At 44.7% G+C, this 143,339-nt stretch overlaps 7 protein-coding genes and 2 pseudogenes across 13 annotated transcripts; 5 read left to right on the forward strand and 4 right to left on the reverse strand.

Annotated features, from left to right (window-relative positions):
• The first annotated feature begins 1,648 nt into the window (after positions 1–1,648).
• LOC311140003 (free fatty acid receptor 2-like) lies at positions 1,649–3,028 on the forward strand (annotated as a pseudogene). The gene is made up of 2 exons: positions 1,649–2,572; positions 3,023–3,028. The product of its transcript is annotated as a free fatty acid receptor 2-like (transcript).
• Positions 3,029–19,462: 16,434 nt separating this feature from the next.
• On the forward strand, positions 19,463–20,392 carry LOC311140004 (free fatty acid receptor 2-like; the record flags this gene model as incomplete). Its single annotated transcript, XM_084174978.1, has 1 exon — positions 19,463–20,392. One exon carries the CDS (start codon positions 19,463–19,465, stop codon positions 20,390–20,392), a length of 930 nt encoding a protein of 309 aa, XP_084031104.1.
• A 1,315-nt stretch (positions 20,393–21,707) lies between these two features.
• Positions 21,708–23,847, reverse strand: LOC311140299 (lens fiber membrane intrinsic protein-like; the record flags this gene model as incomplete). Its single annotated transcript, XM_084175288.1, has 4 exons — positions 23,667–23,847; positions 23,041–23,190; positions 22,469–22,603; positions 21,708–21,769 (listed from the first exon to the last, which is right to left on the reverse strand). The coding sequence occupies exons 1-4, from the start codon at positions 23,839–23,841 to the stop codon at positions 21,708–21,710; spliced, it is 522 nt and encodes a 173-aa protein (XP_084031414.1). The 5' UTR covers positions 23,842–23,847.
• A 2,874-nt stretch (positions 23,848–26,721) lies between these two features.
• On the reverse strand, positions 26,722–31,883 carry LOC311140293 (myelin-associated glycoprotein-like; annotated as a pseudogene). Its single transcript has 9 exons — positions 31,805–31,883; positions 31,053–31,436; positions 30,536–30,829; positions 30,009–30,278; positions 29,444–29,723; positions 28,952–29,215; positions 28,558–28,833; positions 28,112–28,223; positions 26,722–26,884 (listed from the first exon to the last, which is right to left on the reverse strand). The product of its transcript is annotated as a myelin-associated glycoprotein-like (transcript).
• A 1,501-nt stretch (positions 31,884–33,384) lies between these two features.
• On the reverse strand, positions 33,385–39,121 carry LOC311140292 (V-set and immunoglobulin domain-containing protein 10-like). Its single transcript, XM_084175278.1, has 12 exons — positions 38,837–39,121; positions 38,200–38,529; positions 37,648–37,920; positions 36,956–37,222; positions 36,517–36,762; positions 36,116–36,394; positions 35,597–35,689; positions 34,821–35,042; positions 34,369–34,485; positions 34,231–34,268; positions 34,021–34,116; positions 33,385–33,741 (listed from the first exon to the last, which is right to left on the reverse strand). The coding sequence occupies exons 1-12, from the start codon at positions 38,907–38,909 to the stop codon at positions 33,667–33,669; spliced, it is 2,109 nt and encodes a 702-aa protein (XP_084031404.1). The 5' UTR covers positions 38,910–39,121; the 3' UTR covers positions 33,385–33,666.
• A 1,984-nt stretch (positions 39,122–41,105) lies between these two features.
• Positions 41,106–47,264, reverse strand: LOC311140295 (electron transfer flavoprotein subunit beta-like). Its single transcript, XM_084175284.1, has 7 exons — positions 47,125–47,264; positions 45,590–45,748; positions 43,472–43,630; positions 43,298–43,360; positions 42,578–42,736; positions 42,263–42,479; positions 41,106–41,836 (listed from the first exon to the last, which is right to left on the reverse strand). Exons 1-6 carry the CDS (start codon positions 47,173–47,175, stop codon positions 42,309–42,311), a joined length of 762 nt encoding a protein of 253 aa, XP_084031410.1. The 5' UTR covers positions 47,176–47,264; the 3' UTR covers positions 41,106–41,836; positions 42,263–42,308.
• Positions 47,265–49,839: 2,575 nt separating this feature from the next.
• Positions 49,840–70,178, forward strand: LOC311140294 (upstream stimulatory factor 2-like). Of its 5 annotated transcripts, none has more exons than XM_084175280.1 (11): positions 49,840–51,304; positions 57,873–57,910; positions 58,181–58,284; positions 59,477–59,596; positions 59,869–60,016; positions 60,335–60,422; positions 62,141–62,179; positions 63,235–63,293; positions 65,403–65,509; positions 65,911–66,039; positions 66,707–70,178. In XM_084175280.1, exons 1-11 carry the CDS (start codon positions 51,264–51,266, stop codon positions 66,794–66,796), a joined length of 963 nt encoding a protein of 320 aa, XP_084031406.1. In that variant the 5' UTR covers positions 49,840–51,263; the 3' UTR covers positions 66,797–70,178. The 5 variants fall into 5 exon arrangements, with proteins under 5 accessions (XP_084031406.1, XP_084031407.1, XP_084031408.1 ...); XM_084175281.1 differs by having other exon boundaries at positions 49,841–51,304; positions 58,178–58,284; positions 65,403–65,497; XM_084175279.1 differs by having other exon boundaries at positions 49,842–51,304; positions 58,178–58,284.
• Positions 70,179–78,409: 8,231 nt separating this feature from the next.
• On the forward strand, positions 78,410–79,572 carry LOC311140297 (hepcidin-like). Its single transcript, XM_084175286.1, has 3 exons — positions 78,410–78,691; positions 78,784–78,864; positions 79,113–79,572. Exons 1-3 carry the CDS (start codon positions 78,605–78,607, stop codon positions 79,209–79,211), a joined length of 267 nt encoding a protein of 88 aa, XP_084031412.1. The 5' UTR covers positions 78,410–78,604; the 3' UTR covers positions 79,212–79,572.
• A 5,937-nt stretch (positions 79,573–85,509) lies between these two features.
• On the forward strand, positions 85,510–86,714 carry LOC311140298 (hepcidin-like). Its single transcript, XM_084175287.1, has 3 exons — positions 85,510–85,818; positions 85,904–85,984; positions 86,233–86,714. The coding sequence occupies exons 1-3, from the start codon at positions 85,732–85,734 to the stop codon at positions 86,329–86,331; spliced, it is 267 nt and encodes an 88-aa protein (XP_084031413.1). The 5' UTR covers positions 85,510–85,731; the 3' UTR covers positions 86,332–86,714.
• The last annotated feature ends 56,625 nt before the right edge of the window (positions 86,715–143,339 follow it).

The raw sequence follows: 143,339 nt of genomic DNA on the forward strand, positions 1-143,339 counted from the left end.
ATGGCTCTCCGTCACCTGATCGGGTCACAGGCTACAAGTGAAGACAGACACATCCGGGACGCAACTGTGCGCGTCCTTTTCCAATTCGAGGCGCATATTGAAGATATGTGAAGAACTTTCCACATTTGCTTTTCGTCAGCCAACAAGATGAATCGGCCTAACGAACAGTAAAAGCACTAACCTATGTCAATCTACTATCCCCCATAGTACGAAAGTTGACCTATTCTATTCTTTGCGAGAAATAAGTATTCCAAACATAGTCTGGGACAGTTGTGGGATGCGATAGATCCAAAATTAATACAACCACTAGCATCCCAAAAATTGTTTTGCACAACAGATCAGAACGTTTAGCTTAAAATGTTGATAAATTATTAGGCTATTTCTTCACATTATAAGCGCAGCAATGCTCACATGGCAGTGGGCTATAAGTGCGAATGTGCCATTAATAGGAAAACACCATTATCAAAAGTGATGGCAAGTGCGATTATGCATGTAATGCTTTTATTATAAAGGTGCATTGTTATGGTGAAAATTACCTTCCCCAAACTTGAAACTCAAGCGCTGCATATGTATGCCAGTTAGGCTCTACACCCATTGTAAAGCAGATTAATGTGCTTAATTTTAATAAGTTATTTGGCCACTTTAGTTGTGATACAAACCTTATCAAAATATATAGGCCTATGGGCTAGGCTACATGAAGTGTGGGACTATGATTTGAAAAAGTTGCAAAAAAAAGGTATGCATTGTTTCTTGCCTTCCGCTGGGCATCATTCACAAGTGATAATATATCATTCACAAGTGATAGGCTAATATTGTCACCAATCAAACTATTGTTGATTTAATATCATGTCTTTACATACACTAAATAAGAGTTTTAAAAAATACATGTTATCTATGCACTTAAATAGCGAATGGAGGACGCTTTTCCCGTGGTTCATTTTCATGCCAGCCAGGTAGGCTATACTCCTGTTGTAAAGAGAAGCAATGTGATTAATAATAGGAAAGTTGAGAAATAAATATAGCTGTCCTAGCCTATAGAAAGCTGATGGGATCCTCCTCTTTTTAATACAGGCCATCACTCTGTTTTCTCACACAATTGCATAGCCTATAGAAATGTTGCACAACATGAGCTCATGGGCTCTCATGGCGTGTTTGATTAGATTTTCGATTACATTTGCATTGATGTCAGAGTGATTAGAGGGACAATAGAGGGCTGAGCACCAGGCAGTTAGCAAGTTTGGTAGGCTACTAATAACCATCAGCAGCACCAGAGCTTGGAGAAGCCTAATTACCGTGGAATTTGACTGCCTTCATGACTTGTGACCGCCGGTGTGCGGTAAAATGGTCCCCATAACAGCCCTAGCTAGGCCTGGCACCTATTACCATACACTGTTCAAAGGCACTTCCATCTTTTGTCTTGCCCGTTCACCCTCTGAATGGTACACATACACAATTAATGTCTCAATTGTCTCAAAGCTTAAAAATCCTTATTTAACCTGTCTCCTCCCCTTCATCTACACTGATTGAAGTGGATTTAACAAGTGACATCAATAAGGGATCATAGCTTTTACCTCGATTCACCTGGTCAGTCTATGTCATGGAAAGAGCAGGTGTTCTTAAAGTTTTGTATACTCAATGTATATTGATTATGGTGGTGAGGAGTGAGGTGATTCTGTCTGTCTACATCACCTTCCTGATGGGCCTGCCTGGCAACATCCTGGCACTCTACGCCTTCAGCGTCAAGATCCACAAAAAGCCCACTCCTACAGACATCCTCCTGCTCAACCTGACTGTGTCCGACCTCATCTTCCTGCTCCTCAAGATGCATGAGGCAGCCTCCGGCAAGGTCTGGACTCTTCCCAGCTCTCTCTACAACATAACCTATTTCGTCTTCTTCTCCTCCACCATCTACACAAGCTCCTTCCTGCTGTTGGTGGTCAGTGTTGACCGCTACCTGTGTGTGGCCTTCCCTGTTCAGGACAGGCTCAGCCGCAAGCCCTTATACGGAGTGTTGAGCAGCCTAGTGGTGTGGGTCTTCAACTCGGACCACCTCTGCTTCATCTACATCATGGAGAACCAGTCAGCGATGGATGAGGGCCTCACCTCATCTGATTTCTATGCCTGATATGACAACTTCACCCAGGAGAAGCTTAAGGTGGTGCTCCCCATGCGCTTGGAGCTGTGTGTGGTTCTATACATCATGCCACTGCTGGTCTGTGTGTTCTGCTACCTGAACTTCATCCTCATCCTCAATAGGACCCCCAACCTTCGTGCAGAGAAAAGGAAGAGAGCCGTCGAAATGTCAATGGGGACTCTACTGGTTTTTGTTGTCTGCTTCCTGCCCTATAATGTCACCCATATACAGGGGTTCATCATCCAAGATGACGTGGGGTGGCGGCTCTAAGCTCTGCTCCTGACCCTGGTCAACACCGTCCTGGATCCTGTGACGTTCTACTTCTCCTCCTCCACATTCCAGGCCACCATGAAGAGGATCCTGACTGGGAAGCGAAGGAACAGCTCCCCTGGTGTCTTCATAACAGATTGAAACAACACTAGAGACATAGAGGGACAAGTTAATAATAATAATAATATAATAATAATAATAATAAGCCATTTAGCAGACGCTTTTATCCAAAGCGACTTACAAGTCATGCGTGCATACATTTTTGTGTATGGGTGGTCCCGGGGATTGAACCCACTACCCTGGCGTTACAAGCGCCGTGCTCTACCAGCTGAGCTACAGAGGACCACAATTATGATGGAAGGAATGTAAAAGGATGGTAATTCGTACACATTAACAAAAATGGCGCTGGTCCCTTATCTAGTGGGAGATCCCTATTCAAAAACACAGACAGAAGAATACAATGTTTAAAAATTAAAAATAGGCAGGCAGGACTTCACTCAGAGCTAAAAAATGCTCCCTCACATGCACACATACACACACACTTAAAGTTCTGAAGGTCCCTCTTCAGGTTCATTCAACTCCATGGAGTAATAGTCCAGTGGTTGCCTCTTTTTGTAGAAGTAGGTAAAGAGGGCTGCTCCCAGCCCCAGTAGCAGTAGAGCTCCTAGCACCAGGCCAATCTGCAGGCCCAGGGCAGACTCTGTGCTCATGCGTCAGTCGGTAGCCGGGTCGGTACAGGTGTCCCCCTGGGTGGGGGAGGTCTGGAGGATGAGGGCCCTCTGGTGGTCCGACAGGGCCTGGATGTTCCCCAGCACATGGAGCCACCCGGCCACACAGGAGAAGTTGGCCACCTGCAGGTAGAGGGCAGAGATACCACAGTGACATCTTTCCTCCAGATAGCCAGCAACATCCATCTCACTGTGACCCTGCACCAGTCCACTGCAGTTTCCTGGGTGCTCCTGCCAATCACCGGAGAGGGGAGCCAGGCATAGGTCGAGGTCGCTGGAGAAAGCGGGGCTGGGGCAGATGTTGGTCAGGCGCGGGGTGGGGGAGGAGCTGGTCCAGGAGGAGGGGCTTCTTGCCTCGCAGCAGGAGCAACGGCTGAGAGACACGGGACTATCCTCCACTGACCTGAGTACAGGCATCACCTGCTGCCCTCTGGTGGCGGAGAGTTTAATTAGCAATCTCAGGTCATCACTGAACACTAGCGTGTCACGAAGAGTGCTGTTGGTTAGGGTGGTACCAGCTCTACACACAGTGACTGTGTCAGAACACAGGACTACGGCCCCATTGGCCGGAATTGTGGCCCCCTTCGGAAACACCTGGTCTGCTCCTGTGATGTTCCCGATGAGGTAGAAGCCGTTATGGTCTGTGATTCCGGTCAGAGGGAGGGCCATGGTCGTACCGGCGCGATACTCTTCAAACACGGTCAGGACCAGGCCCTGTAGAGAAGTCAGGGGCGGTCCTAGCAGCTCCACAAACCCCCTCTGCTGGCTGTGGTTGGTCCACCGGGCACCTCCCACCTCGCTGATGACCACGCCTTCAGGGGGAGGGGGTGGGCGGGGACAAGAGTTCTCCCTCAGAGGTGTGGGTGGGGCCACCACAAAAGCAGACAGGTCGGCAGGCAGCAGGCCGTTACAGCGGCTCAAGGCCTCGTCTCCGGGCTGCACCTCCGGGTCCTCCAGCAGGGTGAGCTGTCCTGGGGTCAACACATCGCTCAGCTCCTGGGCATCCTTGTCTGAGCCCCTCAGCCGGTACACCACCGCGTCCAGCAACCCCTGGGTCGGGATCCCTCTCTGGGAGGCCGAGGGCGGGCCGAAGGCGCTGCGGTACAGGGCCACTGCGTCCGGCCCATTCTTAACCCACACACAACTGAGGGAGTTTTTTCGGACAACTGAAGACTTCCTAATATGGATGCCGTATTACGGGGCAGACAGTCACCAGTTCACAGACAATAATGTAGACTAGAGAGAGACCTGCTAGCATCCCACTGCTCACTTGACTCTGAAGCTAAGCAGGGTTGGTCCTAGTCAGTCCCTGGATGGGAGACCAGATGCTACTGGAAGTGGTGTTGGAGGGCTAGTACTAGAAGGCACTCTATCCTCTGGTCAAAAAAAATATCCCAATGCCCCTGGGCAGTGATTGGGGACATTGCCCTGTGTAGGGTGCCGTCTTTCGGATGGGACGTTAAACGGGTGTCTTGACTCTCTGTGGTCACTAAAGATCCCATGGCACTTAACGTACAGTGGGGAAAAAAAGTATTTAGTCAGCCACCAATTGTGCAAGTTCTCCCACTTAAAAAGATGAGAGAGGCCTGTAATTTTCATCATAGGTACACGTCAACTATGACAGACAAATTGAGAAAAAAAATCCAGAAAGTCACATTGTAGGATTTTTAATGAATTTTTTTGCAAATTATGGTGGAAAATAAGTATTTGGTCACCTACAAACAAGCAAGATTTCTGGCTCTCACAGACCTGTAACTTCTTCTTTAAGAGGCCCCTCTGTCCTCCACTCGTTACCTGTATTAATGGCACCTGTTTGAACTTGTTATCAGTATAAAAGACACCTGTCCACAACCTCAAACAGTCACACTCCAAACTCCACTATGGCCAAGACCAAAGAGCTGTCAAAGGACACCAGAAACAATTGTAGACCTGCACCAGGCTGGGAAGACTGAATCTGCAATAGGTAAGCAGCTTGATTTGAAGAAATCAACTGTGGGAGCAATTATTAGGAAATGGAAGACATACAAGACCACTGATAATCTCCCTCGATCTGGGGCTCCACGCAAGATCTCACCCCGTGGGGTCAAAATGATCACAAGAACGGTGAGCAAAAATCCCAGAACCACACGGGGGGACCTAGTGAATGACCTGCAGAGAGCTGGGACCAAAGTAACAAAGCCTACCATCAGTAACACACTACGCCGCCAAGGACTCAAATCCTGCAGTGCAAGACGTGTCCCCCTGCTTAAGCCAGTACATGTCCAGGCCCGTCTGAAGTTTGCTAGAGTGCATTTGGATGATCCAGAAGAGGATTGGGAGAATGTCATATGGTCAGATGAAACCAAAATATAACTTTTTGGTAAAAACTCAACTCGTTGTGTTTGGAGGACAAAGAATGCTGAGTTGCATCCAAATAACACCATACCTACTGTGAAGCATGGGGGTGGAAACATCATGCTTTGGGGCTGTTTTTCTGCAAAGGGAAAAGAATGAATGGGGCCATGTATCGTGAGATTTTGAGTGAAAACCTCCTTCCATCAGCAAGGGCATTGAAGATGAAACGTGGCTGGGTCTTTCAGCATGACAATAATCCCAAACACACCGCCCGGGCAACGAAGGAGTGGCTTCGTAAGAAGCATTTCAAGGTCCTGGAGTGGCCTAGCCAGTCTCCAGATCTCAACCCCATAGAAAATCTTTGGAGGGAGTTGGAAGTCTGTGTTGCCCAGCGACAGCCCCAAAACATCACTGCTCTAGAGGAGATCTGCATGGAGGAATGGGCCAAAATACCAGCAACAGTGTGTGAAAACCTTGTGAAGACTTACAGAAAACGTTTGACCTGTGTCATTGCCAACAAAGGTGTCACGGTTTCGGCCGAGGCTGCTCCTCCTCCTGGTTCGGGCAGGCTGCGGCGTTCGTCGTCCCCAGAATACTAGCTGCCACCGTTGTATGTTTCGTGTATTGATTGCTTTAGTCTGTCTGGTACACCTGTGTCTGTTTGTGTCCTAATTACGTGTCCTATAAGTTCCCTGTTTTGTGTTAGTTAGATTGTGTGTTGTTGTTCGCCTGTCGTTGTGCTGCGTGTTTTGTTTCTTGTTTGCTGTTTTAGTGTTTTACGCATGGTGCGTAAATACTCGCCTCTGATTGTTTCGAGGTAGTTTGTTTACCGCTTCCTTGTTGGATTTTTGAGTAAACTCTGTTGGACTGAGCCTTGGTGTCCTGCGCCTGACTTCCACACCACATACACCTCACCACATGACAGAACAACACACCCACATGGAGTCAGCAGGAACAGCGGCGGCACCCGATTCCCTGGAATACCGGATTAATTCCCAGGACGCCATGATCCGGCAACTCGGGGCCGCCATGGACGAGGTGTCCAACAGACTGCGCCGTTTGATGAATCGGGAGGTGCCCACGCCTTCTCACACCATCCCAGCACCAACGGCCAGTCCTCCTCTCTCAGCACCGGAACCCAGTGGCATTCGGCTCTCGCTCCCGAGGGCATATGACGGTTCTGCAGCCGGGTGTCAGGGCTTCCTCCTACAGGTAGAACTTTACCTTGCCACTATACACCCGGCGCCCTCGGGATACGAGAGCGTCTCCGCCCTCATCTCCTGTCTCTCCGGAAAGGCGTTGGAGTGGGCCAATGCCGAATGGAGGGGAATAGACGCCACCACCATCACCTACGCAGAGTTTTCCCGCCGCTTCAGGACTGTCTTCGATCATCCACCTGAGGGGAAAGCGGCGGGAGAGCGTCTATTCCACCTCCGACAGGGGAAGAGGAGCGCACAGGAGTTCGCACTGGAGTTCCGGACATTAGTAGCGGATGCGGGATGGAATAAGAGGGCCCTCATTGACCACTATCGGTGTAGCCTACGAGAGGACGTTCGTCGTGAGATGGCCTGCAGGGATACCAACCTGTCGTTCGACCAGCTGGTGGACATCTCCATCAGTCTAGACACCCTGCTGGCTACCCGCGGACGTCCCGAGTGGGGGCCGTCCATTCCATCCTCCAGCACCTCCGAGCCTATTCCTATGGAGCTCGGGGGTGCTGGCGCTAGAGAGAGGAGGAGGGAGAACCCGAGGAGGGCCACCCCCTGCACCAACTGTGGCCGTGGAGGACACACCGCGGCCAGGTGCTGGGGAGGGTCTTCTGAGAGAGGGGACAACAGGTCACGCACTGGGGAGTCATTTCAGGTGAGTAGGCGCCCACTTACCCAGAGCTCTCTGTTGGCCACATGAGCATTCCTGTGCGTTTTCCACAGGTGGCACCTCATTCCCAGCATAAGGCGCTAGTAGATTCAGGCGCAGCTGGGAACTTTATTGATCGGGCATTTTGTGCTAGGTTAGGAATTCCCCTTCGGCCGGTAGAAGTTCCATTCCCTGTCCATGCATTAGACAGCCGGCCGTTGGGGTCGGGTCTGATCAGGGATGTCACAGCACCACTGACGATGACTACGCAGGGGGGTCATGAGGAAATCATTCAGTTCTATCTGATTGACTCTCCTGCGTACCCAGTGGTGTTGGGGCTTCCCTGGTTAAGCACCCACGATCCTACCATAGCGTGGCAACAGAGGGCTCTTATGGAGTGGTCTGCCCAGTGTGTAGGGAGATGTCTAGGTGTTTCCATAGGGGCGACCTCGGTAGAGAGTCCGAACCAAGTGCCCGCACTGCGCATTCCCCCCGAGTATGAGGATTTAGCACTAGTGTTTAGTAAATCGAGGGCAGCACGGCTACCTCCTCATAGACAGGGGGACTGTGCGATAAATATCCAGACTGAAGCAGCTCTTCCCAGGAGTCGTGTGTATCCCCTGTCTCAAGAGGAGACTGCGGCTATGGAGACTTACATAGCCGAGTCCTTGGCACAGGGATACATACGGCCCTCTACTTCTCCGGTCTCCTCGAGTTTCTTCTTTGTGAAGAAGAAGGACGGGGGATTGCGCCCGTGTATTGATTACCGTAGTCTCAATCAGATCACAGTAAAATACAGTTACCCACTTCCACTGATTGCGACGATGACGGAGTCATTACGCGGAGCGCGGTTCTTCACAAAGTTGGATCTCAGGAGCGCGTACAATTTGGTGCGCATTAGGGAGGGGGATGAATGGAAAACAGCATTTAGCACCACCTCGGGTCATTACGAGTATCTCGTCATGCCATACGGGTTAATGAATGCTCCTTCAGTCTTCCAATCCTTTGTTGATGAGATTTTCCGGGACATGCATGGGCAGGGTGTAGTGGTGTACATTGACGACATTCTAGTGTACTCTTCTACACGAGCCGAGCATGTAGCCCAGGTGCGCCGAGTATTGAGACGACTGTTGGAGCATGACTTGTATGTCAAGGCAGAGAAATGCCTGTTCTTCCAGGAGTCCGTCTCCTTTTTGGGTTATCGGTTGTCCGCGTCTGGCGTGGAGATAGAGGTAGATCGGGTATCGGCTGTGCGTAATTGGCAAACTCCAACCACCGTAAAAGAGGTGCAGCGGTTCTTGGGTTTTGCTAATTACTACCGGAGGTTTATCCGGGGCTTTGGACAGGTTGCAGCTCCCATTACGTCCCTGCTAAAGGGGGGTCCGGTGCGCTTGCAGTGGTCAGCTGAGGCGGACAGGGCATTTGTCAAGCTGAAGAACCTGTTCGCCTCGGCCCCGGTGCTGGCGCATCCGGATCCCTCTTTGCCTTTCCAAGTAGAGGTGGACGCGTCCGAGACCGGTATTGGGGCAGTCCTGTCACAACGGTCCGGCACGCCACCTAAGCTCCGCCCCTGTGCGTTCTACTCCAAGAAGCTCAGCTCGGCGGAGCGCAATTATGACGTTGGGGACAGGGAGCTGTTAGCTGTAGTCCAGGCTCTAAAGGTGTGGAGGCATTGGCTTGAGGGGGCTCAACACCCTTTCCTCATTCTGACTGATCACCGTAACCTGGAGTACATCCGGGCAGCTAGGAGATTGAACCCTCGTCAGGCTAGGTGGAACATGTTCCTGACCCGGTTTGTTTTTAAGATCACATACATCCCTGGGTCCCAGAACGGTAAGGCAGACGCCCTGTCCCGGCAGTATGACACAGAGGAGAGGTCCATTGAGCCTACTTCCATACTGCCGGAGTCTTGTCTGGTGGCTCCGGTAGTGTGGGAGGTCGATGCGGAAATCGAGCGGGCGCTGCGTACCGACCCTACTCCCCCCGAGTGTCCTGTGGGGCGGACATACGTTCCGCTCGAGGTTCGTGATCGGCTTATTTCTTGGGCTCATACATCACCCTCCTCTGGACATCCTGGTATTGGTCGGACGGTGCACTGCCTTAGCGTGAAATACTGGTGGCCAACGTTAGCCAGGGATGTGAGGGTTTATGTCTCCTCCTGCTCGGTATGTGCCCAGTGTAAGGCACCTAGACATTTGCCCAGAGGTAAGTTACATCCTCTGCCCGTTCCACAACGACCATGGTCCCACCTCTCGGTAGATTTTGTGACCGATCTACCTCCTTCCCAGGGTAATACCACCATTTTGGTCATTGTGGATCGGTTTTCTAAGGCCTGTCGTCTCCTCCCACTGCCGGGTCTCCCTACTGCCCTACAGACCGCTGAGGCCCTCTTTACCCACGTGTTCCGGCACTATGGGGTCCCCGAGGATATTGTGTCCGACCGAGGTCCCCAGTTCACCTCCAGAGTCTGGGGGGCTTTCATGGAACGCCTGGGGGTCTCGGTTAGCCTTACCTCGGGGTACCACCCAGAGAGCAATGGGCAGGTTGAACGTGTGAACCAGGATGTGGGTAGGTTTTTGAGGTCCTATTGCCGGGACCGGCCGGAGGAGTGGTCGAGGTATATCCCCTGGGCAGAGATGGCCCAGAACTCTCTCCGCCACTCCTCCACCGGATTAACACCTTTCCAGTGTATTTTAGGGTATCAGCCGGTCCTGGCACCGTGGCACGAGAGCCAGACCGAGGCCCCTGCGGTGGACGAGTGGATTCGGCGCTCGGAGGATACGTGGGACGCTGCCCATGTCCATCTGCAGCGTGCCATCCGTCAACAGAAGGCGAGCGCCGATCGCCACCGCAGTGAGGGGCTGGTGTACGCACCGGGAGATCGAGTCTGGCTCTCGACTCGAAACCTGCCCCTCCGCCTGCCCTGCCGGAAGCTGGGTCGGCGGTTTGTGGGGCCCTTCAAAGTCCTGAGAAGATTGAACGAGGTGTGTTACAGATTACAACTACCTATTGAGTACAAAAATATTAACCCCTCGTTCCATGTGTCTCTTCTCAGGCCGGTGGTAGCTGGTCCACTCCAAGAGGAGGAGATAGGAGAGACCCCTCCACCCCCTTTGGACATCGAGGGGGCACCGGCGTACAGGGTCCGGACTATATTGGACTCGAGGCGCCGGAGGAGTGGTCTCCAGTATCTCGTGGAGTGGGAGTGGTACGGTCCGGAGGAACGGTGCTGGGTGCCTAGGAGGGACATTCTCGACATATCCCTCCTGACAGAGTTCCACCGTGGGCATCCCACGCGCCCGGGTCCGCGTCCTCCTGGCCGTCCCCGAGACCGGGGTCGGCGCACGGCTGGAGCCGTGCGTCAAGGGGGGGGTACTGTCACGGTTTCGGCCGAGGCTGCTCCTCCTCCTGGTTCGGGCAGGCTGCGGCGTTCGTCGTCCCCGGAATACTAGCTGCCACCGTTGTATGTTTCGTGTATTGATTGCTTTAGTCTGTCTGGTACACCTGTGTCTGTTTGTGTCCTAATTACGTGTCCTATAAGTTCCCTGTTTTGTGTTAGTTAGATTGTGTGTTGTTGTTCGCCTGTCGTTGTGCTGCGTGTTTTGTTTCTTGTTTGCTGTTTTAGTGTTTTACGCATGGTGCGTAAATACTCGCCTCTGATTGTTTCGAGGTAGTTTGTTTACCGCTTCCTTGTTGGATTTTTGAGTAAACTCTGTTGGACTGAGCCTTGGTGTCCTGCGCCTGACTTCCACACCACATACACCTCACCACATGACAAAAGGGTATATAACAAAGTAATGAGAAACTTTTGTTATTGACCAAATACTTATTTTCCACCATAATTTGCAAATACATTCATAAAAAATCATACAATGTGATTTTCTGGATTTTTTTTCTCATTTTATCTGTCATAGTTGACGTGTACCTATGATGAAAATTACAGGCCTCTCTCATCTTTTTAAGTGGGAGAACTTGCACAATTGGTGGCTGACTAAATACTTTTTTCCCCCACTGTACATGGTAATGTAAATATTGTATTTTTTTGTGATCCAATACGTAATATAGTACATTCATCATAATTTGGTTGTAATCCAGAGAGGTTAGAAAATATATCTAGATCCTCTATGAGGCTGTGGAGGGATTCAAGTAGTGGATTTAAAAGAAAACATGAATCATCAGCGTACAATGACACCTTTATTATACTCCCTCTTACACATATGTAATATCAGATGTAAACACAGCAATGTTTTGCATTTGAGTTAATAGTTACCATGCGCTCTCACATCCTCATGTTTGCAGACAATTGTTCAATGCGTCTGCAGTATACTCAGATGACACAGACCTCAGACAGGTCTACTTGACTACTACACTGCTCAAAAAAATAAAGGGAACACTTAATCAACACAATGTAACTCCAAGTCAATCACACTTCTGTGAAATCAAACTGTCCACTTAGGAAGCAACACTGATTGACAATAAATGTCACATGCTGTTGTGCAAATGGAATAGACAACAGGTGGAAATTATAGGCAATTAGCAAGACACCCCCAATAAAGGACTGGTTTTGCAGGTGGTGACCACAGACCACTTCTCAGTTTCAATGCTTCCTGGCTGATGTTTTGGTCACTTTTGAATGCTGGCGGTGCTTTCACTCTAGTGGTAGCATGAGACGGAGTCTACAACCCACACAAGTGGCTCAGGTAGTGCAGCTCATCCAGGATGGCACATCAATGCGAGCTGTGGCAAGAAGGTTTGCTGGGTCTGTCAGCGTAGTGTCCAGAGCATGGAGGCGCTACCAGGAGACAGGCCAGTACATCAGGAGACGTGGAGGAGGCCAACTGTGACACTCTGGCTCTATGGACGTTTATAATTGAGCCAGGGTTGTTCATTTTCATGTGTTTGGGTGTATTTCATTTGGTGGTGTTGGGGATGGGTGAGTTTCATTTTGTTTGTGTCAGGTGGTGATTGGTCGATGACTCCCAATCGGAGGTAACGAGTGTCAGCTGTCGGCTCGTTATCTCTGATTGGGAGCCATATATATTCTGTGTGTTTTCTCCTTTGTGTGGTGGGTTATTGTTTCTTTGTTGCTGTTTGTCGTAATTCAGTATAGAACTTCACGTATCGTCTTTTGTTGTTTTTCGTGGTTGCTTTGATTAATAAAGTCATCATGTTCACTCGCAACGCTGCGCATTGGTCCAATCCTTCAGACGATCGTGACAGAATAACCCACCACAAGAGGACCAAGCGGCGTAACAAGCGGCAACAGGACCTACCTACACAGGATTTATGGACGCCTCCTAAGGATTTTTGTACATGGGAGGAGATTCGGGCTGGAAAGGGTCCTTGGGCACAACCGGAGGAATATCACCGCCCTCGTGAAGAGCTGGAGACAGCTGCAGCCGAGAGGAGGTGGTATGAGGAGGAATATCACCGCCCTCGTGAAGAGCTGGAGGCAGCTGCAGCCGAGAGGAGGTGGTATGAAGAGGAAGCGCGGAGTCGAGGCTGGAAGCCCGTGGTTACTCCCCAAAAAAATTTTTGGGGGGGGCACATGGCTTGGGCGCCTGGGCAGCAGGAGGCTGCCACAGGTAGAGCTGGAGAGAAGGCTATCGGATTACGGGAGCCATTGGCGAGTAGAGGGAGGGAAGTTGTTGTGGCACGGCATGAGAGACTGAAGTGTGTTCCCAGTCTGGTCCGGTCCGTTCTTGATCCCCAGTTAAGGCCAGTGGTGGGTGTTCCCGGTACGGACCGGTCTGTTCCTACTCCACGCACCAGGTCCACGATGTGCGTCGCCAGCCGGCCAGAGTCTGCCGTCTGCCCTAGGGCGTCTGAACTGCCCGTCTGCCAAGCGCTGCATAAGCCGCCCGTCTGTACTGAGCCTGCAAAGCCGTCCGTCTGCCATGAGCCTTCAGAGCCGTCCGCCAGACAGAATCATACACCTGCTATGGAATCAGCAGGAGCCGACGCAGCCCAGACTAGACTGGAAGCTCAGGTTCGGGACCAGAAAGAGCAACTCCTGCAGATGGGAGCCGCCCTGCTGGAGGTGATGACTGCAATCCGAGGCTGGGGTCCGCCTCCACCGCCAGCCTCCCAGCCAGCACCATCAGCCAGCCATGAGCAGCCAGATCCGTCAGCCAGCCATGAGCAGCCAGATCCGTCAGCCAGCCATGAGCAGCCAGATCCGTCAGCCAGCCATGAGCAGCCAGATCCGTCAGCCAGCCATGAGCAGCCAGATCCGTCAGCCAGCCATGAGCAGCCAGATCCGTCAGCCAGCCATGAGCAGCCAGATCCGTCAGCCAGCCATGAGCAGCCAGACCCGTCAGCCAGCCATGAGCAGCCAGATCCGTCAGCCAGCCATGAGCAGCCAGATCCGTCAGCCAGCCATGAGCAGCCAGACCCGTCAGCCAGCCATGAGCAGCCAGATCCGTCAGCCAGCCATGAGCAGCCAGATCCGTCAGCCAGCCATGAGCAGCCAGATCCGTCAGCCAGCCATGAGCAGCCAGACCCGTCAGCCAGCCATGAGCAGCCAGATCCGTCAGCCAGCCATGAGCAGCCAGATCCGTCAGCGAGCCATGAGCAGCCAGATCCGTCAGCCAGCCATGGGCAGCCAGATCCGTCAGCCAGCCATGAGCAGCCAGATCCGTCAGCCAGCCATGAGCAGCCAGATCCGTCAGCCAGCCATGAGCAACCAGATCCGTCAGCCAGCCAGGATCCGCCAGAGCCGTCCAGCCAGGATCCGCCAGAGCCGTCCAGCCAGGATCCGCCAGAGCCGTCCAGCCAGGATCCGCCAGAGCCGTCCAGCCAGGATCCGCCAGAGCCGTCCAGCCAGGATCCGCCAGAGCCGTCCCGCCAGGATCCGCCAGAGCCGTCCAGCCTGGATCCGCCAGAGCCGTCCAGCCTGGATCCGCCAGAGCCGTCCCGCCAGGATCCGCCAGAGCCGTCCCGCCAGGATCCGCCAGAGCCGTCCCGCCAGGATCCGCCAGAGCCAGCCAGCCAGGATCCTCCATCTAGTCAGGTGATGCCCCTTAGCCCGGTGCTGCCCCTTAGTCCGGTGCTGCCCCTTAGTTCGGTGCTGCCCTTTAGCCCGGTGCTGCCCCTTAGTCCGGTGCTGCCCCTGAGTCCGGTGCCGCCCCTTAGCCCGGTGCTGCCCCGTAGTCCGGTACTGCCCCTTAGCCCGGTGCTGCCCCTTAGTCCTGTACTGCCCTTTAGTCCGGTACTGCCCCGTAGTCCGGTGCTGCCCCTTGTCCCGGTGCTGCCCCTTATCCCGGTGCTGCCCCTTATCCCGGTGCTGCCCCTTAGGCCGATGCTGCCCCTTAGTCCGGGGTTGCCCCTTAGTCCAGGTGGGGTTAGGTGGAGGGTGGTCATTGGGAGGAGGCTACCGAAGCAGGTTGTGACTGTGGTGGGGTGGGGATCACGACCGGGGCCAGAGCCGCCACCATGGACAGACGCCCACCCAGACCCTCCCCTAGTCCTGATGTTGGTGCGCCCGGAGTTCGCACCTTTAGGGGGGGGTACTGTGACACTCTGGCTCTATGGACGTTTATAATTGAGCCAGGGTTGTTCATTTTCATGTGTTTGGGTGTATTTCATTTGGTGGTGTTGGGGATGGGTGAGTTTCATTTTGTTTGTGTCAGGTGGTGATTGGTCGATGACTCCCAATCGGAGGTAACGAGTGTCAGCTGTCGGCTCGTTATCTCTGATTGGGAGCCATATATATTCTGTGTGTTTTCTCCTTTGTGTGGTGGGTTATTGTTTCTTTGTTGCTGTTTGTCGTAATTCAGTATAGAACTTCACGTATCGTCTTTTGTTGTTTTTCGTGGTTGCTTTGATTAATAAAGTCATCATGTTCACTCGCAACGCTGCGCATTGGTCCAATCCTTCAGACGATCGTGACACCAACAACCCAGCAACAGGACTGCTACCTCCGCCTTTGTGCAAGGAGGAGCAGGAGGAGCACTGCCAGAGCCCTGCAAAATGACCTTCAGCAGGCCACAAATGTGTCTGCTCAAACGGTCAGAAACAGACTCCATGAGGGTGGTATGAGGGCCCGACATCCATTTTCATTTCATTTCCTTTCAGTCATTTTGCAGACGCTCTTATCCAGAGCGACTTACAGGAGCAATTAGGGTTAAGTGCCTTGCTCAAGGGCACATCGACAGATTTTTCACCTAGTCGGCTCGGGGATTAGAACCAGCGACCTTTCGGTTACTGGCACAACGCTCTTAACCACTAAGCTACCTGCCGCCCCACAGGTGGGGTTTGTGCTTACAGCCCAACACCGTGCAGGACGATTGGCATTTGCCAGAGAACACCAAGATTGGAAAATTCGCCACTGGCGCCCTGTGCTCTTCACAGATGAAAGCAGGTTCACACTGAGCACGTGACAGACGTGACAGAGTCTGTAGACGCCGTGGAGAACATTCTGCTGCCTGCAACATCCTCCAGCATGACCGGTTTGGCGGTGGGTCAGTCATGGTGTGGGGTGGCATTTCTTTGGGGGGCCGCACAGCCCTCCATGTGCTCGCCAGAGGTAGCCTGACTGCCATTAGGCACCGAGATGAGATCCTCAGACCCCTTGTGAGACCATATGCTGGTGCGGTTGGCCCTGGGTTCCTCCTAATGCAAGACAATGCTAGACCTCATGTGGCTGGAGTGTGTCAGCAGTTCCTGCAAGAGGAAGGCATTGATGCTATGGACTGGCCCGCCCGTTCCCCAGACCTGAATCCAATTGAGCACATCTGGGACATCATGTCTCGCTCCATCCACCAACGCCACGTTGCACCACAGACTGTCCAGGAGTTGGCGGATGCTTTAGTCCAGGTCTGGGAGGAGATCCCTCAGGAGACCATCTGCCACCTCATCAGGAGCATGCCCAGGCATTGTAGGGAGGTCATACAGGCACGTGGAGGCCACACACACTACTGAGCCTCATTTTGACTTGTTTTAAGGACATTACATCAAAGTTGGATCAGCCTGTAGTGTGGTTTTCCACTTTAATTTTGAGGGTGACTCCAAATCCAGACCTCCATGGGTGTCACGCCCTGACTCAGGGGACGCTTAAATGTTGAGTCAGGGTGTGTATATTCTTTGTTGTGTGTTTTCTATGTTTCGATCTATTATGTGTAGATCTATGTTGGCCGGTGCGGTTCCCAATCAGAGGCAGCTGTAGCTCGTTGTCTCTGATTGGGGATCATACTTAGGCAGCCTTTTGGCACTAGAGGGTTGTGGGATCTTGTTCCGTGTAAGGTATGTTGTGTGTATCTACCTTAGGACTTCACGTTTCGTTTCATTTATTGTTTTGTCGTGTGTTTATTTAGTTGAATAAACATGTACGTATATCACGCTGCTCCTTGGTCTGTCCCATCATTAAACGAACGTGACAGAAGATCCCACCAAACGAGGACCAAGCAGCGTGCCCAGGCGGAGCGAATGGCCATGTCACAGGTGGCCGATTTGTGGTCATGGGAAGAGATATTTGCGGGGAAAGGACCATGGGCTAAGTTAGATGCCCAGGCAGGAGAGGAGCAACGGCAACACGGAGGAGGCCGGTCGAGGAGGAAGCCCGAGAAGCAGCCCCAAGAAAATGTTGGGGGGGGGCACACGGGGTGGTTGGCGGAGCCTAGGGTTAGAGCAGAGCCAACTCCCCGTACTCACGCGAAGAGGCGTATGACTGGGCAAGCTCCGTGTTATGCGGAGCTACGTACTGTGTCGCCAGTGCGCCGGCACAGTCCTGTACGCACGTGCCATGCAAGATGGGCATCCAGCCAGGACAGGGTGTGCCGGCTCAATGCTCCTGGTCTCCAGTACGCCTCCTCGGTCCCGCATATCCTGCGCCAGTTCTACGAACTGTATCGCCAGTGCGCGTGCACAGCCCACCGCGTCCTGTGCCAGCGCCCCGCATGTGTAGTGCGAAAGTGGGCAGCCAGCCAGGACGGGTTGTGCCAGCTCTCCGCTCCAGACCTCCAGTCCGCCAAACAGGCCGGTCCGCCCTGTTCCTGCTCTTCTGCACCAAGCCAGTGGTGCGCGTCGCCAGCCCGGCCCGGCCTGTTCCTGATTCTCGCACCAAGACAGTGGTGCGCGTCGCCGGCCCGACCCGGCCTGTTCCTGCTCCTCGCATCAAGCCAGTGGTTCGCGTCGCCGGCCCGGCCCGGCCTGTTCCTGCTCCTCGCACCAAGCCAGTGGTGCGCGTCGCCGGCCCGGCCCGGCCTGGTCCTGCTCCTCGCACCAAGCCAGTGGTGCGCGTTGCCGGCCCGGCCTGTTCCTGCTCCTCGCACCAAGCCAGTGGTGCGAGGAGCCAGCCCGGCCGCGCCTGTTCCTGCTCCTCGCACCAAGCCAGTGGTGCGCGTCGCCAGCCCGGCCTGGCCTGTTCCTGCTCCTCGCACCAAGCCAGTGGTGCGCGTCGCCAGTCCGGCCTGGCCTGTTCCTGCTCCTCGCACCAAGCCAGTGGTGCGCGTCGCCAGTCCGGCCCGGCCCATTCCTGCCCCTCGCACCAAGCCAGTGGTGCGTGTTCCTAGTCAGGTCCGGCCCGTGCCTGCTCCTCGCACCAGACCAGTGGTGCGTTTGTCCAGTCCGGCACGGCCCGTGCCTGTTCCAGCAGCTGCTCCACTCCGGAGCCAGAGCAGTCCGCTCCACCGGTGCCTGATCCAGTTCCGGTCAGCTGTTCCACTCCGGAGCCCGAGCAGTCCGCTCCACCGGTGCCTGATCCAGCTCCGGTCAGCTGCTCCTCTCCGGAGCCAGAGCAGTCCGCTCCACTGGTGCCTGATCCAGCTCCGGTCAGCTGCTCCACTCCGGAGTCAGAGCAGTTCGCTCCACCTGGGTCCAGTCCAGCTCCGGTCAGCGGCTCCACTCCGGAGCCAGAGCAGTCCGCTCCACCGGTGCCTGATCCAGCTCCTGTCAGCGACTCCACTCCGGAGCCAGAGCAGTCCGCTCCACCGGTGCCCAGTCCAGCTCCGGTCAGCGGCTCCAGTCCAGACCATGACGTCAGCCCCTCTCCAGGTTCGGGGTCTCCCACACCAGGGTCCAGACAGGGCCTGGCGTATCGTGGGAGGAAGGAGAGGGGAAGCAGGGCGCCGAGGTCCAGACCAGACCAGGGGCGCAACAGGGAGGCGGAGAGTGAGAGGTCGTCACGCCCCGAGGCGGAATGCCCACCCGGCCCCTACCCTGTTATGTTTATGTTGTGCGGTCGGAGTCCGCACCTTTGGGGTGGTGGGGGTACTGTCACGCCCTGACTCAGTGGACGCTTAAATGTTGAGTCAGGGTGTGTATATTCTTTGTTGTGTGTTTTCTATGTTTCGATCTATTATGTGTAGATCTATGTTGGCCGGTGTGGTTCCCAATCAGAGGCAGCTGTAGCTCATTGTCTCTGATTGGGGATCATACAGGCAGCCTATTAGCACTAGTGGGTTGTGGGATCTTGTTCCGTGTAAGGTATGTTGTGTGTATCTACCTTAGGACTTCACGTTTCGTTTCGTTTCTTGTTTTGTCGTGTGTTTATTTAGTTGAATAAACATGTACGTATATCACGCTGCGCCTTGGTCTGTCCCGTCATTAAACGAATGTGACAATGGGTTGATACATTAGATTTCCATTGATAATTTTTGTGTGATTTTGTTGTCAGCACATTCAACTATGTAAAGAAAAAAGTATTGAATAAGATTATTTCATTCATTCAGATCAGATCTAGGATGTGTTATTTTAGTGTTCCCTTTATTTTTTTGAGCAGTGTATATATGCTGGCACGTAACAGATCTTAAATTGAAAACTAAAATAGCACATTCTGCTGTTTTGACCAATATAACAACCTCCTAAGGAAGCTTGACTGCACTCAGCTGAGCTCTCCAATTCCTGATTGAAAAGAAATACACATCTACAGCCAGGTAGGTTATGACCATTTGGAATTAAGAATGTGTTATGCTTCTCCCTTTAAGGTTTTCACTGTTGAGCTGCAAGTTTACTGTGGGGAGGATGTAGCTATAAGAAGATTATGATTCCTTCATTGGTAATAAGAAATTGGCTGAGATATTGTAACAAAAATACATTGATCATTGAAAACAACTTAGTTTTTATAATTTGAATATATGATAAGTGGACCCCCTGAATTTGTGTTAATTGTTTTATTTGTTTATCTTATAGCTTCAGAGCCATGTTCGGGGTGAGAAGTGAGGTGATTCTGTCCATCTACGTCATCATCTTCCTGATGGGCCTGCCTGCCAACATCCTGGCACTCTACGCCTTCAGCGTCAAGATCCACAACAAGCCCACTCCCACAGACATCCTCCTGCTCAACCTGACCGTGTCCGACCTTTTCCTCCTCTTCCTGCCTCTCAAGATGTACGAGGCGGCCTCCAACATGCTGTGGGACCTGCCCAAGTTCCTCTGCTCCATCACTTCCTTCACCTTCTTCTCCACTATCTACACCAGTTCTCTCCTGCTGATGGCTGTCAGTGTGGTCCGTTACCTGGCGGTGGCCTTCCCCGTCACCTACCGCCTGCTCCACAAACCTTTCTATTCTGTGGTGGCTAGCGCAATCATTTGGCTTATCTCCATGGCCCACTGCAGCATCGTGTTCATCATCCAGCACCTCACCCCCAGCAACTCCTCCGTCTGCTATGAGAACTTTACAGAAAAACAGCTGGCCATCATCCTCCCGGTGCGTCTGGAGTTCTTCATCATGCTTTGCTTGGTTCCTCTCATGGTTTGCATCTTCTGCTACCTCCGCTGTATCTGTATTCTGTACATGAGCCCAAGGATCAGCCCGGGCCAGAAGCAGAAGGCCATCGGGATGGCGCTGGGTACTCTGGCCATGTTCCTGATGTGTGTCTTGCCCTACAACTTCTCACATGTGCTGGGTTTCTTCACAAACTCCAGCCCCTCGTGGAGATACTACACCCTGCTGCTCAGCGCCTTCAACACCTGCCTGGACCCTATCATCTTCTACTTCTCCTCATCCACCTTCCGCATCACTACCAAGATATACATCTGCAAGATGCTGGGACTGCGACAGGGTCAGGCTGCAATCCAAAAGGAAAGCACAAGAGCAGATTCGGGCCAAGAGGAGAAGGGACAGGATTGACCGTAATAGGGTTAACAATTTCATCTTAAATTGTAACTCCCTTTGTGACAGGGGGAATGGAAGCATGTTGTGTGCAACAATGGGAGGCAATTGAATGCAAGTTCAACAAAAAAAAGGTACAGTAACTTCTTTAAAACATTTCTAGCCTATCTATCTATGGGTAACACAGGGTTGACGCATTATGCTCGACGCACTCAGTTTTCCAGCACAAAATTGCCTAAAAGAGTACAACCAGCTCACCTGCTTTTACACTATGATATGGCTATATTATTAGATGTAAAAAAATTCTTTTGAATCACTAATTTAAAAAGGAACAGTTTTACCATATTAAAACGAGAGTTCAGTTCATGTTACAGGGTTGAACATAAACCTGAGGGACAAATGTAAATGTCTCATTCAATTACATTAATTAAGTAAAAATCTTCAGACATTACTTTCCCAAAGCAACAAAATAACTAGGACTTTACAATGATGGTGAAAATCTTGTAATTAAGTAGATTCAAATCTTCGTAGAAGGTGAACAAACATGACATGGGACATGCCAAGATGGGGATTTTAATGAAAACACACTGCTATTAGAATTTGTAAAAAATATATATAAAAAAATGCTTAGTTTAGTTAGAGCATAGATGTATGTGATCCTAATGTTAAATTGAGTGTTTTATTGAAATTACAAAATACACTCTATTCATGGAACGACCCAGCTACACACAGTATATTTCAAGATAATATGTGGTTTGTGTTTTACACATTTCTGTGAACTATACCTTTTTAGCCAAAGTCATTCATCTTTAAATGTTAAAATGTTTATATTCCATTTACAACAGTGAGCACTTCATACATGATTCATTTGTTTCATCACAGTAGCTTCTGTTACCCTTTTGAATTGCACACTCTGTGAAAGCTTGGTTGTTATTCCTTTTAAATGATTCATTTGTTTGGTTAGAGTATGTTCTGTATTACCCATTTGAATTGACACATAATGCTAAATCTTTTCTACCTCCATTGGTATTGGCATGAATCTGCTAACATTTGTGTTGCAAAGACCTTCCTGTACTCAAGAGTTTCAAGGTTGAATGTAAGAAAGAGTGTAAATGTTTTACTGTTTAAGAGAGTTACAGCTTTATTAAAATGACACGTAAACTGCTCAGGCAGAATCAAACATTTTTATTAATCTTTGGTTCTCAATTTTCTAGTACATTTTCTATATTTCAGTGATATTTCTATTGGTAAGCTTGATTATTTCATCGTGTTGGAATTGCAGGGGCTGAAATGTCCCTGTTTTGCCATCTTTTCACTGGCTTTCCTCTCTCTTTTAGCGTGGGCCTGTCACTCTCCTGCATTCATGCATTCTGTAGGCACACATGTAAAATATACCTGCAAAATAAAAATATTTAAATCAACAACTGTCCAGCATCTGTGCTACTTGAGGTAGTTCCCATAGAGATATATAAAGAATAGTGTATAATCTGTTATCAGTAAATACCAGCATTGTCTGTATGTTTCATCAATAAAACTACAACAATTGATGATATTCTGCAGTGTTTGGTTTGACTCGATTCAACTAGCATTTTGGATTTCAAATAATTACTTAGGAGATGAGAAGAACAAGTGCCATCTGATTCTAGTTCTGTTTATCCATAGATAAAGAAAAGAAAAGAGGGCACACTCCTTTATTTGCCATTGATCACTTCCATGACAGCATGGGCAGCTCCTCCATTTTTCTAGTTAAATATTATCTTCTTCTATGCATTTATTGGCGGTCTGTAAACAAGCGGAAAAGGTGCATACCGCCACCTACTGTGCAAGATTGTGTTTTGTCAAAACAGGCATACAGCCAAAGTTGGTGATTTACTGCCACATGCAGTGTTGGAATGTTTTCTCAGGAGTATAATTCTTTGGCAGATCCCTCCCGCTGACCTGGATGGAATTCTATGATCCTTCCTTAACCTACAGGAAGTCCCACCCAGTTGACACCTTTAAAATGGTGTAAGCTTTCAAGGGTGCTGCCCATGCTAAAACAGACTTTCTGGCAAGTGTGCCCTCTATCCATATTTATGTCTGTATCATTCTTACCTGCAAAGAAGGTCATTAGCAGTGCCACCCAGCCCAGTATGTAGGACCAGGAGAAGCGCCAGTCACCGAAGCGCTTCCCCAGGAAGTTCACCGTCACCCCAGTGTAGATAGCCATTGCAAGCAGAACAAAGAGAGCTGGCGGAGAGTAAGAGAGGAGATATTCAAATGAGGACTCCCAATTTACAGTAGATAGAACTGTAGGTAAAATAGCGGTCGGGTCAGTAAACATCGACACAATGATTTATCCTGGATACATTTACATTTGTGTATTAAGGCTGAGAGTATTTCTGTCAGGGGTGCAACTTTCACTGGGGACATGTCTCCCCCACATTCTGAAATTGCATTTTTGTCCCTCCCAGTTTTATAATTGGAATGTGATACAAAATGAGGCAACGGTGTGCTTTAGGACCATGCAGACGTCTCCGAGTGGTCGGGTAGGCTGTTTGGAGTGTTTATCTGACTGGATAAAAAAATATATATATATCCCCCCCATCTTTTAAAACCAAAATTGCGCCCCTGATTTGTGTATTGTGTCTAACTCTGTTAGCTTCGCAATGTCCAGTGGGACTCACTGGAGACAAAGAACATGATCCCTGCAGCGAAGGAGCGGTTGAACCTCTCGAAGGCGGAGAAATGGGCGAAGGAGAGAATGCCTGCGATGATGCCCGCGAAGCACGACATGGCCGACAGGATCATGAAGGCACGGGTAGCATTCCAGTAGGCTAAGGACAGAGAGAGAGAGAGAGAGGAATAAAACAAGAAAAAGAGAGGACAGATACAATTTCAAAGATTAGAGAAAGTCACAAGCCCACACGCCTGTGAAAACCGTGTCTTGACCCATTCATTCAGTCTAATGCTCCAAATGTTCCTTTTCACCTAAACTAGTGCCAGCCAATTAGAGCCAACGGGTGCATGATTTGCCTCCAAGTTAACTGTAAAAACATATTGAGTCTAAAAAACATATTGATTCTATTGAGTCTGAGTCTAATGACACTTGTTACTATTTCAGTCATTCAGTCATCTCCTTCATTACAGACCTCCTCGGTAGTCCTGGACATGGCTAAGACAGGCGTACAGCATTCATATTAGGAAGTCCTTCAACTAAGGGAGTTTCGTCTGACAACTGAGGGACTTCCTAATATGGATGCCATACAGGCAGTCCCAGTGGTCCTATGGGTCCCCAGTGCGCCCCACTCACCGATGCTGTCCGTCTGCATATAGCACTTGCCCGACATGCAGTACCTCCACAGGCCCTGGTGGGCGAAGCTGCCCGACAGGCGGTACTGCATCCAGTAGTCAGTCGCAGTCGAGACCACCAGCAGGATGTTCCCCACTATGGCGCAGAACAGACCCCCTCCCATGAAGCTGTGCATCCTGAGTGAAACTACGGCGGCGGCGAGGCTCTACGCACTGCAGCGCACATAAAGGCAGAGGGACGGGGTCAATGGCACAGTCAATATAGGCAACCATCTAGCACAGGCAACACAGTCAACCATGGGGCACAGGCAACACAGTCAGCCATGGGGCACAGGTAACACAGTCAGCCATCGGGCACAGGCAACACAGTAAACACCATGGGGCACATGCAACACAGTTAACCATGGGGCACAGGCAATACAGTCAGCCATTGGACGATGCAAGGCTTTGCGGATGCACTCAAAAAGTTGCAGGCAGCCAGGGTTGGGGTCAATTCCATATTAATTCAGTGAATTCAGGAAGTGAATTGCATGTCCAGAATTACAAATAGCTGTTTAAAGTCCAGGAAGTGATTGTTTTCACTTCCTGGATTGACTGAATTGAAATAGAATTGACCCCAGGCCTGCAGTCCACAATGGCACACACTATGCCTACAAACTAAACACAACATACAGAGACCTAGACAGAAGCATCAATGGTGCATAGAACCAGACAATGCATGCAATGCTTCACTCAGCAACAGTGCAACTAGATGAAACAACACAGTATCACTTCCTTATTTGCAGAGACACACGTGAACATGTGTCATATTCAATAACACAGGATGGCAAAGTGTCTCTGTAGTTGCACAGAGACAGTATGGATCCTATTTTGAACTGTACATGTTCCATTTCTGTATCACGGTCAACACTGTGCAATCCACTTACGCTATCTACTACACCGCATGTATTGTAGAGATGTCAGCTCACTAACCTCAAACACAAAAATACACAAACACTCCACAACCATGGTTATACTGAAATATCTAAGTGTCACATTTGAAAGTGAGAGTGGAGGATGGGCAGTGGTGTAAGCATTTACCGGCTCCAAAAAATGCTCATGTAGAACTAACCAACAACAAATTATGGATATAAAAGCTGATAACACCTCTGGAACACCTCCATGTTTCCAGATCATAAAACTTCCATAGAGATTCCTTTATGGTTGAGGAAATGAAGAGCTAACTGTCTTACTCATTGATCTTGCCTCCAGGCGGCACTAGAAAATAAACATTCAGTTCAGTGGGTTCAATGCGAAGTAAATACTATTTGCAATACAGTCAGACCAATCACCAAGGCCCTATGTACTTCAGAAACTAAAGGATGCCTCATAACTTTTGCATCCATCTTGGCCATCCATTCCATGTATTGTACTACATTCAACATGCTTGCATAGAAGTTACTTGAGGTCAAGCATTGAAGTCAATTTCTGTAGAATGCTGAATGGTTATGACTGCATTTATTTTAATGCATACTTTGAAATAAAATTAAATGGCAATGATTAAAGAAAAGTAATTTACTTATTTAGCTTTAAGCATTATCTTATTCTGATTAGTACTGAATGATTTCAATTTAATTAGCTGTTAACCATTTCATTGCACTTCAGGACAAGTCTTTATTAGTCTTAGAAAAATATGCTTACATTCAGTAGCTCTGCTATTTTTCTCAGTGGACAGAAGTGTATCTCTTTGCCCACCTGTGCCCCACATGGCTACAATGCTTTATTCCACACAGATTTACTGTATACCCTTGCTTATTAGTCTAATCAGTCCAAACGGCCCAATCTGGCAACACAACAGAACAGCACCGGGGCTAAAGTACCAGGATGCATCTTACCTGAGTTCTTCAGGATAAATAAACCCTCTTAAGTGTCAACCTTCCGCAGGGAAAGAGTGAGAGAGAGAGAGAGAGAGAGAGAGAGTGCAAGCCTGGAGTGAGCAAAACGTCAAAGAGGACCCCCTAGGCCGAATTCCAAAAAGTTATCCCCTTCGCTTTTCTGTCTATGGAGGCAAAATCCTTTACAACAATCAGCAGCGAGAACAAATGCACTTGAGCTGGTGGGCGCAGAGGCACGTGGCTCTTTCCCATTGAGCGACCATGGGGACTGTTGGAGGGGGGGGGTTGGGTTGATAGTATGGGACAGTGGGGGATGGGGGGGGTTGGGGGAATGAGGCCGCCACCGGTGTGCCGTGGTCCCCTTTCTGTTGTTGTATCTGGTGTTCTGGAACTATGGATGTGCAGAGGCTTGCAGTATACTGGGGGTGGTCAATGCAACATGCTGAAGCTCACACTTTCTTTCAGTAGGAGGAGCACACTGTCATCTGTGGGCTGGGTATGGTGATGAGAACAGATACACGCTTAGAGAGAGCCCACACATGACCACACGCATGGCTTAAATTAACTCCATCTCTCCATCTCGCTCTCTTACGTACGCATTGACACACACTCATAAATACATGCACACACACAGACACACAAAATGTCAACATACATGTGCAGTATCATCATGACATCGCAGGCACTGATAATCACATTTAATTTATTCAAAATGATCTGTTGCCAAGTAATTACAATATTATTATTTACACAGAATTTCAATGCATGTATATTAGATAACTTGCAGTCAGACAAATTGGTTTGACCAGTCATTAAGGAGCTTAATTAAGTATTAACATTCATGCCCAGAATTCAAGGAGAAAAATGGTATGGTAAATAAATACACCAGTGATCTGTACCAACACAGAGGGTGAAACAGAACTGATTGTGTGTCTGTCTCCCAGTTATTTAGCTCCAGGCCTCATAGACCTCAAATCCAGTGAACACGGGCCTCTGGGCTGCCTGAACAAACACAGGAAATGATTATATGATGATCATTCAAAGATGTTCTCGAGTCCAGTTCTCACTGATCTCTGGTTCTAATAAACATCTTTCCATATCTATTGGCCTGTGTTGCTAGTGTGTTTTTATTTTCTCCCAATATTTACCTCCCAGCTTTATACAAAGGAGGAGACGGCCATTTTAAACTTGGACACTGTGCCCAGTGTCATACACATTATAGTGGAAGTCCTCTTCTGACACCATCAGAGTGCGTGTATTACCTGGGCAGTCAGTAGGCTCATGGTGTATCACCTGCAGTGCCCCCTTCAGATCAACCTCCTCCAATGCAGCGTGGCATTCTCTTCTGTGTAGGTAAGACCACAGTCATTAGATTACATCGCTGACATTATTGTTTAAAGGGGTAGCGCAGCCAAAAACTTTATTTTCCTGTGTTTAGTATATATTTCCACACTATGAGGTTGGCATAATAGTGTGAAATTGATGATAAGTCCCTTTTAGTGTCCTGGCAGGCTCAGTTGGTAGAGCATGGCGCTTGCAACGCCAGGGTTGTGGGTTCGATTCCCACGGGAGACCAGTACGAAAATGTATCCACTCACTACTGTAAATCCCTCTGGATAAGAGCGTCTGCGAAATGACTAAAATGTAGTATATAAGCTGATTGAAAAGACCAGCTTTGCCAGAGCCGGTCTAGTAGTAGTGCTGCTATCCTTGGACCATACATCCCCTGGAGGCCACGGTTTGATCCCTCGTTCCGCCAATCACTATCTCGCCTGTATCCCTAATAAACCCTACCATCTCATATTCTGATATGCAACTGTGATAAAACTTCAAAATACCCTAAAAAAACAATGCTTTATAATGTTATGTCTTATAAAAAGGTGTATAATAGGTTATGTATCTAAATTTAGACTAAACATGGTGTTTATCAGAATGCATTATACATACAGGTTTCAAGTGAAGTGTTACAGAAGACTATGCAATTGAGTGGCCAAAACATTAAGAACACCTGCTCTTTCCATGATATGGACTGACCAGATGAATCCAGGTGTAATCTAGGATCCCTTATTGATGTCACTTGTTAAATCCAATTCAATCAGTGTAGATGAAGAGGAGGAGACAGGTTAAATAAGGGTTTTAAAGTTTTGAGACAATTGAGACATGGATTATGTAGGTGTGCCATTCAGAGGGAGAATGGGCAAGACAAAAGATTTAAGTGCCTTTGAATGGGATATGGTAGTAGGTGCCAGGCGCATTGGTTTGTGTCAAGAACTGCAACGCTGCTGGGTTTTTCACACTCAACAATTTCCCATGTATATCAAGAATGGTCCACCAGCCAAAGGACATCCAGCCGTCTTGACACAACTGTGGGAAGCATTGGGGTCAACATGGGCCAGCATCCTTGTGGAACGCATATGACACCTTGTAGAGTCCATGCCCCAACGAATTAAAGCTGTTCTGAGGGCAAAATGGGATATTAGGAAGGTGTTCCTAATGTATGGTATACTCAGTGTAGTGTTCAATATTGGTTATGAAGCCCGAAGCGTAACTCAACAGTCATTGTCACTCTCACCTCTTGGTGGAGTAGAATCTCCTAAATAAAAAGGTGGCAAAGGAGAGTACCAGCAATAGGGCGCCCCCAACTCCTCCGTAGAACAGGGACCGCTGGGCAGACGTTTCACCTGCTATTGAAAAATCCACAAAGTGATCATCAGTCTTACTACATGGAGCTTTCCAATGTTCTACATTCACATGAAATATCAGCTGGATTTACATTAGGATACATTAGGGCAAGCCAGATGCTACAGAAGCAATACGATACGATAATAGTCATAATAATCTTTCAACTCCTGCTTCATTTTCACTCTTTCAATTTATCTTACTTTCTTCACTACATTGTAGTAAATGTGGTATAACTTCTGCTTAATAAAGATGACACATTTCACTACAAATACAGTCCTTTAGATATTGATTTGTTTAACATTTGCCAATTACCCTATGGCTTCACTCAGATGAGGCCAAACTTAACAATGAATGGGAGTTTGAGGAAGGCACTCCCATGCTCATTGGTTGAATTACAGAGGACATCACCCATGTCATCACCCTTGGGACCAATGAGAATGGACCTCAGGATCCTCCAGTTGAGCAGGTCAGTGATGTTGTGAGTCTGATTGTCCTGGATGCTCCATGGTGTCCAAATGATCTTCGCCACAGGGTGAGAGTCCACCACACACTCACACCTCACCTCCCCATCATTCACAGAACAGAAGGAGATGGGAAGTATAGCTGGTGCATCTAAAAAAGTGTAAGATAAATGGAAAGAGAGAAAATGACAAAACGACTATGGCAAACTTCCATATTTAACATGGTTTATAAAATGGTTACAAAATGTTTATGACATAATAATACACACAGTCAACGTTCACAGCCATGGTGTCTGAACTGCACTCTCCCATCTCGTTCAGAGCAGAACAGCGGAACTGCCCCACGTCTCTGGTCACAGAGAGACTCAAACTCCCAGAATCCTCTTTGAGCAGGACTGCCTGCACCCCGAACACACGGTACCACTTGTAGGAGCTGACTGGGAGGTGACCGTGACCCAGACAGGACAGAGTGACCGTTTCTCCCTCCAGAGGCCGGGCTGGGAGCTGGCTGATTGACACGTTGGTGGGTGGTGCTGGTGAAGACCAAAAATGGAGGAAAATACTGGTATGGTAAAATAACCAATAGCGCTGTGACATAATCTTCGAGTACATTGATGTTGAATAGAAAAGGCGTGGTGGAAAGCATAAACGTCACAACAGAGTGTACAATCTCTCATTTCTTTCACTGAACATAATTCATACTAATAATGATCATTACAAAAGGAAACCCTCTTATACCACCTTGGACATTTTCATAATACCTTTCACAAATACCCTCAGGAGAAGCTCATCATGGCCATGTGTGTTGTTGACCAGACAGGTGACAGACACATTTTCATAGGTGCCCTCTGCAGCCAAGATATCCAATCACGGTGTGGTTCTGGTTCTGGGGGGAGGTGATTGGGTCAGCGGCAGGGAACAGGGGTTCTCCATCCACCATCCACAGCACTGTGGCCTTTGGTCGAGCCCGGGCCTGACACCTGCAGAAGACTTGGCCAGCATTGTAGGAGCAGCTGGAGTTAGCCAATATAGATGGCTTGTCTGGAGAATGAAAATATGTTTACTGGTAGTTCCATTAGCTATCAATAACAGTTCACAATTAGGCCTACTTCACATTCAACAAAATCTCACAGTCCATATTTTGGCAGTAGTAGTCAATGCGCTCTCCTCCATGGTCTGCACTTTGCATTGTTCTAAGTGGTGGAATATCTCTGGACAAACACATACTCTTTTTAATCCATTTTTCCATTGGAATAGATTTGATTTCAAGTCACTAAATCCACATATCCATTCAGTAAACCTCAGAATGTGAGACCTAAAACTCACATTCTGCAGTGACCACAAAACTAGAGGAGGGCTTGGACCTCCCCAGAGAGTTGATAGCTGTGCAGTGGAACATATTCTCGTCTGGGTCCAAGTCTGTGACCGCAATGGTCTCTGTGCTGTGGTTCAGTGGCATGACCAGGCCATCTCTCAGCAAGTACCACAGGTAGGAGCTGGCAGGGGGGTTGGCATCACTCACACAGGACAGGGACAGGTTAGTGCCAACCTGGACCACAGTGCTGCCCCCTGAGACACTCACAGACCTGGGGGCATCTGAGAGAGAAGAGGGGCAAAGGAGAGATGCTGGAAATATCACAGTGAGCCTTTAAATGGAGTTCATCATTCCTTATTGTCGGGGAATTGCTCCTAATTTTCTAATTTGATGTTCCTATGTCCCAAGTTGTATCACAGAATGTTCCCAACCTAAAAGGAAAAGTTGATGTAATGCTACAATTTGAATGATAAGATACAGTGAATAGAAACAAATTGAACAGTAAGAGGAGAGTAGAGTGACTCTAGCTGAGACTTACAGCTCACGTCGAGCACCACCTCCCCTGTAGCTGTCTGGCCTCCTGGATGTGTCACGTTACACGCCACCGCATTCTCATGATCTTCTGCTCGGGCCACAAACGAGATAGTGGAGAGGACGCGCCATCGTCCCTGTATCTCCTCGGTGTGGTACCCCTGGACCACCCCCCTCTGGTCCCTGAAAGAGAGGGAGGGAGGGGAGGAGGGGCAGGTGTGGAGGACAGCACAGGAAACAGTGATGTTGCCCCCCTCCCTCTGCTCCTCACTGACTGGCAGCTGTGGCCTTGGTGCTGTATCTGGAAATAGCAAGAGACGCTAAGTCTAAGACACTAACAATGGGTTCACTCATTGTGTTATCGGTCATTCCTCGCAATAGTCTGCTAACATCTACATCATGTGACCAAAATAACTACATTATGACACATTTTCTTTTGGATTCGTGTTTTTTCATGTTTGGTTCATTTAAAATTCTCAATCCATTTTCAAGAGCCCTTTGTCAGGTTTTGCATAATTCATTACCTGTAACCTCCAGTGTCACCCTCCACTGAAAGAAGGCGAAGACATACTTGCTGACCTCATCAACCCAGGGGTAAATGTCATCTCCGTTATGTTCTAACATCGTTCCATGGATCAGCAGGCTGCAGTCTCCATCAGAGGCCCTGCCCACCAGTTATGTTCTATCACTGTAGTGCTCTATGATATCCACTGGTTTGGTGCGGCTGAAGACGACTGGATATTTAGCAGGCATCTTGGAATACTGGTACCAGGTGACAATACTGGGGCTGTAAGAGCTGGGGTGTGTGAAGGAACAGGGTATGAGGATACAAGACCCAGTCAGGCCGGATATCTGATTAGGAATGGTGACGGTCCACTCCTCAGCCACTACCAACACGCACCACACCACTGAATACGACAGCATTCAGAAAGCGAGAAGGTGAAAATAAATAAGAGTGCCAGACATTTCATGAGTATTGTTTGATAGCTGAATGCTGTCGTATATGGTAGAATAATAAAACAACTTCCAGAAAACATTTAATTTGTGGGCTCAAATGTATCAGCAATTGCGTGATAATATTGAGAATATAAAGATTCAATGTACATTTCTCTTGGAAACAGAAGACAATACAATGTCTTATCTACCAGAGTGTACACCCATTCAAGGCTAAGGACATCATCATTTTTGTAAACATTTAGCTCTCAACTCGAGGCATGATAAATGCTCATTATGAGCAGGCACAGACAGTCATCAATGAGGTATAAAGTAGACTTACCTTGTAGAGTATAGCAGAGGGACACATGTTTTCTGAGAGTTATCATGACTGATGCACCTGCATAAATGGATGACATCATTAGAAATAGACTGTGGAATTCCTATTGAATCTGGAGGACAAAATGTCACTCAAGTGCAGATAAACTGTGATCAAAATGTAACTTGAGACTACGCATTCAGTTACTGTCGATTTCTACAATATGAAGAATCTGTGGCAGAACAAGAAAACAAAATACAGCATGCCTTTGTCTGGATGCAATCATTCATTAGTAACACTCCAATACACTAGTGTAGCCCCGTGTAGCTCAGTTGGTAGAGCATGGCGCTTGCAACGCCATGGTTGTGGGTTCAATTCCCATGGGGGGCCAGTATGAGATTTTTTTTTCGATTATGCACTCACTAACTGTAAGTTGCTCTGGATAAGAGCGTCTGCTAAATGACTAAAATGTAAATACACTCATTGACATTTCTGAGAAATGTAAATGCAGTGTGACTGCTCACTAAATGTTTCTAACAAAATATATTAGGCTGCATTTGGTGACATACCTCAGTAGCCCTGTCGGTCTTCCACTGATGACTGATCCGTTGCTCTTGGAAATGACACTAAAGTGACCTTGATGCCTAACCTTATGCTTCTCATGCCCTAGAGTGGTCACAATGTTGCCACCTTCCACACCTCAACAATGTGAAACCACATAGACATACAACACTTCTATAACAGCAGTACTCCCTGAAGTACTATACTCCAAATATGTTGCCATGTTCGTTTATGAATTTAGGAAGCTATTTTCAAAGAGCAGAGGATAGAATTGTATTTTAAAGTGATTGTCAGATGCCCATGTTTGTGTGTACCAGAGGCACAACCATAGGTAACCCTTAAAGACACTAAAATAGGCCCATATTTAAAAGCAGAACAGAGTGGTTATATGAACTGTAATAATCCCCAATTTATGAAACTTAAAATATCAATTGTAATGGGTTGTTTAAAAAGTGTTAAAGAAAACAGATGTGTAACTGACTGACCGGCATTGCAATTACATTAGACTGAATATACAAAATATTAATAACACCTAATATTGAGTTGCACCCCATTTTGCCCTCAGAACAGCCTCAATTCGTCGGGGCATGGACTCTACAAGGTGTCGAATGAGTTCCACAGGGATGCTGGCCCATGTTGACCCCAATGCTTCCCACAGTTGTGTCAAGTTGGCTGGATGTCCTTTAGGTGGTGGACCATTCTTGAAACACATGGGAAACTGTTGAGCATGTAAAACCCAGCAGCGTTGCAGTTCTTTACACAAACCGGTGCGCCTACCATACTCCGTTCAAAGGCACTTGAATATTTTGTCTTGCCCAGTCACCTTCTGAATGGCACACATACACAATCCTTGTCTCAAGGCTTAAAAATCCTTCTTTAACCTGTCTCCTCACCTTCATCTACACTGATTGAAGTGGATTTAACAAGTGACATCAATAAGGGATCATAGCTTTCACCTGGTCAGTCTGTCATGGAAGGAGGCATGTGTTCCTAATGTTTTGTACACTCATATACACACACATACATACACACACAATAGACAGTCATTTTTATAAGATTTATTGAAAATAAATACCAGTGCAAAGTTTGCTGATCAACAAGATTGGAGTTTAGATATACATGTATATTCAATTTGGTTGACGCAGAAACACAATCTTGATTAAAAAACACCTCATTCAGTTTTGCAGTTACAGAGAGCATCATATCCCCATATACACAAGAGCTTTTCAAGTTAGTGATAAAACAATATTAAGAATATAAAATATAAAAACATTTAGGACATAAAATAATTGCATATCACAGTGAAAATGACAGTTTCATTCAGTTTACACAATTGTGGCAGTTCTCACAGGGGGAGGAGCGACAAACGTGGGGAGAGGGATTGACCGCTCAGACGGAGCCTGGAAAAGATATCAGATACAAAGTATGGCTGGTAAATCATTTCTGAATAGACATCTTGTATGTCACTCTCCTACATTTCTATATAACAGTTCTAACCCAATAGCAATTCCACACGGCCCATATTCACAAAGCGTCTCAGAGTAGGAGTGTTATTCATTATGGTTTAAAAAGGCAAAACTGATCCTAGATCACCAGTCCTACTCTTCTATGCTTTGTGAATATGGTCCCTGATGTGTAGATGTTTTGTAAGTGTGTCATGACAAGGCGGGGTGAATTACCACTTGTAATGTTATTCTGTTGTAATCAGGCAGTGGTTTGAATCCTCCAGTCAGCAGATGGTTGGGAGTGTTTATGTCTGGTTGGGTTGACACCGCCTGCATGGGGTGAGAGAGCGCGAGCGAGTGCGCGCGCAAGAGAATATGAGCTCTACAGTACAGGTAGGAACATGACAGTTGTGCAATAACACATTTCCCAATTACTGGCATTACCTTCACTGCTTTGGGCACGGGATATATGTTCTGTTGACCTATAAAACAGAAACAGCATTTTATAGTGAAAACCACTTGATTCCGGATGTGATAACAAAACGGGAAGGAAGATCAGGGGATTGAGGGTAGTGCTCCTACGTTTCTTCCTGCAGCAGTTGACACAGAGGTATATGAGGCCGATGAGGAGGAGGAGGAAGAGGAGGCTACAGGGGATCCCGACAGCGAGGCCTATAATCTGTGGTCTGCTCAGACCACCTGTCACACCAGCGCACACACACAGTACAATCTGTTAGAGCAGCATTCACAGAGCCGACTCTCCACTGATGTGTCAAAGGTGACATGGAAGCATAACGTTGACTATAAGTTTAACTTTACCAGCATCATGTGGAGGTTTACCTGTGTCACTTCATTATGTTAACATGCAGCTCATTCCTCAGTCTCTTTCAAAAATACAACCGACTATCTTATAAATAAATTAATTAATTTCTTCACATGGAACAATGCCAAGCCAACTAGTAAGTGGGAAACAGATTAGCACCTCCCAAACGATCTGACCTGAATAGGAAAATGATCCAAGTCAGTTCAAATACCGGGTCCAATTCTCTGCACCCCTGATGGTTCCCCCTGAGTTCTGCCAGCAATGGGGATGACCCGGAAGTAGTATGTGGATTTGGGATCCAGAACAGAGATATCAGTGCTCCGGGAGGATCCGGGCCTCTGCTGAATGCTCCGGAATCCCTCTGTGGCTCTTTTACTTCGGCCGCCATTTTTATTGCCACTTAGGTCTGGTCCGCTCATCTGTATGTCAAAGCCTTCAAAGCAACGGAGGGACAGAAACCAGTGTTGAGCAGTACTTAAAGGGATATTCCATATAATTTGACATTAACTACAGCCAAGATACATGTAAAACCAGGTAAAATGTCAAATTGTATCCCAAAGCTGACACTACTGAGTAGTATTATACAAGATTCTCAGCCAACTGCTTGAGGACAGCTTTATAGACCGAAAAAGACATAAAAGGAAAATAGCAGGCTCGTTTAAAAAAAATAGGTTTAGACCTCTTAGGCTACAATTTCAGTTTCTCACACCAAAGCATTGTGCGCTCTAGAGCAAAGCCGGATAGTCCAGATGGTCTCAGTCATTAAGCAATATTTACAGTACACCCCTATCTCCTGTGTTTGGAGTTGCATCTTTTCCCAGCACCAATATTGCTGAGGTCTACTAGTTCAGCAGTGAGATCAAAAGCCATTCAACAATTGAGAGGTTCCCATGTTATAAAATTACATGCCTAAATTGTGGGAAATATATTCTGTCAATATCATTTTTACAGGAACATTTGTCAGCATAGGTACGTCATCAGCTTTACCTGTAATCACAGAGGTGGGAGGGACCTCCCAGGTCATTGTGACGATGGTTCCATCTTGATTAGGGAAAAGACTGGAATCTGAGATGGTGGGGCCTGGAGAGAGGGGTGAGAGGGAGACTATGGCGCTTTGTGTAAAAAAAGCATGTTTTTCTTTACACAGTCTAAGACCCCATTGTTCTGCTTTATTCTAGTAATCTAGTGCTCTAGAACTCTCAGGTAACATTTGATTCTCCAGTCATTTAAATACAGTACAACTCCTTCCCAGTGCTCAGCACAGAGACCACATTATGCATGTTTAACCACATGCTGTAACTACTGTGTTAGCGGTGTTACTTGAGGGATATAAAACACTACTATAACAGTGGATCACAATTTCTTTGTTTTTGCGTAGTGTCCTACATAAAGCCTTTCAAATTTCATGGTGACCCACCAAGTAAACAAAACCATGTATTTCACGCCAACTCTATCCATGACCCAAGAAAAACAGGCTGTTAACCACCGTCTGAGAAACTGACATACCCAGTAACTGAGTCTTTTTTCCATTGTTGCCCAGTGGGTTGCTACAGTTACAGGTGTAAGTGTAGAGGTGAGCGGTGCTGGTGTTAAAATTGTGGATGCTGAGCTGCGCAGTGTCCATGTTGATCTGGTACTGCAACCCATTGGCTAAGAGCTCGCTACCTTTGGACCATGTGACCATAGCCTTGGGCGTGGCATGGCTGTTGCAGTGGATGGTGACCACTATTTTACCATCTTGGTCCACTGTGGTCAAGACCATCGGTAGGAACTCTGCAGGACCAGCTGAGGAGGAATGAGACCACTAGTTACACTGTGTGATTCTCAAACATTATGTTTGTTGTGCAAACCTGCAAAATGCCTGGACCTTACAAAGTCTAGTATGGAATAGGGAATAAGTAACTCACTGGCAGTAATATTGCACTGTGTCTGATGGAGGGGGTGATAGGCCATACAGAGGACCATTTTCCCATTGAAGTTCTGAGAGGCAGGCGTAGTCAGGCTGAAGTCTCCGGCACCGCTGGTGGCGTTGTTCAAGGCAGGGAAGGCCAGTAGGGCTTCTGGCGTGCCTCCTGGCCACTGGCAGTGGAACTGCAGGTCGACATTTCCGTTCACTGCATTGACTGAGCACAGTGGGCTGGCTGTCGGGCTCTCTGTGATGGTAGGAAGACAAGGGGGAGGGGGCATAATTAGAACACTTGCACCCTAAACTAATGCAGATAATCCAGATGTTTCAAGACCCCTTATGCTAAGACCAATGATATCAAACAACACAAGGCAAAGCATGTGTACCGTGTCACACTCCAGCAACAATACTTTGCCCCTCAATAGATGCTAATACTCTACCATAAATGTTGACCGTCAAGTTCCTCTTGCGCTGCGTTCTTGTGTTCTCATTGACCAGCACACAGGTGTATATACCCCCCTGGCTAGTTTGGACATTGGTCAGATTGAGACTTCCTCCTTGGGAAACAGGCAGGGTCTGACCACCAAACATCCAGGAGGTGGAGGGCTGGGGAACCCCCTCGGCCTGACAGGAGAGAGAGAGGGAATCTCCGGAAACAAAGAAGGCCTGGGACGGACTGGCTCCAAGCATGGGCTCGTCTGGTCCATCTACAGGAGACAGGTAGTGGAAGAGAAAGGGGGAAGTCAGATGACCATTTAAGGGCATATTGGTGTCATCAAATGGCTGGTTAAAGTGGATGTCATTTCTGGTCGCATTTTTAGTTCAGTGTAAGGTAGAAGAGTAAGAAAGTGAGGAGGACTATTGTCATTTCCACATGCGAGTTCCATATAGAGGAGTTGAAGGAAATAAAGACGTGGTAAAGTGGATTTGTGAGACAGGGAAACATGTTGCTTTCAGTAAAGGATTGTTAAAGTATTCAACTACAAAACTAGAGACATGCGAGTAATTACAGGTGCACAAGACGGAAAATTGTGCTGTTAACTAATAAAGTAGAGTAAAAAATTAGAATAAAAGTCATGTTCAGACTAATGCTTTGGACAAATAAGGCAAGATTCAACCACTTCCTTCTTACAGAGAACAGTGATTTTCCTATGAGACGTGACAGTGCTGAAAGGATTGGTCAGGACCAAGGTGTAAAGTCCTGTGTCGGTCCGGTTGGGCTGAAGGATGACCAGGCTCTTCTGGCCCACCGTGTAGTGGAAGTTGGTCTGTATCTCCACACTGTTAAAGTACCACCTCCACTGGTCGGCCTCTCCCTGCAGTGTGCTGTACTGAAGAGTGAACTTGCCGGCTCCCTCTATGGCCTCGGCAGGCTCGGTGTTCACAGACACATTCTGGATGTAGTCTGAAAGCAGAAAGGAGAGCAACAGTTGGGGTAAAGGACACAGATGGATGGACAAACCGTATTGCTTCTCCATGGTGAGGAGGACAATGTAGCTGCAGAATTCCTTAAACGGGTATCCTAACATGATTAACCTCTACATTAAGTCTAATCTTCAACTAATATGTGTAATATTCAACTAAAAGGTGTGCTCAAAGGAGAATCTCTATTGAAACTGCTTTTTAGTAAAGGAATAGGCTTAATCTGGGTCTGGGAAACCGGCACCAAATGCCCAATACTCACCATAGACCTTTAGCACAAATGTGGCTGAGACGGTCTTCAATCCAGACTTGACTATGTCCACTGTGTAGGTGTTACTGTAGACAAACAACACATTTTGGAAGGTGAGGGACCCATCGGCCTCAATCTTCAGCACATCACGGTGAATGGCGGATATGTCTGGTGGAACACTGGAGCCAAGGGTCCAGGTAACCACAGGTAAACTCCCCATATTCCATTTGACCACAGGGTCAGGTGCACCACTGATGGCCACTACCAGAGTCACGTTGCTGCCAACAGTGGCGTTGACCAGCGAGTTTCCCGGGGGAGAGATGGTCAAGTCACAGTTTACACCTGTAGTTGATCATAATGAAGCAAAAAGGAATTGAAATTGTTAACATTAATACAAAGTTGATTAATGGTCACGTATTGTAACTAAATCCCCCCCCCCCCAAAAAAAAAAAAAAACATCTCAATCATCTCATGATACATTCTATATGGTCATAATTTATTGGGTAGTTAATTAGGCGAATCAATAATTTGTTAATTGTATAATTTATAGGTTCACAATATTACGGTGCAGGCGTATTGGAAAGCAGGCTAGTTTTGTTTATTTGCACCTTTCATACTAAATTAAACAGCATGATGAATTGAAACTTACCTCTAATCACAAATATCAATAGAGTTACCTTCAAAATGTGCCATTTGTTGACACCAAACTGGTGCGAGAACATTTTGGTTTTACTTTTTTTTTTTTTTTCACGAATTCCGAAACCATAAATTGCTCACAGCTTTCACATAAAAATATTCCAAATGTTAGCTTTTTAAGATACCACTAAAACATCTGGGGTAAGTTCGATAAACCACTAATACAATCGCTCCTGCGTTGTGTGTCCTCTATTGCACTCAACCTTGCTTCACTCTCGAGCTGTCCGGGCTATTAGTCATTGAGATTCGAGAGCAATTCACCTGTGTCGATGTCAAAGCCTTGATTGTGGACACGTGAGTACCACCACGCCTCATGTTAAAACCAGCCTTTTAAAAATACATTTTCCGTCTGCAACAATTAGTAGCATTATTAAGCCTACAAAAAAATATTGGTAAACGTGGGCTTTACTTTTACAGCAAAACTTTCAATAAACAATGCAAAAGTGACTGTGCTTGTTGAGGTGGGACGTTCTTTACTATATCAATATCTACAGGTAAACTAGTCTAGAATGGCATATTCAACCAAACAGTAATGCGAGAAAGCAGAGAATAAAAAGGTGTAGGCTAGTGTATGGTGATTTACCATACATACATTTATGTGTTTCAGGACCACTGTAACAAAATGCCCTGACTAATGAAAGGTAACAGGTTGGACTGCATTCTTTGCAGCACCTATGGCTCTTGTCTTCTGGGAGACACCAAAGATTATGGATATACTGACAAGATACAGTACATGTCTCTCCGCCCTAACAACGGGAGTCGTTGTCCACAAAGCGGCACGGTTGGGCTGCCTAGCTCCCGCCTATCCTGTCTTTGGATTGGTGGATACATCTCATTATTGTATTCATTTCTGAATATTCGAGGAGAGTTGTTGACGTCAACAGCCTGTATTCAATGGCGACGCTATGCTACTAGCCTCATGCCATGAATAGCCAGCCATTGAGACAACTCCGATATAAAGTGTTTTTTTCTCAAAGTTGCCGGGCTGTTACGTGTCCTACTTATCAGTACTCTCGTAATAACTTAAGCATTACGTAACTTATACTTGATCAAATAAACCTCACGTAGCAAATAAGCCATAAAATGTTTTGTTTACCAAATTCGACACTCATTAATATCAATACAAAAACGCCTTGCTTGGTGGGCGAAACAACGCCACCTGCTGAAGGGAGAAAGATTTCCCGCAGAGTTGGGCCTCTCTCTTCCTCTCTGGAGACACAACCTTGGTGTCTGGTTCCAAGGAGCGAGGGGTGGGCCAACCACACACACAGCTACCCCAGTTATTGGTTACCACTGAAATAGTATAGTGTCATTGAGGGAGTTCTATTAACCTGAGCTGCAGTGCACCCCTCGATGGCCGTGACGTGAAGGGGAAAAAGCAGTGAGGGAGGAGCGCCCTTCTCAAATCGAACACTGATCTGCGCGGCTTGGTCAGGTTGTCAACAAGGCAGCACGGTGCATCATCTAGAAACATACATCTCTTTTCCATAAAATATATGTTATGTTTGAATTTTCAAACTAGTTTTCATTGGGAAGGCAGATAAAGCATTTTTATGAAAAGCAATCACTTTTGCATGTGAAAACAGAATCCTACTCATTACTCCATGTGCCACTAGCCTAGGCTACACCACTTTTGTTTTGAGCAGACTTCGTCGTGGCTTTGAATGGGCCACCTGGCTTGTGCCCAGGAGGCAGTCCGGTTCCAAAACAAATACAATCACTTTTCACATGGTGCAAACTCCTCACACTGGCTAACCTGGGCCATATAAGCAAATCCTCTCATTATAAAATGGCTTTAGCTACACAGTTAGGGAAACATGGTTGACACCAAATCTGAAAAGGGGGCAATTTGTCTTTGGGTCTTGCATTGCCAAGTTAACTCACATAAAATGTATTTACGCAGACAAGTTTAATATTCTTTCAGATTGCTTGGTTTTTGGATTGTGTGACATTCGGCTTCTAATCCACTTCTAATAATGATCTCAGTTACATTAGTTTTGGGTTTGACACTGTCCCCATAATCCACTTTCCTCAGTCTAGCTTCTCCTTAATTTAAGATGGAGTACCATCTTCCTCTGGGATTTAGGAGGTTTGGAATGTGCACTGTAATGACTGGATGGTTGTTGCGAAGTACTAGCTATTCAAGAGACTATCTTAAAACCAAAACACTGATGTGGAAAGACAGAATACAGCAACATAGAATGACAGTGGAAAACAGCAGATGCAGATATGAAAAAGGTATATTTATTGTTATGGTAGGATCCTGTACAATCTAAACAGAAGAGGCGCTTATGGTAAAGTAAACTTTGCGTGTGTTTTTGACCATCTACTGAGAGACACTGTCCAACCGGAGCTGCCACCCAACCCAGAAATAATTATATTTATATAAACTTTATACAAATCAAGTCAGTAGACATATCACAAACCCTGAATGCACATTCAACTCTGCAACTTTAGGTTCTTATTTACACATAGCATCCAACTTAAACTGCATAGCCCAGATGTGTCAATGTAGATTTTCGTGATAGGGTTTTCATAGGCCCATGTTACAGATGAAAATGTTATTGTGACACTCTGTTGAATGTACAGTGCAACACATACAGAAACATGGGTGAATGAAAGTTACTGACTTACATTACTGGCTTGGAAGTAGTGCATTTTTTTTGTCTAGGTTCTCCATATCTAGTTACCTATACTCACAGAGAAGATACATGAATTACAATACAGATGTACCATGTGAATTTAAATGCACAATAAAAACGGACCCTCTTCACCCTCTGGGCTGTGTGGGTTCCTATCGGACAGTGTTTCTCAGTATCCCTTCATTCCAGGTCAGTAGGCTACTATCAGAGTCAGAGTTAAACACAGAGGGCCGGGTGGCGATGGGTTCTGCCTTAAGCAACCAGTCCTCCATGTTTGCTAAATTACTTTGTTCCATCGCTCAGACAGAGACCTGCAAAAGAAGGGGGGAAATTACATATTACAGCCAAATAGAGACAGAAACACTGAGCTTGGTCAAGTACACTTTGGCAAAGGTCTGTGTTTTCAGTTGAGGCAATTTGTCATACAACCCTGGCGTTGCAAACGCCATGCTCTACCAACTGAGCTACATCCCTGCCGGCCATTCCCTCCCCTACCCTGGACGACGCTGAGCCAATTGTGCACCGCCCCATGGGTCTCCCGGTCGCGGCCGGCTACGACAGAGCCTGGATTCGAACCAGGATCTCTAGTGGCACAGCTAGCACTGCGATGCAGTGCCTTAGACCACTGCGCCACTCGGGATCAGTGCTCTGTCATGCTGAGAATCCCTCAGACATTTTCTAATGGGTAACCAATATCATCTCAAACAGTCATACTGTTTTCAGATATTGAGACTCACCCCTCTGTGTGTCCCCTGCACTCCCCATTTGGCACCCACAGGGCTTCTAGATTGTTCCGTTTGCCTTGAGTTTGGCCACCAGATCATCCACCGTCTCCACCTTCACTCCGGCCAGTCTCGTTGGGGGCTCGTCCACCCTCAACACCTCCACCCGCGACACCATGTCCACCCCCAGGTCCGCTGGCTTCATGTTGGCTATCTTCTTCTTCTTGGCTTTCTGGGAGGTGGAGGGAGAATGAGATGAGAATATAAAGTGATATTTGTGTGTGTGTACACTTTGTGAGGAAATGTACATTGTGTGTGTGTGTGTATTACCATGATGTTGGGCAGGGTGGCGTATCTGGGGGTGTTGAGTCGAAGGTCTGCTGTGAGGACAGCTGGCATGCTGATCTTGATGGTCTCTAGACCACCGTCGATTTCCCTCACCACCTTCACCTTATCCCCATCGATGGTCACCTCAGAGGCAAATGTGCCCTGCAAGAATGGGAGGTCCTACATTTAGTACATGTCATAATCCACAGAGATGAAATATTCTTTGAAATTATAACTTATAACAAATGCTTTGAGTAGAACACTATGTTCATTATCATGTCGTAGGGCAAAAACAAAGCCTTCTTTCCTATGTTACCTGACAATTGGAAACCCATTGTAGGCCACGAGGCAATCCAAGTGTGACATCTGGTGGTTTAACTATGTAAATACACCCTAATTTTGCCCTTTAACTGGCCTCATGGTCTACTTTTCAGTGCAGACCGTGTTGACTGTAGATCTGGCCAGGTCAAACTAGCCTCGTCTTACCCTGATAACTATCTCTGGCCAGTGACATAATCTAAGGCCTGCTAGTTCAGCTGGTCCCTTCACCTGACATTGAGACGATATGCTAATGCTTATAAAGACCATGAGAAAAGGTCCTGGTCCGGACAGCAGTGGCATTCAAGTCAGCAGTTAACAGTAAACAAGACCTCTATGCTCTGAGATCAATTTAGTGATTACTGCTGAGAGAAAGGATTACAACAAGAAGAAACCACAACTGACCTGAGGCCAGTCCAACAAGGCTGCCGTCATCTGACCCGTCTGGTTACAGTCATCGTCAATGGCCTGTCAAAAAATACCAACACAATCAGTGAGCATTACATGAGATCATGAGGTTCGATTTCAAAGTCAACTGGCATTGGTGTGGCAGTGGCACAATCTATTGCATCGGATGACCTGTTTGCCCAGGATGACGAGTGAGGCCTCCTCCTTCTTGGCCAGGGCAGCAAAGATCTTGGAGACCTGCAGGGGTCCCATGGCCTCGTAGTCTTTTCCTGACACCTCCACGTGGATGCCGCGGTCACACCCCATGGCCAGTGCAGTACGGATGGTCTCCTACACACACAATACAAATGCTTGAGCGGTGGGGTTCTCAAAATTATACAGTGGGGGAAAAAAGTATTTAGTCAGCGACCAATTGTGCAAGTTCTCCCACTTAAAAAGATGAGAGAGGCCTGTCAACTATGACAGACAAAATTAGAAAAAAAATCCAGAAAATCACATTGTAGGATTTTTTATGATTTTATTTGCAAATTATGGTGGAAAATAAGTATTTGGTCAATAACAAAAGTTTCTCAATACTTTGTTATATACCCTTTGTTGGCAATGACACAGGTCAAACGTTTTCTGTAAGTCTTCACAAGGTTTTCACACACTGTTGCTGGTATTTTGGCCCATTCCTCCATGCAGATCTCTTCTAGAGCAGTGATGTTTTGGGGCTGTCGCTGGGCAACACGGACTTTCAACTCCCTCCAAAGATTTTCTATTGGGTTGAGATCTGGAGACTGGCTAGGCCACTCCAGGACCTTGAAATGCTTCTTACGAAGCCACTCCTTCGTTGCCCGGGCGGTGTGTTTGGGATTATTGTCATGCTGAAAGACCCAGCCACGTTTAATTTTCAATGCCCTTGCTGATGGAAGGAGGTTTTTACTCAAAATCTCACGATACATGGCCCCATTCATTCTTTCCTTTACACGGATCAGTCGTCCTGGTCCCTTTGCAGAAAAACAGCCCCAAAGCATGATGTTTACACCCCCATGCTTCACAGTAGGTATGGTGTTCTTTGGATGCAACTCAGCATTCTTTGTCCTCCAAACACGACGAGTTGAGTTTTTACCAAAAAGTTCTATTTTGGTTTCATCTGACCATATGACATTCTCCCAATCCTCTTCTGGATCATCCAAATGCACTCTAGTAAACGTCAGACGGGCCTGGACATGTACTGGCTTAAGCAGGGGGACACGTCTGGCACTACAGGATTTGAGTCCCTGGCGGCGTAGTGTGTTACTGATGGTAGGCTTTGTTACTTTGGTCCGAGCTCTCTGCAGGTCATTCACTAGGTCCCCCCGTGTGGTTCTGGGATTTTTGCTCACCGTTCTTGTGATCATTTTGACCCCACTGGGTGAGATCTTGCGTGGAGTCCCAGATCGAGGGAGATTATCAGTGGTCTTGTATGTCTTCCATTTCCTAATAATTGCTCCCACAGTTGATTTCTTCAAACCAAGCTGCTTACCTATTGCAGATTCAGTCTTCCCAGCCTGGTGCAGGTCTACAATTTTGTTTCTGGTGTCCTTTGACAGCTCTTTGGTCTTGGCCATAGTGGAGTTTGGAGTGTGACTGTTTGAGGTTGTGGACAGGTGTCTTTTATACTGATAACAAGTTCAAACAGGTGCCATTAATACAGGTAACGAGTGGAGTGCCTCTTAAAGAAGAAGTTACAGGTCTGTGAGAGCCAGAAATCTTGCTTGTTTGTAGGTGACCAAATACTTATTTTCCACCATAATTTGCAAATAAATTCATAAAAAATCCTACAATGTGATTTTCTGGAGAAAAAAAATCTCAATTTGTCTGTCATAGTTGACGTGTACCTATGATGAAAATGACAGGCCTCTCTCATCTTTTTAAGTGGGAGAACTAGCACAATTGGTGGCTGACTAAATACTTTTTTTCCCCACTGTATATGAACACCATCTGAGAACAATTACAGAATAATACAATCATTAGCACAATCAAGTTGGAGGTGACCAACTGCAGAATGTTTCTTACAATAGAATGAAAACATAATGACAGCTATCCTAATTAAGAAACAAGATCCAAGGCTTCCCTCCAAATGTTAGCTATTGAAGGCCTGTTAAGGAGGATGTAGCCTAATGCTACAGAACGTTCGGATAGAAATGAATTGAGTAGAACAGATATGTAGAATGTCATGTAGAATAAGGAAAATGTTTCGCATCGTTGAATACACCACCGACTTCAAAATGGTGTCGCCAGGCCAGAGCACCCTGTCACTCTTACCGTTACTTGCGTGGGCCCACAGCTGACGGCCACCACCTCTTTGATGAACTTCTTCTCCTTGAGTTTGACGGCCTCCTCCACAGCGATCTCACAGAAGGGGTTCATAGAGTGCTTGACGCCATCTGTCACCACCCCACTGTTGTCGGGCTTCACGCGGATCTAAGGGAGAGGGCAGGGTTGTCTTCATTAGGCACTGAACAGAAGAAAACTTACTGAAAAAGGGTGGGACTACCTGGACTCCAATAAGAAATGCTAATACATTTTCTGTTTCAAAGAGTTTTGCTATGGTATGCCCTACTGAATATAAAATCTCAAATTTGGACTCATCTGACAAAGGACAGATTTCCGCCAGTTTAATGTCCATTGCTCGTGTTTCTTGGCCCAAGCAGGTCTCTTCTTCTTATTGGTGTCCTTTAGTAGTGGTTTCTTAGCAGCAATTCAACCATGAAGGCCTGATTCACACAGTCTCCTCTGAACAGTTGATGTTGAGTTGTCTGTTACTTGAACTCTGTGAAGCACTTATTTGGGCTGCAATCTGAAGTGCAGTTAATGCTAATGAACTTATCTTCTGCAGCAGAGGTAACTCTGGGTCTTCCTTTCCTGTGTCGGGCCTCATGAGAGACAGTTTCATCATAGCACTTGATGGTTTTTGCAACTGCACTTGAAGAAACTAAAGAAATTCTACAAATTAACTTTTAAAAGGGCACACCTGTTAATTGAAATGCATTCCAGGTGACTACCTCATGAAGCTGGTTGAGAGAATGGCAAGAGTGTGCAAAGCTGTCATCAAGGCAAAGGGTGGCTATTTGAAGAATCTCAAATATAAAATATATTTTGATTTGTTTAACACTTTTTTGGTTCCTACATAATTCCATATGTGTTATTTAATAGTTTTGATGCCTTCACTATTATTCTACAATGTAGAAAATAGTAAAAATAAAGAAAAACCCTTGAACGAGTAGGTGTATCCAAACGTTTGACTGGTACTGTACATTAGTCATCTCATAATACATGACTGGCCCAGACTGTGTCTCACACACATTGCCCAGACACTGACAGCAATGCCTGTTGACCAGGATGACAAAACCATAATGTGCAAATAATTATCTAGATTCTAGTTAACATTTCACCTGTGTATAATAATGACTAGTTGACCACATGGGGCTGTGTTGACAAAGAATGGCAGCCAAACGTGTAACGTATTACACAATGGGGTTAGCTAGCTTTCTTTTTTTATTTTGACAGTTGTTTATCGTTTTAGCCAATTCTACAAGTATCTTAGCACGCTAACTAACATTAACTATTACCTAGACAACCCTGTAATGACCTTGGTATTTTCCTTGCAGTTATGGTTGTTAGTTGAACAGACTTGACATTCAAACAATGAATGCTAGCTTGCTAACCTAACCCTTCATCCATCCAGCCACCTTACGTCAGCTAGTAGTTAGCTAGCTAGCAAAGGACGTATCGAATGGAAATTCTGCACGTGAAATGTTGAATTGCTTTTAAATACAAGACAGTGGGGAAGTAGCTACCTTGACAGCATAGTCAATTACACGTTTAACTCCAACAAGAACCCGCGACATTGTTAGCGATTCTTCGGTTCAGCAATGTACAGTAGCTAGCTACCCAGTCACCACAACGAACCTTCACCCAAGAGGCAGGAGACTAGTATTCTGCTAACAGCACAAACGATGACGTCACTTCGGTATGGTAATAGTAACAAGTTTAAAATAAAAGCCCGCATTTCAAAACGTTGCGATGTGGATAACTCATTCAAAAGATATTGAATTGTAATCAATGGCCACTTCTATTGTGACAACAAGAAAAAGCAATGAGTAATTTATTAAAACAAATCCCAAATATGTTTTTTAATTATTTATTTTTATACCAATAATGAAAAAAGATAACATTGACACTGGTATGTTGAGAATATTGGGCTGTAGAGAGAACTTTTCTACTTGTCTCAGCTAAAGTGGGGTGGGAAATACTCAGTAGGGTCTCTACTAACCAAATATGATGGTTTGTTTTGGAGTGGGACTGTTGGACATACCCAGCAGCACTTAGTTCTCAGCCAGCAGCAGTCCCCCTCCAAAACGACACATATTTGGTTAGTAGAGACCCTACTGAGTATTTCCCATCCCACTTTAGCTGAGACAGGTAGAAAATTTCTCTCTACAAGCCAATGAGTATCCCATATACCGTGTATTGCGTTGCAGTGAAAGGTGTGGGTGGAGTAAGGAGTCACTAGTACTATGTATTAAACCAGTTGCCCAGCACAAGACCCATTTACATTTTTTGTATTTTATTAAAATTGTATTTATTTAAATATAGCCTACACAATAGCATTCAACATACTGCACCAGTATCTGTGTATATTTCAAAATAAATGCTGGTATAAATAATACAATATTGCAAATAAAATACAGCAAATTATCTCAAAAAAATTCAGAGGAGGCTGCAATGCTTTGAAAAACAATTGTACTGCAAAAGTGAAAAAAATTTTTTTTGCGATATTCCCGACGTTTTGCATGTCTGCAGGGGGACTCTTATTTTGAAAAAGAAAATTCGCGATCGTGCTGCCACCATAATATCCTGCTGCTAGGAGAACGGTAAGGCAGGAGAGGTCGGAAAGATTTTAGAATGATTCCGTTGAAAAGAAAGGCGGGTCTAAACGGGACCGCCCATTGTTGGAACCAATTGAATTATGTGAATCTTGAAGACTGTCAGCAAAAGTGACCTGTAACCAATCACAGAGAACAAGCATAAAACCCAGGAATTGTGTTCCACTCTTGGTCAACTAGGGTGAAGTTCATGGTGTAATTAAAGGAGCAGTTCATCTTTATAAACTGCTTGTATGAGGTGAAAACAAACCTTTATGTCAAAAAATATAAAAAAATTGCGCCGAATACAACCTTACCGTGAAATGCTTACTTACAAGCCCTTAACCAACAATGCAGAATTTTAAAAAAAGTCAGTAAGAAAATATTTGCTATAAAAGATGCAAATAAACTAAAGTAAGAAAAAAAGAAACACAATAAAATAATAATAACGAGGCTATATACAGAGAGTACCGGTACCGTGTCAATGTGCAGGGGTACAAGTTAGTCGAGGTAATTGAGGTAATATGCTACGCTACAGGACTGTTTTGCTAGCACAGACTGGAATATGTTCCGGGATTCATCCAATGGCATTGAGGAGTAAACCACTTCAGTCACCGGCTTCATCAATAAGTGCATCGACGACGTCATCCCCACAGTGACCGTACGTACATATCCCAACCAGAAGCCATGGATTACAGGCAACATCCGCACTGAGCTAAAGGCTAGAGCTGCCGCTGTCAAGGAGTGGGACACTAATCCGGACGCTTATAAGAAATCCCGCTATGCCCTCAGACGAACCATCAAACAGGCAAATGTCAATACAGGACTAAGATTGAATCCTACTACACTGGCTCTGACACTCATCGGATGTGGCAGGGCTTGCAAACTATTACAGACTACAAAGGGAAACCCAGCCGCGAGCTGCCCAGTGACGCGAGCCTACCAGACGAGCTAAATGCCTTTTATGCTCGCTTCAAGGCAAGCAACAATGAAGCATGAATGAGAGCACCAGCTGTTCCGGACGCCTGTGTGATCACGCTCTCCGTAGCCGATGTGAGCAAGACCTTTAAACAGGTCAACATTCACAAGGCCGCGGGGCCAGACAGATTACCAGGACGTGTACTCAGAGCATGCGTGGAACAACTGGCAAGTGTCTTCACTGACATTTTCAACCTCTCCCTGACCGAGTCTGTAATACCTACATGTTTCAAGCAGACCACCATAGTCCCTGTGCCCAAGAAAGCTAAGGTAACCTGCCTAAATGACTAACGTCCCGCAGCACTCACGTCGTTAGCCATGAAGTGTTTTGAAAGGCTGGTCATGGTTCACATCAACATCATCATCCCGGAAACCCTAGACCCACTCCAATTCGCATACCGCCCCAACAGATCCACAGATGACGCAATCTTAATCACACTCTACACTGCCCTTTCCCACCTGGACAAAAGGAACACCTATGTGAGAATGCTGTTCATCGACTACAGCTCAGCGTTCAACACCATAGTGCCCACAAAGCTCATCACTAAGCTAAGGACCCTGGGACTGAACACTTCCCTCTGCAACAGGATCCTGGACTTCCTGACGGGCCGCCCCCAGGTGGTAAGGGTAGGCAACAACACATCTGCCACGCTGATCCTCAACACTGGGGCCCCTCAAGGGTGCGTGCTTAGTCCCCTCCTGTACTCCCTGTTCACCCACAACTGCGTGGCCAAGCACAACTCCAACACCATCATTAAGTTTGCTGATGACACAACAGTGGTAGGCCTGATCACTGACAACGATGAGACGACTATAGCGAAGAGGTCAGAGACCTGGCAGTGTGGTGCCAGGATAACAACCTCTCCCTCAATGTGAGCAAGACAAAGGAGGTGATCGTGGACTACAAGAAAAGGCAGGCTGAACAGGCCCCCATTAACATCGACAGGGCTGCAGTGGAGCGGGTCGAGAGTTTCAAGTTCCTTGGTGTCGGCAAGTAGTCTTAAGGCTAACTTCATCGTTAGAACCATACGATCCTATGGTTCTAAGATTAACTTAGCCTTAAGATGCACAATCTAAAACTTTTTATTAAATCATATCAAATATGCAACATGTTCCTTGGTGGTCAATGGAAAATATCAGTGGAAGAATTATCTCCTACACATATCCTCTTAATGTAACTATTTCAATGTAACTATTATATATCAACCACTGTCTAGGTAGACTTTGCACCCGATTTTTATTGATTATTCAATGTTTACAAAGTGCTCAATGCAGCACAAATGGTACTGTTTGTTATTGTATTTCACTTTCCTTTGACGTGGTAGTCATGTGGTTAAAGCAAAAACCCGGATTCGATCTCAGCTCTCACCTGAATAAACCAACGTTATCAGCAGCATCATATGTCACATGAGCTTGATTTGGACTCCGAACACAGTTTCTAAACCATCTTTGTAAATATCAGACATTAATGTAGACAGAGGTGTAATTGTAATGTTGTGTAATAATACAAATGTTGACACGCAATATATAGAATGGAATGGAGAAGGTTGAAAATTCATTTCAAACAGGGGCACATCAAATCAACATTGCAGTGTAGCCTACTGTACATAAAACACATTTCAACATACTCCTCTTCCAAGATCAAAAGTTGAACAAAAATAGACGCAGAGCAGGGCGGGGAATTAAAAGCGCTAACACCAATGGTCCACTCCATATTTTGTGAGACACGACAGAAGCTGGTTTCCTGCAGAGGTTTTGAGAGGAGAAAAAACCGAGCGTGACAAAACATTTACCGAAATTATTCGACGAATTACTGTGCCATAACCTTGCAACGAAACAATTCCAACAGTCCAAGTTGCTATCCTGACGACACAGACTCAAATTAGCAGTGCGAGTAAAACGGTGAGAACGAAAGCTTCGAGAGCGACATAAACCCCAGCCAGCGGCAGCGGTCTCCATTTTAACTTCGAGTCCGATATATGCCTCACGTGTCTTGGACTGTCTCTCTCACATGACCCGAGTGTTTGTTCCCGTGATCAGCACTTCCATCTACGCGTCTGTGTCACTGAATATCACATTTTATTTCAACCCTGATGGATATGCACCTCGAACAGAGTCTGGACACCGCGACAAGGTAATACAATGCCCTCCACTTCCTCTCCATCATGTATGGACGTCTCCTCTAGCAAGCGAAGGCCTGGCCTCCATTTTCTAGAAAACAGCTTGATTATGTGTAGTATATACTAGATTCAATAAAGTGGTTTATTTTAGTCATCTTTTTGCACAGCTAAGATAGAAAATCCTATTAGAAAAGGGTTAGAGTATAGCAAACGATTGCAGCATTTCATGCAAACACGGTTATCTACGGTAGTTAATTTACAATACTAAGTAAATAATCTAAATCTTGCTAGTAGTAGTAGCTAACGTTAGCTAACTAAACTAACGGTACCTAGCTAGCTAGGGCTATCAGTTTTGTTAACACTGAACTAACATTAGTTAGCTTACTAGATAGTTAGTTAGAGATATAACTTACAAAGTTAACTTGCTAGTTTACAGCTGGAATGTAGTTACTACATCCATTTTTGGACTTGTAAATTAAAGATGCACTATGTAGAAATCGCTCCACCATTTCCTGGTTGCTAAAATTATAATAATTCGCCTAATTTCAGTTGATGTGACAAAACAAGCAACTATAGTGTAGAGAATCATTGTACCGTCTAAACCGCAGTGAAATATATTTTCCATAACCAAACATATTGTATTTTTCAGCTGTGCAAAGCTGTCATCAAGGCAAAGGCTGGCTATTTTGAAGAATCTCAAATGTAAAATATATTTTGATTTGTTTAACACTTTTTTTTGTTACTACATGATTCCATAGGTGTTATTTCATAGTTTTGATGTCTTCACAATTATTCTACAATGTAGAAAATAGTTTAAAAAATAAAGTAAAACCCTGGAATGAGTAGGTGTTCTAAAACTTTTGACCGGTAGTGTATATATATTTATTTATTTCACCTTTATTTATCTAGGCAAGTCAGTTAAAGAACAAATTCTTATTTACAATGATGGCCTACCCCGGCCAAACCCTCCCCTAACCCGGATGACACTGGGCCAATTGTGCGCCGCCCTATTGGGCTCCCGATCATGGCCGGTTGTGAAACACTCCGGGATCGAACCCGGGTCTGTAGTGACAGTGCAGTGATCACAAAACATTATTTTCCCTGTTATAGCCCAACTAGACGATAAGCCATTAAAGGCCTGGGGAAAGTTGTGTAATTTAAATAAAAACAGAGAGGAAGAGGCCAACTTTAGGCTACTTTGGTGAGTTTGCGAGGCATTGCGAGATGCAGATTACCAAGACATCATATACCTGAGATCCTGAGTGGCGCAGCGGTCTAAGGCACTGAAAAACAGAACAACTTTTTTTGGTTAGGGATGTTATTGAATGTTAAGGATCCCAACTTTGTGTAAACGTTTTAACGTTTTAAACATTCACACCCCTAATATGAGTATACACCTGCTCTTTCCATGACAGACTGACCAGGTGAATCCAGGTGAAAGCTATGATCCCTTATTGATGTCACTTGTTAAATCCACTTCAATCAGTGTAGATGAAGGGGAGGAGACCGGTTAAAGAAGGAATTTTTTTTGCCTTGGCCGTGTGTTTTGGGTCATTGTCATGCTGGAATACCCATCTACGACCCATTTTCAATGCCCTGGCTGAGGGAAGGAGGTTCTCACCCAAGATTTGATGGTACATGGCCCTGACCATCGTCCATTTGATGCGGTGATGTTGTCCTGTCCCCTTAGCAGAAAAACACCCCCAAAGCATAATCTTTCATTTACATTACATTTTATTCATTTAGCAGATGCTCTTATCCAGATCGACTTACAGTTAGTGAAAGCATACAGGTTTTTTTTCATACTGCCCCCCCGTGGGAAACGAACCCACATCCCTGCCGGCCAAACCCTCCCCTACCTTGGACGACGCTGGACCAATTGTGCGCCGCCCATGGGTCTCCCGGTTGCGGCCGGCTGCGACAGAGCCTGGACTCGAACCAGGATCTCTAGTGGCACAGCCTTAGACCACTGCGCCACACGGGAGTTTCCACCTCCATGTTTGACTGTGGGGATGGTGTTCTTGGGGTCATAGGCAGCATTCCTCCTCCTCCAAACACGGCGAGTTGAGTTGATGCCAAAGAGCTCCATTTTGGTCTCATCTGACCACAACACTTTCACCCAGTTCTCCTCTGAATCATTCAGATGTTCATTGGCAAACTTCAGACGGGCCTGTATATGTGCTTTTTTGAGCAGGGGGACCTTGCGGGCGCTGCAGGATTTCAGTCCTTCACGGCATAGTGTGTTACCAATTGTTTTCTTGGTGACTATGGTCCCAGCTGCCTTGAGATCATTGACAAGATCCTCCCGTGTAGTTCTGGGCTGATTCCTCACCGTTCTCATGATCATTGCAACTCTACAAGGTGAGATCTTGCATGGAGCCCCAGGCCGAGGGAGATTGACAGGTATTTTGTGTTTCTTCCATTTGCGAATAATCGCACCAACTGTTGTCACCTTCTCACTAAACTGCTTGGCGATGGTCTTGTAGCCCATTCCAGCCTTGTGTAGGTCTACAATCTTGTCCCTGACATCCTTGGAGAGCTCTTTGGTCTTGGCCATGGTGGAGAGTTTGGAATCTGATTGATTGATTGCTTCTATGGACAGGTGTCTTTTATACAGGTAACAAGCTGAGATTGATACTGCCATCTCTAAATGCTTCGTTTGTAAATGATGTCTGAGCGTTGGAGTATGCCCCTGGCTATCCGTAAATAATAATAATAATAATAAAAATTTAAAAATGGTGCCGTCTGGTTTGCTTAATATAAGGAATTTGAAATTATTAATACTTTTATTTTTGATACTTAAGTATATTTTAGCAATTACATTTACTTTTGATACTTAAGTATATTTAAAACCAAATACTTTTTGACTTTTACTCAAGTAGTATTTTACTGGATGACTTTCACTTTTACTTGAGTCATTTTCTTTTAAGGTATCTTTTACTTTTATTCAAGTATGACAATTGGGTACTTTTTCCACTAGAGGGAGGGTGCAGTTTTCCCATCTTGACAACAGAAGCCGGTCTGGCTTTTGTTGTCAAATAGAAAGCAAAGATTTTTATAACCAACCCAAGATAGACCAGAGCCTGTCGTTTCCAATGGGAGCAAATTAATCATAGTTGGCAGAACAAGCAAGGAGATGGGAAGAGCCAAGTACGAGCTTGTGAGATCCTATTGTCGTGTTCTAGCATTTATTTGCGTATTTCCGTTAGGGAACGCCTACTCTGTGAAGTGTGCGTATGCAATAACTCAATTCGCCCTTGCACTCCTAAACAACGCAATACATTTTTGGGGGGCCAAGGGTAAAGTGTACAAAACACAGTCCACTCTGTTTGTTACAGATTCTAGTTTTGGAAACCAAAAACTGTATGGAGATCAAATGTTTAATCAATGAGAACATTTGTAGAATGTTCTCGCACTGCCGGCCACTGGGCTTCCTCTCATCACCATATTTGGTAGTGAGTGGAAACGCCAACCGGAGGCTTCACATTTATACATCCAGTGAAATATCTGTGTAGAAAGTCTGCATTTTAGAATGTGATTTTGTATTGTGCCCAAATTTATTTATTTGTGAAAAATGTTGTAAAACACTATCATTCTGCTATTAATGCAGATATATTATGGACATTTTCTGAAATTACAATGCAAAAATTCTACATGTAGCTCCTTTTAAACTGTCTTACCCCACCAGAACCCAAAATATAAACTTGTTTTTACTCCAATGTTTGTAAACCATGTAAATGTAAGCAAACACTGTATAGCCTCAACATGGTTAAAACTATAATTTTGATGATATGGACGGTCAGTCATGGCATCCATAGCTCTGTCTATGAATTTGAGAGTGGTTACATTTCTCCAGGCCCATCCCTAATTTTTTACCAAATCAGAGGCGGGGTTAGGGCTGTTAAGGTGACCATATTAACACCACACTGGCGGTCACGAGTTATGAAGGCAGTCAAATTCCATGTGACCATTTACTTACGGTAATTAGCCTTCTCCAAGTTCTGATGCTGATGGTGGACATTAGTAGCCTACCAAACTTGCTAACTGCCTGGTACTCAGCACTCTGTTGTCCCACTAATCACTCTGACATTAATGCAAATGTATTGAAAAATCTAATCAAACACTTCATGAGAGCCCATGAGCTCATGTTGCGCAACATTTCTATAGGCTATGCAATTGCATGAGAAAACAGTGATGGTCTCTATTAAAAAGAGGAGGATCCCATCAGCTATCTGTAGGCTTACTTTATTTATTTATTTATCAACTTTCCTAATATTAAGTACATTGCTTCTCTTTGCAACAGGAGTGTAGCCTACCTGGCTGGTATGAAAATGAACCACGGAAAAGCGTCCTCCATTCGCCATTTAAGTGCATAGATGACATGTATTTTTTTACCCTGCCCCTGTTTCGAGACAGGTGCATGATAATGGTCCATTCTAAATCAAAACAAATTTGACACATAAATTATTTATTATGTGTAAAGACTAGATTAAATAGTGTGACAATATTAGCCTATCACTTGTAAATGATGCCCAGATTAAGGCAAGAAACAGCACATGCTTTTTTATTTGCGACCTTTTCAAATCATAGTCGCACACCTCATGTAGGCTAGTCCATAGACCTATATGTTTTGATAAGGTTTGTATCACAACTAAAGTGGCCAAATAACTTCTTAAAATGAAGCACATTCATCCGCTTTACGAGTGTAGAGCCTAACTGGCATACAGGCAGCTTGTGAGTTTCAAGTTTGGGGAAGATCATTTTCACCATAAAAATGCACCTTTATAATAAAAGCATCACATGCATAATTACATTTGTGGTCACTTTTGAGAATGGGGTTTTCTTGCTAATGGAACATTTGCGCTTATAGCCTACTGCCCTGTGCGCATTGCTGCGCTTAAAATGTGAAGAAATAGACTATCAACATTTTAAGCTAAAAGTTCTCATCTGTTGCGTCAGGCTCATTGCTTAAAACATTTTATTTTATTTTATGGTAGTGTTTGTATTAATGTGGGATCTATCGCATCCCACAACTGTCCCAGACTATGTTTGGAATATTTATTTCTCGCAAAGAATAGAATAGGTCAACTTTTGTACTATGGGGGATAGTCGATTGACATAGACTAGTGCTTTTGCTGTTCATTAGGCCTACTCATCTTGTTAGCTGACGTAAAGTAAATGTGGACAGTTCTTCCCATATCTTCAGTATGCGCCTCAGAATTGGATAAGGACGAGCGCAGTTGCGTCCCCGATGTCTCTTCACTTGTAGCCTGTGAGAAAGACCCGATCACGTGGCGGAGAGCCATGTGAGTGATAGGTGCTTCGGCACGCAGCCGGGAGAAGGGAATTATAAATATTATATTCAGCCCAAGGGCACAATGGCCAGTGGCCGCAAAATGCATGGATTTTGTTAGGGGGGGCTACGGCCAACCAAAGGGGATGCTGCTGGGAAATTTGAGGCATTATCAAGTGCTTGTCAAATTGTGAATGAGAGACTGATGAAGTGTGTGCAGCCTATGCAAAAAATAGAGCAGAGCTCATGCCTTTCATTGAACTTTTTTCAAATCATCATTAGTCGCATCATGCAGCCTTAGAATGTATTACAAATCTAAACATATAGCCCAACATTTGTATCACAACTAAAGTTGCATAAATAACTCTAAATTAAGCATATAGGAGTAGCTGTTTCTTTGTTAACCGCTCAACACAGAATAGCCTCGTGCACACTCCCTCAAATCGTTTGGAGAAAATATTCTTTCTATTTAATTCAGCTATGGTCAATTGTATTCTTCATACTATAAAATTGTCTAAAATAATGCCATGGAATTCTAAGCAAATCTTGTCTGCTAAATGAACTAGTGTAGCCCACAGCCATATGGCATAGCCAGATCAGTCCCTAACATAAGGACAACTCAGACTATGCTATTCTGTTCTTCTGAAATAGACTACATTTTCTTCATATCATGTTTCTTTAGACCTGTCTGAAATCAATAATGGATTTATTGTGATGGTGTAGGCTATATTACATGGATTTATTATAATTTTTAAAATGTAGATGTTCCAAAGGTCTACATCAGTGGCTTGTAGGCTATGTGTGGAAGCCAGGAAATGCAAAATGTGTTTGTTAATGAATGGTCAATTACCGTGAGACCGACCAGTTATTTGCTTGACAATCAACGGGCTGACAATTTCATGACCGCCACAGCCCTAGGCGGGGTGAACACTTTGTTATTGTTTCAATTGAAGGATTCTAGCTTTAAGGCTACCTTGACATCAGTAAATTGAGTTGCCAGCTTATGTTACTATTTTGTGAATGTCATTCATAACTTATCTTTGCTAGCTAGCTAATTGGCAAGCTTTCTACTTTTCACTTTCAATGCAATGGCATGCACTAACAATGATTAGCTGTCAGCTGGATAGATGATGTATGCACATCTGCTCTTGACATATCTTGTTGGAATATAGCTGAAAATGTAGTTAGCTAGTGTATTTGTACTGCCATATCCCCTACTCTATATTAACCTTGTCAGCTAGACCTTGCTTGCCTATATTTAGAATTTCTCCTTGTTTATGTCTTCTTAGTCACGAAAAACAAGAGGAGGAGGTCATCCAATTAGAAGGTAAGAATTTATGTTGGGTTGTGTGTGCCATGGCACAGACGTTCACCATTCTGACTCTTTCATACATTTCAAAGTACTGACATATTTCAGACATCCTCTTGAAAAACCAACCAAAGAACAGACTAAAAACACATGCCCAAGTGCCAAATTGTTTTAGAACTAGCTTTTTGCAATGATGCTCCTTGCCTCACTAATTTCTCGTCAAAGGATATCTGGGTGTTATTTTTCTCTTCTATCAATCCTCTCATTCCACTGTCCTTCTCTCAGGAGACGGGGGAGGGGAGCAGACTGCTGTTACCATAGGCAGTATTCAGCAGGCCCAGGCATTCGCGGACCACAACATTCAGTACCAGTTCCGCTCTGAGGGTGGTCAGGTGGGTGTCTCGGTGAACAGCGTTTTGGCAGTTTTCTGGTGGGACATTCCTAATTGACATATACTCTAGGGACATTCCTTATTGACACTGATTGCTGCAGTGGTCTTACTCTGTAGACAGTGCTGATTTTAGAAACATTGAACTAGCTGAATTCACATAAGTCTGTTTTTACTGTATGAGGTCAGTTTACTGCATCACTCACTCACAGTAGAGCAGGGCTGGGCAACTCTGGTCCTCAGGGGCCGGAGTGGTGTCACACTTTCTTCCACATCCCTAGCAAACACAGCTGATTAAACTAATTGCATTCTAAACTGAACATCATGATTAGTTGATTATTGGAGTCAGGTGTGTTAGCTGGGGCTGAGGCAAAAGTGTGACACCACGCAGGCCCCAGAGGACTGGAGTTGCCCATCCCTCCACTAGAGAATCAATCACAAAATGGAAAACCCTGTATTCAACACTAGCCTCTCCGTTGAATTGAGAGCCTTGTGTGCGTTCGCTTTGAACCCAGACAGCAGAACCGGCCAGGACACTGATATAGGCCTACAGGTTTGGATGTAGCATTGGGTCGTCAAATTGGTTGGTTAATTGTCAATGTTTACGTCTATGCTTTTGTGGATTATCAGAGTGGATGTTATCTTCACATAAACCAATTTTTAGGTGAAGGATGAAGCTAGTTTGAGCTGGTCCGTTCGCTGCTCATTTGGAGTACACACAGCTGGTGTGAGTGATCATGTGATTCCAATCCCCTTCCTGGTTTGTCATGCGGCTGGTGTCACATGTTAGTCAGGAGGCAAGTCACATGATTAAGGGGTACAAAACCGGATTATTTTGAAACAAACAAGTGTTTTTCTGGACCTGGCTGTTTTTATATTGAATCAGGCACATTCTGCAATATAATCATATGTTGGGTGTGTGGATCACTTATAGGCCTAGCAGTATCATTCGATGTGCAAGGGCTTAAATACTATAGCCTAGGGTTTGAACCTCAATATGAGGTAAGCAACCTGCAAGTACTGAAAACACAAAGTGACATTGAAATGACAGTGGTCAGGCTAGAAGGCATCCCAAGCTCTTTCTTGTAGAATTAATGACTCCAGTTTCTCTGTCTCTCTCTCTCTCTCTATCTCTCTGTTTCCCTCTCTCTCTTTCTCGCTCTCTCTGTCTCTGTCTCTCTCTCTGTCTCCCTCAGGTGACTTACCGCGTTGTCCAGGTAACTGACCAGCAGCTGGAGGGGAGAGACGACGAGGGAGGGCCGGTTAGCGTGGTCTCCACGGCCGCCTTCCCCGGTGTTCCTCAAGCAGTGACCCAGGTAGGTACCAGAACACCAGGAACCAAGGCCGCTACTGTTACTCCTTACAATAACACAGTTCCTAATGGCTAACGAGCGTGACATACTTCAGTAGACATTCATGGTTCAATCAAACTATTGATCGTTATACAAGTTATCTGTATATTTTTGTTATGCACGAATCAGGACACTTTTATATATGTCACTTGTAATGAATTATTTTCAAGTAATATCGTGTTGTACGTTAGTTGTCAGTAGGGCTTGCTAACCCTTCCCACCTTGTCCCCCGTCAGGCTGTGATCCAGAACCCATTCAGTAATGGGGGTAGCCCCGTGGGAGAGACGCTGGGAGGGGAGACGCGCTTCGCCTACTTCTCACCTACGGCTGTGAGCGATGGCACTGTGTCTGTGCAGACCACCTCCGACCCCACACAGGCCGGGGGTGAGTCAGCGCTACCGCTACTTCTAACGCTAGGCTAGCAGTCTTCTGAGGGAAAAATACTGTCCCTCATTTTTGGTTCAAGTCCAAACAGACATAAAGAAGAATGACCACTTATCAAATTGACATTTGAGTACCGTGACACAGTGCTGACTGAGAGAGATTAACTGTTCATCCCCTCAGCCACGAGGTTTGTCTCAGTGCAAGATTCCTGTGTCACTCACCAAATTCTCCCTTAAGACTTTGTCACTGAAGTCTCCAACCTGCCCCATTTTCTCTCTCTCTCTCTCTTTCATTCCCGTGTCATCTCTTCTCCCACAGGTCAGTTCTACGTGATGATGACCCCTCCTGACGTCCTGCAGACAGGCACACAGCGAACCATAGCCCCGCGCACGCACCCCTACCCTGAGTGAGTATCAACCACACTGCTTCTTACTCTCCTCCTATGTCCCTCATTTTGGGGGGACTCTGAAAGGAGAGCCCATGCACACAGCAGTCTGAGCCACTCCAGATGTTAAGCAGTCAAAAACCTACCTACACGGTCCTTACGTTCATCTTCCACAAGCATGTCAGACATGTTTTCCAAGTAGGAACTAGCCTATACACCTAGGTGTTATGCGATAATTTCAACCTTTCATCAATAATGACCTGTTAAGAAGTCATTTGACAGGATTTTTCTAGAGCTTCTAAGAGTTTGTTTACTTTACTTGTATCAGTTAGACTGGAACACTAAAAGTCACTGATATTGACTATTGAAAAAATAGTGTATTGACTATTTTCTCCAAAAACGGAAAGTAAAGTTGAACTGAATCCCCCTATTCCCTTCCATAGAGATTTGGGTTGAGCAAGAGCCAGACCTGGTCCTGGGTCAGACAGCACTGCGTGTGTGTGTGTGTGTGTGTAGTTTCCTTGAGCACTCTGCTGTTCTCTTGGGATGGGATGATATCATCACAGGGGTGTTGTGTTAGTGCATGTCCCTGTCCTTGTTGCCCTGGTTTCCCCCTTCCTTGCCTACTTCCTCCTCAGTTGTTTCTCTTTCACAATCATTAATATCATTATCATGTGATTAAGCTATTTTGAATGAGTAACACTGAATCAAAACCAAACTGTTCAATCTGGTTAATCCATGCTGAAAATCTAAATGATCTCTCATGACAAATTCATGATTAATGATATGTGTGTCAGTTAATTAATTTGACATTAGTGTTCTGGTTAATTTAGGAAATGAATGTAAATGTGCGTATTATTTTTCTATAAAGGCATACGGCATGCCCAGAGCCAAGGGGTGGGAATAAATTGGAAACATGCCCATAAACTGAACATATAATCTAGAAGGGAGAGTGCCAGGCAAGTGTTTGAATATAAAACGAGGAGTTGTGTGTTTGTTATGAGCTTGTGTTTCAAGGGTTCTGCACATAAGGGAAATGGTTTGGAAGAATAGGTCCAAAGTGCTTTTTATTTTATTTTACATAATGCCATGCTTGTTTTGCTATCCAGAACGAGCACATGATCCTCTCAAATCTAATTTGTTGGACTAAGTGGATATGCCTTGCCTGGTCATTTCCCTGCCTGTATGTGATGAACTCTTATTCTCGGGCCTGTGGAACAACATGGAGATTTTACACCACTTATACTCCGAAAAAATACATTTACAATATAGCTTTGGGTAAAGGGGATGGCCATCAATTTGCACACAGTAAGGTGTTGGGGTATGGTTTTGTTATTAGGACTGATCTTGACTCTTCCCAAGTTCTTAAGGCTGCTTGGGGCTTTTGTGTGGGATGTTCGTACAAGACTAGTCCAATGTCTAGTTTAGTGTCGGGCTGCAGTGATTCCCCAGTTCTCTTTGGCTACCATTAAAGCTTTTATATACTTCACTGATAAATGTACAGTCTAAAAGGGCTGGATACCACTGCAGTGTGTGCTGCTGTCTAGGGAGGACTTGTTTTTCTGTGGTTTGCATTCAATTCTCCCTTTCCATATGTTTTTCTTGTGGGTGTGATAATTTGTGTATTTGATTTGTTCTTACATCAACAATGCATAAACTAATCCATGACTGAGCATATTTGATCTGTGCAAATAAATGAAATTAAATGAAAACTTCCACCGCTTACCTGCCGTTCGCAGAGACGAAAACGAGATGCTGCAACATGACGGTTTAAACTGGTGAGGACAACTTCCACATCCCCCCTCCCCATGCAACCAATGAACAAATCAAATTAGGCCTAGATCATATACCACAATGAAGAAAGAACAATCATACCACCTCCCTTTAGTATAATTCCCCGGTGAATATGTTAGACCCTTGATGTGATTAAGCTACATTTAGCATTGGAAGATGTGTGTACTCTTTGATGGTAGTCCTGATTGCCATGAGTTGTTTCTGTTCTGTTCTGTAAGACCTTGAATAGCTAGGTTAAAGTAAAAACAGCCCATTTTGATTTATCTTGCTTTTAATTGCTTTTACTCATTAGATGTGAAAAAGGTAAGTGCACTGTGTGAACACCAGCCATTTTGGTTTAATTTATGACACAATTCATTAGACGGATTAAAGCTTTGTCAAGGTAAGTGCTGTCGAAAATTGTATTAGTTTACTGCCGCGGCCCTGCGCATCTCGTCTCCAGTGCCTTCATGAGCTCATCTGGCTGTCATGTATGAGGAACTTAATTAAAGAATACCTAGCGGAAGACACACACACACACAGGAGAAACAGTTGTCATTAGCCTTACTCTGGACACCAATGTGACAACATCGCAATTTAGGACCATAATGAAGCCTGCGCCTTAGAGACTCTCTGGGGTATAGCGGGGAAGGGCACGTACACCTCCGACACCTCCAAGAAATCTGCCTGTCCAGACGGCCGTCAGTAATACAGTAGTTCCAGTCACTGCGTCTCGCTGTCAGCCCCAATGTGGTGTTATTACCGCATATGCTGCCACATACGGCTGCTTCAGATCAGCACGGCTGCCTAAGGTGGTGCTTGGCGGCCCCCCCTGCAGAGTACGGTTTTGGTGCCTGAGTGGTGTGTAATTGTAAAGGGGTCAGGTGCTTTGAGATAGTAGTTCTGGTGGGGAATTTTTGCACTGGATTAGTTGCGTGGAGCGCTGTAGTCTGAAGATTTTTCTTTTAGTCTGAAGAGTTGCACCTGTTTGTATGGAGGTGGACTGAAGACTCCCGGGTTTTGAAAATATGTGAAATGTTCTATTTGTTTGTGTCTGTAGGAAAATGGATGGCCCACGGACACCCAGAGATGAAAGGAGGAGAGCTCAACACAATGAAGGTGAGCAAAGGGAAGGGCCTACATCACCCACAATCCTCCCTGATTAATGTTCTCTTAGAGCCAAGATATCTTAACCATGCAACTCTGTGCTTTCCTTCTGTGTTCCAAGATACATGGCATGGCCAAGAGTATGTGGACACCTGCTCATCGAACACCTTCTAAAATCACGGGCATTAATATGGAGTTGGTACCCCCTTTGCTGCTGTAACAGCCTCCTCTCTTCTGGGAAGGCTTTCCGCTAGATGTTGGAACATTGCTGCGGGGACTTGCTTCCATTCAGCCACGAGCATTAGTGAGGTCAGGCGCTGATGTTGGGCGACTAGGCCTGGCTCGCAGACGGCGTTCCAATTAATCCCAAAGGTGTTAGATGGGGTTGAGGTCAGGGCTCTGTGCAGGCCAGTCAAGTTCTTCCACACTGATCTCGACAAACAATTTCTGTATGGACTTTGCTTTGTGTACGGTGGTATTGTCATGCTGAAACAGGAAAGGGCCTTCCTCAAACTGTTGCCACAAAGTTAGAATGTAATTTTATGCCGTAGCGTTAAAGATTTCCGTTCACTGGAACTAAGGGGCCTAGGCCAAACCATTATTCCTCCTCCACCAAACTTTACAGTTGGCACTATGCGTTTGGTCAGGTAGCGTTCTCCTGGCATCCGCCAAACCCAGAATAGTCCGTCGGACTGCCAGATGGTGAAGCGTGATTCATCACTCCAGAGAACGTGTTTCCACTGCTCCAGAGTCCAATGACAGATAGCTTTACACCACTCCAGCCGATCTTAGGCTTGTGTGCGGCTGCTCGGCCATGGAAACCCATTTCATGAAGCTCCCGAACAGTTCTTGTGCTGATGTTGCTTCCAGAGGCAGTTTGGAACTCGGTATTGAGTGTTGCAACCGACGACAGACAATTTTTATGCGCTTCAGCGCTCGCCGGTCCCGTTCTGGGAGCTTGTGTGGCCTACCATTTTACGGCTGAGCCGTTGTTGCTCCTAGACGTTTCCACTTCATAAAACAGCACTTGCAATTGACTGGGGCAGCTCTAGCAGGGCAGAAATTTGACGAACTGACTTGTTAGAAAGGTGGCATCCTATGACGGTGCCACATTGAAAGTCACTGAGCTCTTCAGTACGGGCCATTCTACTGCCAATGTTTGTCTATGGAGATTGCATGGCTGTGTGCTCGATTGTCAGCAACGGGTGTGGCTGAAATAGTTGAATCTACTAATTTGAGGGGGCGTCCACATACTTTTGGCCATGTACTGTATACAATATCTTGTTGAATTTATTTTTAAATGAGGTGCACCTTATGATGTTTTAATGTTTCTTTTTTTATGTTTGAAGCCAAAGACATTAAGTGAACAATATATAATTTTTCTAATTCAATCCCAGAGACTTCTCAAATCCCTCTGTAGAAGCACTTTTTGGGAATTAAATGTTGTATATCAACCAACCACTAGAGGGTACTGTTGAACTGTCAGATGTTCCCACAATGTCACATGTCTAGCTAAGTGACTATTCAAGGCATACAGAGAAAAATATCCATGTAGACACTAACCACTCCCCGTATGTATCCCTATTGTTCACTCCCCGCATGTATCCCTAATGTTCACTCCCCGTATGTGTCCCTAATGTTCACTCCCTGTATGTGTCCCTAATGTTCACTCCCTGTATGTATCCCTATTGTTCACTCCCCGTATGTATCCCTATTGTTCACTCCCCGTATGTATCCCTATTGTTCACTCCCCGTATGTATCCCTAATGTTCACTCCCCGTATGTATCCCTATTGTTCACTCCCCGTATGTATCCCTAATGTTCACTCCCCGTATGTATCCCTAATGTTCACTCCCCGTATGTATCCCTAATGTTCACTCCCCGTATGTATCCCTAATGTTCACTCCCCGTATGTATCCCTAATGTTCACTCCCCGTATGTAGCCCTATTGTTCACTCCCCGTATGTATCCCTAATGTTCACTCCCCGTATGTATCCCTAATGTTCACTCCCCGTATGTATCCCTAATGTTCACTCCCCGTATGTATCCCTATTGTTCACTCCCCGTATGTATCCCTATTGTTCACCTCTTTCTCTGAACCTGTTCTGTGTGTCTCAACAGTTGAGAGGCGGCGGAGAGACAAGATCAACAATTGGATCGTCACGCTCTCCAAAATCATCCCCGACTGCAACATAGACAGCACTAAGACGGGGGCGGTAAGTCACTCTGTAAGGCACTCTCAGCAGCTTTGTCGTGTGTGTGTGTGTGTGTGTGTGTGTGTGTGTGTGTACACATTTTAGTATACTTGTGAGTACCAGAAGTCTTCGCAAGAATAGTAAACCAACTTAAATTCAGAGAAGTGAGGACATATTGCCGGTCCTCCCTTGTATAAAGGCTATATTAGGCTTAGGGGTTGGGTTAAGGTTAGGCTTAGGGAAAATATGATTTTGAATGGGATTCAATTGTGTGTGGGGGGGGGGGGTGGGGGGGCAGTTTGCATTCATTTAAACACTTGTGCGTGTATTGGTATTTTATTAGGATCCCCACTAGCTGTTGCAAAAGCAGCAGCTACTCTTCCTGGGGTCCACAAGGCAGGATGTCTTATTGAACTCTTCTCTCCTTCCCCCAGAGTAAAGGGGGCATCCTGTCTAAGGCATGTGACTACATCCGAGAGCTCCGTCAGAATAACCAGAGGCTCCTGGACGGTGTCAAAGAGGTGGAGAGAGTACAGGTGGACAACGAGCTCTGCAGACAGCAGGTAAAACAGCCTAGAAAGAACGCTATCACAAAGAATCAGAGGCCTAGCCTGGTCCCGGATCTGTTTGTGCTGTCTTGCCAACTTCTATGGTCATTGTCAGGCCAAACATAGGAGTTGGCAAGACCACACAAACATATCTGGGACCAGGCTATCACATGTCTGTGAACAAAAAGGGTTAATGTTCAAACAAATGAAGGTGTTTCATTACATTTAACGTTCATTTTACGTTTGACGACCGAAGTGCCGTTTTTACATTGTCAAAATGAAGTTATAGCATAGATTTATATGGAGAGTCTTTTGCCTTTCATTTCTTACTGAATCCCAAAGCACCGTTCTTCATGTCCTCATTCTAATGCTCAGAAGCGAACAGTCTCCAGTCCTGTGGGGGAGAGAGAGGCAGTGAGTGTGTGCTAGCCCAGAGGAGAAGCTGAGATGATAGGACAGTACCTTGAGATTTAAAACAGATGGATGTTATGGCCAGGATTGTCCAAAACTTTTGTTGAAAAGTTTATACAACAGACATTTCTGTCTAGTTCTAGAATCATTGAAAGAACAAGTGAGGCCTAGAAGTTGACGTTGCATTTTGCTAAGTTGCTGCTAATTTATTGATTACATTGAGGTCACCCATTGTTGTTCATTGGCGGACATTGTTTGTTGTTTGTCTCAGATCGAGGAGCTGAAGAATGAGAATGCCCTTCTCCGAGCGCAACTCCAGCAGCACGGCATCGAGAGCGTGGGCGAGACGCCGCCACAATGAACGAGGGAGATGGGGAGAGCGGGATGGGTAGAAGGAAGAGGAGGATGAGGCAGACTGGAGATGACACATAGGAACAGAACAAAACGAACGAGCTACTGAAGAATCAGTCCTTTTCACAGTCGCAGACAGTTAGACAGTCTTCCCTGGCCTCATCTTTGAGGCTGCATCCGAGACTCTTGGCAGGCTCCTGCTGCTTTGTTGGCTGCACTTGACTGATCCAGGACCAGTCGAAATGACAAAAGAAGCCACCGTGTAGACAATAGACATGTGTCTCAGAGAGAGAAGAGGTCACAACCACCAGAGAAACCCTCTGCACAACTCCTCCTTCCCTTTCTATATTTATTTAGTTCTTCACCTGTGGACTGTGACGTTGGAGATTTTATTGAGTTACGTTGTTGTTTTCCCCATTCTTCAGTCATGTTCTTAATTTAACTGTCGTTATGCATTTATTTTAGTCTGTATTTGTGGTTGAAGTTCATATTACCATTTTGTTACGTTAGCGGATAAAATTTATTAGTTATTGTATTGTTAACAATATGCCTGGAGAGACTCATTTAGAAAAGCTCATGTATCCTAGAGGAATAGATTATGTATGAGTGTGGTAGGCTACCAGCCAGTAGAACAGAGAACACGGTACAAATAAACAGCTGAATTGCAGCACCATGTGAAAGAATGCCTTGATAGTTGGCAATATTGTTAGGTGTTTTTGAAAGTGACACCAATATACAGTTAGCTCAAAGTATTGGGACAGTGACACATTTTGTTGTTTTGGCTCTGTACTCCAGCACTTTGAAATTATACAATGACTATGAGGTTCAAGTGCAGACTGTCAGCTTTAATTTGGGGGCATTTGCATCCATATCAAATGAACTGTTTGGAAATGACAGCACTTTTTGTACATAGTCCCCCCCCCCCCCCCCCATGTTAGGGGACCAAAAGTATTTGGATAAATTCACTTGTGTAATAAAGTAGTCAAAAGTTTAGTAATTGGTCCCATATTTCTAGCACACAATAATTACATAAAGCTTGTGACTCTACAAACTTGTTGGATTCATTTGCTGTTTGTTTGGATTGTGTTTCAGATAATTTTGTGCCCAATAGAAATCAATGGTAAATAATGCATTGGGTCATTTTGGAGTCACTTTTATTGTAAATTAGAATAGAATATGTTTCTAAACACTTCTACATTCATGTGGATGCTACCATGATTATGGATAGTCCTGAATGAATCTTGAATAATGATGAGTGAAAGTTAGAGGCACAAATATCATACCCCCAAGACATGCTAACCTCTCACCATTACGATAACAGGGGAGGTTAGCATTTTTTGGGGGGGGTATGATGTTTATTACATTTTACATTTTAGTCATTTAGCAGATGCTCTTATCCAGAGCGACTTACAGTTAGTGAGTGCATACATTTTCATACTTTATGCCTTTTTTAACTTTCTCACTCATCATTATTCACGATTCATTCAGGACTATCCGTAATCATCAAACACAACCAAACAAACAGCAAATGAATCCAACAAGTTGTAGTCACAAGCTTGATGTAATCATTGCATGCTAGGAATATGGGACCAAATACTAAACTTTTGACTAATTTAATACACAAATGAATTTGTCACAATACTTTTTGTCCCCTAAAATGTACAAAAAGTGCTGTAATTTCTAAACAGCACCCGATATGGATAAAAAAATACCCGCAAATTAAAGCTGACAGTCTGCACTTTAACCTCAGTCATTATATCATTTCAAATCCAAAGTGCTGGAGTACAGAACCAAAACAACAAATGTGTCAATGTCCCATTACTTTTGGAGCTCACTGAATCTCAAGGATGCAATTTTGCTGTACCAAGAGGAATAGCTGTGCTTTGCCCAATATCAATTTACATTGCTAGCATTAACAGTCTTTAACAGTCTTACATTGCTAGCATTAACTGTTTTTAAAATAGCATCCATGCAACGTTATATAAATGTTTCATGTTGAAGTAAAGCCAATGGCCACTGGCGTTAGTGGGAAAATAAATGGTAATCAATAATTAATTTACTTTGTACCCTGGCCCTTTTCTACAATTATGCAATTTAATACACATACTCTTTAAGGCTGGTTTGAGACTGTGGCCGGGTGAGATTGTAGGGCATCTGATAGACCACTGATACTGCCTCGGAGAGAAAGGTTGACCTCTTGAAATGTCACCTGACATATAAAGTGAGTGTAAATGTATATGTTTCGGGGTGGAACCTGTATCACAGGCTGCATCCAAAATGGCACACTATTATTTAGTGCACTACTTTTGATCAACAGTAGTGATTTATGTAGGGGATAGGGTGCCATTTCAGACACTACCAAGTTTAATTTCAACATTGTCACATTAAACTCACTCTTGAGTAAGCGAAAGCGCATAGAGTTCACCACTGCTAAGCTAAATTTAGCAGCTACAGAAGTTTGGATATATTTTGCGAATGTGTGTATGATGTATCTGTGTCTTGATATGTGTAAGAATAACCACAAGTTTCATGTCTAGCGTTTGCTTTTATTTTTGTAACCAACACATCAAATGGAGCTCAATACACCCAGGGAAAAAGACTCTGGAGAGAATAACTGAACCAACTCACTGCTCAAGATAGAAACCAAGAACAGAGAAACTTCCCATCCTTGCACTTCGTATCTGTGCTCTGAATTTCCTCTCCTTGCAAACAGAAATGGATGCTAATAAAAACTTGGAAAAGATTTAATCTCAGACACTCTTTCACTCTGTAGGACAATAACCAAGTTGAAATGCATTCAACAGGCAATATGAAGGTGATGATGATGATGATGACTGAATTTGCAACATGTATTTTGTTCTGAATTTGGGGGAAATTGGAATAGGTAAATTAGTGTTTTAGTCCCTTATCGGGGAGTTTTAGCCATGTACTGTCTGGCTCCGGAATCAGCAAAGCAGCCCTAATACTCAACCCTGCGAAAAGTAATGTATACTCAATAATTCCACCTCGACAAGCTCTCCTACTCTGTGACCTTGTGCTTTGTAAGTGCAGAATAAATATTTTTATCCTGTTTTGCTCGATACTGTCTCTCAGAACTGTTGCTCTTCAGCTGAATATAGCCAAAGTCGATTGATATAGTTTATTTTGCAGTAGAATTCTACACATTTAGTGGGACGTGAGCACGGTCAATTATTGTGAAAAGAATAAATAAGGTAGCGAAATGAAATTGTTGGGTGTAGTTAATTTTATGTTTGTTTTCTTTTTCGAAATGGCAAAAACAACATTTACCAACATCTATCCCCTGTAGCAGCCTTGCTATTCTCAGGTTAGATTATAGAACTTTTATAAGTAAAATTGCAGAAAAATAAATAATTGACTTGCTAATAACCTTGGCAGCATGTGTTCTTGCTCATTGTCTTTTCCCCTATACAGAATGTCATCCATTCTAATGTATTCATACTTGTTAAGATAAGGTAGGTCTACTAATACTGTATATTAATAACAAAGGTTGAAGATAATTAGTAAGGGTTAAGACATTGAGGGCACATGAGTGAATAATGTAGCCTGGGTCCAAGTCTGTTTCTGTTCTTGCCATCTCCTTTTGGAATTGTCAGGCCAAAGCAAACGTTTGATACTGACCGCAATGGAGTAGACAAGCACAAACCGATCTGGGCCCAGGCTCTGAAAAATAATAACGGTAAAGGTAGAAAGAGCAGTCCTCATTATAAGCTGCTAGCAGACGGATACTTGTTTTATTTTTCTTAAATGAAAATTCTGGTAATCTCTAATAAGAAGATTATCATTTAAGTATGTTCAGCAGCAGGTGTGTGCAACTCCTGCCTGAGCCCCTATTTCAGGTGGTCTTTCAGCAGAGATGGGCAAAGATGCATTGAAATACTAAATAAACTACAAAATACTGGTGCCAAAATATAGTTAATTATTATAATTTTAAATATAGAAAATACATTTGCAAGTAGCCTCCTTAATTAGTTCTAAAACAAACTGTGACCCTTGGTTAAGATGCTATGAACAATACCAATAGCCCAGATAATTGACACAGTTGTTAGTCCGCACAGCTTTGTGGCCCCCTATTGCTCCAAATTCGCTGCATAAGTGTCAGAAATAAGATGCTGTGGCCATGATCGTGATGTTATCTGAGGTGCAAAGGTTTTTGAATGAAAGTCGACGCACAAGACTCCAGTGAGTGTAGTGATAGTGTGGCAATAATAACAGTGTTCGCTTTCAAAGTTCAGTTCACTTCCCCTTTTTGGACCAAATTCACTGCATTATCCTCGCTCTGGAAGTGCATCCATGTGCATCAACTAATCCAGTGCCATAAGACTTCTCTTACCAATGCAGCAAAAACATTTATATGAGGTACACTACATGGCCAAAGGTATGTGGACACCTGCTCAATGAACATCTCATTCCAAAATCATGGGCTTTAATATGGAGTTGGTCCCCCGTTTGCTGCTATAACAGCCTCTACTCTTCTGGGAAGGCTTTCCACTAGATGTTGGAACATTTCTGTGGGGACTTGCTTCCATTCAGCCACAAGAGCATTAGTGAGGTCGGGCACTGATGTTGGGCGATTAGGCCTGTTTCGCAGTCGGCGTTCCAATTCATCCCAAAGGTGTTCGATGGGGTTGAGGTCAGGGCTCTGTGCAGGCCAGTCAAGTTCTTCTACACCGATCACGACATTGTCATGCTGAAACAGGAAAGGGCCATCCCCAAACTGTTTCCACAAAGTTGGAAGCACAGAATCATCTAGAATGTAATTGGAACTTAGGGGCCTAGCTCCTCTTCCACCTAACTTTACAGTTGGCGCTATGCATTCGGGCAGGTAGCGTTCTCCTGGCATCAGCCAAACCCAGATTCGTCCGTCTGACTGCCAGGTGGTGAAGCGTGATTCATCACTCCAGAGAACACGTTTCCACTGCTCCAGAGTTCAATTGCGGCGAGCTTTACACCACCATAGCCAACGCTTGACATTGCGCATGGTGATCTTAGGCTGCTCGGCCATGGAAACCCATTTCATGAAGCTCCTGACGAACACTTATGCTGATGTTACTTCCAGAGGCAGTTTGGAACTCGGTAGTGAGTGTTTTTACGTGATATGCGCCTCAGCACTCGGCGGTCCGGTTCTGTGAGCTTGTGTGGCCTACCACTTCGTGCCTGAACTGTTGTTCCGCCTAGACGTTTCCACTTCACAATAACAGCACTTACAGTTGACCAGTGCAGCTTTAGCTGGGCACACATTTGACGAACTGACTTGTTGGAAAGGTGGCATCCAATGACGGTGTCACGTTGAAAGTCACTGAGCTCTTTATTACGGGCCATTCTACTGCCAATGTTTGTCTATGTAGATTGTATGGCTGTGTGCTTGTTTTTATACACCTGTCAGCAACGGTGGTGGCTGAAATAGCCAAAATCCACTCATTTGAAGGGGTCTCCACATAGAGTACATGTAGTGTATCTTGCTACAAATTACATGGTGATTTTTTTTCAGGCCTCTCAAATACAAATGACAAAATACTCAAAATTAATTGAAATACGTATTTCGGATACGGATGTTTGGGGGCACGGGTGGACTGTCCGTTGTTGGGGACACTGTTGTAGGTGTACGTACGGTCGGTGTAGGTGTACGCACTGTTACACTCTGCAGCAGCAGTGGGACACGGTTTCTATGTTGTACACCAGTGTGCACCATAATGGCAGTGGCACACTCTGCAGGAGTCTTTGTGTCTTTGTGTCTTTGTGTGTACTCGTGAGTGGCGCAGTGGTCTAAGGCACTGCATCGCAGTGCTAACTGTGCCACTAGAGATCCTGGTTCGAATCCAGGCTCTGTCGCAGCCGGCCGCGACCGGGAGACTCATGGGCGGCGCACAATTGGCCCAGCGTCGTCTAGGGTAGGGGAGGGAATGGCCGGCAGGGATGTAGCTCAGTTGATAGAGCATGGTGTTTGCAACGCCAGGGTTGTGGGTTCGATTCCCACGGGGGGCCAGTATAAAAATAAAAATAAATGTAATCACTAACTGTAAGTCGCTCTGGATAAGAGCGTCTGCTAAATGACGTAAATGTAAATGTCTTTGGGGTCAGTGATGGACCGGCCGTTGCTGAAGATAATGTTCTTATAGAAATAACTCTCCACCTTTGGAGCATTGAGGCCCTCATCCTCTCACAAATCACTGAGCTGTCATTGCAGTTGCAGTTGCAGCAAGAGACTCTTGGGTCAGGGAATGACTGGCCGTTGTTGAGGACTTTGGTGTGGAAGTCACAATGATTACATTCTCCACAGCAGTGTCCTGGTGGTGGGTAAGGGTTATTGCACAATGTATAAAAGTGTATCTCTTCGCAGAGAGGCGTGCCTCCGTAACACGTACAAAACCACCCCTGGCTCATATACAGGCGACTTTAAGATATTCAGAGACTTTGTCGTCAGCTGGTTCAGAGAACACAGTAAAAGTTAACCCCAGAATGACCATGATCTTCATCCAAGGGACTTCCATCTCCACAAACAGAGTATCAAGACCTCAGCTCAGATAACAAACAGGTTGTCCACACAGTTTTACTGACCAGAGAGTAGCTTTTATAAGTCATTTATTTCCCAATCAAGTCACAAAATGTCCCTTATCTTTCCTGGCGGCTGCTGTCCCTTCTTTCCACTGGCCCCAGAAGATGAAAAAAATAAACAGTTCCAAGTATAATGTTTTGGGTGACTATTCTTCATTATTATTTGGTGAATTCATTAAGAAATTATCATATAGCATATTCGTTTATACAGCATGTCAGTATACAACTATTTACATAGTCAGATGTAATGCACTTTTTTTTTTTTATGGCGCAAAAGTCACGTAATGTAAGACATTTCACATTTGTCTTGTTTTCTCTCTATTTACATCTTTATATGAACAATCCAATAGCTATTAATCCCTGCATTTATTTAAATGTAGCTGCCTGCATGTTCCGTCAATCAACAGTCAAAGATGGACACATGCTGCTGCAAAATCATCTTGATCCTTATTAATCCTGATACATCTAATTTTTCCCCTTCTCACCACCTCCACACACCTCCCCTACTTCCCCCTCCCCCCTCCCCCCTCCCTCCCTCTGTGCTTGTCTCTCGGCCAGTCTGACAGCCGCCAGTCAAACACACACAGCCAGCCAGGCGCCTGTGTGCCCCCTGCTCTGTTTGAAGTGGTTGATCTCTGATCCCATGTACCTCAGATTGAGACATACTCTCTCTCTTTCTTTCCCCACAGTTGGGATGGTACTCTAACAGACCGCTGCAGACAACTGGCTTATTCAAAGAGTAGCAGGCGTACAGGGTTTGAGTTATGGGACATCGGACACCCCCATTATAAGCCTTCAAAATGTCAACATGGGTACCATGTTAAGAATCAACTGGTCTCCTTAGATTTGACAACATAGGGATATTTAACCATTGTAGTTATTCAGTATGTCACCAAGGCTGACATAATATCCTGCTGTTTTTACCAAACAAATGTCTTTCTTTTTTTTATAATGTGAGGATGTTGAATCAACGTGGAAAACGTTTTCTTGGTGACTATGGTCCCAGCTGCCTTGAGATCATTGACAAGATCCTCCCGTGTAGTTCTGGGCTGATTCCTCACCGTTCTCATGATCATTGCAACTCCACGAGGTGAGATCTTGCATGGAGCCCCAGGCCGAGGGAGATTGACAGGTATTTTGTGTTTCTTCCATTTGCGAATAATCGCACCAACTGTTGTCACCTTCTCACTAAGCTGCTTGGCGATGGTCTTGTAGCCCATTCCAGCCTTGTGTAGGTCTACAATCTTGTCCCTGACATCCTTGGAGAGCTCTTTGGTCTTGGCCATGGTGGAGAGTTTGGAATCTGATTGATTGATTGCTTCTGTGGACAGGTGTCTTTTATACAGGTAACAAGCTGAGATTAGGAGCACTCCCTTTAAGAGTGTGCTCCTAATCTCAGCTCGTTACCTGTATAAAAGACACCTGGGAGCCAGAAATCTTTCTGATTGAGAGGGGGTCAAATACTTATTTCTCTCATTAAAATGCAAAATAAATTTATAACATTTTTGACATGCGTTTTTCTGGATTTTTGTTGTTGTTATTCTGTCTCTCACTGTTCAAATAAACCTACCATTAAAATTATAGACTGATCATTTCTTTGTCAGTGGGCAAACGTACAAAATCAGCAGGGGATCAAATACTTTTTTCCCTTACTGTAAATCCAATGACAGGGTGACATTTTTTGTTGATGTCACGTTGAATTCACGTTGAACTGATGTCTGTGCCCAGTGCGATGTCATCAAGGCTGACATATAAATACAATGGTTAAGTATTGTATTATTGTAATAAATATAGTAATATTGTAATAAATATTGTAATAGTATTACAGTAGTTATGTAACTTATTTGTTATTTTATAGTGTATGAATAGAACTATGAATCCTCATATGGTTATTTGTTTGAAAAGGTCTGGGTGTTTCATATCATACCTGAGTTTCACTTCTTTTTCACTAGCTACCTCTACTATTATTTTTCTTATATGTCTTGGATAGCACTACACAACACAACTGTCCTCAATTCATCGAGTAGAATCGGGAGGTCTTTATAATTACAACGCTTACCCAGTGAGAGCTGCTGGCTAGTAAATAACATGCATGGTTGACTCCAACAAATGCCACAGTCCTCAATACACTCCTGTACTGTAGGCCCAATGAATAACCCTTAACACTCAAGAGTTCGAAAACTTGGCCTGAATGGCTCTCTCTCCTTTGTGTGCTGAGATGTTCTCTACCTTACAGAAATTGCATTTCAACAACGGGTATTGTCTCCAACCTCAGCCTATCCAGCTCTCTCAGGCTGAGGCTTGTTCATGTCAAGAGTGCAAGGCAGAAGAGCTTTAGTGATTCACACTGCCTCCAGTACCTCTATTCCCCACAGACTCTCATCTGGTTCTACAGTAAGCACCACAGGAGACATATTTTCTTATTTACAACAAGAGACTGAGCAGCCAAGCAGTGGCGAGAAGGACAAGTCATGTGCTCAGGGGGACCTACAAGACAAGTTCTCTGCATTGCTTATGTGGTTATTTCAGTTTTTCTCTGGTAGGTTCTGCTAGACAAGGGAACCAAGATGGTCCATTTCTAAATTGAAATATTTAACATGGTCCATATTACTCTGCAAAAAGGAGAATGGAATTTCCCAAGAAGATTGGCAGTTGTACAGTATCTGCACTGGGAAAATCCTAACCCCTGTACTAACTGTGTCTGGCTTGCTAGTACAGCCTACTGAAACAGTCAGCCCTCAACACTGCCCCGCGAGGCAGATAATGTCACAGCAAAGGGAGGACAAATTGGACAGAGTTGCTGTAGTCAGGTGCAGGGCATGGTCTTTGAATACTAAACACTACTAGTGTTCATTAGCATATTTTTCTCAATAATAAGCTGATAGTGACCCAGTTCTACATGAACAAATTTGCCACAGCAACCGTGCAAGACGACAGGCTTTCTGCCTGGTCTGGAGAAGGTGGGGTGTCGGAAGAAAGATGATGATTGGGTTTTTGGGCGGTTGGCTATTTAAGTAGTAAATATGATTTTTCTCAACTTAATTTTTGGGACATTTTGGGTCAAGTGCCAGAACAAATAAAGTACATATGAGGTGGTGAGAGGGAGGCGGAGGGAGGGGGGAGACAGAGGTAGTTAGGATGACAGAGGGTGGAAACAATGCCAATGCCCCAGCCCAGGAGGAGCGAGTGGTGGACTGGTGCCTGTCTAGCTGACTGTGTCTCTGTGTCCACCCCACTGGAGCCGAGCTCTGTTTGACCAGAAGATTCACAAAGATAGTGCTGGCAGATGGTGACACTGGCCAAAACCTCCTACCTCACCCCCACTTTCACTACTACTCAACAAATTAAGCTAGCTGGGTGGATTCCAATGAGGAGTCATTCGTGGTTAAATTTGTTGACACTGATGTTCCGGTCACCCAAAGTCAACAAGCGATGGCAAAGAGTTATCTATATACGAGACAGACTGACGCAGGGGTCCCCACAACATGTTATTTCACTTAAAGGGATACTTCGGGATTTTGGCAATAAGGCCCTTTATATACTTCCTCAGAGTCAGATTAACTTGTGGATACCATTTTTATGTCTCTGCGTGCAGTTTGAAGTAGATAAAGGGCCTCTGTAAAAATCCTGAAGTATCCCTTTAAAGAGACAAGTTGGGCACAGCCAATAAAATACTTAGTGAATGGATTAAAACCTAATAGTATAATGATATAATATCAAACAAGTTGAGCCCTTGAGTGAAAGTACCATTAATTATTATTAGGCTATTAACTACTTATCAACTCATCACAGACTCTTTGAGGATGCAAATTATGCATTCAGAGGCTTACAATTTACTGTATAATTTTCTGTGCATGAAATGTGATATACACAGAGTGTACAAAACATTAGGAACACCTGCTTTTTCCATGACATAGACTGACCAAGTGAATCCAGGTGAAGCTATGATCCCTTATTGATGTCACTTGTTAAATCCACTTTAATCAGTGTAAATTAAGGGGAGGAGACAGGTTAAAGAAGGATTTTTAAGTCTTAAAACAATTGAGACATGGATTGTGTATGTGTGCCATTTGGAGGATGAATGGGCAAGACAAAATATTTAAGTGCCTTTGAACGGGGTATGGTAGTAGGTGCCAGGCACACCGGTTTGTCTCAAGGACTGCAACGCTGCTGGGTTTTTCATGCTCAACAGTTTCCCGTGTGTATCAAGAATGGTTCAACACCCAAAGGACATCCAGCCAACTTGACACAACTGTGGGAAGTATTGGAGTCAACATGGGCCAGGATCCTTGTGGAACGCTTTCGACACCTTATATAGTCCATGCCCTGACAAATTAGGAAGGTGTTCTTAATGTTTTGTACACTCAGTGTAGCAGCATAGCAGGATATTAAATGTGTCATTGTAATAGCCTACAAATTAAAATAAAATAGAAAAATGTCTTTTTTTTAAACTACAAAATTACCTTTACCTAACAATTCAAGTGTGAATTGCGTTTTATATTGCCTACCTGACCTTTTGAAATATTGTTTTTTTTCATTAGGTCTGATAAACACTACATAATGCATGTCACATAATATTGTCACCTGAATTAAGAGCTCTATTTGCACCTCTCTTTTTTTTTTTTCACTGTTCTACTTTTCCTCTTCTTTCAAATTCATTTCATTCTGTTAGACTGCAGGTTCCTCACATTACACCACATTATACGTCAAATGAAAGCGTTGCAAAAGAAGGGCTAATTATTCCTTTGGAGGGGTTATAATTACATCCTTTAGACAGAGGAATGGATACTGTAATGGCTCACTCCCTCATGTGGAGGAATTTCCCAGGTCAGACAAAAGGCTGTGCAGCCAGCCATACACTTCCAGTATCTGTCCATGACTCCTGCTGTTAGGTAATTTCCACAAATCTTTCAATAAAATGTCACCATGCACAAAACGGGAAAGTGGATTAGGTAATATGCGACGGGAATGAGCTCTGTGGGGGGGGGGGGGGGGGGGGGGGGGGGATTGCACAATAGTGGCCAAAGTGTGTATAAATACCAGTGCACCGCAGTCTCAACACATGACAGTGAAGTCCCTCAACCGCTGACACCAAAACGACACTCAGCCAACTTTGGACTCATCTAGCGCATTGAAAATTGTGCATTGGAGAGAGTTCTGATTTTCTTCATAAACTGTCACTTCAATTCCAACTGATTTCAACAGGGCTTTTAAATTAGCTATAAGCTTCCTAACAAAACCGAGAATGAAGGCCTTCAGTGTTGCAGTTGCAGTGGTGGTAGTCCTCGCATGTATGTGCATCCTTGAAAGCACAGCTGTTCCTTTCTCTGAGGTATGTCTAATTCTCCAACACCAACCCACTACAAACGTGTGCATTGATTTTAGAGGTTGATCATGACTAATTTGTACATAATGTCTTTGCAGGTGCGAACGGAGGAGGTTGGAAGCATTGACAGTCCAGTTGGGGAACATCAACAGCCGGGCAGCGAGTCCATGCGTCCACCGGTACGTTCAATTGAGTGAATGAATTAAGCTAATTATCTTTAGCAAATTAACATCTAAGTGGTTGCGTTTCACCCTCGGAATAGAATTAGCCCACTAGCGGTACCTGTTAACCATTTGATTGTGAGCCGTTAGAAAGTGCTTCAGGGTGAGCAGTGTGCAATGTGGTTATGAAATGGAGACTTGGACAAAAATACTTACCATGTGCTTGTTCCCTCTTTTTTTCATATTCATTTTTTGGCGGGGAACAGGAGCTTTTCAGGTTCAAGCGTCAGAGCCACCTCTCCCTGTGCCGTTGGTGCTGCAACTGCTGTCACAACAAGGGCTGTGGCTTCTGCTGCAAATTCTGAGGACCTAAAGCCAGCTTATTAACTTATTGCCTTTAATTTTCCCCCTATTCTTCTACATTTCTTTTGGACTCTGTGGAGAAGAAGCAATCTCATTGACGTCTTTCTCACTGCAGAACCTCAATCTTGTACATAAGTGTTTTGTATCATTTTGTAGACATAAATGTATAGCCTACTGACACAAGAAAAATACATAGCTAATTGAAATAAGTGGGGATTTTTCCATTGTTGTACATTTTGTACATTTGTTTTGTCAATTTTCTATTTGTACATGTTTGCGATGTTTTCATTCTAAAAAAGTATTTGTTAAATCATTTTTTATAGTATTTTTTAATATAAATAAACACATTCTTTGAATAACAAACAGGGTTGTTTCTGAATTATGAATTTGTTATAGATGTGTACCCTATGGCTAAATTTTCAGGCCTGACAGCCAGAGGCTTATTCAAATTAGCCACGTGGCTAGTAGTTTACCCTGAGGTCTGGGAATGGAACCTACAGTGCCTTCAGAAAGTATTCATAACCCTTGACTTTTTCCACATATTGTTGTGTTACAGCTTGAATTGAAAATGGATTAAGTTGAGATTTTGTGTCACTGGCCTACACACAATACCCCATAATGTCAAAGTGGAATTGTGTTTTTAGAAATGTTTACATATTTATAAAAAAACGAAAAGCTGAAATGTCTTGAGGTAATAAGTATTCAACCCCTTTATTATGGCAAGACTAAATAAATTCAGTAGTAAAAATGTGCTTAACAAGTCACACAATAAGTTGCATGGACTCACTCTGTGTGCAATAGTAGCGTTTAAAGCCCCCTAGAGCCGATGTCCGAGCCCCAACGGAAATCCGAGTCCCCACGGAAATCATATTAGCATAATGAGAAAAAATCCCCATAAAAATCTGTCAGTTTTTTTGATGCATTTCAATCCACAAAATCTGCCGATGTCGCACTTCCGCATCTGTGTTGAAAGGTGACAGAGCTACAGCGGTGTTTGTCAGACCATGAGACATCCTTAAATTTGGTCTTCTTACAAAATCGTCTGTAGTGAAAGGTTTAACCTACAAACTATTATGACCCATCCAAGGAAAAATGAGACTCTCACGAATACAATGGTGTTCTCCATTTTGCTCTACAATCCCCACAAGCGTCTTGGGACTCGTCTGAAGTCCGTACAGCCAATCTACCAACTTCTGTCTGTAGCGTCTGAACCGTTAGGGCTAATATGACCCCTCTATGGAAAGGTGAGACTCTCACGAACACATACACTACCGGTCAAATGTTTTAGAACACCTACTCATTCAAGGGCTTTTCTTTATTTTTACTATTTTCTACATTGCTGAATAATAGTAAAGACATCAAAATTATGGAATCATGTATTAATCAAAAAAGTGTTAAACAAATCAAAAAATATTTCATATTTGAGATTCTTCAAATAGCCACCCTTTGCCTTGATGACAGCTTTGCACACTCTTGGCATTCTCTCAACCAGCTTCATTAGGTAGTCACCTGGAATGCATTTCAATTAACAGGTGTTCCTTCTTAAAAGTTAATTTGTGGAATTTCTTTCCTTCTTAATGTGTTTGAGCCAATCAGTTGTGTTGTGACAAGGTAGGGGGGGTATACAGAAGATAGCCAATTTTTGGTAAAAGACCAAGTCCATATTATGGCAAGAACAGCTCAAATAAGTAAAGAGAAATGACAGTCCATCATTACTTTAAGACATGAAGGTCAGCCAATCCGGAAAATTTCAAGCACTTTGAATGTTTCTACAAGTGCAGTCACAAAAACCATCAAATCAAGCGCTATGATGAAACTGGCTCTCATGAGGACCGCCAAAGGAATGGAAGACCCAGAGTTACCTCTGCTGCAGAGGATAAGTTCATTAGAGTTACCAGCCTCAGAAATTGCAAGCCAAATAAATGCTTCACAGAGTTCAAGTAACAGACACATCTCAACATCAACTGTTCAGAGGGGACAGAAGAAACCACTACTAAAGGACACCAATAAGAAAAACAGACCTGCTTGGGCCAAGAAACACGAGCAATGGACATTAGACGGTGGAAATTTGTCCTTTGGTCTGGAGTCCAAATTTGAAATGTTTGGTTCCAGCCGCCGTGTGTTTGTGAGACGCATTGTGGGTGAACGGATGATCTCTGCATGTGTATTTCCCACTGTTAAGCATGGAGGAGGAGGTGTTATGGTGTGGGGGTGCTTTGCTGGTGACCCTGTCTGTGATTTTATTCAGAATTCAAGGCACAGTTCACCAGCATGGCTACCACAGCATTCTGCAGTGATACGCCATCCCATCTGTTTTGGGCTTAATGGGACTATCATTTGTTTTTCAACAGGACAATGACCCAACACACCTCCAGGCTGTGTAAGGGCTATTTGACCAAGAAGGAGAATGATGGAGTGCTGCATCAGATGACCTGATCTCCACAGTCCCCTGACCTCAATCCAATTGAGATGGTTTGGGATGAGTCGGACCGCAGAGTGAAGGAAAAGCAGCCAACAAGTGCTCAGCATATGTGGAAACTCCTTCAAGACTGTTAGAAAAGCATTCCAGGTGAAGCTGGTTGAGAGAATGCCAAGAGTGTTTATAGCTGTCATCAAGGCAAAGTGTAGCTATTTGAAGAATCTCAAATGTAACATATATTTGGAATTGTTTAACACTTTTTTGTTTACTACATGATTCCATATGTGTTATTTCATAGTTTTGATGACCACTATTATTCTACAATGTAAAAAATATAAAAAATAAAGAAAAAAAACTTAAATCAGTACGTGTGTCCAAACATTTGACTGGTAGTGTCTATATATGTTTCCTGATCTTTCTTTTATTTCTCAGATATAGGACAGACACTTCAGAACAAACTTCTTTTAGATTTATTTTGGGGACTATCTGTTGTTCCATGTAGTGAATCTGTTTTTCAATGCGTTTCTATGGGCTAATAACAATAAGGCCCAAAACGTATTTTTGGGAAACTTCAAGGGGTCTTAAAATTCAAAATCAAATAGCTAAGTGATCCTTGGTATGACCTTCTTAAAACATTTCCATATAGCTCAGAAAGGGCTTAGACTGTTATGGGTTAATTAACATGATTTTTCAATGACTACCTAATTTCTGTACCCCACACATACAGTTATCTGTAAGGTCCCTCAGTCAAGCAGTGAATTTCAAACACATATTCAACCATAAAGACCAGGGAGGTTTTCCAATGCCTCACAAAGAATGGCACCTATTGGTTGATGGGTAAAAAAAAAAAAATACAGACATTGAATATCCGTTTGAGCATGTTGAAGTTATTAATTAGACTTTGGATGGTGTATCATTACACCCAGTCACTACAAAAATACAGGCGTCCTTCCTAGCTCAGTTGCCAGAGAGGAAGGAAACCGCTCAGCGATTTCACCATGAGGCCAATGGTGACTTCAAAACAGTTATAAAGTTTAATGGCTGTGATAGTAGAAAACTGAGGATGGATCAACAACATTGTAGTTGCTCCACAATACTAACCTAATTGACGGAGTGAAAAGTAGGAAGCCTGTACAGAATGACAATATTCCAAAACATGCATCCTGTTTGCAATAAGGCATGAAAGTAATACTGCAAAAAATGTGGCAAAGCAATTCAAATACAAATCCAATACAACACATTACTCAGTACCACTTTCCATATTTTCAAGCATAGTGGTGGGTGCATCATGTTATGGGTATGCTTGTAATCGTTAAGGACTGGGGAGTTTTTCAGGATACAAAATAAACCGAATGGAGCTAAGCACAGTTCAAATCCTAAAGGAAAACCTGGTTCAGTCTGCTTTCCACCAGACACTGGGAAATTAATTCACATTTCAGCAGGACAATAACCTAAAACATATGGTCAAATCTACACAGGAGTTGCTTACCAAGAAGACTGTGAATGTTCCTGAGTGGCCGAGTTACAGTTTAACTTATGTTGAAATCTACTTGAAAATCTAAGGCAAGACCTGAAAATGGTTGTCTAGCATTGATCAACAACCAATTTGACGGAGCTTGAAGAATTTTGAAAATATGAATGGGCAAATGTTGCACAATCCAGGTGTGGAAAGCTCTTAGAGACTTACCCAGAAAGACTTAAAGCTGTAATGGCTGCCAAAGGTGCTTCTACAAAGTATTGACTCAGGGGTGTGAATACTTATGCTAACTATATATGTCTGTATTTAGTTTTCACTAAATTTGCAAATATTTCTAAAAACATGTTTTCACTTTGTCATTATGGGGTATTGTGTGTAAAAAAAAATCTATTTTAATCCATTTTGAAATCAGGCAGTGACAACAAAATTTTGAATAAGTCAAGGTGTATGAAAAACTTTCTGAAGAGACTGTATGTCAAAATAGGGATATTTAACCACTGTGAATGGCACATATTCCATGACATAGACTGACCAGGTGAGTCCAGGTGAAAGGTATTATCCCTTATTGATGTCACTTGTTAAATCCATTTAAATCAGTGTAGATGAAGGGGAGGAGACAGGTGAAACAATTTTTTTTAAAGCCTTGAGACAATTGAGGCATGGATTGTGAATGTGTGACATTCAGAGGGTGAATGGGAAGGACAAAAGATTGAAGTGCCTTTGAACGGGGTATGGTAGTAGGTGCCAGGCGCACTGGTTTGTGTCAAGAACTGCACCGCTGCTGGGTTTTTCATGCTCAACAGTTTCCCATGTGTATTAAAAATGGTCCACCACCCAAAGGACATCCAGCCAACTTGACACTGTGGGAAGCATTGGAGTCAACATGGGCCAGCATCCCTGTGAAAAGCTTTCGACACTTTGTAGAGTCCATGCCCCGACGAATTTGCAACTAAAAATTAGGACGTTTTTTTGTATACTCAGTGATCCAGTTCTACATGAACAAATTAGCCACACCAACTGGGCAAGACAACAGGCTTTCTGGCTGGTCTAGAGAAGGTGGGGGTCGGTTTTTCGCTGGTTGGCTATTTCATTAGTAAATATTTTTCTTAACTTAATTTTTGGGACATTTTGGGTCAAGTGCCCAGACAAATAAAGTACATGTGAGGTGGTGAGAGGGAGGAGGTGGGAGACAGAGGTAGTTAGGATGACAGAGGGGGGGAAACAATGTCAATGCCCCGGCCCAGGAGGAGCGAGTGGTGGACTGGCGCCTGTCTAGGTGACTGTGTCTCTGTGTCCACCCCACTGGAGCCGAGCTCTGTTTGACCAGAAGATTCACAAAGATAGTGCTGGCAACTGGTGACACAGCAGAAAGTTCCTCCCTCACCCCCACTTTCATTACTACTCAACAAATTAAGCTAGCTGGGTGGATTCCAATGAGGAGTCATTCATGGTTATATTTGTTGACACTGATGTTCCCGATCACCCAAAGTCAACAAGCAATGACAAAGGGTTCTCTATATACAAGTCAGACTGACGCAGGGGTCCCCACAACATGTTATTTCACTTAAAGAGACAAGTTGGGCACAGCCAATAAAATACTTAGTGAATGGATTTAAATATAATTGTATAATTTCAAACAAGTTGAGCCATTGAGAGCACGTACAATTCATTATTATTAGGCTATTAACCACTTATCACAGACTATTTTGAGGATGGAAATTATGCATTCAGAGGCTTACAATTTTCACAGTATCATTTTGTGTTTCTGAAATGTGATATAGCAGCATAGCATGTGTCATTGTAAATGTTTTAAAGATACACTCTTATCCAGAGCAACTTACAGTAAGTGCATTCATCTCATACTTTTTTTTCTATGTACTGGTCCCCCTTGGGAATCAAACCCACAACCCTGGCGTTGCAAGCAACATGCTCTACCAAGTGAGCCACGCAGGACATTTCAGTAGACGACACATTCAAATAAATGTAGGTTTTTTCTCAACTACAAAAATACCTTTGCCTAACAATTCAAGCGTGAATCACTATTATAAAACCCACCTAAACCTTTTTAAATATTTTCTTTTTCATTAGGTCTGATAATGCCTGCCACATAAAACTATCATATTATTTTATTCCTAATAGCACTTGAAACACCTGAATGAAAGGTGCTACACATAGGATTTTTTTGTAGAATTTTTGCATTGTACTGTAATGTCAGAAAATGTCCATGATATGTCTGCAGTAATAGTGGAATGATAGTGTTTCACAGTATGACTTACAGTGTTGTGATTAGCTGTGATATTCGTCTATTGATTTCTCCCGCCGGAGCGGCTGTGTTATCTAGTGGAAATCGGGTCAAGTGGCAGGATTGCACAACAGTGGCCAAAGTGTGTATAAATACTGGTGTACCGCAGTCTTAACACAAGACAGAGAAGTCCCTCAACCGCTAACACCAAAAGGACCATCAACTAACTTAGGACTCATCTAGTGCATTGAAAGTTGTGCGTTGGAGAGTGTCTCTTTATGGGAATATTGAAGAGTTCTGATCTTCATAGGCTGTCGCTTCAATTCCAACTGATTTCAACAGGACTGATTTCAATAGGCTATAAGCCTTCTAACATAACGGAGAATGAAGTCCTTCAGTGTTGCAGTTGCAGTGGCGGTCGTCCTCGCATGTATGTGCATCCTTGAAAGCACAGCTGTTCCTTTCTCCGAGGTATGTCTAATTTTATAACACCAACCCACTTCAAACATGTCTGCATAGGTTGATCATGACTAATTTGTGCATAATGTCTTTGCAGGTGCGAACAGACGAGGTTGGAAGCATTGACAGTCCAGTTGGGGAACATCAACAGCCGGGCGGCGAGTCCATGCGTCCACCGGTATGTTCAATTGTGTGAATTAATTAAGCTAATTACCTTTAGCAAATTAAAATCTAAGTGGTTGCATTTGCCCTGCAGAATTGAATTAACCCACTAGTGCTACCTGTTATCGTTTGATTGTGAGCCGTTAGAGAGGGCTTCAGGACGAACAGTGCGCAACGTGGTTATGAAATGGAGACTTGGACAAAAAGACTTACCATGTGCTTGTTCCCTCCTTTTTTAATGTTCTTTTTTTGGTGGGGATACAGGAGCTTTTCAGGTTCAAGCGTCAGAGCCACCTCTCCCTGTGCCGTTGGTGCTGCAACTGCTGTCACAACAAGGGCTGTGGCTTCTGTTGCAAATTCTGAGGACCTAAAGCCAGCTTATTAACTTATTGCCTTTAATTTCCCCCCTATTTTTCTACATTTCTTTTGGACTCTGTGGAGAAGAAGCAATCTCATTGACATTTTTCTCACTGCAGAACCTCAATCTTGTACATAAGTGTTTTGTATCATTTTGTAGACATAAATGTATAGCCTACTGACACAAGAAAAATACATAGCTAATTGAAATAAGTGGGGATTTTTCCGTTGTTGTACATTTTGTACATTTGTTTTGTAAATTTTCTATTTGTACATGTTTGCGATGTTTTCATTGTAAGATTACATTATTTGTTAAATCATTTCTTATAGTGATTTTTTTATATAAATAAACACATTCTTTGAATAAAAACGTGGTTGTTTCTGAATTATTAATGTGTTATAGATGTGTACCCTGTGGCTAAATGTTCAGGCCTGCCAGCCAGAGGCTTATTCAAATTAGCCACGTGGTTAGTAGTTTAACCTGAGGTCTGGGAATGGAATCTACAGTGCCCTCAGACTGTATTCATACCCCTTGACTTTTTCCACATATTGCTGTGTTACAGCCTGAATTTGTGTCACTGCCCTACACACAATACCCCATAATGTCAAAATGGAATTATGTTTTTACAAATGTATTAATAATGAAAAGCTGAAATGTTTTGAGTCAATAAGTATTCAACCCCTTTTTTATGGCAAGCCTAAATAAGTTCAGTAGTAAAAATGTGCTTAACAAGTCACATAAGTTGCAATAATAGTGTTTAACATTATTTTTGAATGACTACCTCATCTCTGCACCCCACACATACAATTATCTGTAAGGTCCCTCAGTTGAGCAGTGAATTTCAACCACAGATTCAACCACAAAGACCAGGGAGGTTTTCCAATGCCTCGCAAAGAAGGGCACCTATTGGTATATTGAATATCCCTTTGAGCATGGTGAAGTTATTAATTAGACTTTGGATGGCGCATCAATACACCCAGTCACTACAAAGATACATGTGTCCTTCCTAACTCAGTTGCCAGAGAGGAAGAAAATCGCTCAGGGATTTCACCATGAGGCCAATGGTGACTTTAAAACAGTTACTGAGTTTAATGGTTGTGATAGGAGAAAACTGAGGATGGATCAACAACATTGTAGTTACTCTACAATACTAACCTAATTGACAGAGTTAAAGGAAGGAAGCCTTTACAGAATAAAACATATTCCAAAATATGCATCCTGTTTGCAACAAGGCACTAAACTAATACTGCAAAAATTACTGAGTACCACTCTCCATATTTTCAAGCATAGTGGTGACTGTTTCATGTTATGGGTATGCTTGTAATTGTTAACCTTTTCACGAGTGAGTTCCAAACATCTCTAACGGTCGGCTCCACCGCTTGTTTTTTTATGCGCGTTATGTCAGAATGCACTCAATGTTCCAAAATGTGATTGTTACGCAACAGAACAGTTAACCCGTGCTGTCCTCAAACCAAGGCATGCTGCATGCTAATTATCTATAGGCTATGTTTCAACTTGTCAATTTCAAATTATTTTCGAACAAGTTTGAATTGAGGTGTGTTCCGCCTCCTCATTAATTCACATGGAAGTAACCCATTTCACTGTTGCAGACAATTTATGTTTGAGGCTTTACTGAGCCGGACAAACTTCCATCTTCGACGAGAGCCCAAGCACTTCCCCAGTGTTTCCCCTGATCAAGTATGAATACATTGCACATTTCTAGTCAGAACAGGCCTTGCACAAACCTTTTACCCCTGGCACATTTTCCGGCTGGCACCCACCCACATTGCCAAAATTGTTGTTTTCCTTACAAATAATAACTTTGGACGTGTACATTCCTATCAAAGTAAGTGCCTTATTTTCTGTATATCGTGTTGCCATTTCTACTGTAGCATACCACATGTATGTATGGAGCATAATGTATTTAGTGTTTTTGTCACGTTTTGAAGTACTGGTGACAAATCATGCTTTCCGATTCTTGCATAGATTGTAATCGACACATACGATGTGTGTAAAATACTTGTTTTGAAGGTTTTACTGATTATAATGAGCTAATGCTAAGTTATTTGCCAGCTATGTGTGGCTCCATGTTTGTTGACATTATACAATGCATTCTGGTTGTCACGTAAGCGTCTGTCAGACCAAAGATGTTATACAAAAGGAGGTGAAGGGATAGTTCACTCGACTGACTTATGGTGCTTTCACGACAACTGGGAACTCTGTAAAATACGAGGTCAACTCATGACGTCAGTGATCTTCAGGTCAGAAAGTCGGAGCTCTAGAAAGAGGCCTGAGTTCCCGAGTTGGAATTCCGAGTTGGAGGACTTTTAAAAAATATTTTTCCCAGTCTGAGCTTTTTTTTATTTTTTTGTTCCCAGTTGTCTTGAACGCACTGAAGTCGGAAGTCTGAGATTTCCAAGCTCCCAGTTCACAGTTGTTTTGAATGCAGCATCAGATTGTAACTATGGTACCTCAGGGTTGCAAGCGTATAAACTTATCCTGTTTTTGCCCCCATTTATTGATAAATCCCCCATCATAGTAATATTTCCTCCATCATATCCCCCCACGATACCTTCCTGCATTTCTACCCCCACGGACTTGAAAACCCCACACAAATTAAATGAAACCCCCCACAAACCCCCCTAAAATGGTTTCATCCCTGTTTAGCTTTCACGCTACAGTTAGGCTAGGCAGTAGGCTTGTATTTGGGGTGTTGATCTGTGGGGTGATAACATTTTATTTGCTTTGTGATTTGTCAAAAACGGTAAACGACTTGTCATGTGCTCCGGTTCTTGTATACACTGTAACAAGTACATCGAAGATTTATAATATGCTGAAAGTTCATATTTTTCAGGCAATGGGAATCTTTGACTTTGACTTTGTTTATTTGCATCTTATAGTGAATGGCATTCTGGGATTAGGGAGTTTTCGCTTGTCAAACATAAACAAACATGGCTGCCATCATAAATAATTAAATGTCAAAAGAACCGATGTGGATGTGGTGGAGGAGTCAGGCGCAGGACACAGAGGATTCGTCCAAAAGACTTTACTAGTCCAAAGTGCAACAAAACAATACCCGACCTCGAAAACAAACGGAGGCGAGGGAATTACGCAACATGCGTAAAACAATAAACAAAACTAACAGAGCGCAAACACGCAGCTCCGCACGACAGGCAAACAACAACACACAATCTAACTAATACAAAACAGGGAACTTATAGGACACGTAATCAGAACACAAACAGACACAGGTGTACAAGACAGACTAAAGCAATCACACCACGAAACATACAACGGTGGCAGCTAGTACTCCGGGGACGGCGAACGCCGAAGCCTGCCCGAACCAGGAGGAGGAGCAGTCTCGGCCGAAACCGTGACAGTACCCCCCCCCTTGACGCGCGGCTCCAGCCGTGCGCCGGCCCCGGCCTCGGGGACGGCCAGGAGGACGCGGACCCGGGTGCGTGGGATGCCCACGGTGGAACTCAGTCAGGAGGTGATGGATCGAGGATGTCCCTCCTAGGCACCCAGCACCATTCCTCCGGACCGTACCCCTCCCACTCCACGAGATACTGGAGACCACTCATCCGGCGCCTCGAGTCCAAGATGGTCCGGACCCTGTACGCCGGGGCCCCCTCGATGTCCAAAGGGGGCGGAGGGGTCTCTCCTATCTCATCTTCTTGGAGTGGGCCAGCTACCACCGGCCTGAGAAGAGACACATGGAACGAGGGGTTAATATTTTTGTACTCAATAGGCAGTTGTAACCTGTAACACACCTCGTTCAATCTTCTCAGGACTTTGAAGGGCCCCACAAACCGCCGACCCAGCTTCCGGCAGGGCAGGCGGAGGGGCAGGTTTCGAGTCGAGAGCCAGACTCGATCTCCCGGTGCGTACACCGGTCCCTCACTGCGGTGGCGATCGGCGCTCGCCTTTTGTTGACGGATGGCCCGCTGCAGATGGACATGGGCAGCGTCCCACGTCTCCTCCGAGCGCCGAATCCACTCGTCCACCGCAGGGGCCTCGATCTGGCTCTCGTGCCACGGTGCCAGGACCGGCTGATACCCTAAAACACACTGGAAAGGTGTTAAACCGGTGGAGGAGTGGCGGAGAGAGTTCTGGGCCATCTCGGCCCAGGGGATATACCTGGACCACTCCTCCGGCCGGTCCCGGCAATAGGACCTCAAAAACCTACCCACATCCTGGTTGACTCATTCAACCTGCCCATTGCTCTCTGGGTGGTACCCCGAGGTAAGGCTCACCGAGACCCCCAAGCGTTCCATGAACGCCCCCCAGACTCTGGAGGTAAACTGGGGACCTCGGTCAGACACAATATCCTCGGGGACCCCATAGTGCCGGAACACGTGGGTAAATAGGGCCTCGGCGGTCTGTAGGGCAGTAGGGAGACCCGGCATTGGGAGGAGACGACAGGCCTTGGAAAACCGATCCACAACGACCAAAATGGTGGTATTCCCCTGGGAAGGGGGTAGGTCGGTCACAAAATCCACCGAGAGGTGGGACCATGGTCGTTGTGGAACGGGCAGGGGATGTAACTTACCCCTGGGCAAATGTCTAGGCGCCTTACACTGGGCGCACACCGAGCAGAAGGAGACATAAACCCTCACATCCTTAGCTAACGTTGGCCACCAGTATTTCACGCTAAGGCAGTGCACTGTCCGGCCAATACCTGGATGTCCAGAGGAGGGTGATGTATGAGCCCAATAAATAAGACGATCACGAACCTCGAGCGGAACGTACTTCCGCCCCACAGGACACTCGGGGGGAGTAGGGTCGGCACGCAGTGCCCGCTCGATTTCCGCATCGACCTCCCATACCACCGGAGCCACCAGACAAGACTCCAGCAGTATGGAAGTGGGCTCAATGGACCTCTCCTCTGTGTCATACCGCCGGGACAGGGCGTCTGCCTTACCGTTCTGGGACCCTGGGATGTATGTGATCTTAAAAACAAACCGGGTCAGGAACATGTTCCACCTAGCCTGACGAGGGTTCAATCTCCTAGCTGCCCGGATGTACTCCAGGTTACGGTGATCGGTCAGAATGAGGAAAGGGTGTTGAGCCCCCTCAAGCCAATGCCTCCACACCTTTAGGGCCTGGACTACAGCTAACAGCTCCCTGTCCCCAACGTCATAATTGCGCTCCGCCGAGCTGAGTTTCTTAGAGTAGAACGCACAGGGGCGGAGCTTAGGTGGCGTGCCGGACCGTTGTGACAGGACTGCCCCAATACCGGTCTCGGATGCGTCTACCTCTACTTGGAATGGTAAAGAGGGATCCGGATGCGCCAGCACCGGGGCCGAGGTGAACAGGTTCTTCAGTTTGACAAATGCCCTGTCCGCCTCAGCTGACCACTGCAGACGAACCGGACCCCCCTTTAACAGGGACGTAATGGGCGCTGCAACCTGTCCAAAGCCCCGAATAAACCTCCGGTAGTAATTAGCAAAACCCAAGAACTGCTGCACCTCTTTTACAGTGGTTGGAGTTTTCCAATTACGCACGGCCGACACACGGTCTACCTCTATCTCCACACCAGACGCGGACAACCGATAACCCAAAAAGGAGACGGACTCCTGGAAGAACAGGCATTTCTCTGCCTTGACATACAAGTCATGCTCCAACAGTCTTCTCAACACTCGGCGCACCAGGGCTACATGCTCGGCTCGTGTAGAAGAGTACACTAGGATGTCGTCGATGTACACTACCACACCCTGCCCATGCATGTCCCGGAAAATCTCGTCAACAAAGGATTGGAAGACTGAAGGAGCATTCATTAGCCCGTATGGCATGACGAGATACTCGTAATGACCCGAGGTGGTGCTAAATGCCGTTTTCCATTCATCCCCCTCCCTAATGCGCACCAGATTGTACGCGCTCCTGAGATCCAACTTTGTGAAGAACTGCGCTCCGCGTAATGACTCCGTCATAGTCGCAATCAGTGGAAGAGGGTAACTGTACTTAACCGTGATCTGATTGAGACTACGGTAATCAATACACGGGCGCAAACCCCCGTCCTTCTTCTTCACAAAGAAGAAACTCGAGGAAACCGGGGAAGTGGAGGACCGTATGTATCCCTGTGCCAAGGACTCGGCTATGTAAGTCTCCATAGCCGCTGTCTCCTCTTGAGACAGGGGATACACACGGCTCCGCGGAAGAGCCGCTCCTGTTTGGAGATTTATCGGTAGCCGTGTTGCCCTCGTTTTGCTGAACACGAGTGCTAAGTCCTCATACTCAGGGGGAATGCGCATTGCGGGCACTTGGTTCGGACTCTCAACCCGAGGTCGCCCCTAAGGAAACACCTAGACATCTCCCTACACACTGGGCAGACCACTCCATAAGAGCCCTCTGTTGCCACGCAATGGTAGGATCATGGGTGCTTAACCAGGGAAGCCCCAACACCACGGGGTACGCAGGAGAGTCAATCAGATAAAACTGAATGATCTCCTCATGACGCCCCTGCGTCGTCATAGTAAGTGGTGCTGTGACTTCTCTGATCAGCCCCGACCCCAACGGCCGGCTGTCTAAGGCGTGGACAGGAAAGGGGGCTTCTACCGGCCGAAGGGGAATTCCAAACATATAACAAAATGCCCGATCAATAAAATTCCCAGCTGCGCCTGAATCTACTAGCGCCTTATGCTGGGAATGAGGTGCCACCTGTGGAAATCTCACAGGAATACTCATGTGACCAACAGAAAGCTCTGGGTAAGTGGGGCGCCTACTCACCTGAAATGACTCCCCAGTGCGTGACCTGTTGTCCCCTCTCCCAGGAGACCCTCCCCAGCACCTGGCCGCGGTGTGTCCTCCACGGCCACAGTTGGTGCAGGGGGTGGCCCCCCTCGGGTTCTCTCTCCTCCTCTCTCTAGCGCCAGCACCCCCGAGCTCCATGGGAATCGGCTCGGAGGTGCTGGAGGGTGGAATGGTCGGCCCCCACTCGGGACGTCCGCGGGTAGCCAGCAGGGTGTCGAGACGTATGGAGATGTCCACCAACTGGTCGAATGATAGGTTGGTGTCCCTGCAGGCCAGCTCACGACGAACGTCCTCTCGTAGGCTGCACCGGTAATGGTCGATGAGGGCCCTCTCATTCCACCCCGCATCCGCCGCTAGCGTCCGGAACTCCAGTGCGAACTCCTGTGCGCTCCTCTTCCCCTGTCGGAGGTGGAACAGACGCTCCCCCGCCGCTTTCCCTTCAGGTGGGTGATCGAAGACAGCCCTGAAGCGGCGGGAGAACTCCGCGTAGGTGATGGTAGCGGCGTCTATTCCCCTCCATTCGGCGTTGGCCCACTCCAACGCCTTGCCGGATAGACAGGAGATGAGGGCGGAGACGCTCTCGTATCCCGAGGGCGCTGGGTGTATGGTAGCCAGGTAGAGTTCCACCTGCAGGAGGAACCCCTGACACCCGGCTGCAGAACCGTCATATGCCCTCGGGAGCGAGAGCCGAATGCCACTGGGTTCCGGTGCTGAGAGAGGAGGACTGGCCGTTGGTGATGGGATGGAGTAAGAAGGCGTGGCACCTCTCCAGTCACCAACCGGCGCAGAGTGTTGGACACCTCGTCCATGGCGGCCCCAAGTTGCCGGATCATGGTGTCTTGATAGCTGATCCGCTCTTCCAGCGACTTGGGTGCCGCCGCTGCTCCTGCTGACTCCATAGTTGGGTGTGTTGTACTGTCAAAAGAACCGATGTGGATGTGGTGGAGGAGTCAGGCGCAGGACACAGAGGATTCGTCCAAAAGACTTTACTAGTCCAAAGTGCAACAAAACAATACCCGACCTCGAAAACAAACGGAGGCGAGGGAATTACGCAACATGCGTAAAACAATAAACAAAACTAACAGAGCGCAAACACGCAGCTCCGCACGACAGGCAAACAACAACACACAATCTAACTAATACAAAACAGGGAACTTATAGGACACGTAATCAGAACACAAACAGACACAGGTGTACAAGACAGACTAAAGCAATCACACCACGAAACATACAACGGTGGCAGCTAGTACTCCGGGGACGGCGAACGCCGAAGCCTGCCCGAACCAGGAGGAGGAGCAGTCTCGGCCGAAACCGTGACATTGAACTGCTGTTAGCTTAGCTGACATGCATCTCTTTTCTAAATAATATTACATTTCTCCCTTGTGCTCACTAGAGATGTGGTACATAGGTCGCTAACTTATTTATTTATCTTTTGTCAACGCAACCTGTTATTTAGACTGGTTTATGGAATGTTCCGTGTAATGTTTGAATGATGAAGTTCGCATTTATTTTTTACAGTGAAAGGTGAAATTGAGGAATAAAGTTGTGAAGACCTTTATTTCCCATCAGTACAAAATATTGTTTAGATGCTTTTCAGACAACAATGCTGTTTAGATGCTGTCATGACTCTCCTGGTTGAGGATCAAAGGCCTCACATCAGCTTGGTAAATTGCTGACAACTACCAGACCCTCTTACCCACAGAAGAGGGGAAGGGGGGGTGGGCCGGTTTTGACACCTTAACACTCGGTCGTAAATGAGGGGAATCTCTCCCTTTGCTCCTCAGTATTGGGAAATAACTATCCCTTTGTTACAAAAGGTTTTGCCACCCAAAAAACTTCAACATCCAACAATGAACACTGGGACAATAAATTTCAACATCCGAATGTTGGGAATGATGAGAAATGGAATATGGAAAATGTATCTATATTTTGTGATGTCATTAAAAATGGTATAAAGACATTATAACGAAAACATTGTGACTTGAAGAGCTTTTACACTGTGTATATCAGGCTTACATCCTTTACATTGTGTCGAAAATATCAAGGAGGAAGACAATATTTTCGTAAAGATAGGAATGTGATTTTTGCTTTCTAACAAGATCATAGTGATGATGGTATTTTGCCTCGTAACTAGCCACGCCTGAGGGAGCTCAGAGAGCGTGTCAGTATGACGGAAACACCCCTTTTTACCCGAGGGTATAAAAGATTGAGTTAAGAATTAACATACCAGACCAGACGGACTCAAGCTGCAGCTTAGGTCTCCATTGGTTACAACCCTGAAAATGAACACGAGGTGAAGACGACAAAGTTGCCTCTCTAACAATCAATGTTACGGCCGAGTAGCTGTTTTAAGTACTGTATCTAAGAAGGTGAATTTAAGTGGGACCATCCTGTTACTCTCTTCAAACCATCGTCTACTACACTGCTCTCATCACCCCACAGGGGATCATCGGCACGGCTGATTAGCCGTCCTCAGAAGACCACTTCCAGAACGAGTGAAAGTAAACAGACAACTAAGAAGAAGGACATTGTGACCTCTTGTGGACAATCAGAGCCTTACACCTGAGAACGAAGGAGAAGGCCCACCCGAAGGAGAAGGCCCAATCGAATCCTTTCCACAAAGGCCTGGGTCCAACAGAGATACATGACGAAGACCTTCAACACTTAAATACATGCATTACTTCTTACCCAAAAGGGCTGGCAGTTCGGGGCAAGGTATTAGGAGTCAATATCCTATACTGTGTCTGTGTGTGTGTGTGTGTATCCTGTGTTATCATTTAGTTTGGTAGTAAATAAATAATCAAATAAATGTGTGTGGTATGGAATAATCAGTAAGACTCGCGTTTGTGCAGATTCAAGAAGTCTGCGACGTTCAGAATGAGACTGATATGAAGTAAATGATTAATAAGTGATTGTTATCGATATCTATATATTATTGAGTTTAATTTGAGAGATGGTAACTCGTTAAACAAATTCTCCCGTGGTGCCCCAAATTCCTAATGAGTTAATTGTTACATGATTAATTGAATCTAGTAACAATTAAACATAGTAGGTAATTATTCGATAAATAACAGTCATCACATTAATTAAAGTCACGTAACGACAATGCGTTTGTTGCGTCATACGTTCTGTTGCTACTGTTCCAATCACATATTTGCGATGGTACACTGCAGGGAACACTCAACAATGATCACAAATATGTGATCGTACGTGTCAAAGGGTTAAGGAGAGGGGAGTTTTTCAGGATAAAAAATAAATGGAATAGAGCACAGGCAAAATCCTAGAGGAAAACCTGGTTCAGGCTGCTTTCCACCAAACACTGGGAGATTAATTCATCTTTCAATAGGACAATAACCTAAAACACAAGGCCAAATACACTGGAGTTGCTTACCAAGACGACATTGAATGTTCCTGAGTGGCCTAGTTACAGTTTTGACTTAACTCGGCTTGAAAATGGCTGTCTAGCAATGATTAACAACCAACTTGACAGAGCTTGTAGAATTTTTAAAAGAATAATGTGCAAACATTGTACAATCCAGGTGTGCAAAGCTCTTAGAGACTTACCCAGAAAGACTCACAGCTGTAATTGCTGCCAAAGGTGATTCTAACATGTATTGATTCAGGAATATGAATATTTATGTAAATTAGATATTTCTGTATTTCATTTTCAATAAATATGCAAACATTTCTAAAAACATGTGTAATACCTTGCTAAAACCAAGTATAGAGTTTATTTGTTATAATTCATTGGTATTAGATTTAAAAGGTGATCGAATAGCTCCTGATTTGTAATGTCATTAATGCATTTCTTTTGAAGCAATGTAAAAAAAAAATGTACAAGTGAATAGGTTGGTTTACTTTTAAGTTTAAGTTTCCCACGTATCTCGTTAAAGTTTTGACCAATGAGGTGACTTGTTAAGTTGTGGCCAAAGGGAGAGTGGACTGGTTGCTGGGAAAGAAAAGAGAGGGAAAGGTTGAAAGAAGGGAGAGGAGAGACGTTAGTGGGGTTGGTGAAGGAAAAACGACCAAAGGAAACGATAAAGAGAGAACAAAACCATACCTACAGAGTTTTTTAAAGGGAAATCCTGATTTTATTTCTATAAGAGAGTGTTTATTATTTCGTTATGAAAGACCTAGTGGAGACTGAAGCTGCCGTCGCATTGTGGAGACATTCGACATCCTAGAGGTTAGCCTAGCATCGTGCAAGACTTGGAGAGAATTGCTTGTGACGATCAATGAGTTCGGGTTTCCAACGGATGTCTGTTTCTGCTACGGAGTACTGGCTGCATTGATAGCTGTGTTCACCTGTGGATCTTGTGAGGACACCTGCACGGAACTACAATATTTTGCTGAGGCATTATCTACAAGTAGTGAGTAACTACAAATGTGGGGTGGACTTCGGGACTTTATGTATGTCGTCATTTTTTTATGAGCTCCAACGCGCGCCCAGGGTTTAAGCAAGCTTGCAAATAATTTGGACATGGGTTGTGGAAAAATCATTGGGGTTTATTATTTTTTATTTCTTTTGATGTGATACATTGAACATCTGATTAATATAGATCTTGAACCTTATGTCTGTTGTATTGGTGGAGTCATTTACTGTTTCATTTACTGCATGGGAAAGCATATCCTTATAATAATAACCAAGTCTATAATCATTCTATCTGAAGTTAATACCCTATTTGTCATTCACCCTAGCAAGTTTACAATAGGGATTCTTATTGGAGATGTCCTTCTCACCTACTATCCCATGCTGTTCAGATATTCTAAATAAGGTAATATTGTGAGAGTCAAATTCGAGCCTGGTGAGAGGGTTACATTTTTGGGGGCTCGTCCGGGATCTTGGTTATTGTTGATGGGATATTTTTGACTCCCCATTTGACAATTTTGAATTGACATTTTTGATTTTCTTCTGACATTGCTGTATAGGCATAAACCTACAACATGCATGTTGAAGAGATTGTTACCTGGTGTAGAGAGAAACAGCAAGCTACTAATCGTGCAGTTGTCCTTAGCAGTGTTACAGATGATGTGTCTGATGAGGTTCTGCTGGAAACGCTGACTTATGTTAAGGCTTTTGGTAAAATTAGACTGCGTGGTCGTTGTTCTTATTCAGCTGGTAAAAAGCAGTATGTTTTGGTAGAGCTATCAAACAACTTTAACGAAATAGCTGTGCCAAGTGTTGTTGGGATACCTGGAGAGTTGGGTCCCTGGCCTGTACATGTAGTTTCACAAGTCACATCTCCAGTTGAGAGAGAGGGTGAAGATTTCCAGGCAAAGCTATTATCCTTTCTGAGATATGAAGGGAAGACGGTGGCTGATGTTAAAGGCCTGGTAAGTCCCTCTGGTGCTGACCTCAACGCTGAACTGGTTACTGCCATAAGTTCACTGGTAGAAAAATGCAACAATGTGCCATCTGAGACTCAGAGTTACCGTAAGCTACGTATGTTCTCAGGTGTGAAGCCCACTCCTAGTGGAGAGGAAGAGTATGACGCATGGGCTGAGCAAACCACCCATTTTCTAGAGGAATGGCAGCGCACCGACAATGTGAAAAAACAGAGAATAATAGAAAGTCTTAAAGGGCCTGCTGCTGACATTGTGAGATTCTTTAGGACCGGAAACCCCCATGCTACAGTGATTGAATACATGAAGGCTCTAGAAACCGCATTCGGTACCACCGAAAGTGCACCTGATCTCATGGTAAGGTTCAGAAACACATTTCAGAGTGAAGGAGAGAAGCTTTCAGCTTACCTGTTGAGACTTGACAAATTGCTGCACACTGTATATCGAAAAGGAGGTATTGAGCTGTCAGAGATGAATCGCACACGCATTGGCCAAGTAGTGAGAGGTGCATCCTCACATGACATGGTTGCGCTTTGTATTCGCATGACCTATAAGCTGCGTGATCCACCAACCTTTACTGAGCTGCTGCAGGAAGTAAGGGAGGAGGAGGACATGATTCAAGACAGGAACACAACGAAGAGTGTTGTGAAGTCATCAGCTGTTGCTCCTTTTGTGAAGAAGCTAATACTGAGATAGAAGTGCTGAGAAAAGAGCTAAAAGGTTTGAAAATTGAAATGACACGTCTCATGTCTGCTAACGTCACAGATATTGCATTTAAAAGCAAAAAGAAAAGGGTAAATCCATCACAAGAACAGACACAGGCCGACAGAAACTCCGGCGTGTTCTGTTATAGATGTGGAGAAGATGGCCATTTCAAGAGAAACTGTGAAGGTGAAGAGAACTTGAGGAAAGTCAACACACGCCTGATCAAACAAAAACGGTCTATGGGAAACTACAGAGGGACCCAGTAAAGGAGCGGCCTGACGTCCCGGTGAAGATACGTTCCACAAAGTGCCACAAGTATGAAGACATGAAAGACATGCTACCTACAGGTTTAGTTGGCCCAAGTTCTGTCGTTTCTGTACAGATTGAAGGTGTCTATGCTAAAGCTTTACTAGATAGTGGTTCTCAGATTACTCTACTTTACAGATCCTTTTATGACAAGTACATGACGCATTTGCCATTGATTCCTATAGGAAACTTAGAGATATGGGGCCTTAGCTCTGAGCAGTATCCATATGATGGCTATTTGTCGCTCAAGCTTGAGTTCTCGGGATCAGTTGTGGGCGTAGCAGAGACCATTGAAGCACTTGTGTTGGTATGTCCAGATCCGGCCATGAAAGGTAACGTGTCTATTCTGGTCGGCACAAATACGTCTGTAGTGAAGAGACTTATGACTGCTTGCAGAGAAAAGGAAGGTGAAGGTTTCCTTAGCACACTACAAGTTCATCCTGCTATCAAGGAGGCATATGAGAGGATGAGAGAAAGCTCAACTGATGATGATGAGAAGAGAGGAACGGTCTGGTTCGCACAGACAAAACCTGTCACCCTGCCACCTGGTGGGCAGGCGAGAGTTACTGGAATTCCAAAGTTTCCTGGGATACCTTCTACTCAAACCCTTCTGGTAGAGAGGCCTGAAGAACCCCGGTTCCCGGAAGAACTACTAGTGAGGCCTGAAATCCAGACGGTTGCAGTTGTGTCGTCTAGAAGAATCACCCTTACTGTCAGGAATGTCTCGACAAAGGAGATCACTCTGAAACTAGGTATGCCTATTGCTCATCTGTTTCCTGTAGATATTGCTCCTGGGTTTCCATTGAAACGAGAGCAGGATTCATCTGAGAAGTTGACGTCTTCTTCATTCAACTTTGGAGATTCTCCAGTGCCTGAGGGATGGAAGAAGAGGTTATGTGAAAAGATGATGGAACGGAAATAAGTGTTCTCAACACATGAGTTTGATGTGGGTTGTTCAAAGAGTACTCATCACACCATCAGAGTTACTGAAGACAAACCGTTTAGGGAGAGATCTCGCTGCTTGGCTCCAGCTGATGTTGAAGATGTAAGGAAGCATCTAAATAACTTTAAAAGTTCTGGGATCATATCTGAGTCGAGAAGCCCCTATGCATCTCCTATTGTGGTGGTGAGGAAAAAGAATGGCACCATACGCATGTGTGTTGATTACAGGACCCTCAACAAGTGCACTGTTCCCGACCAGTACACAGTCCCACGTGTGTAGGATGCTCTGACATGTTTGAGTGGGAGCAAATGGTTCAGTGTGTTAGATCTCCGAAGCGGATACTATCAAATCCCAATGGGTGACACAGATAAAGAGAAGACTGCATTTATCTGTCCAGTTGGATTTTACCAATTTGAGAGGATGCCACAGGGTGTGTCCGGAGCACCTGCAACATTTCAACGTGTCATGGAACAGACAGTTGGAGACATGAATCTACTCGAAGTTCTTGTTTACCTTGACGACTTAATCGTGTTTGGAAGGACGCTGGAAGAACACGAGCAGAGGTTGCTCAAGGTGTTGGACCGCTTGAAAAGTGAAGGCCTAAACTGTCCCTTGACAAGTGTCAGTTTTGCCGCACATCTGTCAACTATGTTGGACATATCATATCCCAGAATGGAGTGGCCACAGACCCTTTAAAAATTGAAGCTGTCACCACTTGGCCAAGGCCTGAAACTGTGACTGCTCTGCGTTCTTTCCTAGGATTCTGTGGATATTACAGGAGATTTGTGAAAGACTACTCTAAAGTGAGTTACCCCCTGAATCAGCTCTTATGTGGATATCTTCCCGCAGGCAAGAAAGGGAGAAAGTCCAAGGAAGAGGTGAAAGCCTACCTCAACAACTCAGAACCATTTGGATCAAGGTGGAATGAGAAGTGTGAATTGGCATTCGAGACATTGAAGGAAAGCCTCACAAAAGCTCCTGTGTTGGCTTTTGCTGATCCTCAGTTGCCATACGTTCTACATGTAGATGCTAGCCGCGAAGGGTTAGGTGGAGTACTGTACCAAGATCAAGGTGAGGGTCTGCGTCCTGTGGCATTTGTGAGTCGAAGCCTGACCGCTTCTGAACGCAACTAACCAGCTCACAAGTTAGAGTTTCTTGCGTTGAAGTGGGCCGTGGTTGATAAACTACATGATTACCTGTATGGGGTCAAGTTCGAGGTTAGAACAGACAACAACCCATTAACATATGTCCTCACGTCCACAAAACTGGATGCCACTGGTCATCGTTGGCTGGCTGCGTTGTCTACCTATGACTTTAGTCTCAAGTACTGGCCAGGCAGGCAGAACATAGATGCCGATGCTTTATCTAGCCGCCCTCATCAGCAATATGCAGTGGAACAAGATTGGAGAGACATTCCTGCATTCGGTGTTAGAGCCATGTGCCAGATGTCTAATGCTGTTAGAATAACTCCTGGATCATCTCATAGTAGAGTGATTGATCAGTTGGGAGCCTCTATGCATGCTGTGCCTCAAGCATACTGTAACCTGAGCATGCTGACGTCTAAAATGCCCAGATTGAGCACTATGGAACTTTCTGCATCGCAACAAGAAGATCCTTGCTTAGGAGAGATGTGGGTTGCTCTTAATAAACACGATATCACCAGGGTGACCAAGACAAAACATCCACTCATCTCTTTGCTCCTGAGAGAGTGGGAGAAGCTAAAGATGGAAGATGGAGTTATGTACAGGATCACACATCCGCCAAACAAGACTCGTCGTGCTCAGTTACTTCTTCCAGAGAAGTTCAGAACTATGGTTCTCACGTCGCTGCATGATGACTCAGGTCATTTAGGATTTGACAAGACATATGGACTTGTCAGAGACCGGTTCTACTGGCCACGCATGAAGATGGAAGTAGAGGAGTACTGTAAGTCCTGTGCTCGCTGTGTACAGAGGAAAACAATTCCAAAGATAGTTGCTCCGCTTGGTCATATGCAAAGTGATGGACCTATGGACCTTGTGTGTATGGATTTCCTGTCCATTGAGCCTGACTCTAGTAACACAGCGAATGTTCTTGTCATTACGGATCATTACACAAGATACGCTCAAGCTTTTCCTACGAAGGATCAGAAAGCATCCACGGTCGCCAAGGTATTGTGGGAGAGGTACTTCATCCATTATGGTCTGCCCAAGAGGATGCATAGTGATCAAGGTAGAGATTTTGAAAGTTGACCCATCCATGAGCTACTGAATATGCTTGGAGTGGAGAAGTCAAGGACAACACCATATCATCCTCAGGGAGATCCGCAACCCGAGAGATTCAACCGAACCTTGTTGAACATGCTTGGAACTCTAGATCCTACACGAAAGAACAAATGGAGTCAGTATGTTGGGCATCTAGTGCACTCGTATAACTGTAGTCGGAATGAAGCGACTGGCTATTCGCCATATTTTTTTATGTTTGGACGTGAAGCTAGATTGCCTGTTGATATTTGTTTTGGAGTCTTGAGTGATAGCTCTTCAGAGAGAACTTACCTCAAGTATGTATCTGATATGAAGAAACAGTTACAAGCTACTTACAAACTTGCTGAGAGCACTGCTGGAAAGCAAAACCAAGAAAACAAACAGCGATATGATAAGAAGATCCGCTACACGCAACTTATGCCTGGAGACAGAGTCCTCATACGGAATCTAGGACTGCAAGGAAAACATAAGCTGGCAGATCGCTGGGCCTCTACGCCATATGTGGTGGAAAGTCAGATGTCAAACTTACCTGTGTTTCATTTGAAGCCTGAAATTGGAGATGGACCCATTAAGATTCTTCATCGAAATCACCTGCTACCACTGGGGCAGAAAGTGCGCATAGAACCTATGGTTAACATAGAACCAACACCTGGTAGAAGGACCCTGCAAAGAAGGAGGAAGAGAAAGGGACATTAAACGTTTCCTGGAAACTGTACTCCTCGGAATGATGAGAAAGTTGAAGAGGTTGAGAATCCAGAAGATGAGAAGGATTTTGACTCAGAAGATGAGGACATCGGAGTATGGTATGAAGTGCCAAATACAAACTGTATAAGCCGAGAAGTGGAAGAGATGTCGGAACCATTTAGCTTGGATGGAGACATAGTTTGGAATCAAATGACAGGGGAACCTGAAAGAGCAGACCAAGTTCTGGAAGTAAAAGAGTCCAGTCAAGAAGCTGAGGTTGAAGTAGATGATAATGAGGCATCTAACTCAGTTGAAGAGATTACAGAAGAGGAACGAGAAGTTCAGGGAGAAGTGGAAACTTCGGAGGAAATGGAAGGACCAGGGATAAGAAGATCTCAGAGAGTAAAGAAAGCACCGGTATTACTTACCTATGATAAACCTGGAGTTCCAAGTATAACCCCAGTTGTCAGATATTGTTCCACATTGTACAAGTGGATTGGATAAGGGAAACAAAAATGTATCTCATTTTCAATTATCTAACAAGTTTTGTCTCAGCTGTAGGTTGTAGTTAAGAGTTGACACATTTACTTGTCATTACATTTCACTTATGTTTACAAGTCATGAGGACATGCCTATTTTGGTGGGGGGAGAATGTAATACCTTGCTAAAACCAAGTATAGAGTTTATTTGTTATAATTCATTGGTATTAGATTTAAAAGGTGATCGAATAGCTCCTGATTTGTAATGTCATTAATGCATTTCTTTTGAAGCAATGTTTTAAAAAAATTTACAAGTGAATAGGTTGGTTTACTTTTAAGTTTAAGTTTCCCACGTATCTCGTTAAAGTTTTGACCAATGAGGTGACTTGTTAAGTTGTGGCCAATGGGAGAGTGGACTGGTTGCTGGGAAAGAAAAGAGAGGGAAAGGTTGAAAGAAGGGAGAGGAGAGACGTTAGTGGGGTTGGTGAAGGAAAAACGACCAAAGGAAACGATAAAGAGAGAACAAAACCATACCTACAGAGTTTTTTTTAAGGGAAATCCTGATTTTATTTCTATAAGAGAGTGTTTATTATTTCGTTAAGAAAGACCTAGTGGAGACTGAAGCTGCCGTCGCATTGTGGAGACATTCGACATCCTAGAGGTTAGCCTAGCATCGTGCAAGACTTGGAGAGAATTGCTTGTGACGATCAACGAGTTCGGGTTTCCAACGGATGTCTGTTTCTGCTACTGGCTGCATTGATAGCTGTGTTCACCTGTGGATCTTGTGAGGACACCTGCACGGAACTACTATATTTTGCTGAGGCATTATCTACAAGTAGTGAGTAACTACAAATGTGGGGTGGACTTCGGGACTTTATGTATGTCGTCATTTTTTTATGAGCTCCAACGCGCGCCCAGGGTTTAAGCAAGCTTGCAAATAATTTGGACATGGGTTGTGGAAAAATCATTGGGGTTTATTATTTTTATTTATTTTGATGTGATACATTGAACATCTGATTAATATAGATCTTGAACCTTATGTCTGTTGTATTGGTGGAGTCATTTACTGTTTCATTTAATGCATGGGAAAGCATATCCTTATAATAATAACCAAGTCTATAATTATTCTATCTGAAGTTAATACCCTATTTGTCATTCACCCTAGCAAGTTTACAATAGGGATTCTTATTGGAGATGTCCTTCTCACCTACTATCCCATGCTGTTCAGATATTCTAAATAAGGTAATATTGTGAGAGTCAAATTCGAGCCTGGTGAGAGGGTTACACATGTTTTCACTTAGTCATTCGGGGGTATTGTGTGTAGATGGGTGTGATTTTTTAAGGGGGGGAATTCAGGTTGTGGAGTAAGTCAAGGGGTATGAATACACACACATGCACACATGCACACACACACGCATGCACGCACAAACACAAACACACAATATTAATTCCTGGGCTGTTCTGAGAGTCTAAATTGCCGATATTGTCTATGTTTTATGATCAGTCCATTGCACCTGGGAACTCTTTGAGGTTGGAGGGTGGTTGACATTGTTGCTCAGTATTCTGTGTAATACAGTTGTCAGCATATAGGGAGCGCTAGACACCATGGATTGTGGAATTTAAATAGGCCCCCCCATTCAAGCAATCGCCATAATGACTGCTCATTCAAGTGTGATTCAACATGTCACACATTCTAATAAACATGGGCACACTCAGCTTTCTCTCTCTCTCCCTCTGCCCCTCACTCGCTCTCTCTCTCTCGCTCGCTCTCTCTCTCTCCCTCTGCCTCTCTCCCTCTCTATGACAGAGGCGAGAGTGTGTAGAAATACTCTCCTACAGTAGGCCTACAGCTAGAGCGTAATAACCGAGGCATATTGACCGACAGCTAATATTGAGATTCTGTCATTTAAAAAACATCTTCCCAGCCGCCTATCTATATTATAGTTCCATCACACCAGTATAATACATCATGTCATAACATTTGCATTTAGATCACCCCTTTTCTTGGATTGCATACTGGATTGCATACTGTACGTCGGGCGCGGTGGAGTCGATAGTGAGGAGATTCCTAAAGAGAATGGATGGGGATCATAATGAAGGCGAACCACCAACACAAACACAGCCGCCCGGCCCATCTTCTGTCCGACTCCTTGCAGCACCTGGAGTCATTAGTTTTAATTAGCAGAGGGGAGTGATAGGGGCTCTCTCCTCCCACCTCTCCTCTCTGACTGTATGCTCAGAAATACTGATTGCTCAAGAATACTGAATACTATACTTGTGGCCAGCCTACACTCAGGATTCCAATAACACGTTCTACACCAACGACTACATAATCTTTCCCGGGCTCTGCAGGCGTGCATGCATGAAGTGAATGAATAAATCAGTGAATATATTTATAAGTTCATTTGAATAAATTAATTAATATGTTGTTAACTTTATGCATGATTATACACTCTTAGAAAAAAAGGGTTCCATGTAGAACCCTCTGTGTAAAGGGTTCTACATGGAACTCAAAAGGGTTCCACCTGGAACCAAAAGGGTTCTACCTGGAACCAAAAAGGGAACTTCAAAGGGTTATCCTATGGGGACAGCTGAAGAACCCTTTTAGGTTCTAGATAGCACCTTTTTTTCTAAGAGTGTATATGCTAGCTACCTGACCGGAAACATGTTGGAAATATTTGAATAGTATTAACTACTGTTAGTTTTAACTAATAATATGCCAGGGTACTGTGGAAGCAAATTCATGCTGGTCTAATTCCATTGAGGTCAGGACTGAAATCACTCCTGTGATATTGTATTACCCATAGCCGACTCTTCTCTCCTCTATGTTCTTCCTTTTTATTCAAAGCTGTATTATTTGAAGTGTTCTGTCTGTTTCTCTCTGCTCCAGACACACACACACTCACACACACACACACACACACACACACACACACACACACACACACACACACACACACACACACACACACACACACACACACACACACACACACACACACACACACACACACACACACACACACACACACACACACACACCATATTGAACAATACACAATACTGATACACAATACTGATGCACAGGCCATGATTTACATTACCTATCACCTCCTCCAGTCTGTCCCTCTCCACCAAACACTCAATCCACAGCTAAACACAATATAATGGTTTAGTGGGCCCCAACAGTAAACATTATTCAAAACTTAAGCCAACATTCAAAACCAAACTGATTATTGTCTGGAGCGGGATCTGGTGCTATCGAGGAATAAGTCCATTGTTTTTCAAACTTGAGACACCTGACTTGTTCCATTCATATTTGGGTGTTGTGGTGAGGGAGGCCCCGCTCTCTCCTTTCCCAGATGTTTAGTTCATTTCAATCCGATCTCCTTTGCATTATTGTAGCCATTTTCTGTAGCCTGTCAACTATGCCTCTGTCTATCCCTGTTCTCTCCTCTCCGCACAGGCTATACAAACGCCTCACACCGCATGGCTGCTGCCTCTCTAACCTGGTGGTCCCTGCACGCACCACCCACGTGGAGTTCCAGGTCTCAGGCAGCCTCTGGAACTGCCGTTCTGCTGCCAACAAGGCAGAGTTCATTTCAGCCTATGCTACCCTCGTCCCTCGACTTCTTGGCGCTGACGGAAACATGGATTACCACTGAAAACACTGCTACTCCTACTGCTCTCTCCTCGTCTGACCATGTGTTCTCGCATACCCCGAGAGCATCTGGTCAGCGGGGTGGTGGCACAGGAATCCTCATCTCTCCCAAGTGGACATTCTCTATTTTTCCCCTGACCCATCTGTCTATCTCCTCATTTGAATTCCATGCTGTCACAGTCACTAGCCCATTTAAGCTTAACATCCTTGTCATTTATCGCCCTCCAGGTTCCCTTGGAGAGTTCATCAATGAGCTTGACGCCTTGATAAGTTCCTTTCCTGAGGATGGCTCACCCCTCACAGTTCTGGGGGACTTCAACCTCCCTATGTCTACCTTTGACTCATTTCTCTCTGCCTCCTTCTTTCCACTCCTCTCCTCTTTTGACATCACCCTCTCACCGTCCCCCCCTACTCACAAGACAGGCAATACGCTTGACCTCATTTTTACTAGATGCTGTTCTTCTACTAATCTCACTGCAACTCCCCTCCATGTCTCCGACCACTACTTTGTATCCTTTTCTCTCTCGCTCTCCTCCAACACTACTCACTCTGCCCCTACTCAGATGGTAATGCGCCGTCGCAACCTTCGCTCTCTCTCTCCCGCTACTCTCTCCTCTTCCATCCTATCATCTCTTCCCTCTGCTCCATCCTTCTCCCTCCAATCTCCTGATTCTGCCTCCTCAACCCTCCTCTCCTCCCTTTCTGCATCCTTTGACTCTCTATGTCCCCTATCCTCCCGGCCGGCTCGGTCCTCCCCTCCAGCTCCGTGGCTTGATGACTCATTGCGAGCTCACAGAACAGGGCTCCGGGCAGCCGAACGGAAATGGAGGAAAACTAGACTCCCTGCGGACCTGGCATCTTTTCACTCCCTCCTCTCTAAATTTTCTTCATCTGTTTCTGCTGCTAAGGCCACTTTCTACCACTCTAATTTCCAAGCATCTCCCTCTAACCCTAGGAAGCTCTTTGCCACCTTCTCCTCCCTCTCTGTGGATGACTTCGTCAACCATTTTGAAAAGAAGGTTGACGACATCCGATCCTCGTTTGTTAAGTCAAATGACACTGCTGGTCCTGCTCACACTGCCCTACCCTATGCTTTGACTTCTTTCTCCCCTCTCTCTCCAGATAAAATCTTGCGACTTGTGACGGCCGGCCGCCCAACAACCTGCCCGCTTGACCCTATCCCCTCCTCTCTTCTCCAGACCATCTCCGGTGACCTTCTCCCTTACCTTGCCTCGCTGATCAACTCATCCTTGACCGCTGGCTATGTCCCTTCCGTCTTCAAGAGAGCGAGAGTTGCACCCCTTCTCAAAAAACCAACACTCGATCCCTCTGATGTCAACAACTACAGACCAGTATCCCTTCTTTCTTTTCTCTCCAAAACTATTGAGCGTGCCGTCTTTAGCCAACACTCTTGCTATCTCTCTCAGAATGACCTTCTTGATCCAAACCAGTCAGGTTTCAAGACTGGTCATTCAACTGAGACTGCTCTTCTCTGTGTCACGGAGGCTCTCCGCACTGCTAAAGCTAACTCTCTCTCCTCTGCTCTTGTCCTTCTAGACCTGTCTGCTTCCTTTGATACTGTGAACCATCAGATCCTCCTCTCCACCCTCTCCGAGCTGGGCATCTCCGGCGCGGCTCACTCTTGGATTGCGTCCTACCTGACCGGTCGCTCCTACCAAGTGGCGTGGCGAGAAGCTGTCTCGTGCTCTCACCACTGGTGTCCCCCAGGGCTCAGTTCTAGGCCCTCTCCTATTCTCGCTATACACCAAGTCACTTGGCTCTGTCATATCCTCACATGGCCTCTCCTATCATTGCTACGCAGACAACACACAACTCATCTTCTCCTTTCCCCCTTCTGATAACCAGTTGGCGAATCGCATCTCTGCATGTCTGGCAGACATATCAGTATGGATGACGGATCACCTCCTCAAGCTGAACCTTGGCAAGACGGAGCTGCTCTTCCTCCCGGGGAAGGACTGCCCGTTCCATGATCTCGCCATCACGGTTGACAACTCCGTTGTGTCCTCCTCCCAGAGTGCGAAGAGCCTTGGCGTGACCCTGGACAACACCCTGTCGTTCTCCGCTAACATCAAGGCGGTGACCCAATCCTGTAGGCTCATGCTCTACAATATTCGGAGAGTACGACCCTGCCTTACACAGGAAGCGGCACAGGTCCTAATCCAGGCACTTGTCATCTCCCGTCTGGATTACTGCAACTCGCTGTTGGCTGGGCTCCCTGCCTGTGCCATTAAACCCCTACAACTCATCCAGAATGCCGCAGCCCATCTGGTGTTCAACCTTCCCAAGTTCTCTCACGTCACCCCGCTCCTCCGCACACTCCACTGGCTTCCAGTTGAAGCTTGCATCTGCTACAAGACCATGGTGCTTGCCTACGGAGCTGTGAGGGGAACGGCACCTCCGTACCTTCAGGCTCTGATCAGTCCCTACACCCAAACGAGGGCATTGCGTTCATCAACCTCTAGCCTGCTGGCTCCCCTTCCTCTGCGGAAGCACAGTTCCTGCTCAGCCCAGTCAAAACTGTTCGCTGCTCTGGCACCCCAATGGTGGAACAAGCTCCCTCACGACACCAGGACAGCGGAGTCACTCACCACCTTCCGGAGACATTTGAAACCCCACCTCTTTAAGGAATACCTGGGATAGGATAAAGTAATCCTTCTACCCATCCCCCCCCCCCCCAAAAAAAAAAAAAAAAAACATTGTAAAGTGGTTATCCCACTGGCTATAATGTGAATGCACCAATTTGTAAGTTGCTCTGGATAAGAGCATCTGCTAAATGACGTAAATGTACATGTAAATGTAAAGTCTTATCTAGACCCAGGTAAGTGTAACCTTTACTTCTCCAAGGCTACTTGAATCCTAAGAAAACTGTGGAAATGTATAGAGTATGTGTGCTTAGCTGTTGCACTCCCTGTGTCTGTCTGCATTGTGATAGCAGGGCCACTGGTGGGAAGAAAAATGCATTTCAGGTGAAGCATAGCAATGGGGACCAGCTTTGTGATTCTCACCGATGCACACCAAATACACCCATCGGCACAATCCTCTTTCTGTTTACCAAACCATGCAATAACTGATCTGGATGCCCACAGCCACCACACACACACACACACACACACACACACACATACACCCTTCCACCCCCCTGCATCCGTCAGTTAGGCTGGATTTTTGCAAGAATTAAGGCTACTGGCTACCTGACAGGCTCACTTTCCCGTTGAACTCGTCTATTTTCTTGTTGAATCCGCAAGACATGAACCAATATAGAGGTAAGATGTATATCGAGTTTGAGACATGACGTAGTATTTTCAATTTTTTGTATACGCTTTTCATATTAAATCCAGTGGGCTAAATCAGGGTCACACAGTAAAGTATACACCTCACACACATGATTATGTGCTTAAAAAAAGAAGACACCTGTACCATGTCAGATATAGAGTTGAAATGTATTCAATTTTGAGTTTGCATTCCAATATTACACTTTATGTACATCACAGAAGACTGAAGTATGACAACACCGTTTGACATAGAAACACAGGATTTTCGACGTTAAAGGTGGCGCAGTGGTCTAAGGCACTGCATCGCAGTGCTAACTGTGCCACTAGAGATCCTGGTTCGAATCCAGGCTCTGTCGCAGCCGGCCGCGACCGGGAGACTCATGGGCGGCACACAATTGGCCCAGGGTAGGGGAGGGAATGGCCGGCAGAGCATGGCGTTTGCAACGCCAGGGTTGTGGGTTCGATTCCCACGGGGGGCCAGTATAAAAAAATAAATAATAATAATAATAATAATAATGTATTCACTAACTGTAAGTCGCTCTGGATAAGAGCGTCTGCTAAATGACTTAAATGTAATTATTAAAAATATTAAGATCATGAGGCCACTAGAGGGCGATATGGTCATTTGACTGCAGGGAAGTTATTTAGAAATTCCTGTTATGACCCGCTGAAACAACTTTGAAGATGATGACCACAAAATGTAAAACCCTCAAAAGTTGTTATGAGAAACCTGCCCTGCTATGTCAACAGAGCTTGTTGCATATTATTGGATTTATTACACTTCAGCTCCACTATAAGCTTTGCTATCGGCGTCGTGTCAATGTGACGTTCTACCTGCTACACAGAGCGTGTTGTTTTGAGAGTGGAGAGGAGCAAGGGGGAAGAGTCTTTATTTTATTTCCCCCTACTGTACTGTACCATATTAATCGATTATGCATAAGTACAATAGCGTTGGTCCAGTACTCATTAAATTATTGCTAGTGGTTGTACTAAATGATCCTCTAATTCCAAAAGTTGCTTTTGTTTACATTGTGAACATAGTCAATGTCACTAGCTAGCTAGAGTTTCTGCTAGCTAGTAGCTTCTTGACTTCATAAATCTTAGTACAATAACCAGTGGTGTATAGTCGAGTCCATATGCAACCAAAATCAACTTTATTTCACATTATTTCAATGCACAAGATAGAATGAACGTGCGTCAGCCATCGAGAATTGAACCTCAACGATTCTTGAGCTTGGACACTGCCATTGGACAACACGGGCAGTATAGCAGCTTTCATTTATTTAAAAGGAAGCATTTTCTCAATGGCTGATGGCAATGCCGGATGCCCGATGGCTATAGTGTAGCAGGACTATTAGGTTACGAAATCCGACTTATATAATGTTAATGATATGTTAGAGAAAGACCCCACTGAATGATTCAGAACATGAATAATCATATTTGTCTTGGTAAAATGTATTTCATAACATAAGTAAGTGACATTTCATCATCAAACACGTTTTCACGACACCCTCATTTATGTTTATGTTGAATGTGCTCTGAGAAATTGTCGATAAAGGGGTTTAATTTTGAAAGCAACCGCAAATATATAATTGAATCAGATAGAAAAAAGATTGAAAATTGTATTTTATTCTGAGAATCACAAAGAGGTGTAGTGTAGCAGCGTGGTGAGGTGCATTTTAATAGTCATGCTTAAAGACTTTGAATTGAATGAGATCACTACCATAGATTTGCATTGAAACCCGTGTAATATGAAATGTCCAGTGTTCAGTGTCGTCAAATTAGTCTAGGATTTATATAAGGAATAGTAATACACTGGATATGACATATTACACACCATTGAGTGAGTAATACATGGTCATGTAATAATATTATGTCATTGATGACTTCATTTTCTCTCTCTCTCTCTCTCTCTCTCTCTCTCTCTCTCTCTCTCTCTCTCTCTCTCTCTCTCTCTCTCTCTCTCTCTCTCTCTCTCTCTCTCTCTCTTTCTCACACACATACACTCTATCACTCCTCTCTCTCTCTCTCTCTCTCTCTCTCTCTCTCTCTCTCTCTCTCTCTCTCTCTCTCTCTCTCTCTCTCTCTCTCTCTCTCTCTCTCTCTCTCTCTCTCTCTCTCACACACACATACACTCTATCACCCCCCCCCTCTCTCTCCATCCCCCCTTCCATTCATTTCTTGTCTGAAACATCCATCACAGGGTAAGGCGAGTGGCTTAAATCAACGTCTACAGTCCTGTAATAGATGGGTTTGATTAGCAGCATGTGTGTATATTACACCCAGACCCATGGTTGAGTGGTGTAACGGTGTGATCTGGAAGGTCACATGTGGGTATACGGTAAAGGGAACTGATATTAGTTAGCCTTTGTGGTTCCTAGGGAACCGTGCAGCTCATGCTGACGCCATCTCTTCTGTAGGCAAATGTTTGCCGCTCACCCGCCGTTCACCGATCCACCACTGCCACGGCTTCTTCACAAATAGCTTCCACAGGATTTTCCAAAATGAGTTGCTATTATAGCCAGGCTGCACTATTCATCCAATCCCACCCTTTTCCATTTTCTTCCCTCCATCTCCTTCTCCCATTGGACCTATTCCAATTCCCTGGGACTCAATGGGATTGGTTTGACTTCACAGTCACACACACTGCCTTGTTTTTCATCTTCTCATGGCAAATACGAAACTGAACACAGCGCTTCTTGCTTTGGGGAATAAACTACGAAGGTTTCCACAGAAATTAGGCAGATAAAACAAAAGACGCTCACTCTCTTCCTTAAACAAGAACTCCAAATAGGTCAGTAAACAAAAATGTTATGCATGATGAATATATTCAAGTAAACAACACCAGTAATGAGTGGCGGCGGCTAATGGATGCTAGCTCGACACACGAGGGTATGTGAAGTCTTTCAAAGAATCCTGCTACACTAAACCATGATCGGGGGAAGAAGCTTCATTGAGACGGTTGGTGCTGCAGACGCACACGCACACACGCACACAGACATCCTAATTAGCAGGCTTCTCCATTTCTTGCTTTACTGTGTAGTTCTCTATACGCTCTCTACAAGGCTTCCCCATATCCTCTTATGTAATACTCTGCTGATTCCTGAAAGGCCTGGGAGGATTTTGTCTGAGCTTGTCTTAAAAAAAACACAGTAATGACAACAGCACACAGCACATTGAACAATCTTCATCATTTGCTTTACCGCAGCAGCACAGCCCTCTGAGACATCAACAGCAAGGTGATCCATGCCTTTCCCTTATCAACCCATTCGGCTTAATCTTATATGTGTGTGTGTGTGTGTGTATGTGTATGTGTGTGTGTTTGTGTGTGTGTGACGATGACTCAGCGTTACAATGACAATCTGAATCGATCAATAAAGACATTTGCATTGTGTTGTCTCTGCTCGTCCCCTAGGGCTCCGGAGTCAGCGAAGAAGCGCTCCTCAAAAACCCATCACACATGGATCTGGACAGGGGGCAAGGGGGTAAGGACCCCCAAGAGGTTCCCCCCATGCCTCTCACTAAAGGGGATTAAAGACAGTCAAGACACTGATAAGGATGAAGGTTCTGGAATTAAGCAACTCAACTCCTTGGCTGACTTAGCTTTCTGGCTACATCCAGAAGCATAAATCAACGCTCCTGACCCCAGCCCCCTTCTCCAAACCTCTCTCTTCAACAGCCACCTTTCCCAAACCTTGATCGCGTTTCCACTCTTCCAAATAAAATAAAATAAAATGTTATTGGTCACATACACATATTTAGCAGATGTTATTGCGGGTGTAGGGAAATGCTTGTGTTCCTAGCTCCAACAGTGCAGTAGTATCTAACAATTCACAACAATACACACAAATCTAAAAGTAAAATAATGGAAATATATTAATATTAGGACGAGCAATGTTGGAGTGGCATTGACTAAAATACAGTAGAAGTCGGAAGTTTACATACACCTTAGCCAAATACATTTAAACTCAGTTTTTCACAATTCCTGACATTTAATCCTAGTACAAATTCCCTGTCTTAGGTCAGTTAGGATCACCACTTTATTTTAAGAATATGAAATGTCAGAATAATAGTAGAGAGAATTATTTATTTCAGCTTTTATTTCTTTCATCACATTCCCAGTGGGTCAGAAGTTTATATACACTCAATTAGTATTTGGTAGCATTGCCTTTAAATTCATTAACTTGGGTCAAACGTTTTGGGTAGCCTTCCACAAGCTTCCCACAATAAGTTGGGTGAATTTTGGCCCATTCCTCCTGACAGAGCTGGTGTAACTGAGTCAGGTTTGTAGGCCTCCTTGCTCGCACACACTTTTTCAGTTTTGCCCAAAAATGTTCTATAGGATTGAGGTCAGGGCTTTGTGATGGCCACTCCAATACCTTGACTTTGTTGTCCTTAAGCCATTTTGCCACAACTTTGGAAGTATGCTTGGGGTCATTGTCCATTTGGAAGACCCATTTGCGACCAAGCTTTTACCTCCTGACTGATGTCTTGAGATGTTGCTTCAATATATCCACATAATTTTCCTTCCTCATGATGCCATCTATTTTGTGAAGTGCACCAGTCCCTCCTGCAGCAAAGCACCCCCACAGCATGATGCTGCCACCCCCGTGCTTCACCGTTGGGATGGTGTTCTTTGGCTTGCAAGTACCCCCCTTTTCCTCCAAACATAATGATGGTCATTATGGCCAAACAGTTCTATTTTTGTTTAATCAGACCAGAGGACATTTCTCCAAAAAGTATGACCTTTGTCCCCATGTGCAGTTGCAAACCGTAGTCTGGGTTTTTCATGGCGGTTTTGGAGCAGTGGCTTCTTCCTTGCTGAGCGGCCTTTCAGGTTATGTCGATATAGGACTAATTTTACTGTGGATATACACTGCTCAAAAAAATCAAGGGAACACTTAAACAACATAATGTAACTCCAAGTCAATCACACTTCTGTGAAATCAAACTGTCCACTTAGGAAGCAACACTGATTGACAATAAATGTCACATGCTGTTGTGCAAATGGAATAGACAACAGGTGGAAATTATAGGCAATTAGCAAGACACGCCCAATAAAGAAGTGGTTCTGCAGGTGGTGACCACAGACCACTTCTCAGTTCCTATGCTTCCTGGCTGATGTTTTGGTCACTTTTGAATGCTGGCGGTGCTTTCACTCTAGTGGTAGCATGAGACGGAGTCTACAACCCACACAAGTGGCTCAGGTAGTGCAGCTCATCCAGGATGGCACATCAATGCGAGCTGTGGCAAGAAGGTTTGCTGTGTCTGTCAGCGTAGTGTCCAGAGCATTGAGGCGCTACCAGGAGACAGGCCAGTACATCAGGAGACATGGAGGAGGCCGTAGGAGGGCAACAACCCAGCAGCAGGACCGCTACCTCCGCCTTTGTGCAAGGAGGAGCAGGAGGAGCACTGCCAGAGCCCTGCAAAATGACCTCCAGCAGGCCACAAATGTGCATGTGTCTGCTCAAATGGTCAGAAACAGACTCCATGAGGGTGGTATGAGGGCCCGACGTCCACAGGTGGGGGTTGTGCTTACAGCCCAACACCGTGCAGGACGTTTGGCATTTGCCAGAGAACACCAAGATTGGCAAATTCGCCACTGGCACCCTGTGCTCTTCACAGATGAAAGCAGGTTCACACTGAGCACGTGACAGACATGACAGAGTCTGTAGACGCCGTGGAGAACGTTCTGCTGCCTGCAACATCCTCCAGCATGACCGGTTTGGCGGTGGGTCAGTCATGGTGTGGGGTGGCATTTCTTTGGGGGGCCGCACAGCCCTCCATGTGCTTGCCAGAGGTAGCCTGACTGCCATTAGGTACCGAGATGAGGTCCTCAGACCCCTTGTGAGACCATATGCTGGTGCGGTTGGCCCTGGGTTCCTCCTAATGCAAGACAATGCTAGACCTCATGTGGCTGGAGTGTGTCAGCAGTTTCTGCAAGATGAAGGCATTGATGCTATGGACTGGCCCGCCCGTTCCCCAGACCTGAATCCAATTGAGCACATCTGGGACATCATGTCTCGCTCCATCCACCAACGCCACGTTGCACCACAGACTGTCCAGGAGTTGGCGGATGCTTTAGTCCAGGTCTGGGAGGAGATCCCTCAGGAGACCATCCGCCACCTCATCAGGAGCATGCCCAGGCGTTGTAGAGAGGTCATACAGGCACGTGGAGGCCACACACACCACTGAGCCTCATTTTGACTTGTTTTAAGGACATTACATCAAAGTTGGATCAGCCTGTAGTGTGGTTTTCCACTTTAATTTTGAGGGTGACTCCAAATCCAGACCTCCATGGGTTGATACATTTGATTTCCATTGATAATTTTTGTGTGATTTTGTTGTCAGCACATTCAACTATGTAAAGAAAAAAGTATTTAATAAGATTATTTCATTCATTCAGATCTAGGATGTGTTATTTTAGTGTTCCCTTAATTTTTTTGAGCAGTGTAGATACTTTTGTACCTGTTTCCTCCATCATCTTCACAAGGTCCTTTGCTGTTGTTCTGGGATTGATTTGCAATTTTCGCACCAAAGTATGTTAATCTCTAGGAGATAGAACGTGTCTCCTTCCTGAGCGGTATGACGGCTGCGTGGTCCCATGGTGTTTATACTTGCGTATTATTGTTTGTAAAGATGAACGTGGTACCTTCAGGCGTTTGGAAATTGCTCCCAAGGATGAACCAGACTTGTGGAGGTCTACACATTTTTCTTCTGTGGTCTTGGCTGATTTCTTTTGATTTTCCCATGATGTCAAGCAAAGAGGCACTGAGTTTGAAGGTAGGCCTTGAAATACATCCACAGGTACACCTCCAATTGACTAAAATGATGTCAATTAGCCTATCAGAAGCTTCTAAAGCCATGACATCATTTTCTGGAATTTTCCAAGCTGTTTAAAGGCACAATCAAATTAGTGTATGTTTACTTCTGACCCACTGGAATTGTGATACAGTGAATTTTAAGTGAAATAATCTGTCTGTAAACAATTGTTGGAAAAATTACTTGTGTCATGCACAAAGTAGATGTCCTAACCGACTTGCCAAAACTGTAATTTGTTAACAAGAAATTTGTGGAGTGGTTGAAAAACAAGTTTTAATGACTCCAACTTCCGACTTCAACTGTACATATGAAATGAGTAAAGCAGTATGTAAACATTATTAAAGTGACTAGTGTTCCATTATTAAAGTGACCAGTGATTTCATGTCTATGTACAGTACCTTTGGAAAGTATTCAGACCCCTTGACTTTTTCCATATTTTGTTACGTTACAGCCTTATTCTAAAATGGATTAAAAATAAAATAAAATCCTCAGCAATCTACACACAATACCCCATAATGACAAAGCTAAAACAGGTTTTTAGAAGTTTTCGCAAGTTTTCACAGTGCATGTCAGAGCAAAAACCAAGCCGTGAGGTCGAAATAATTGTCCTAGAGTACAGAGACAGGATTGTGTCGAGGCACAGATCTGGGGAAGGGTACTAAAAAATGTCTACAGCATTGAAGGTCCCAAAGAACACAGTGGCCTCCATCATTCTTTAATAGAAGAAGTTTGGAAACACCAAGACTCTTCCTAGAGCTGGCCGCTTGGCCAAACTGAGAAATCGGCAGAGAAGGTCCTTGGTCAGGGAGGTGACCAAGAACCCGATGGTCACTCTGATAGTGTTACAGGAGGGGGTCGCAGTTCCGGAGCGACCCACTACGTGTCATCCTCTGACAACCTTAGGCACCTCCTCACTCACAGTCGGGACTAATCAGTATCCTATTGGTGTCACCTGTGTCTACCTGTTCACCTGTGTATTTATGCCCTCACTTCCCTGAGTTCCCTTGCTCACTTTTCTCTGTTAGTTCCTCTATGTTCAGCAGTACTACTCAGTGTCTGATCAGAGACCTATGTACAGGTACTTGAGAAGTGTTCTCCCTGTTTCGTTATTTGTTTCAGTCGTAGGTAGTATTTCGTATTTTTGCTGTCAGCCGGTTTTTGGAGACGTATTTGCTCCGCCTTTCTTTTATTGTGACAAGTCCGTTATTTTGTATTCTGGGTTCGGGACCACCAGTAAAGATCCTTGTTTCACCATCTCTGCCTACTGCCTACTGTATATGCTGCACCGCACCTGGGTCACACCTCACACCAACCCTTACAGACAGAGCTCTAGAGTTCCTTTGTGGAGATGGGAGAACCTTCCAGAAGGACAACCATCTCTGCAGCACTCCACCAATCAGGCCTTTATGGTAGAGTGGCCAGACGGAAGCCACTCCTCAGTAAAAGACACATGACAGCCCGTTTGGAGTTTGCCAAAAGACACCTAAAGACTCCCAGACAATGAGAAACAAGATTCTCTGGTCTGATGAAACCAAGATTGAACTCTTTGGCCTGAATGCCAAGTGTCACATCTGGAGGAAACCTGGCACCATCCCTACGGTGAAGCATGGTTGTGGCAGCATCATGCTGTGGGGATGTTTTTCAGCAGCAGGGACTGGGAGACTAGTCAGGATCGAGGCAAAGATGAATGGTGCAAAGTACAGAGAGATCCTTAATGAAAACCTGCTCCAGAGCACTCAGGACCTCAGACTGGGACGAAGGTTCACCTTCCAACAGAACAACGACCCTAAGCACACAGCCAAGACAGTGCAGGAGCGGCTGACAGAGCTTGAGAGGATCTGCAGAGAAGAATGAGAGAAACTCTACAAATACAGGTATGTCAAGCTTGTAGCGTCATACCCAAGAAGACTTCGAGGCTGTAATCGCTGCCAAAGGTGCTTGTACAAAGTACTGAGTAAATTTTTTTGGTTAACATTTCTAAAAAACAGTTTTTGCTCTGTCATTATGGGGTATTGTGTGTAGATTGATGAAAAAAACAAACATTTAATCCATTTTAGAACGTAACAAAATGTGGAAGAAGTCAAGGGGACTGAATACTTTCTGAATGTACTGTATATAGGGCAGCAGCCTCTAAGGTGTAGGGTTGAGTAACCGAGTGGTATCCGGCTAGTGCAGTGTGGGCCTAGCTGTCAGACCCATCTGTCACCACCTCCCTGCCCCCTCTCCACGGCACACACACTCCACAGCCTGGCCAGGGACAGCCATACACATTGCACACGGGTGGCGCAGCTGTGGGGTCCCCTCGGTCCTCTCCAGAGTGACTTCCCCCTCCAAAGCTCCAAAGTGCTCTCCATCTGTGCTCACCACTGCATGACGTGCCAAATGGAGAGGAACAGAATTTGGTGAGTGTTTTTGTGTGGGGGGGTGGGGTGGGGTGAGGGGTGGGGGGGAGTGTGTGTGTGCATTCATGCGTTCATGTATTAGTGCGTGCTTGCATGCATGCATGTGTACATGTGTATGTGTGTGTGACGTCCCCAGCTGTTACCAGTATCCAATATACTATACTTTATCCCTGGCCAGAGGAAAGTTGCCAGCTCAGTCTCTAGTTAGTGATCCCAGACCTGATTGTGCTGTCCTGGTCCCAGACCTGTTTGTGCTGTTTTGTAGCATGGTCCCAGACCTGTTTGTGCTGTCTTGTAGCCTGGTCCCAGACCTATTTGTGCTGTCTTGTAGACTGGTCCCAGACCTGTTTGTGCTGTCTTGTAGCCTGGTCCCATACCTGTTTGTGCTGTCTTGTAGGCTGGTACCAGACCTGTTTGTACTGTCTTGCAGCCTGGTCCCAGACCTGTTTGTGCTGTATTGTCCTCTGGTCCCAGATCTCTGTGTGCGGTCTTGCCAACTCCTATGGTCATTCTTATTCAAGACAGCACAAACAGATCTAGGACCAGGCTATTCATTCCTCTACCTGGATGACCAGTCTTCCAGACAATCACTGGGCTTTATTGAAAGCTATGCAAGCCTGAGCCCGGGCTGGAGGATAAACCAAACTCCACAAGGAATTCTCTTAAACAACTGGGTGGAAAATCAGAAAAGCCATGGTCGGAAAACCACGATCCCACAGGGGATTCGCTCCCTGTTTAATGCTCTCCGAAAGACGCGGCAGCTCTACAGGGGCAGATAAAGTATTGACTGCTCCGCTTGTAAACCATCATGACCTTAAGCTGTCTTTTAATAAGGCTCGTAGAATATCATTACCACACTAATGCAAACAAAGTCGTAGACGATTTACTGACGGCTGTTCTGACTGCAGTTCATATTCTATGACACATCAAGCTTGAAATATACACTGAGTGTACAAAACATTAAGAACACCTGCTCTTTCCATGACATAGACTCACCAGGTGAATCCAGGTGAAAGCTATGATCCCTTATTGATGTCACTTGTTAAATCCACTTCAATGAGTGTAGATGAAGGGGAGGTGGAGAGAGGTTAAAGAAGGATTTGTAAGCCTTGAGACAATTGAGACATGGATTGTGTATTAGCGGCACAACTGTGGGAAGCATTGGAGTCAACGGGGGCCAGCCTCCCTGTGGAATGCTTTCAACACCTTGTAGAGTCCATGCTCTGATGAATTGAAGCTGTTTTGAGGGCAAAAGGGGGGGTCCAACTCAATATTAGGAAGGTGTTCCTAATGTTTGGTATACTCAGTGAAAAGAGAAACAGTAAATTAACTATTTATTTAAACCATGAACAGTTTCCTGTTTGAACTGGGCCAGTTTCCCAGACACAGATTAAACCTGATCATAGACTAAAAAACATGTTCAATTCTCCATTAAAAATGCTTCTCAGTCCAGGACTAGGCTTAATCTGTGTCTGGGAAACTGGCCCTAACAACTTAATTTAATTTTGTGTTTAAAACTCAGTCTGCAGAGCCAGTTTTGGGACCAAATCTTGTGTTGTCCATACTAAAAGCACATGGGACCACATGAATGCTTTTCCAGCCCTGCGGCCGACTCCTTTCATAACATAATAATTAATCAATGAACCATGAATCATAAAGTACAGAACATTGTTATGCAGAGCTTCTTTATTCTGTTACATCCTCAGCTACATCCCAAATGGCACCCTATTCCCTATGTCATGCACTACTTTTGACCAGGGCCCATAGGCCTCTGGTCAAAAGTAGTGTGCTATATAGGGAATAGGGTGCCATTTGGGATACAGCACTCGTCTTCAACACTTTTTTTGTTACAGGAGGGGGTCGCAGTTCCGGAGCGACCCACTAGGTGCCATCCTCCGACAACCTTAGGCACCTCCTCACTCACAGTCGGGACTAATCATCATCCTATTGGTGTCACCTGTGTCTATCGGTTCACCTGTGTATTTATGCCCTCACTTCCCTGTGTTCCCTTGCTCAGTTTTTCTCTGCTAGTTTCTCTATGTCCAGCAGTACTACTCAGTGTCTGATCGGAGATCTATGTACAGGTACTTGAGAAGTGTTCTCCCTGTTTCGTTATTTGTTTTCTTAGTCTTAGGTAGTATTTCGTATTTTGGCTGTCAGACGGTTTTTGGAGACTTATTTGCACGCCTTTCTTTTATCGTGATAAGTCCGTTATTTTGTTTCACCATCTCTGCCTACTGCCTACTGTATATCCTGCACCACACCTGGGTCACACCTCACCCCAACCCTTACAGGTTTTATAGAATGCTTCACTTTCAAAAAGTAATATCTCTCTCTTCTCCGCCTTGTGAGCCTCTCTTAGAACACAAATCCACTCCAAACGGTGTGTTCTGCAGTCCGCAACGCTTCCACCGTCTCTCAGATTAAGGCGGAGTGATACAAACAACTTGGCAACACTCTCCCTGACACTGAACTGATTTGCAAACTGATTACCATGAAGAAGAAAAAAAGAAACAGCACCAAGATCGGATCCGACAACATGTCACTTTTTTGCTGAAAGAGATGTATAACATGGAGCTGGGGGGGAACGAGGGAGGGAACGAGGGAGGCGGAGGGGGAAGACAGGGACAGGGAAATGGGGGAGGATGAAAGAGACAAGAAAGAGAGACACAATAATACTGATAGGGACGGCACGAGCTGACAGGAGAAAATAATTGACAGGGTGATGTAGAAAGAGAGAGTCATCCCATGTTCTCTACTTCACACACACACAAACACACATATTGACGCACGCACGCACGCACATGCACGCACACACGCACGCACACACACACACGCACACACACACAGGCTAACAGGATGACAACAACATAGATAGGGCCTCTACTCCAGCCTGTCTGTCCCTGATCCACCTCTCAGACGCCAAGGTCAGCCAGGAGAGAGGCCTGGAGAAGGGGGGTGGCTGGAGGGAGAGGGGGAAGGGGTCAGGAGGTGTTTGTGGCTGGGAGGCAAGACAGTCCGAAGGAGGAGTATGTGCAAGGTGCTTGGTTCTGTCTGGTCAGATCTAGCTGACGTTTGTGTGTGTGTGTGTGTGTGTGTATGAGACTGTGTTTGCATGTACCCATACCTAACATAAAACTGCAACAACCTATTCTCCATGTTTATTTTTACTCAATTATCATGTTGACTTTCTCTTGCACTGCTTTATTACAGTACCTCCCTCAACTCTCTCTCTCCTAACCCTCACTCATTCCCACTTCCTCCCCTCCCTCCCTTCCCCCTCCTCCTTCCTCTCCCCCTCCATCCTCCCTCCCCTTGTTCAATCTTTGCACTGTCAGTTTGTGGCTAGCGCCTCTCCCTCAGTCATTGATCACAGTGGCAATAGCGGTGTGTGTGTGCCGGTCTGGAAAGCAATGGAGTGGTGGCGTCTCCGCAGGGAGGGAGGGAGATCAAACACTTTAATTACACCAGGCTTGTAGGTGGGTTCGGCTACAGGCACCAGTCATGTAACAAGGACAGGCGGGGAGAGAAGACACTGAGGTACACACACACATACACACACACACACACACACACACACAGAGGCATCAGAAAAACATTGCACACACCAGCCACACTCCCTTACACACAGATGTAAGGTCTACATGTGCATTGAGGTATAGAAGAAAGAAAATAAATCATTTACATATTGAATGGAAAATATTGATTATGCATGATTTGTCTATTGAATTAAATGGTGAGACACATTTAGAACATTTCCCATAGAGTCATTGATATGCATACGCAAACACACATAGACACATGAACGCACACGTGCATACAAAAACAGGATTTACAAAACACAGCCCAAGAATCACTGATTGTATACAGAAGCCCTCAGATCCCAAAGGCGAACATTGATTGTCAGAACATAACCAGCTTCTATTGCTATAATGCTCTCTATTCATTCATTTGTATGATCTCCATTGCGTTGATCCTGCAGAAAGCACCATCGAGCGTGGTGGGGGAAAAAGCTGACACAGGCGGTGTCGTGTTGTGATTGATGCCCCGTCTCAACCGGAGCCCAGTGCTGATTCAGAGCTCGTGGCAACCCGAACACAGCATAGCCTGCAATAGGTCAAAGGGCGTCTGGAGGTCAACGAAGAACAGGTAGGATTGGCCCCAATTGAATTCATTCAAAGAGCATCCTTCCTTCCTCCCTTCCTTGAAGTAAACTAATTAGACATGATTTTACAGGTGAACATCAGGGCTCCACCACATTGCTTTTACCTGTCCACTTATTGCTAATCAGTGATTTCATCATGAAAGAGAGGAAGGAAGGATGCCCCTTTAAAGAATTCGATCAAGGGCCAACAAAGATGGATAGGTAACAGCGTTGTGAGATCAACAAAGAATGATAGGCTATAATAAAGAAGAAAATAAATAACATAGGAACTCTCTTGAGACCCTACGCTTGGAATGAATCTGCTGTAATTGTTCCAATCACTTTGTTTCTTGGTTTCAGGCTTAATGAGAACAAATTAACTCCTTATCGAATTTCAGTTGATAATGAGAGATGGAATGCTTTTCTTCCTGGGAGAAAATTTAACTAAAGAGGTAAAATGTAATCAAGGAAGCGCATTCTAGTTTATTTTGTTTTATGGGCGCAATTTGTGTAACACTGTTCATACTGTACACACTGTCTTGGCAGAGAGAATGAAATAGGGAAGATAATTGGACTGATAAGTGAAATAAGAAGTGTAAAGAGATGACTCGATTCTGCTGGTCTTTCATCGTCTCTTTTTGCTTTGTACCTCTCCTTTATCTGCCTCAATGTACCATTACTCATAGTCTCAGTGATGTAGCCAACAACACATCAGCCTTTCTGCACTTTTCTCCGGCTCCCCCTGTAAATGGATTCCTGTTTTTGTTTTCATTAAAAGGTGAGGTCTTTGATATTGCGGATCAATTTTTCAGAAGTGTTTTTCTTTCATATAAATACTTTTTTACTCTCTTTCTCCTCTTTCGCCGCGAGTGTGTTTGGACCGAGCCCAAAGCAGGTTGGAAGGAGAGCAGTCGAATAAATTATGGAGGAAATGAAGGGAGGGGAAAAAAGAGGGAGAGGGTGACTTGGTGAGGAGGAACAGATGGAGAAAGTGACGGTGGAGAGAAAAGAATAATACATATTTATGTCCTGTAATGTTTCTGCGTGGCAGAGTCTATATCATATTTAAATGCTGTACGTGCCACATCTCAACCATGAGAAATGTGTTGGCAAGGCGTTGATACACTGTACCAATACAGCACATTTGGGATTTGGAATGTGTGAGAGAGGGAGAGAGAGAGAGGGGGAGCCACATTAGGGAGGAGAAAATGAAAATGAGGGAAAGGGAGAAAGAGGGCGAGAGAGAAAGAGAGATGAAGGAGTACGAGGAAACCAATATGGAGACAGCATGTTAGGAAAAGCGAAGAAGAAAGCAAGCATAGAAGCCTACCAGAAATAGACACACACAGGTACTGCATTATGGGAAAGCGTGTGCGAGATAGCATAAGAGCAAAACAGAGAGTGAGAGAGAGAACGAGAAATACAGAGAGAGAGCGATAGACAGAATGAGAAGGCGAGAGGCAGAATAAGAGAGAAAGAGAGAGAATAAGAGAAACAACTAAAGGAGAGGCAGAGAGAGATATGTGTGTCCAGCGGATTGAAGGGCATGAAATGGAGAGGGCCAGGGGCCGTTGGAGTGTGTCGGGGGGGTGGAGGGTTCAGGCTGGAGGGAGGGTGTTAGGGTGGGCCGGACAGAGTCCACAAAGCCAGAGAGAGGAGAGGGATAAGGCCCATTAACTCAGGAATAGGACACCTGACCAGGGGGCCCAGGGGAGGGCATCGGTCCGGATCCCCAGCTTGAGGTGGTGTGAGAGGGTATAAGGATGCCTTGAGTCAGTGTCTGTAGGACTCGAAATGACAAAGGCTATGTGTGTCTGTGTAAAAGCTGTGTGCAGTACAAGCACATGTTAACCAGCACTGCGAACCAAAATGCAATACCAAACAGTAAATGGCATATGATACGACATACAATATGTCAAACAGCATATCTCAAGGGTGCAACAGCACAGTATGTCAATGTGTTGTGTGCCAGTGTGTGTGCCTGCATGCATGCACACTCACACACAATGCATGGTGGTCCATGTCATAATATACTGTATCGTTTCAGCCAAACCGGCCCCACTCCGCAGCAGCCCACTATGATCAGCCATGGTGGTGCACTGGACCGTTTGCATGTCACTGCCTTAATGCTACACCACAGCATTTTTCAGTGGCACATGACAGACAGACAGACATACAGACAGACAGACAGACAGACAGACAGACGGACAGGCCTTGCTACTACTGCTGAGACGCAGCAGCCGCAGCAGCATCAGCGGAAGTGACTGCTGTGCTCCTCCTAAATAGGGCCCGACGGAGACCAAGACACCGGCTGCAGACTGAATCCCGCAGACGGACAACGACGGACAGTGAAAGTCAAAGAGTTTGGGCCAAAGTAGTTAGTGCTCTGACTGAGTGTGCTGAAAGGACGAGGGGAGAGGAGGAAGGCCACAGAAGTGGTGCAGTGGTGCGAGGCTGGCATATGCCAAGCCAGGGGGAGAGAGACAGACCCCTGTCTTCAGTGTCATCTGTCGCCATAGGGAGGTGGAGAAGATAAGGAAGGAAAGAAAGAGGGAGGGGGTAAAAGAGAGGAGAGGGATGAGATAATTGAAGATGGGAAAAAAAGTCTGGACAGGGGAGTGGAAGAGACAGAGGCAGCACTCTCAGGTTCAACACAAAGCGTCGGTACTTACTGTAAACTGGCACTATGATTTGACACTTCTGTGTTGAAGGAGAACTCAACTCAGAAGATGCCCCCTCTTACACATCCACTCTCCCTGGCTATGGACTCCTGCTCATTGTCTTTGCTCATGAAGTCTGTTCCTGAAGCCTGGAATCATACCTATGATCTGGTGAATGGTCCCATCTTCATGATGTTCTGAAACTGCTCGTACATATCTAGGGAGTGAGCAGGGCGGAGCCTACAGCCTAACACATCAAGAAACTATGGAAGGTCTAGTTGATTGATGCATGTATCTAAATTCTCTACCTCACTACCACTCTCTCTCTCTCTCTCTCTCTCTCTCTCTCTCTCTCTCTCTCTCTCTCTCTCTCTCTCTCTCTCTCTCTCTCTCTCTCTCTCTCTCTCTCTCTGGCAGCTATTGTAAAGCATATTGTGGTCTCTCTCTCAACCAGCATCTTGTGTATTATTTTTTTTTAATACCATGAACACCGCAAGAACACCATAATTTATCTACAGATATAATCCTGCAGCAACAGGAAATGCAAATTACTATAATTAATTGCTGTGCAGGAAAATTCTCAGCAACAAAAGAGTGATTAAATGAAGATCCTACATCTGTAGGCCGATGGTGCATGGCCATCAATGCAGTGTTCTCAGATTAGTTGTAACAAAAATGTGCATCCCTACAGGTCCCCAGAACCAGAATAGAAAAAAACAGCTCTATTGAATATGGAGATACATTTGAATGAATACAATTGATATGCATAATGATATAGTGTAGACATTTTATAGTGTAGAAATATTGTATTTGTATTTCTTCACTGAGGTTATCATCCTAAAAAAATTGGACTTTTTCCCATGGTAGCCAAATCTTAAACACCAAAGGACATTCAATAGTCAACAGGCTCGCAACAGGTGTAACAAAATACATTGTCTCACTCTCCCACAGACTCTCAGAGTGCATTACTCCGCCGCCACAAATACCTACTTTCAGACAGGGAAATAAACCCATTTCATTACAGCTGATAAATGAAAAGTGGCTCCACCGGAGCAGAACATCACAAGATCACATGTACTAGCAGAGTGGCAAGTCTTCACCATTCACAACCATTGTCATTCAAATAGAATCTCAATTCAAGTATTCTTCACCCTGCTCTTCCTCTTTTGTTTGAGCACAACCAACAGAGACTAGTGTTCATACAGTTCACATAAGACAAACATTCATCCAGCTCATCATATTATTGCATTGCACATCGGCTGAGATTAATTGGGTGGCAGACTTATGACCCGAGGGTTGTATATTTGATTGGATTCAGCTCCAAGGTAAGGAGACAGATGTTTACTCATAAGCGAGGTACTTAACCTGACGCTTCCTCTGTATGTATTTAATACATGAAGAGAATGAAGAGAGAGAAAATCCATCAGTCTATATGTTTGGGGCCGAGGGTAGATGCATCAGCTTAACAAGTAAAAGCCAATCTTGACATGTGAAGGTTATAACGGGAATGTGTATTTTACTAATAAAACAGATGGCATACAAAATCAAACCAACTAAAAAAATTCAGCTTTGAACAGCCAACAAAGTCTGTAGCCTTCAAAAAAGAAAAGTAATTGCTCAGTTCAGTTCCTAATCCAGGTAAGAAGTCCAATAAATCCAAATGGGAAAACAATTAAATAAGGAAAGATCTTACTAGTTCAGTTGATCGGTTCAGATTTTTTTCCCAAAGGAAAGCCAAAAACCATAAAAGGTACTGTAGGCCTTAGAAATAGCCATCCAAAACGTAGTCCTTTCAACGGAGTGGGATAATCCACCGAAAGGAAAACTATTCTAAACTCTCCAATACAAGACTATGAGATAAGTCTCACCAGTATATCATGATAGAAACTAGGAGTTCCAACTAACAAAAGTTTCCTAGTCACCCCACATTTTCTCCCACCAACATGCATTCAAAATGGCCACCCCTGGATCTTGACACACCCACTCTTCCTGGCTATGGACTACTTGCCTTTGCTCATGAAGTCTGTTCCGAAGCCTGGGATCATACCCATGATCTGGCCGAATGGTCCCATCTTCATGATATTCTGAAACTGCTCGTACATGTCTAGGGAGTGACCAGGGCGGAGCCTACAGCCTAAAACATCAAGAAACTATGGAACCGTGTGGGTTACAAGGTCTTGTTGATTGATGCATGTATCTAAATTCTCTCTCTCTCTCTCTCTCTCTCTCTCTCTCTCTCTCTCTCTCTCTCTCTCTCTCTCTCTCTCTCTCTCTCTCTCTCTCTCTCTCTCTCTCTCTCTCTCTCTCTCTCTCTCTCTCTCTCTCTCTCTCTCTCTCTCTCTCTCTCTCTCTCCTCACTGTGGGTTATACTCCGGTTCATTAGCTGGCTGAGACCTCCCTTCACCCCGATCAACGCGTGTAAGACGTTTTGTTCCATCGCTGGAAGCTTCTCTCTGTCTGTCACACATATGTCTGCTAGCGTATTTATTTTCTCTGCCATGGGGCAGAACGTGTAATGGCGTGGTACGAGGGAGGGCAGCGGGAGCGACGTATCTGGCGTATCTGCGAGAATACAGAACAGCCCGCCACTTCACTCGCGCTTCATTATCAAGCCGATCGCACAGCAAGATATTCCACGCAGGTGTCAAGGTATGTCACTTCACCTGAACTCTTGCTGTCAAGCCAAACGTCAAAACACCGCAAATCCTCCAGGGTCTCAGACGAGGGACGTTTCAGTCTAGTTTCAAGCGGCTGAGGTGGAGACAACGCAATCAGATATTCCGCAATTACTCACGCCGTTTTTACCATAAACTCCCCTTGATTTTTCCGTTTGGCGTTAAACTCAACTCATATGGATGCTGATATACTCCTAATAATGATTTGTATTAAATTGCGCTATTCTTTTATATGTGTGGCCTTTGCAGATAATGAATAAGTCAGGGTTTATTAATAGATTAATAATAGATTAAGAGTTGTCTGCCATTTTAATGAATTAGAATGATGAAACAGACAAAAATACAGCAATGAATAAATGATCCTGAGATTTTGAAAAATGCATTTCAGTTGAACAAAAATGCACTGAATTCCGAAAACACATCAACCCTTTCTGTGAACCATTTACAAATAAACATACATCTCTGTGCTTCTATAGCAGTCTTGATGAATTTATGAATACCTTTAAAACCTATTGTATTTCACCTAACAATACATATGTCTTATACCAGAGTAATTACAGTGTAATAACCTACGCAATTACCCTTTAATAAGCTAGTAGCCTAAGTACATGCCGTTATAGAGTTACTCCCCACATTTGCACTGTCTTTATAAAGTCTATAAAGTGATGCCCATGTAAACTAAAGAGTTACCAAAAACACTCTTTGGCCTAAGAAAGAGCCAGTTGTTCAGTTCTTTAGTCAGGTCGTGAGAGACCCCTATAAGCCTACAAAGCTGAAGCTGACCGCATCAACAGCTAAATCCCTAAGGAGAGGAGGCTTCTCTCCACCAGGGAAGCATGACGAGTGGAATAAACCATCCTCTAGCTAGCCTGGCAGACAGGCCCAGTGTAGCTTGTAGTGGAGCCATGGAGCCAGCCAGTCTGCAGCAGTGGAGCCTTAGGAGAGAATGACACACTGTTCCCTTTACTGTGTGGCTCCTAAAACCTGGCTTCCTTTTAAAGGTGCCTACCCAGCATCCGACACCAGCTGTTGTCTCCAGCCACAGGTGCATGTTGGGATTTGAAGTCAAAGGGCCACAGGTTCAGGGTCATATTCATTAAGGCACACTGTAGCAAAACGTTTCAAAATGGAAAACGCAAAGTGTACCTCCCCATCTCGGTCTGTTTACTACCGTTTCATGCCTAGTGAATAAGACCTTGGTGATCATCTAGAGGCAGGAATGAAATACGAAAGGAAATAGGTCTCTTGGACCTTAGTGGACGTGGGTCGAAATCCAAGATGGTCAATCAAGAGTAGAGTGTCCAGAGCCTTGACTTCATGAGTGTCTGGAGGCACCTAGGAGAATGCTGTAATACTTCTCAGAGGCAATGAAACATGTTGATGAAAGAAAATAGTTGGAGCGAGGTAGAGGGAAATAGAGAGTGGGAGAGAGTGGAAATATTTTATTTGCACTGTTAAACAACCATCTTATAGGCATTCAGCGAGATATTCAATGGAGTGTGCATACACTTTATAATTCACAATGTCTTCCATGTGGAAGGAAATATCAGCATTTCGATCACTGAGGGTGTTGTCATGGGGAATCAGCCTGGCCCTGTCACACGCCACCACCGTCGAAGACTCTCAATGAAATATATTGACTACAACAACCGTGAGCGTGGTTTTCTCACAACATGCCAGTTTTATAGCCTCTTTTCACAGGGAGAAAGCAGAGACAAGGCTTTCACAGCTAGCTGGAGCTAAGTGCCCAAGTCTAAACACAGAGGGCAAGCCTCAGTCAATCACCCACACACATGCACGTACAGTACACGCACACACACTCACACAAACACAGCCATGTTGCTTTCCTCCGGGCCTCCTTGGCTGGATAGCACAGAGCATCACAATGCTTACTCGGTTTTGTTTCAGTCAAGGCACAGGGTCATTCAACTTAAAAGGCACCATATTGGAAAGGTCACATCCACTGCTAGTCTTCAATGGGAAGAATAGAAAGCCACAAACACACACACACACACACACACACACACACACACACACACACACACACACACTGTACCATGGCCAACTTCTTTCTCTCTCTTTTTGCTGCAAGGACTTTTAAAGTTCAGGGTAGCCGTTCACACACCAATTTACATTGATAAGCTCTGCCTCTCTCTCTCCACAGTTGTTTAGCCGCTGTGTCCCAAATGGCAACCTGCTTATGACCAGAGCCCTAATGGCCCTTTAAAGGGAATAGGGTGCCATTTGGGACGCAGGCAATGTTTCACACAGAACCTGACTATAAAAAGGAACAACTTTCTCACGCATAGCTATTTCTCTCTCTCTCTCTCTCTCTCTTTCTCTCTCTCTCTCTCTCTCTCTCTCTCTCTCTAGTTCTCCATGTACCTGATATACACGTTTGCTTTTTCTTCTCCATGATCGACGTGCATTTGAAGTAGATCAAAGGCATTGTACATTTCAGAAACAATAAACCGGTGAATCCCAGTGGTCATTTGAAAATGCCGGTGAAATGAATACATTAATAAAGAAGACAGGAATTAATATTCTATCTGACACGTATTTCAGATCTTCTCCGTATCCAAGCTGTTTTGCTTGTTGTTAAATTAATAGACCAATGTTCCATGGCTTAATGGGGAAAATGTGTATAATTAATGCCTTAATCAGGTCTCACCCTCCGATCTGCCAGTGATGATGTTGTACACACACTGCTGAGCAGCTCTGAGCTACACCTGGTGTGTGTGTGTGTGTGAGAGAGAGAGAGAGAGAGAGAGAGAGAGAGAGAGAGAGAGAGAGAGAGAGAGAGAGAGAGACTTTGTCCCCCATGTATCATGCACAAGAATGCGACTTCCACATGGAAGTCATGTTACATGTTATTTATATGTTTGTGTATTGTATTTACACACACACACACAACACATACAGACATGTGGTGTGTGTGTGTGTGCGTGCATACATGCATGCTTGCGTGTGCGTGCAACCGTGCGTGCACGTCTATTTCCAGTATATTTATGTATATCCACTGTATGTGTCTTATTACATTGTTTAATTGAGATTGAGATTACATTTGTGAGCTGTAAAGTTCAAGCTGCGTCGACATGACCCACACATACATGACACTAATGAACACTGCAGTGGCTGACTGACAACCCTGTACTTAGCTCTACCATTTCAATAACACTCAATTCATCATATGTAATGGGAAAAAATTAAATGTTTCTATGAACCATTCAGCTAAATAAGTCAGGAGAGAGCGGTATGTCCAGAAGGTGGCTACTTCCTATGGTCGCGTCCCAAATGGCACCCTATTCCCTATACAGTGCATTCGGAAAGTATTCAGACCCCTTGACTTTATCCACATTTTGTTAAGTTATAGCCTTTTTCAAAAAATTATTAAATTGTTTTTTTTTACCACATAATGACAAAGCAAAAACAGTTCTTTATAGTTTTTGCAAATGTATTACAAATAAAAAAACTGTATTAGACCCTTTCCTCAGCACTTTGTTGAAGCACCTTTGGCAGCGATTACAGCCTCGAGTCTTCTTGGGTATGACGCTACGCCTTTGGCACACTTGTATTTGGGGAGTTTCTCCAATTCTTCTCTGCAGATTCTCTCAAGTCAGGTTGGATTGGGAGCGTCGCTGCACAGCTATTTTCAGGTCTCTCCAGAGATGTTCTATCGGGTTCAAGTCCGGGCTCTGGCTGGGCCACTCAAAGACGTTCAGAGACTTGTTATGAAGCCACTCCTGCGTTGTCTTGGCTGTGTGCTTAGGGTCGTTGTCCTGTTGGAAGGTGAACCTTCGCCCCAGTCTAAGGTCCTGAGCGCTCTGGAGCAGGTTTTCATCAGGGATCTCTATGTACTTTGCTCTGTTCAGCTTTCCCTCAATCCTGAATAATCTCCCAGTCCCTGCTGCGGAGGGTGCCAGGTTTCCTCCAGATGTGACGCTTGGCATTCAGGCCAAAGAGTTCAATATTGGTTTAATCAGACCAGAGAATCTTGTTTTTCATGGTCTGAGAGTCCTTTAGGTGCATTTTGGCAAACTCCAAACGGGCTCTCATGTGCTTTTTACTGAGGAGTGGCTTCCGTCTGGCCACTCTACCATAATGGCCTGATTGGTGGAGTGCTGCAGAGATGGTTGTCATTCTGGAAGATTCTCCCATCTCCACAGAGGAACTCTGGAGCTCTGTCAGAGTGACCATCGGGTTCTTGGTCACCTTATGAGACTTTTCTGTTTGGCCGGGCGGCCAGCTCTAGGAAGAGTCTTGGTGGTTCCAAACTTCTTCCATTGAAGAATAATGGAGGCTGTGTTCTTGGGGACCTTCAATGCTGCAGAAATGTTTTGGTACCCTTCCCCAGATCTGTGCCTCGACACAATCCTGTCTCGGAGCTCTACAGACAATTCCTTCGACCTCATGGATTGTTTTTTTCCTTATATAGAATTGAATTGTAGAAACAGCTCAAGGAAGATCAATGGAAACATGATTCACCTCAGCTCAATTTCGAGTCTCATAGCAAAGGGTCTGAATACTTATGTAAATAAGGTATTTCTTTTTTTTTTTTTTTTTTATATTTGCAAATATATCTAAAACCCTGTTTTCGCTTTGTCATTATGGGGTATTGTGTGTAGATTGATGAGAAAAAAACACATGTTTTATCCATTTTAGAATAAGGCTGTAACGTAACAAAATGTTGGAAAAGTCAAGGGGTCAGAATACTTTCTGAGAGCCCTGGTCAAAAGTAGTGCACTATAAAGGGAATAGGGTGCCATTTGGGATGCACACTATAACTAGGTGTCATACCTCTTACTCATGTGCTGTATAAGGATGCATAATAAATTATTCTAAAAGGGACAATAACATGGTAATGAGTGTCACGCTGGTTTGCAAATCTGTTCACTTCAGAATTAAATGCCGGAACACTTTATAACAGGAACTCCTGGCCAGCAACCCTTGTCTCCTCATGACAACTCAACTGATAAGGACTGTCGTTTCTCAAAGCAATGGGCTATCAGACCTGGGTTTAAATACTATTTGAAATATTTCAAGTACTTTGAGTGTTTGCTTTAGCCTGTCTGGAATGCCAGGTCAGAATCGGAATCTGGGTGGGGTTTGCACTTATGAGACTTTTCTGTTTGTTCCATTGTGCTAGGCAAGCTCAATCAAGCCTAGATAAAGTATGTACAATTATTTTAAATAGTGTTTGAACCCAGGTCTGTTCTCAGAGCAATGATCTATATTGGAATGCATACTCATGTACACATACTAAACAGACTTTACTAAGAACATGGAAAACAGTATGTCGGACACAGAGAGCTATGAGAGAGAAGTCAAAGGAGAGACAGAGAAAGGTCAAGAGAGCCATTAAAGAAAGTGTGAGAGAGGGAGAGGATAGGGAGAGTGAGTGAGCGAGAGAGCGATAGAGTGAGTGAGTGAGTGAGTGAGTGAGTGAGTGAGTGAGTGAGTGAGAGAGAGAGAGAGAGAGAGAGAGAGAGAGAGAGAGAGATATGGAGAGAGCTAGAGGGAGAAAGTGAGAGAAAGAGGTAGAGAAAGAGGGAGATGCATGCAGAGAATGACACTTCATTGGTTGGCACTCCGGCAGAGCTGGGATGGTGGCCCACGTCAGCACTGAAGCGTTCGATTCAGAGTGCATCGACAAATGGATCCGGGGTGCTCAGGGGAGGGGACAATGGGACGTGTTTAATTAATGGCCAACTACTTCCCTGTTAGGAGAATAACCAAGAGCAGGGCCCAGGGGCGGGGCCACAGGGGCCCAGAACAAAACTCTGCTCCATCCATCCATCCGGTTGGGAAAAAGAGAGGGAAGTGCCGATCAATACATAAATTGAACTGGCGTGATAATGGCGATGATCACACAGTGATGCTAATGACAATACAGACTCGCTTAATGATTTCACTGAGCGGCCAATCAGAGCGTGAAGGTGGAACACGGTGAGCAACGTGCTCGTGTCATGCTATTAAAAAGTGGAACGTATCTGCACTATGACTCTCTAAAATGTATTGATGAACCATGCTAAATGGGCTAAGAGCCAGTGCGGGAAATGAATGACAACACGAGGGCCTAAACAATTGGATGTTTAATCATGCATTACATTCCACTTAAAGGAAAATCCCACTCAAAACAATATTTTGGTATTTGTTTCATTCGTCCATTGTTGACAAAGTCGCAAAATGTTTTGCTTGTCAGCAATCATGATTTCAAGGTATGTAACTTTCAAAATACAGAAATCATCCCTGTATGATGCATTTTGCATCATATGTAATGAGTGCAGCAGCTGAAGCTGCAAAACGCAGCATCAAACGCAGCATCAAACTTGATTGCTGACAAGTTTTTGGGTGGTTTTCCTTTAACATTGCAGATGCCGCAGAAAAATCTATTTTAAAAGCCATCCAGTCAAATCTCTAGTGGTGCTGAATCGGCTCACAGATAAATGCAAGCATTAATTTGAGAGTTATCTCAACAATTTCGAACCCTGAATACCTCAACTGTGTACAGAATGATTAAATTTCCACGACTCACACTCTCTCTCTCTCTTTCTACTTCTAAATCCCCCCTCCCTCCCTCCCTCCCTCCCTCCCTCCCTCCCTCCCTCCCTCCCTCCCTCCCTCCTTCTCTCAAGACCAACCAAACACAGCACAACCCTTTGAGAAATTATGTATCGACCAAGATTGATGATACCGCGGCGCTCGTACATTGGAGAGCATCACATTGTTGCGCTGTGTTGTGGCTTCGTCAAAGATGGATACCTCTGCACTGTCTACACCCTGTCTGATTATGCGGTACAAATAGCTGACTATTGTTTCTCGGCATGGCATTTTTGTAATGATTTGCATATAAACACCTCCAACTTCAAGGAAAACCTCAGCCAAACCCTGATGATTTCAATGTGTTTATGTATTTTATGATTTCCTTCCATACCTGGGATCAAATACATTTTACTCTTTGAGCATTTGCGCATTTGCTCTAGTCTGTCTGGATTGCCAGACAGGCAGGGTTAGTAGTTTTAGGACTATTCAATCGAGTACTAACCTAACGTAGCAGGCATAAAGAAACACTTAAGCGTTCTTTCTTTCTGGCCCTTACGGGGGAGGTTCTCTTCTACACTGTTGAACCAATTCAGTAAATGTGGAGGAGGAGTTAACATGGAATGTCGCCTTGTTAACGTCCAAAAGCGGAAGTCGCGTCACAGACACTCTTTCCATTTCCCCTGAAAACCGGATGCATCCCGTTGTGCCCGACCCCGCAGAGGGTGGTCGAGTACAGATAGAGTATTTGAAATGATTTCAAATAGTATTTGAACCCAAGTCTGTCTCCTTCAGTCTCTGTGAATCCTCTGAGTATACAAAGTCTTCGGCCGTTTCTCCGTCTAGCTGGCCCCTTCTCCCTCGACTCCAAAAACTGTTTAGCAATTCTCTTTCATTTCTCCATCAATCAGAAGACTAACACTTCATAACTTCTTCTTCTTCTTCTTCGGGGGAAAGATGTTTCCGTGCAGCTGTTGCTAAGCCTCACAAAGGGAGGACCATCAAAGTGTGAACAAGAGAAACAAAGGAAGAAAAGAAAAAGCTCAGTTGGGTTTGATGGTATTTTACTAGAAAATCAATTGAATTGATACTCGTATTTTTCTTAAAATAATGTTTGTTTTTTCCACAAAGAAGCTCTTCTGAGGTTAATAATGAAGCATGTAAAGGCATTTGAAGTTAGACATCATGGTTGCGGGAGGAAGGTAGCCAGTCTATGTAAACATTCTCACTGTAATCACTCTGTTCTGCAGTGAAAGCCGATAAATATCCTAGCTAGCTATCCTAAGTCAACAATAATGTGCGAATCTGATCCATTTGTTATTGCACTGTGAATGTCAAAGAATAGCATAGTCTCTACTTGGGATAGGAGTGACTTATGAATAGTTTGGAGATAACAAACTGCCACACATTTGTAGTGTATAGACCGAGCCGGGATAGATAGCGATTAATCTCGACCCCACAGTAGTATATCATCTCACAACACGTAGCAGTATAGCAGTGTAGCATATTTCAGAGTACCAGACTGGGAACACTATATCTTATGCATGACGCCACCTTGTGCAATGCAATTCTCCAGGATGGACTAGTCTGTGCCCTGGTATGCCATGCACATCTAATCAACTCATTGTTCCCAACTCTGGGGAGTGAACCCTGGAAGAGAGGAGAGAAAAAGAAGACCATTCTAAATGAGTTGCTGTGGAACAGAAAGAGGGAACAAGGGAGCGAATGAGAGAGAGAGAGAGAGAGAGAGGGAGTGGAGATAGTATTGGATATGGAGAGGGACGGGGGACGGTGGCGTCAACGATAAGAGACGGCAGAATTAATTCCGGACAAAATGAGAACGATTGATTTGGGAGTGCAACAAAGGAAACAGGGATCAAGTCAGGGAGAGAGAGGGACGGAGGGAGAGACAGAAAGCGAGAGAGAAGAAAAGAGGATAAACAAGAACACCAGGGTGTCTGCATTAGAGGGACTGAGTAGGAAAAAAGGAGAGAGAGAGGAATAGAGAGAGAGAGGAATGGAGAGAGAGAGACCTGCTAAAATGAGGATGACAACACCCATCAAATTCTATGCAGTGCAACGATAAACCATCAGGCTAAATTTAAATGAGGACATCTCTTCTGCATGAAGACATCTTTCCCCCAGACACCCACCCAGACTTCTGCTCTGTCTTCCTTCCTCATTCACTCGAAGATTATCCCTTTGATTACGCACACGACGCACATAACCTCTGTGGCATTTACAAGCACCACAATTAGAAACAAATGCATTTGTGAATTGATGGAACTGGGAATTACAGTAATAAATGGGAACATCTGTCTCTCTGTATGTTTCTCTCTGCGTCTCTCTTCCTCCCACGTTTTCTACCCCAGGCACAAACCAAGGTCGCTATCCTCATTAACTTGCTGGCTTGCTCCAGCTCACCTCCAGCCAGCCCCACCTTCAGCTGCTGCACTTATTACCGCCGAATCAGGAGAGAGAGAGAGAGAGAGAGAGAGAGAGAGAGAGAGAGAGAGAGAGAGAGAGAGAGAGAGAGAGAGAGAGAGAGAGAGAGAGAGAGAGAGAGAGAGAGAGAGAGAGAGAGAGAGAGAGAGAGAGAGAGAGAGAGAGAGAGAAGAGAGAGAGAGAGAGAGAGAGAGAGATGAGAGAGAGAGAGAAACACAATTAGACCCAACCAAATCCCGAGAAAACAAAAAGAGAATTACTTGACACATTGGTAAGAATTAACAAAAATACAGAGCAAACTAGAATGCTATTTGGCTCTAAACAGAGAGTACACAGTGGCCGAATACCTGACCACTGTGACTGACCCAAACTTAAGGAAAGCTTTGACTATGTACAGACTCAGTGAGCATAGCCTTGCTATTGAGAAAGGCCGCCGTAGGCAGACCTGGCTCTCAAGAGAAGACAGGCTATGTACACACTGCCCACAAAATGAGGTGGAAACTGAGCTGCACTTCCTATCCTCCTGCCAAATGTATGACCATATTAGAGACACATATATCCCTCAGATTACAGAGATCCACAAAGAATTTGAAAACAAACCCAATTGATAAACTCCCTTATCTACTGGGTGAAAAACCACAACTATTTGCACATTGTTACAACACTGTATATATATATAATATGACGTTTGAAATGTCTTTATTCTTTTGGAACTTCTGAGTGTAATGTTTACTGTTAATATTTATTGTTTATTTCACTTTTGTTTACTATCTACTTCCCTTGCTTTGGCAATGTTAACATACGTTTCCCATGTCAATAAAGCCCTTAAATTGAAATTGAATTGAAAGAGAGAGAGAAACCTTGTATAAAATATGTTGATTTTGTACCTTTAAAACAACATCAGATTTTCTATGTTTTAGCCACTATCAAAAAAAGAACACTAGGCTGAGCAGCGCTTCCTACTGGAGAGTTGATCGATCTACCGCTACCTTTTGGTCTCCCATCTAATGTTTTAACCAAGCCCTTCCCTGCTTTGCTATTATATTTGTCGCTGACTATTACCAATGTGCTATTGTGAGAATGATGGTTGAGAGATCTCCACTTAAAAACGAAATAGATTCACTGTTGCTATCGAAATTATTCCAAAGGGGAGGTTTAACAGAGCAAATAAAATGTGACCATACTTTATCACTCATATATCATCAATGTTGCTATTTAGGCCTATAGCATTTACAAAGTCATCAATAGTGATTGTTAAAATTCAACCCAGAATTAAACAAAAAATTGACAAAACAATAGGCCTAGGGTTTCAAACTCAGGTTGATATAAAAAAAAAAGAAGGATATTTAGTGATATTGAATTGTGTTTGGTTGTCAATGCAAACAAATATCAACATTTGAAGGAGATGTATCTCCAAAATTCGAAGTTAAAGAATAGCTCTAAATCAAATCAAATCAAACTTTAAATAAAGTTTGATTTGATTTAGTACAATTCTTTAACTTTCATTTTTGGATAAAATGGAGACATGAATCCAACATATAATTTATTAATTTGTAGAAAAACTGGAATTAAAGCCAGACTAAATCAGTGGCACAGATGGAACTATCCAAGCAGACGATACATCTCCTTCAAATTTTCATTTTTGGTTGCGTTGACAACTAAACACATTCCAATATCATATTTGAAATACAATAAATAACCTATTAACTTGTCGACAAGTTAATAAATAATGTGTTGAATTCATGTCTCCAACTCAACCAAAAAGAAAAGTGAATGAATGGGATTAAGTCAGTGGCTCAGATGGAACTATCCAAGCAGAAGATACATTTATTTAAAATGTTGATATATGGTTGCATTGTACACGAAACACAATTCAATATTACTTTTGTAATACACTAAATAGCCTAAAGTTAAGGCTATCTAACAAACTAATGTACCATTGAACCTTAAAATGAATAACACAACCATGGCCGCGTTTTGAGGTTACTGTAACTATAAATGTCTTCTTCTGTAATCATATGAAGCAAACATGTTAAACATAGCATGCATAGGTCATCACAGATCTGTGGACATCTTCACAATTGCTGTAATAATCTGTGAAGAATCTTGAGCGAAATTGATCACTTGCACCGTGTACTTTATTGTAATCTCAACTGCAATCCAGGTCATTTGGTTGTGCTATTAGATGAAGCACAGTGATAACACATTAAGTTGTTGTATAAATACACAACATATCTGACATTGTATTCCCATTTGAACTTTACTGTGTTTTTAAATGGGTGACAACTAAACAAAACATCTGAGAGGTTTTTCCATTGGAATTTGGTTGTGCATTTAGATGATTGAAAGCATAGTGATTTGATTGGAAATTCAACTAACTTTTGGCTGTCTTTTTGAGTGGGTGAATATAGGTTGAAAAATCATTGATCAATGTCTCAACCAAATATTACCCAATTATCCACGTCGAAATGACGTAGTGTGCCCAGTGGGAAGCAGAGGAGATATTAAGGAAAGAGAGCTGGGGAGAGAAGAGGAATGAGAGAGAAAGAGAGTAGGCAGACAGAAGGAAGGAGAAAGAGAGGACAGAGACAGAGAATCCATTAGGGAACAAGGGAGGAGCTGAGAGAGATGAGAGATGTGTGAGCAAGTCATAAGCCCGGGTGCTCAGTCCTTAAAACTATAGCACTTGGAATGGTGTGCTTTGATAGATATCTACTGCCCAACTCATGTTATTCATCACTGCCATATTTCTACAGGCCTGGGGAGTGGCAATTCAGTGCAGAGGAGAAGTGTAAAGATTCCACTTTCAAGAACATTGACTAAATCCTAACTGATTCAACAGAGCTCTCGCTCTACAGCTTTCTTATGGCTGAGTCAGAGTTCAATAAGCTCTACAAGCACACCATTGATTAATGAGCGAGCTCGGTTTAAAGGGCAATGTCTATGGAAACTAAATAGTGGATCCTACTTTAGGCAAAAGTTATTTAATTTGAGCATAAAGTGCTATGAGTTTTTCCACAGGCAATGTCACTCTCCGTATGCTTTCCATCCATTTATTCAGGGAATTAATTTATGACTTTGGGAAAAAGATTTATTCTATTCTGTTTTATTCTTGATATATGGAATGGACAGGGGTTTATACATGGAACAATGCCTTTTCTTATTTTATACAAGGCCTTTTCTAGGTATTGTTCATCATAGGGTTTTACAAGAGGAACATGTTTTCTGGGGCAACGCCAAGGACAGGAGTAGATGGATAGAGTGAGGCTCAGTGAGGCTTTCGGGCCAGAGGGGACTGAGAGGATTAAGGGGTTACTCATGAGACTCACCCAACCCAACCATGAGACACACCCAACCCAACCATGAGACTCACCCAACCTAACCATGAGACTCACCCAACCCAACCATGAGACTCACCCAACCTACCCATGAGACTCACCCAACCCAACCATGAGACTCACCCAACCCAACCATGAGACTCACCCAACCTAACCATGAGACTCACCCAACCCAACCATGAGACTCACCCATCCCAACCATGAGACTCACCCAATGAAAAGAGAGGGGAGAAAGGGATCCAAAATAACAATGTAGTCAAACAAGAATGAAGTAGGAGCATGAGATAAAGAGATATCTGCTAATTTTTTGCTCTGTGGTCATGTTTCATGCACTTATCCAGTATGGTGTAGGATGAAGTTGCCCCTAGACACTGATCTTGGGTCAGTTTAGCATTAGGATTGGTGGAGGGGAAGGTGACCCTAGATCTGCACGTAGGAGATACTTCACCTCGGAGCGTTCCAGTATAGTTTATGGTATGTGTGGGTGGGGGACAATGAAATACATCATGGTCGGGGAGTTAAATATGCTTGACTTGGATGTTAAGAACTGTATAGGTGCAGATCTAAGAAACATTGGAGCAATGTATTTTACTTTTTGGCAATGCTTGTCCAATCCTAACATTGTAAGGTTTGGTTTGGAAAATTGAAAATTAAATATGGCTGAAACAAGCTAGCAAACAGAGTTCATAGGGAGCTTTTCCCTACCAGGCTTCCTTTTCCTGGTTAGACCCACTCATGTAACATGGGATTCACCCATCAGTGTGGCTTGACAGACTGCCTGTCCACTGTCATGTGGTGCTGAACTTCTGAATTCCAACTGTTGCTGCGCCATTCAAGGCTGCTGAATCTCTGCTTGCAATGTTAGTGGCCTGTGATTCTTGTAAGACAATGAGTGTACCATAATATTTATTATCGACCATGGTATCACAGTGTAGGGGTTTTACTAGAGAGAGAGAGAGAGAGAGAGAGAGAGAGAGAGACGGTAGCTAGACATGATTAAACCCTATCATCTATTACAGCTTGGTGCTTTGATCCGTCTTCACGCCTCGGCTTACTCCGGCTCTGCTCCACTCGCATTAAAAGGTGACTAGTCTCTCACCACAAGTTTCATCATATATTTACCATACATAATTTACAGTAGCCCCAGGGGAATCATAGAATTAAACACACACACACATTTCTGGGTAAAAATAATCAGACAGGAGGCTTCAGACATATCACAAAAATGAAGTACAAATGTGTATTAGGGTGGCCATTTTGGACACCAAAGGGAAAGAAAACTCCTCCTTTTCATTATCTTGGACTTCCCATCTTTCTTTCTTGATCGCCTTCTCCTTCCTTATACCCTCTCTTTCTATTTCCTTTATTTCTTCCTTCCTCGCTACTCTACGCCTCCTTCGGTGGATCCTTTTTTCTCTGATTCGGATTCGGATTTTCAATTTCAAGGTGCTTTACAGGCGTTGCTGTCGGGCAATCAGCAGAGAAAACAATTGTATGCTTAAAGTGGTTGTAACGACATCAAATTAGGCTGCTATAACAGCAGGGGTGGTATCAAGGGTGAAATGAACAAGATTAAT

Source organism: Coregonus lavaretus (genome assembly GCF_964263955.1).
Source record: "Coregonus lavaretus genome assembly, chromosome: 13".
Classification (NCBI taxonomy): Eukaryota; Metazoa; Chordata; class Actinopteri; order Salmoniformes; family Salmonidae; genus Coregonus; species Coregonus lavaretus.

What these genes read in the sequence shown, in the direction of transcription:
- LOC311140292 (XM_084175278.1), bottom strand. Translation starts at nt 38,909, where the DNA reads ATGTTCTCGCACCAGTTTGGTGTCAACAAATGGCACATTTTGAAGGTA. An exon ending in AAAAAAGACTCAGTTACTGG is followed by an intron (nt 35,690 to 36,115) that starts GTATGTCAGTTT and finishes CCCTCTCTCCAG; the next exon opens with GCCCCACCATCTCAGATTCC. An exon ending in CAACTGCTGCAGGAAGAAAC is followed by an intron (nt 34,269 to 34,368) that starts GTAGGAGCACTA and finishes TCTGTTTTATAG; the next exon opens with GTCAACAGAACATATATCCC.
- LOC311140295 (XM_084175284.1), bottom strand. Translation starts at nt 47,175, where the DNA reads ATGTCGCGGGTTCTTGTTGGAGTTAAACGTGTAATTGACTATGCTGTC. An exon ending in TAATTGACTATGCTGTCAAG is followed by an intron (nt 45,749 to 47,124) that starts GTAGCTACTTCC and finishes CCTCTCCCTTAG; the next exon opens with ATCCGCGTGAAGCCCGACAA. An exon ending in TCGTCATCCTGGGCAAACAG is followed by an intron (nt 43,361 to 43,471) that starts GTCATCCGATGC and finishes ATTTTTTGACAG; the next exon opens with GCCATTGACGATGACTGTAA.
- LOC311140294 (XM_084175279.1), top strand. Translation starts at nt 51,264, where the DNA reads ATGGATATGCACCTCGAACAGAGTCTGGACACCGCGACAAG. An exon ending in CGCACGCACCCCTACCCTGA is followed by an intron (nt 60,423 to 62,140) that starts GTGAGTATCAAC and finishes TGCCGTTCGCAG; the next exon opens with AGACGAAAACGAGATGCTGC. An exon ending in GAGAGCTCAACACAATGAAG is followed by an intron (nt 63,294 to 65,402) that starts GTGAGCAAAGGG and finishes GTGTCTCAACAG; the next exon opens with TTGAGAGGCGGCGGAGAGAC.
- LOC311140297 (XM_084175286.1), top strand. Translation starts at nt 78,605, where the DNA reads ATGAAGGCCTTCAGTGTTGCAGTTGCAGTGGTGGTAGTCCTCGCATGT. An exon ending in CAGCTGTTCCTTTCTCTGAG is followed by an intron (nt 78,692 to 78,783) that starts GTATGTCTAATT and finishes ATGTCTTTGCAG; the next exon opens with GTGCGAACGGAGGAGGTTGG. An exon ending in GCGAGTCCATGCGTCCACCG is followed by an intron (nt 78,865 to 79,112) that starts GTACGTTCAATT and finishes GGCGGGGAACAG; the next exon opens with GAGCTTTTCAGGTTCAAGCG.
- LOC311140298 (XM_084175287.1), top strand. Translation starts at nt 85,732, where the DNA reads ATGAAGTCCTTCAGTGTTGCAGTTGCAGTGGCGGTCGTCCTCGCATGT. An exon ending in CAGCTGTTCCTTTCTCCGAG is followed by an intron (nt 85,819 to 85,903) that starts GTATGTCTAATT and finishes ATGTCTTTGCAG; the next exon opens with GTGCGAACAGACGAGGTTGG. An exon ending in GCGAGTCCATGCGTCCACCG is followed by an intron (nt 85,985 to 86,232) that starts GTATGTTCAATT and finishes GTGGGGATACAG; the next exon opens with GAGCTTTTCAGGTTCAAGCG.